This window comes from Takifugu flavidus, chromosome 1 (genome assembly GCF_003711565.1).
Source record: "Takifugu flavidus isolate HTHZ2018 chromosome 1, ASM371156v2, whole genome shotgun sequence".
Classification (NCBI taxonomy): Eukaryota; Metazoa; Chordata; class Actinopteri; order Tetraodontiformes; family Tetraodontidae; genus Takifugu; species Takifugu flavidus.
In genome coordinates this window covers 14,719,564-14,859,315 of record NC_079520.1, presented here as the reverse complement: position 1 = coordinate 14,859,315, position 139,752 = coordinate 14,719,564, and the positions used below count along the sequence as shown (strand labels likewise).

The 139,752-nt window shown below is 42.3% G+C and overlaps 15 protein-coding genes across 23 annotated transcripts in view; 8 read left to right on the top strand and 7 right to left on the bottom strand.

Annotated features, from left to right (window-relative positions):
- Positions 1-72, bottom strand: part of LOC130523187 (SH3 domain-binding protein 4-like) — a 12,461-nt gene extending 12,389 nt beyond the window's left edge. The window contains exon 1 of one of the 3 annotated variants that reach the window (XM_057028226.1): positions 1-72. This exon is cut by the window's left edge and continues 89 nt beyond it. The gene's annotated coding sequence lies outside the window, so the exon portion shown is untranslated. The other 2 variants (XM_057028236.1, XM_057028245.1) reach the window with 2 other exon arrangements.
- A 3,034-nt stretch (positions 73-3,106) lies between these two features.
- Positions 3,107-4,361, top strand: LOC130523330 (gamma-crystallin M2-like). Its single transcript, XM_057028551.1, has 3 exons — positions 3,107-3,190; positions 3,469-3,711; positions 3,949-4,361. Exons 1-3 carry the CDS (start codon positions 3,179-3,181, stop codon positions 4,222-4,224), a joined length of 531 nt encoding a protein of 176 aa, XP_056884531.1. The 5' UTR covers positions 3,107-3,178; the 3' UTR covers positions 4,225-4,361.
- A 2,558-nt stretch (positions 4,362-6,919) lies between these two features.
- LOC130533721 (gamma-crystallin M2-like) lies at positions 6,920-7,675 on the top strand. Its single transcript, XM_057047382.1, has 2 exons — positions 6,920-7,210; positions 7,343-7,675. Exons 1-2 carry the CDS (start codon positions 6,920-6,922, stop codon positions 7,613-7,615), a joined length of 564 nt encoding a protein of 187 aa, XP_056903362.1. The 3' UTR covers positions 7,616-7,675.
- A 1,951-nt stretch (positions 7,676-9,626) lies between these two features.
- Positions 9,627-10,460, top strand: LOC130523321 (gamma-crystallin M1-like). The gene is made up of 3 exons (XM_057028524.1): positions 9,627-9,699; positions 9,784-10,035; positions 10,141-10,460. The coding sequence occupies exons 1-3, from the start codon at positions 9,691-9,693 to the stop codon at positions 10,414-10,416; spliced, it is 537 nt and encodes a 178-aa protein (XP_056884504.1). The 5' UTR covers positions 9,627-9,690; the 3' UTR covers positions 10,417-10,460.
- Positions 10,461-12,438: 1,978 nt separating this feature from the next.
- LOC130523322 (gamma-crystallin M3-like) lies at positions 12,439-13,413 on the bottom strand. Its single transcript, XM_057028539.1, has 3 exons — positions 13,264-13,413; positions 12,883-13,122; positions 12,439-12,773 (listed from the first exon to the last, which is right to left on the bottom strand). The coding sequence occupies exons 1-3, from the start codon at positions 13,276-13,278 to the stop codon at positions 12,495-12,497; spliced, it is 534 nt and encodes a 177-aa protein (XP_056884519.1). The 5' UTR covers positions 13,279-13,413; the 3' UTR covers positions 12,439-12,494.
- Positions 13,414-16,131: 2,718 nt separating this feature from the next.
- On the bottom strand, positions 16,132-17,285 carry LOC130523315 (gamma-crystallin M3-like). Its single transcript, XM_057028482.1, has 3 exons — positions 16,873-17,285; positions 16,519-16,761; positions 16,132-16,424 (listed from the first exon to the last, which is right to left on the bottom strand). Exons 1-3 carry the CDS (start codon positions 16,900-16,902, stop codon positions 16,155-16,157), a joined length of 543 nt encoding a protein of 180 aa, XP_056884462.1. The 5' UTR covers positions 16,903-17,285; the 3' UTR covers positions 16,132-16,154.
- A 3,484-nt stretch (positions 17,286-20,769) lies between these two features.
- On the bottom strand, positions 20,770-21,926 carry LOC130523319 (gamma-crystallin M3-like). 2 transcript variants are annotated; one of them, XM_057028508.1, is made up of 3 exons: positions 21,595-21,926; positions 21,185-21,427; positions 20,770-21,099 (listed from the first exon to the last, which is right to left on the bottom strand). In XM_057028508.1, exons 2-3 carry the CDS (start codon positions 21,377-21,379, stop codon positions 20,821-20,823), a joined length of 474 nt encoding a protein of 157 aa, XP_056884488.1. In that variant the 5' UTR covers positions 21,380-21,427; positions 21,595-21,926; the 3' UTR covers positions 20,770-20,820. The 2 variants fall into 2 exon arrangements, with proteins under 2 accessions (XP_056884488.1, XP_056884477.1); XM_057028497.1 differs by lacking the exon at positions 21,595-21,926 and adding an exon at positions 21,536-21,572.
- Positions 21,927-23,721: 1,795 nt separating this feature from the next.
- On the bottom strand, positions 23,722-24,774 carry LOC130523336 (gamma-crystallin M3-like). The gene is made up of 3 exons (XM_057028563.1): positions 24,501-24,774; positions 24,153-24,395; positions 23,722-24,036 (listed from the first exon to the last, which is right to left on the bottom strand). The coding sequence occupies exons 1-3, from the start codon at positions 24,513-24,515 to the stop codon at positions 23,764-23,766; spliced, it is 531 nt and encodes a 176-aa protein (XP_056884543.1). The 5' UTR covers positions 24,516-24,774; the 3' UTR covers positions 23,722-23,763.
- A 3,707-nt stretch (positions 24,775-28,481) lies between these two features.
- LOC130523348 (gamma-crystallin M3-like) lies at positions 28,482-29,294 on the bottom strand. Its single transcript, XM_057028590.1, has 3 exons — positions 29,208-29,294; positions 28,874-29,116; positions 28,482-28,787 (listed from the first exon to the last, which is right to left on the bottom strand). The coding sequence occupies exons 1-3, from the start codon at positions 29,214-29,216 to the stop codon at positions 28,518-28,520; spliced, it is 522 nt and encodes a 173-aa protein (XP_056884570.1). The 5' UTR covers positions 29,217-29,294; the 3' UTR covers positions 28,482-28,517.
- A 1,567-nt stretch (positions 29,295-30,861) lies between these two features.
- LOC130533583 (beta/gamma crystallin domain-containing protein 1-like) lies at positions 30,862-34,569 on the bottom strand. Its single transcript, XM_057047130.1, has 7 exons — positions 34,424-34,569; positions 34,105-34,344; positions 33,528-33,800; positions 32,643-32,649; positions 31,681-31,847; positions 31,330-31,578; positions 30,862-31,223 (listed from the first exon to the last, which is right to left on the bottom strand). Exons 1-7 carry the CDS (start codon positions 34,430-34,432, stop codon positions 30,942-30,944), a joined length of 1,227 nt encoding a protein of 408 aa, XP_056903110.1. The 5' UTR covers positions 34,433-34,569; the 3' UTR covers positions 30,862-30,941.
- Positions 34,570-35,482: 913 nt separating this feature from the next.
- On the top strand, positions 35,483-36,757 carry LOC130523310 (gamma-crystallin M2-like). 2 transcript variants are annotated; one of them, XM_057028467.1, is made up of 3 exons: positions 35,483-35,534; positions 35,685-35,927; positions 36,291-36,757. In XM_057028467.1, the coding sequence occupies exons 1-3, from the start codon at positions 35,526-35,528 to the stop codon at positions 36,564-36,566; spliced, it is 528 nt and encodes a 175-aa protein (XP_056884447.1). In that variant the 5' UTR covers positions 35,483-35,525; the 3' UTR covers positions 36,567-36,757. The 2 variants fall into 2 exon arrangements, with proteins under 2 accessions (XP_056884447.1, XP_056884437.1); XM_057028457.1 differs by having other exon boundaries at positions 35,497-35,589.
- A 936-nt stretch (positions 36,758-37,693) lies between these two features.
- On the top strand, positions 37,694-38,726 carry crygs3 (crystallin, gamma S3). Its single transcript, XM_057028577.1, has 3 exons — positions 37,694-37,771; positions 37,929-38,171; positions 38,304-38,726. The coding sequence occupies exons 1-3, from the start codon at positions 37,754-37,756 to the stop codon at positions 38,568-38,570; spliced, it is 528 nt and encodes a 175-aa protein (XP_056884557.1). The 5' UTR covers positions 37,694-37,753; the 3' UTR covers positions 38,571-38,726.
- Positions 38,727-53,643: 14,917 nt separating this feature from the next.
- LOC130523203 (diacylglycerol kinase beta) lies at positions 53,644-96,355 on the top strand. 4 transcript variants are annotated; one of them, XM_057028254.1, is made up of 27 exons: positions 53,644-53,995; positions 60,033-60,461; positions 63,173-63,249; positions 64,120-64,140; positions 64,641-64,791; positions 66,594-66,656; positions 66,911-67,159; positions 67,408-67,560; positions 67,764-67,813; positions 70,210-70,284; positions 70,583-70,702; positions 70,927-71,044; positions 71,204-71,292; positions 71,576-71,692; positions 72,366-72,464; positions 73,623-73,733; positions 73,821-73,894; positions 74,301-74,375; positions 75,971-76,056; positions 76,788-76,877; positions 77,269-77,429; positions 84,540-84,604; positions 86,805-86,895; positions 87,439-87,640; positions 91,576-91,696; positions 92,513-92,573; positions 92,708-96,355. In XM_057028254.1, the coding sequence occupies exons 2-27, from the start codon at positions 60,395-60,397 to the stop codon at positions 92,792-92,794; spliced, it is 2,673 nt and encodes an 890-aa protein (XP_056884234.1). In that variant the 5' UTR covers positions 53,644-53,995; positions 60,033-60,394; the 3' UTR covers positions 92,795-96,355. The 4 variants fall into 4 exon arrangements, with proteins under 4 accessions (XP_056884234.1, XP_056884243.1, XP_056884261.1 ...); XM_057028263.1 differs by lacking the exon at positions 64,120-64,140; XM_057028272.1 differs by lacking the exon at positions 66,594-66,656 and having other exon boundaries at positions 53,645-53,995.
- Positions 96,356-100,444: 4,089 nt separating this feature from the next.
- Positions 100,445-109,179, top strand: etv5a (ETS variant transcription factor 5a). 2 transcript variants are annotated; one of them, XM_057028420.1, is made up of 13 exons: positions 100,445-100,594; positions 101,552-101,684; positions 101,819-101,912; positions 102,024-102,071; positions 102,448-102,498; positions 103,792-103,915; positions 103,993-104,286; positions 104,760-105,079; positions 106,008-106,067; positions 106,371-106,439; positions 106,539-106,708; positions 106,802-106,903; positions 107,189-109,179. In XM_057028420.1, exons 2-13 carry the CDS (start codon positions 101,637-101,639, stop codon positions 107,417-107,419), a joined length of 1,611 nt encoding a protein of 536 aa, XP_056884400.1. In that variant the 5' UTR covers positions 100,445-100,594; positions 101,552-101,636; the 3' UTR covers positions 107,420-109,179. The 2 variants fall into 2 exon arrangements, with proteins under 2 accessions (XP_056884400.1, XP_056884390.1); XM_057028410.1 differs by having other exon boundaries at positions 106,802-106,909.
- Positions 109,180-111,605: 2,426 nt separating this feature from the next.
- On the top strand, positions 111,606-135,498 carry itgb5 (integrin, beta 5). Its single transcript, XM_057028295.1, has 16 exons — positions 111,606-112,112; positions 112,844-112,929; positions 113,042-113,243; positions 113,358-113,607; positions 114,222-114,390; positions 114,810-114,971; positions 115,362-115,457; positions 115,550-115,639; positions 116,207-116,341; positions 120,375-120,549; positions 121,372-121,626; positions 129,788-130,010; positions 131,262-131,362; positions 132,603-132,722; positions 133,790-133,956; positions 134,069-135,498. The coding sequence occupies exons 1-16, from the start codon at positions 112,034-112,036 to the stop codon at positions 134,162-134,164; spliced, it is 2,406 nt and encodes an 801-aa protein (XP_056884275.1). The 5' UTR covers positions 111,606-112,033; the 3' UTR covers positions 134,165-135,498.
- The last annotated feature ends 4,254 nt before the right edge of the window (positions 135,499-139,752 follow it).

Genomic DNA, 139,752 nt, shown 5'->3' with positions numbered 1-139,752 from the left:
CGTATGCGCGGAGATCCACCGAGGTCTCCTGGAGGAGAGCGAGCAGCTCCGGCTGATGTCAGCGGGACAGGGAGGGGCCTCGCGGGGCCTCATAAAGACATGATGTCACTGCCTACTTCAGGTCCCAGTGGAATATCTGAACATATTTATCATTTACTCACCACACAGCGCGTCGGCTTTATAGGATTATATTTACAAAGGAAGACAGAGAATACCAACTTAAAAGGTTAAGCACAAAATAAAGAATGTGCACTTAATGAAGTAAATTAATGTAATCAACACAACATGGTATAAGATAGGTATGATAGGTATAAGATGGCCAACAGAGACCACAGGAACCTGAAGGGAGCATCGAGTACCTCGATTCCATTCCGTTCAACTTTATTTAAAAAGCTTATCAAAATCTAATTAATCCAATTTAGTTCAACTTTATTTAAATAGCCTATCCCCCTCCCCGGGGAATAAGTTTTATGCAACAGTGGCAATAGAAAACTTGGTTATTTTCTTTTTAAAATAGAAAGACATTTGCTGCAGGACCTGCTTTACTGTATGTGTGGAGGAGACCTCCTTTCGATGGCCAACCAGGTAGAGGAAGAGAAGAATGACAGGTAAGGCAGAATGGAGAGAAAGAGAGCACCAGTGTGCATCATACACGCCGATTCATTTGTATGATGTGTATAACTATTTAGCGAAATCCACAGTAAGGTAGGTAAAGTCATTGGGGAGATACTTGATTATTTGTCTGATTACAAAAAGGTTCTTTCAGAGAGAATAGAACACAACAATCCAACTGCACAGTCCTGATTCTAATCCTGGTTAATGAACAGAGACAGACAAAAATGTTATTCACTTATTATAGCAGTCTTATTTAGTAGGATGTAATTTGTTACTTGAGTTTTTACCATCCTTTGTTATCGTGGTTCAGTAATTGTAACATAACATTAGTTCATTACTACCTATATTTTAATTTCTACTCAGAATAAATACTTGGACTTTAGCTGCATTTGATTAGAAATGTCAACATGTCAACAATGAATAAATATTTAAATGTATATGTGGCTTGTTTTGACCCTGGTACAGTATGGAACCTACTGAGGTGGGTGTCAAATAGTTTTACCAGAGCAAATGTACAATGTTGGCATCTAACAAATCGTTGAGTGAACACTTAAGATAGTAATACTTCCCAAGACCCAAGTCTTTTTGTAACAACTATCATTACATTTCAAAAGTAATCTTTTACTGAGTAAAACAATACTGTGACCCCAAAGAACGCAGTTAGAATCAGGACGGTAACATTCTGTACCAATTAATTACCTAATAAACAATGTTGTCCATCAAATTGGAATAGATTTGCTTGTTTTATTCCTATTTATGCACACCAGTAATCAACTTTGACTCAGTTGATCTTTTAAGAATATACTGTACATTATAGTGTTCAAGAATAAATCACATTCCCTCAGTCATTTAATGAGAAGAGATTAAGAAATACATTATTCAAGCCTTATCTGTAACAGTGTAGCAGCTGGAAATCAAACAGTCTGTGGGCAGGACGGTGGCATTTGTGCCAGTTAGTACAGGAAGTAGGTTCTTCATTTGACTGCAACCTTTTTACAAATGGGTCGCCCGAGCGAGTGTGTTTGATGATCAAAGACCCGAAACACCCTATGACCTCGGGTTCATCACTGATGATGCGTCCAAGTAGCACGTAGAGGTGTATTCAATAACTTGCATATAATTCTTCCAAAGATATGCACAAGAATTCAGACTACAGAGTGGTTCAGTTGCCACATGTTCAGGGTGTATTCCTGCTTTTCATCCAGGGAACAGAGTTCATCTTGACAATTCATCTGAAGCCCTCTGGCACCGTTATCTTGGATATGCTTCCATCTGCTGGCACACTGGTAGCATGACTTAAATGAAGGCCTTAAAAACACTAAAAATATTACAAATATGACAGTTCAACAGATAAGACCCCACAATGACAAAGTAAAAATTACATTTGTTTAAAAAAAAAGTGAAACATTGTGCACTTACTATTCAGAGTATTTTCTCAGTAGTTGGCAGCGATCTCAGCCTGCAGTCTTCTCGGATATGATGCCAGAAGCTTTGCAAGCCAGGATTTGGTGATATTCTTTCCTGCAGATCCTCACAAGCTCTGTCGGTTTGGCTGGGAAAAAGTGGTGAACAGACATTTTCAGGTCTCTCCTCAGACGTTTTACGTTGGGTTTTAGTCCAGGGAAGCTGCAGGCATTTAAAATGATGTTAGACATGTGAAATGAACACAGCTAGAAACCGTTACAAGGGTGAACATTAAATGTGACTGCGGATTTAACAGCTCTCTGGTGTTAAAATGCCACTCTGTGGCCCAGCCTGAAATGCTACACTGAGAAAAAACCAACAGTTTTTGAATCAAACATTAACATGAACATTATAACACCAAGACCAAATGCTGAACATCTACCATATGTGGTGGTGATTAAACAGTGGTGAGATCTCATTAAATGGTAGCGAATTAAATGTGGTTTCAGAAGAAAAACAAACACGAAGGAGGATCCACACTCATCTGCCGGCTATCCTGACACGTACCCCGACCCAGGTTTGGCTTAAAATCACCGTCATCATCTAGGAGCCTAAAATACAACTGGCAACAAGAATGCAAACTAAACTGAGGATACAAACACTCTAAAGAGGAAGAACAGCAGAACATGAAAAGAAAAGAAGAAACAACCAAAACAGGAATAAATCTGTACAGAACAACAGAATCACACTTTTGAACAACATGGGTGTTGACAACAACACACAAACAAAAGACAACCTCTGATGTGTTGACAGTTTCAGCTCTCACAGCTGTTGCTTTCAACCTTTCCAAAATCAATAAACGAAGTTGTAATGATCCGTCATTCTTCACGAAAATTCATCCACAGGGGATTAGCGGGATATCAATATCAATAAAGGGGGCACAGCCGGTCAGTAATTTGCCTGGTAAGAATTTTTGTGCTGATGATTCAGGGATTTCCGCTCTGTGCTCAGGAAGGCTTTTAGAAGCTGTGCCAGCGTGTTAAATCCCTGCTTATTGACAAAACTGCTAAAGTGGGATATGCTAAACATTTGATTGAGGTTTATATAATGGAGCTGCGGTCCTGCTTCTGAGAACACTGGCTGGCTCATTTATAGCAGGATGAGCAGTAAGGTAAGAGAAGATCAGAAATGAACTCTCCAAACACGGGATTTACACAATTTGTATTCAGATTCAAGTAAAATGTAACTATGCCTCATTCTTTTTGTAGAAAAAATAGATAGATAGATAGATAGATAGATAGATAGATAGATAGATAGATAGATAGATAGATAGATAGATAGATAGATAGATAGATAGATAGATAGATAGATAGATAGATAGATAGATAGATAGATAGATAGATAGAATTCAATAATAAGCACACCTTATGCTCTCTCCTCTGAACACAGATCATATTTTATGAGGACAGAAACTTCCAGGGCCGCTCCTACGAGTGTGCCACCGACTGCCCTGACATGCATCCCCACTTCAGCCGCTGCAACTCCATTAAGGTGGAGAGCGGCTGCTGGGTGCTGTATGAGAAGAGCAACTACACCGGATACCAGTATGTTCTGACCCCAGGAGAGTATCCGGACTACCAGTGCTGGATGGGCTACAACGACACCATCTGCTCCTGTCGTACGTTCTCTTATGTGAGTACATTAGCGAACAAACGAATGAGTAAAAACAACTAAAGTCAATGGTTAATCCTCACATTTTAAAACCTTTTTAAATGTATTACCAACTGTATGTGATGTTTATAATTCAGTGTTTACTCACCTAATTATCAGAATTGCAAAGTCACCTAATCATCACATCACACACAATATTGGTGCGCGCACTATTACCTGTAAGCAGCAGGAGGAGTTCATTTCCCTGTGTGTCCTCAGACCAGCGAGGGCCCCTACCGCCTCCGCATCTACGGACGGCCCAACTTCCAGGGCCAGATGATGGAGTTCAGCGATGACTGTGATTCAGTGCAGGATCGTTTCCACAGCCACGACATCTACTCCTGCAACGTGATGGACGGCTACTGGACCCTCTACGAGCACTCCAACTACCGTGGGCGCCAGTATTTTATGAGGCCTGGGGAGTACCGCAAGTTCAGTGACTGGGGGGCCACCTGTGCTACCACTGGGTCCTTCCGCAGAATCACTGATTTTTAGTCAATCACTTTAAACCCTTTTAATCTTTGAAACAGGTCATGTTTGGAACTCTTCTGTGCCCTTTGGTATGGAATTTGCTTTATTTGGCCATGATATTAACATGACATTGGATTCAATAAACTACATCTACTCTATAATGTCTCTTAGCTTGTGAGTACACAATTCAGCATAAATTCAAACACTTAAAAAATCTAAAAATATATATATATTTTTTTTGGGGGGGGTGAGTATTTTACAAGTAAATTAAAACAGTTATACAATAGTTAGATCCGTATGTTCTGAGATTGTAATGTTTTATGATGAAATATCAGCATTGTGAGCTTTTCCCGGTAATTTACATATTACATCTATGCATCACTGAGTTAAAAAATGTTTTTCACATATTTTCAGTGATCCAGGCATGAATGTATCGCTGAATAAAGTGTAATGTAAAGTGTGAATATGGACAAAGTAAAGCAAGAATGAAATAAGTTGAGGACAGACAACTTTATACATGGTGGGAGTGAAGGAGAAGACAGACAGGAAGTCAGTCAGACATAACTTTATTCTATATTTATAGACTATGGACCATCTTTGTTATGGACCTTCTCACCTGAAGGTTGTAGAGGCGTACCTGATGGGAATCAAGAAATTCTAGACCATGAGATGAAGGCCAGGCAGTCCAAATAGTGAGTCGGGGCAAAACACCTTTATATTTAGATTATTGGGAGAAGATGAGGAGCCATGCTATGCTGATGATTAGGTGTAGGATGTCATAGCAGAAGGAGGAACCAGGGTTGGCGCCATTGGTTGTAAGAGGTTCTAAAAGTCTGAAAATGAAAAACCAGAGAGTCAGCAGTGGCGTTCTGAAAACATGGAATGTGTCATGTCAGGCAGCTTATAAAAGGCATGACTGCAGGGGGACTGACCTTTCACACTATGATCTCAGCTAAGGCAGAGTTGCTGGAATGTACAAAACGAGTGAGTCGGGAAGCTGGGGAAGGTATGATAATATTAAGGGTGATGCCAAGAAAATCCCAGGAGATTGCCGGGCTGTTTCTCTTAGTCTTTCTTTACCTCTGCTTAACATTACGCAAGGCTGTCTATGTAGTTACATTTGACAAGACAAGAACAGATTTATGAAATGTCTGTGCAGGAGCGCTTCCCAGACTCAAATATAATTTCTTTTCTCGGAGGTGCTTTTTGGATGAGACAAGAATAATAAGCTGAATTAAATACCCAAGGCACTCTGTCAGTTCGAAAGCCTTTTTTGCTCGGTGACAAAGGCATGAAGCCAAAATGCGAAGGAGGTTTTTTTTTGTTTTGATTAGCAATAAAAGCTTTTTGACTGACAGCGTGCCTTGGATAGTTTTCAACTTAAGAAAAGATTTATATTTTATTAACAGTAAATGATCTTGGCAACCTGTTTTGGTGAGTAAAGAGATATGTTCCTTTTAATGATATATGCATTTTACATTTGTGGAGGGAACAGTTCAAATATTCTGTGAGTCATGCAGATCTAATTTACATAGTTATAATTGTAATTTGGCAATGCTATTTTTACACATGACGGAAAAATGGGGATCTTATTATTCACAATTAAAAAAAACTCAATTGTTTGGGTGCAGGGTAAATAAATCTCAACATACCTTTGGATTTCTTCTTTTTACACAGTAAATACCGCAATGTTCTTTCTTTGTTAGTAAGGATCGTGCTGTTATAATGTAATTCCCACACTCAGGTATCCTACCAGAACTATTGAAGTGAGTTCACATAACTAACTAAATAACTAGGTGGGGATTCACCTTGTTCCAACCTGTCCGCCCAAGAAAGGAAATTCTCTTTTCCCAATCAAATAGAGAAATACTTGCCAAATGAACCTAAATGAATCCATCGTGTCAGGTAATACCTTTTTAGGGAAATAGCGACACCTGCTGGTCGCTGATAGGCACGAAACATCTCAGCACAATCACCGGAACGAGTTTCTTGCAGAAATATGAAGTCAGCGATTTATTGAACGAAACAGAACCTAATTCCCAGGAGGAATTACTGCTTGTAGAGGAATTTGCGTTTCTGAAAAAGAACAAGAAATTCTAAGCTTGTGGTCATGTTGGAGTCTCACATTAGTTAAAGTATCATTGTCATTCTTTTACAAATATGATAAAACTTTGACTGTTTTTACAGTACGGATCCAACCAAACATGACAAGACTACATTCAAAGATGCCATAAGTATTTCATAAACACTTCTACCACATAAAAATCATGTACAATAAGTTATAAGTTATTTCAGTTAAGTAAATAAAGCAGTGACAGATCAGTGCAAACATTTGGCTCTGGCTTTGCTCAGGTACAGGTATTTAATGCAAAAGGGGATGTTCCATATTGTTCTGTATCCATTGTCAGCTGGATGTGTGGATACTATACTAGTCCTTTCTTTTGTCTAAGCCTGTCAACACACCAAATTGGTCATTTATTTATCCTTTTTTTAACAGAAAGAAATCCATATTTATGACCCGATGTTGTGCTCCATCAACATCCAGTAGGAAAGAATTTGAATAACAATACTTTTGTTTGTCAAGAGGAGGTATAAAACACCCTGAGAACATGGGGGAGCTCTCCACCAGAGACCATGGGCAAGGTAAGTGCTGTGTTTTTATCTCAGCTCATGTTGAAATAATTTTATTTCTGGTGCAGAGCTGAAATTAAATTGAGAGATGAGCAAAGCTCCCACTCACCACATTGTTCCCTTTAATCTTTATCAGATCATCTTTTATGAGGACAAGAACTTCCAGGGTCGGAGTTATGAGTGCAGTAATGACTGCACAGACCTTCACTCGTACTTCAGCCGGTGCAACTCCATCAAGGTGGAGAGTGGCTGCTTCATGATCTATGAACGGCCCAACTTCATGGGTCACCAGTATTTCATGAGGAGAGGGGAATATCCGGACTACCAGAGGTGGATGGGCTTCAGCAGCTGCATCCGCTCATGCCGGATGATTCCAGCGGTACGTGGTTCATGTTTGGCAAGAAAAGACAGGAAGTATACTACACAACACAAATGTCTGAATCTTTTGCTTTGTGGGATCTGTGAAGAGATACAATGTCATATCTAAACGTTGCTGTTTCTGGTCTCACAGTACCGAGGCTCCTACAGGCTGCGTATCTATGAAAAGCCAGACTTCAGCGGCCACATGATGGAGTTCATGGATGACTGTCCCTGTCTGTCTGACCGTTTCCACCACCGCCATGTCTACTCTTGTAATGTTATGAATGGCTACTGGATCTTCTATGAGTACCCCAATTACCGAGGCAGACAGTACTTCCTGAGAACTGGAGAGTACCGGCGATACCGCGACTGGTGTGCAACCTGTGCCATCGTTGGCTCCTTCAAGAGAGTCACTGAATTTTAGCCATGGAGCCAAATGTTGCTGTAAATATCTGAAAGTGTTTATTAAAGATGTGGAATTTTTTAGGCTTTGTTGCATGTCTTTAATATTGCCTGAAAGAAATAACCACAAGAAAGATGTTGTGCAACTAAGGTGGAATCCACAATGAACACACTGTATTCTACAGATTTTCGTCTTTTGTTTGTAGTGACAGTGGTTGCTGTGTTTCTGTGTCGTGCTTCAATAGCCACGTTACCTCTGTTTGGATTGTACGGTGCCTTTAGGTCTTTGTTCTTTAGTATCTAGGCTCTGCTGCCACCTTCCTTCCCTATTGACCCTCAGTGTAGCTGCTAAAGGTGTTTTAGAGACACATTCATAGTTAGACTTGTGCCGAACGAGGCCAGAAGGCCTCCCATATGCAAAATCAGACAAATGAATTCCTGTAGTTTGATGTGTTTAAACACCAATGATATCAATCAAAACAAACAAACAAACAAACAACTACAACAGAAAGTTCTTCTGCTCAGCAATTCTAGAGCAATACATGGTGGCTCTATTTTTGCAATTCAATTAAGCTGCAAACTGCAAATCACCAAACACAGTGTACCAACTATGGCTTTTACAAACTAAAAACTCCATACATTTAATAATGAAATCCACAAATAATTGTTTTCAGTATATTAATATTTTTGACTGATTCAGCTTCTAATTTAAGTTTAGTTAGTTTGTGGTTCCGTGTTCAGTTTTCATCACACGGGTCTCTCATGTCCACTGTGACCATCTTCCTCCTCAACCTGTGTATTCCAGTTTAATACCGATGCACCATTCTGTCTCACCAGACACGCAGCAGTACGCAGGAGTAATGAAAATACCCCATTAAAGAGACTTGTTACCACAGGAGGACAAATAAATACCAAATTGAAAACATGATGATTCAAAGATAAAATGACAACCTGTGTTGCAACATTGTATCCAGTAACAGCAGCTCTAAACAACGATGTTTAACACTTCTCGTTTAATCAAATACGTCAACCTGTCAGATTTCACATAGAACAAATACATTCAAGCATTTTAAAGTAATCGGAAGTTACCATAACCAGGCTTCTGCACAACATGCCCATTTGCTGAGATGCTATAGTGAAGCTGCTTTGCTTTCTGACTGATTTATGTGCAGAGTAAATCCAATCTTTTATGCTGCTCAGAAAGTTACATCCCAAGTTAAATAGGAGAGGCTATTCATTGATAAGGTCTGAGAAAGTACCAAACCAACATGTTTGGGTTGTTTTGTAGAGGTAAGAGATTTGAAAAATGATGGACAGATACATATACATACAAAGATACCGATATGCCCATAAAACAGGCCATCACAGAATCTGTAGTTGATACAGTTGGATAAAAGTACAGTGTGAAACAGGACATGAACCCTTTTTCTTTATCTGGTTCTTTGATAATGAATCTTGGTTGCCACGGTTGCTGCACACGTGTGTGTGAACTCAATAGAAGTAAAGAGAGAAAGAGAGAGAATTAATAAAGAGATATAATATAGGAGCAAAATTTAAAAGTACAATTAGTTTTTAATTATTTTAAAGTACAAAATTGAATAAAAAACTGTTATTTATCTGAAATACATTTTAGAGAGAAGATTTTCCTTTTTAATTAGAAGCTAGTATGTAAAAGTAATTTCTTTACATTAAATAATGATGGCGGACCATAAACTCTCACTTTATAAATTTCTCATCAGATTTTCTTGGATGGACAGATTTTCCAGGGCTTCACGTTGAAGCTGTCTCCTGTCATGGTTCTCTGGTCAGCGATGTTCAGACAATACAAGGAGAACCTTCTGACACACAATGGGTCCCACACAAAGCTCATGGGTTTGAAACAATGCAGATTACTGCTGCCAGAAATGTATGGATGGAAAAGCATTGTTTCTCAATTATAGGCCCCGTTCAGCAAGAATCACACTGCTTATTCATCAGCTTTCCACATTTGAATGACAACATGTCATGACCCCTGGCATTTTGTATTTAAAGCCCGCAGAGTTATGGACAGAGCAGAGCAAGTTTGACCATCCACTGGGAACAACCTAAGCCAACATCATGGGCAAGGTACTGTGACTTTTATTTAGTTTATTTATGAATCTGGCTCATTGCAAAAGAGTAAATCTACATTACATTGCTCTTCTGTTACAGATCATCTTTTACGAGGAGAGGAACTTCCAGGGCCGCAATTATGAGTGCATGAGCGACTGCTCTGACATGTCCTCCTACCTGAGCAGGTGTCAGTCCTGCAGGGTGGAGAGTGGCTGCTTCATGGTCTATGAGCGTCCCAACTTCATGGGAAACCAGTATTTCATGAGGAGGGGAGAATATAATGACATGCAACGCCTGATTAGCATGGGAATGATGTTTGATTCCATCCGCTCTTGTAGACTCATCCCCCATGTAAGGAGACTTAGAAATCATTGTTTAATTCTTTAATTAGGTCATATTCACTGAAGAATGTATGGGAACTTGACTATTTCACATTGTTAATGTTCTTCATTACAGCACAGAGGTCAGTTCAGGATGAAGATCTATGAGAGGGAGAACTTCAGTGGTCAGATGAACGAGCTGATGGACGACTGTGACAACATCCAGGACCGCTACCGCATGTCTGACTGCCTGTCCTCCCAGGTGCTGGACGGCCACTGGCTGCTGTATGAGCAGCCTCACTTCAGAGGCAGGATGATGTACCTGAGGCCTGGGGAGTACAGGAGCTTCAGGGACCACGGCATGAGTGGCATGAGGATCATGAGCATGAGGCGCATCACTGATATGTGCTAAAGTTCTGTATTTGATGTCAGTAAATAAACCTGATGTTTAAATGATGACGTGTTCCCATGTGTCATTTGCTCGTTACATTATAGTTAACTTATTCATAACGTATGTGTATTAATCTGACATTAACATGCTGCCAGCCCATTGCAGGAAACACACACACACACACACACACACACACACACACTTCTCAATGGGATTCAATTTAGAGACTCCAATCAACCAATCTCAATGACTATGTGACTATTTAGATAGCACAAAAGTCCCAAACTCTCAAATAAAGTAATTTGACTTTTAAAATAAATAGTTTTAAGATAGAGTAATAACAGATGATGCTCAAAGAACCCATTCTCTTATATTAATTGCAGAGGAACAAAACAGATTATCTGTGCAATGACTTTGCTGAGTTGACTTTAATGTCATGTCAACATTTGAGCATATAGGTGACATTGTAGTCACTGTGGACCAGAATCGTAAGTTCCAGCTATTTAAAAGTCTCAGGCCCTGGGGGGTATATCTGTTTCTCAGTCTGTTGGTCAAGGACCAAAGTTAATTCTAGGTTTAAAAATTAATTTGCACAAGGTCACACCTATGTACCTGGTTATCGGACCCTTGAGTGGCTTGGAACTTGAAACTTGGACTTCCTACTGGATTTGTGACACAAAATGACTAATATTGATTAATATTCATTAAGTGAATTCATTAATGGACAATATGAAAAAAGTAGAACCGGTCCAGTAACAGAGCCGTGTGGGACTCCATGATTTTAAAAAAACATAAAAACATTAATAATCAATCTGATAAATATAATTTGAACCAAAGTTTACTGTTTTTTCCAATCTCTTAAACAGACTCCCAAGTCCTGCCACTCTCATCATGGTAAACAGGGAGTTTGTAAAAGATGGGCACTGACACATGGGTATAAAGGTGGTGGGTCCATTACCAAAAGTCCTCATCACACACGTCCCTTAACACAATGTCCTAAAGAGGATATGCATTGCATTTCTATTTTTAAATATATGTTGTTTGCATGTAGATGTAGTCAAACAACTTGCAGAAGTTCAAACTAAGCATCAGAATGGTTGTTGATGCCAGAGCGGCTGGACTGAGTATTATAGAAACTGCTGATCTACTGGACTTTTAACGCAAAACAGTCTGTAGGGTTTACAGAGATTGGTCCCAAAAAGAGAAAATATTCAGAGAGGCAGTTGTGTAGGCTAAAAAGCCTCTTTGATGTGACAGGTCTGAAGAGAATGGGCAGACTGGTTCGAGATGATAGAAAGTCAACAGTAACTCAAATAATCACTGTTACAACCAAGGAAGAAGATGAGCTGCAGCGGTAAAAGACCACACCAGGTGTCCCTCCTGTCAGCTAAGAACAGGAAATGAGGCTATAATTCACACAGACTCACCAAAATTCGACAAAAGTAGATTGGAAAAGCTTGGTCTGAAGAGGTCTCAGTATACGCTGGGACATTCAGACGGTCTGGTCAGAATTTGGCATAAACAGCATGTAAGATGGCTTCAACGTGCCTTGTATCAATGGTTCAGGCGGGTGATGGTGGTGGTGTAATGTGTGGGCGATATTTTCTTGGCACACTTTGGGCTCCTTAGAACCATTTGAGAATCATATATACATTGTAGCCTACTTGACCATGTCCATCTGTCTATGACCACAATGGACCCATATTCCAATGATAATGCACCAAGTTACAAAGCTCAGATCATCACAAACTGATTTGTGGAACATGAAAATTAGTTCACTGTTCTTCAATGGCCTCCCCGTCACCAGATATCAATCTATAGGATGTGGTGGAAGCAGAGAGCATACATGTGTAGCCGATAAATCTACAGCAACTGTGTGATGCTGTCATATCAATATGGATAAAAGAGCTTCAGTAACATATACCATGAAAAATTAACTACCAAGGTGTACCTGATAAAGCGGCTGGTGAGTGGGTATATACCTACAGTATATACATATATTATAAGCCAATATTTCAGACTAATAATTGGAAGAGGAATTGATTAAAAGAGAATCATTCTTTATTTAAAACCTTGGGTTTGTACAATGTGATAGAGCTCTAATAACAGGAATCCATGATGCGCCTCATGCTCTGGATCCTCATGCCATTGATGCCCAGATCTCTGAAGCTCCTGTACTCCCCAGGCCTCAGGTACATCATCCTGCCTCTGAAGTGAGGCTGCTCATACAGCAGCCAGTGGCCGTCCATCACCTGGGAGGACAGGCAGTCAGACATACGGTAGCGGTCCTGCATGTTGTCACAGTCGTCAGTCAGCTCGTTCATCTGACCACTGAAGTTCTCCCTCTCATAGATCTTCATCCTGAACTGGCCTCTGTGCTGTGAAATGGAATTAGATAACAAGACTTACAAAAATCCGAGTTCACTTTTTCCCTTACATTTTTCAACATTAGGTATATTGCTAAATTAACTGGAAGCACTGGGTTACCATGGGGATCATGCGACAAGACCTGATGCAGTCACTCATGCCCATATGCTGATAGTCAGAGTACTCTCCCCTCCTGACAAAGAACTGGTTTCCCATGTAGTTAGTGCGATCGTAGACCATGAAGCAGCCGCTCTCCACCCTGCAAGAGTGACACCTGCTCAGGTAGGAGGACATGTCAGCACAATCGCTGCTGGTCTCATAGGAACGACCCTGGAAGTTCCTGTCCTCATAAAAGATGATCTGAGGAACAAAAGAAAGTAAACAGGTTTGATTAAAAACCAACTCACATTTGAAAAAGTAAACAATAATTAAATAATAACTATTATTATTGTTATTATTAAAAACAAAAAACACTGAGTCATGCACAAGAATATTACTAACCTTCCCCATGGTCATGGCGACAGTTACAACGGTTTTGGCTTATAATGACTGCACAGTTTCTTGGTGGTGCCTTGCTGCTTTTATATCTGGCTGTGCAGCCAGTGCATACATGACCCCATTGTTCAAACTCCTGACTGAGCAACATGGAGCAGAGGCCCCCCGGCATAGTTCAATTCAGAAAGACCTTCAACAGTTTGTGTTTTGCGGTGGTTGCATTTGCGAGAAGAGGCCCTGTTCTAATGCATTGTCTTTACTGCTGAATAACAGAGACCTTGTTTACCAATCATAGGTTTCTATATCGGGCTTTTTGAGTGCACTGGCTTTAATAACAAATATAAATGATGTGATTTGTTAAATCTTAATGGTTTTGTTTTCAGATATAGAAAAGATTTTAGCATATACAGTTACACTTGACAGGACAAATCACGATATACTACAAAATAAATTGTCTTACTTCACATGAAACTTCTATAACTTCTGTGATTAATCACCTAGTAATGAAATTGTCAACTCATTGACATTGAGAGACATTGACAAGGACATAAATGGTGCCACAAACCAACTATGTTCAGCTACATGCTCACCTGGTCTTTCCTCAAGAAGATCATAAAAAAGCCTTGAGTCTCATTAAGATCTGGTTCCTTCTTCAAAGTTATGTGAGAGCGTAACTCTCCTGTGGGGTTCCTTTTATTCAACAAACTGTTTGGACAGGGGTGCCTGAGCTTCTCCAAGCCATTGCTGACCGGACCCGCAGAGGATGAGCTGCAGTTCAGAGCAAGTTCCTTCTCCACATCTAAAAAAGGACCCTAATCCTATAATTGTATGGAATGGGGATCAAACTGGGGTTACTTGTGTCTTCTGCCTATATGGGCTTTTTGCTCCAGGATGTAGGTCTTTTGAACTGTAAGAATGTGCAGGATGTCTCTCAAGGCTCTCTAGTATTGCCCCCCTCCAAACTGTGCAGGCCGCATGTTGTGTCTTGCGGGTTGTAGGCTGGGGGTGTGGTTTGTGGGTGCTTTGGTCACTCTGATGTATGGTGGGCCCTGGGGCTGGTGGTGTGGGCCCTGGGGCAGGGATACAGGCTCTTGGATTTTTGGGGCCTCTCGCTCAGATGCCTGGCACCCGGGGTGTCCTGATTCCATGTGTGTGTGTGTGTTGTCCCACATTGTCTGATGTTGGTGCCTTTTGCTGCATGGACCCTCCTTGGCGGTCCTTTGCTGTTCTGCCCTGCGGATGGGATTGTGGGTGTCCATGGACTGGCTGGCCCTTATGCCTGTTCTGTCTAGCAGGCGTCATTGAGTTCTCTGTCTTTCTGTGCTGCTTGTGGTCCTTTGCCTTTGTTCAGCGTGGTTGAGCTACAGTGTCCCAGTCTTAAAATTCAGAACACCAGGTGGCAAAGTTAAGCATATGCATATTACAGACCATACCTACAGTTACAGATCTGCATACAAAGCAATCATAGAGATAAACTTTTGCTGCAGTGTCACACTTGTGGAAGGTTGACCAGGTGGCTTGAAGGCAGATTTTGTTGATTGTGGTTGCTTGTTTTCAGTGTTGCTGGGGTCTGAATTTGTTTATTATCACCATCATGTACTGTTGAATGATGTTCACAAGTATCATTGTACAAAACAGGTTGGTGGATCCACAGGGAAATTTGTTTTCAATTCAATTCAATGTTTTTGATATTGTTTTCTTTTCTGTTTGTTTGTTTTTCCTCTCTTTTCTCTTCTTTCTATTGCCTGTCTGGTAGCTGGCCAGAGTCCTGGAGACCATCTCAGACAGCAGCTTTAGTGAAAACCTTGAGTTTATCCACCCTTAGATGAGTAAAACTCTTTTTTTTTGTTATTTTACAAAGCCAGTTTAGTGTAACTCTGTGTCAGTTTGGTTCAACTAACTATGAATTTGATTCAACTAACTCTGCACTCTGCAGAATGGATCCAGTCGCAAACATGGTGGTTCCGAAGCACAGATGCTCTCCTTAAATCATAGTTGGAAGAGGATTATCAGACCCCAATTTGATGTTTCATCATAGCAGTTCTGATTGAACCCACCTATTCTGCTTTCCTTGTGGCACTGTGTCTGTTCCATTTGCTCATGTATTTATGTTGTGATCTTACTTTTTTGTATGAACTTCAGACTTGGTCTTAATGACTATTGATGTATCTACTTCTAACACCATCTTCTTGACTTTTTCTTGCTATTAGTCTTCTCATGTTGAAGTTCCTAGAATTTATTTTTCATTGTTTTTCGTGACATTTGGCTTAGCTTGTCTGCATCTGGGTTCATTGTTGAACGCGCAGATTATTGACGTCATCCTTCAGGGAAAACTAGTGTGATAAACTTGTAGAACTCTTCCTGTTTAGTCTCTACATTTCAGTAGACAACAGCCATGTTTGCTCAGACATACTGTGACTGTGATTTGTTGATGTCCACTCCACTCTGATGTGGATATTCTAATTTTAATCAGTAGTTTTGTCCCTTAGAAATGTAAAGAATAAATTTTAGATTCTATATACAGTTAATAAGTGAAAGTAACTAATGAAAAGTTGTAACTTTTCTGCAGATTGTTGTGGGTTGATTCTTTCACTTTAAATTATTTTATCATTCTGATCAAAGGACAAACGTTACATTATCTTCTCACCAGTCTGTCATTGGGTTGATTTGTTCTGAACATACAAATGTTATAGAATTAATTTAAATTTCTGTTGACAAGATCTTACTTTCATTTATATAATGTACTGGATCCAGGGAGCTTAAGAAAAGCACTTTCTCTTAACTCACATCTTTGACAATAGGTTTTGTCTCGTACCCATTCTGTTTCTATGTATGTTAAAGTGAAGGAGAACACTGTTGCTGTCATTTATTTATCTGTTTATTTATTTTTTTTAAAATCAGCACATATCCATGATACGCCTCATGCTCATAAATCTGCTCATGCCGTGGTCCCTGAAGCTCCTGTACTCTCCAGGCCTCAGGTACATCATCCTGCCTCTGAAGTGAGGCTGCTCATACAGCAGCCAGTGGCCGTCCATCACCTGAGAGGACATGCAGTCAGACATGCGGTAGCGGTCCTGGATGTTGTCGCAGTCGTCCATCAGCTCGTTCATCTGACCACTGAAGTTCTCCCTCTCGTAGATCTTCATCCTGAACTGGCCTCTGTGCTGTTTTGTTTTAAAATAAAATTTAGGTTAAAGATTTCAGAATTATAAAGATAATTATTTAAATAATTATTATCTTTCATAGATATGAACCTACCATGGGAATCATGCGACAAGACCTGATGCCAGCACTCATTCCCATCATGCTCATGTAGTCAGAGTATTCCCCTCTCCTCAGGAAATACTGGTTTCCCATGAAGTTGGGGCGCTCATAGACCATGAAGCAGCCGCTCTCCACCCTGCAGGACTGACACCTGCTCAGGTAGGAGGACATGTCAGAGCAGTCGCTCATGCACTCATAGGAGCGACCCTGGAAGTTCCTCTCCTCGTAGAAGATGATCTAAAAATCATTCATCACAACGGATAGTAGTTTGGACATCGTTTTTCAGCAAGATGCAATGACATCATTGGAAATATATATTTTAATTTGTGTTTAAAATCCCAAGCTTACCTTGCCCATGCTCATATCAGTGGTGGTCATTCTTGTAGGTGAGCTGCTGCTGCGTTGCTACTGCTGCACTGCTGTCCTGTTGGATTTAACCCTTGCTTTTATAGCTAAACTATTCCCATACAACCAGTGCCCCCCATTATTGAAACCCCTGATGCAGCAACAAGGTTTACAGCTCTGTGCAGATTTGTATTATGTGATCACATGACTGGGCCCAGCAAGACTTTAGAAAATGTATCCCTTTGACCAGGTGACACAAAGGTTTTTTTTTCTTTTGTTTTGTTTCATTTTTTTCTTAGGTTGTCATATCTATTTAACATCATTATAACAGGAGCTATTCACTTCATGTAGCTTATACTCTATGAATTGGCTAGTGTGTGGTTCTGTAAGTCATTTAACTCTTTATGAACTATACTTAATGTGTGATATTAAAGATAATTATTATTTACACAATTTGACCTTTTCACATCTATGAAGTAATGATGGGGCAGTTTATGATGTAGCATCATTCAGTATGAATAATATAACAAAATATATCACAGCAAGGGGTTTTGGTTTAAAATGAGCTGACTTTTACTTTATTATGAAAGTAGATCTAAAAGTAGTACAAAGGTAAAGGACACAGCATTCAAAACAATCACACAAAAACCATAGGAAATACACAGCTAAAGTGTTTAGTGTTGTATGTTTGTAAAGTGCTGAAGTGCTTCGGGGTTCAGAGTTGAGTAGCTGGACAGCCCTGAGGACAAAGGGGGCTTTTCCTCCAGCCAGAGGGGAGACACTGACACAAACTGTCAGTTGATCACAGAAGATGGTGCGACTTGGAACAGGCTGTTCAGCTTAGAGCAGACGTTGACCATGTTCAACAGGCAATTCTTCTTTCACCGAGTGATGGAATGAAACCAGAAAATAAATGAAAAGGTTGTTAAAGGTATAATAGAATATGTTGAGGATGTTTCAAAAGAGTTTCATTTAATGAGAAGTTACTGTCTTTGATGGTACTTTCTGAGGATTTCTGCTGTGTTAGAAGAAAACCTAAGCAGGTTGTTAAAAACTGTCCCTACTTGTACTCACTGACAACCTCCAGTGCCCCCTCACCCCTCCCCTTCCTGTCCCCAGGATGGTAGAGACTGTCTCAGCATGTCTGTGCTGGGAAGAAAAAAGATAATCGAATATTCATGAATTTGTGATTGGTTTGGAAGTTAGTAGTTGTTATGGTCAGTCCTCCAATTCAGAAAAAAATATCGCTCCTAATGATGCAAAGCCTAGGAAGTCAGCTGACTCATCACATGCTCTCCTACATGGATTAGGGAGGGCTATTTGAGTTTACCCAATCATTTTTAATTTCTCTGCAATTCCTTGAAGTTCAATCCCATCTCCTCAGCTTCCTCCTGTGGGCTCTGTTTCTATGGCCTCTAAGCAGATCATTATCAGGGAATAAATACATTGAGACGGAGCATGACGCCAAACTTCAGAGATGCTAAATATTTGATGCGCTGCCAGCTATGCAAATACCCATGCTCAACAGAGTTATTTAATCTCATCCAGAGTTGTCCAACAGAAATACTTATTGCTATCGTCCAAAAGGAGGGCAACAGTCTTGGGACTTTTGTTGGTTGGGTAAATGGCAGCTTTTCAGTGACATCCTTCAGTGTGAAAAGACTGAGTAGCGGTTCAAGTAGAGGAAATGTGGAAGCAGCCTGGCGCCTAATCAATCCTGTAAAAGTTGATCACCTTTTGTAATTTGTTTTTAAATATAAATTTGTTTTGTTTTTGGAATTTTGTTTCGTAAAATGTAAAAAAAGTAGTTCTTAAATTCTAAGTTTGTCTCAAATTTTGTAAAAGTGTTTTGTGAATGTTATTTTGTATTGCACTTCTCACCCACCTTAAGAACTTGTTATACAGTATGTACATGTAATATGAAAGGAAATTAAAGGTACCTGGTGTATAAAGTAAAATGATCAATTTTCAACAGTGCTACTGAATAACCCATTGAGCCCATTCTTTCACATATCTGTATGTGAAAAACATAACATGTAAGAAAATTATAGAAATACAAACTACAGTATATACAAACATGGGGTGCGGCAGTAGAAAGGCAAAGCATTTGGGTCGTCCGTGGCTGTGGTGACAATTGAGAGTGAAGTTTAATTTTTCTCTTGATTCCATTTTGCCATCTATAAAGGTAGCTGATGCCCCTCACAAAATATGGGGACATTTTGTAAGAGCCCTAGATCCAAAATGGCTCCTATTTTTGAGACTATTTGGGCCAGAGTTATTGATTTGATGCATTTTTGAACAAATTCAAGATGGTCACCAATTTGTGGCTCTTTAACTGTCAATTTTCTAAATATTAAGCTCAAATGAAAGCTTTGGTCAGACTGAGCAGAGCTATCAAGTTATGGACTGTAAAATTACAATTTACACATAGCTCATTGATGTCTTGGATGAAACCAATGGAAGCAGGGAGACAAAAGATTCTTTAACTTGGAATTCTTTTTATTACCAATTGTTTTTTCTATTAACTAAAGCACTTTCCCTCTGAATCTGTTGACTCTCCACGCTGACTGCTCATCAACACTGCCACACTTGGCTAAGCGGACAGGAGGTACGGGCTCAGTGTGACAGTCTTCAGGTGTGGGGGTGGCAAGCTGCCATTCAGCCCCATATCCACATGGATAATGTGGTCTCTTGGTTTTTACTCACTAAGTCTTGCTTGAAGAGCTCTAACAACTTCCTCTTCACAGTCTTGCACATTGACCCATCTACACTGTAAAGTGAAAAGTGCTCCTCGGTCAATCTCCTTTCAAGAGCTGACTCAAGTTGTATCATTCTCGTTCCCTCTGCAAGGTCCACTATGGTTGCCAGCCCTGATCTGTAGGGGCAATCTTCATATACCAGTTTACAGTCAAGTTTCACCACTTATTCCAGTCGATGGTTGTAATGTGAGGCTGGAGCTTTGTGGACATTCGCACTTGCAGTAAGGTTTCAACCTGAGCTTGGTCATCTGGAGGTGCAGTCTTTAGGTAATGCATAACTCTAATGAGGGGACCAGGCCAGACTGTAGCAACCTCATCGTCGGTGCTGAGATGTCAAAGGGCACAGCTTCAAAAATCCTTCATGCATACCTGTAGGTGATGAACTGTCTGCTCTGTCTTCAACATGCTTTCTTAATGAGATCACTGGCACTGGAGGCTCTACTTCACAGCAGACGTCCCCCTTGCAACATTGATTGCCTTTCTTGTTTTTGAAATCATGTTTCTCATCTTGTAGGAGCTCAATCAATCGATAGAAAAAGGAACTCCAATCTAAATCTACTTCATTTATGAATTTCTTTTCCAAAATAGCCTCAGAAACCATGTTCTATGCAGCACTGCGGGCCAAAAAAATAAAAAAGTCCATTTTCAACTTGGCTGATGGTAGCCAATTTGGATATAGGGCTCTATAACCTTCGCTCTCAGGAAATTTGGTTCTTACTCTGAACATAAATTCTCCAAGAAAAATCTGATTAATGGACTGGAACATGTAAGCCATTTTTAAAAAAAAATTATTCACATTTCTGAAGTGCATTTAAAAAGTAAAACCATTGCTATGGTAACGTAGCTAATTGAAAAACAAGACATTTTATAGTTCTATATGTTTATCATATAGTGGTAGACCTCCACTTCCAGTTGCTAATCTTTACAACAGGTGAAGCCCATGGGCATTCAGGCTTTATCTAATTTTATCGAACTATTATCTGATTAAAATATATTTAGATCGTTACTGAATATTTTTATTCTAATGGTGCCCTAATTGTGAGTATATGAAGTTCATGATTGAGTATAAATGTTTTTGTTGAATGATTCTGTTATGTTGTTCTCCATATTCCACTCGAGTCAACTTTACAAAACACCAAAGTTATTGCAAGAACGACTTTATTTAGGAGGATGCTATACATTGAGTGACAATTTAGGAGCATGGGTCAATGATGCGCCTCATACTCATGAACTTATTGGTGCTCATGCCCTGGTCCCTGAAGCTCCTGTACTCCCCAGGCCTCAGGTACATCATCCTGCCTCTGAAGTGAGGCTGCTCATACAGCAGCCAGTGGCCGTCCAGCACCTGGGAGGACAGGCAGTCAGACATACGGTAGCGGTCCTGGATGTTGTCACAGTCGTCCATCAGCTCGTTCATCTGACCACTGAAGTTCTCCCTCTCGTAGATCTTCATCCTGAACTGGCCTCTGTGCTGTTGTTTTGGTTTAAATAAAATTAATAGGAAAATCATCCACTTCCTTTATATCTTCATTAAACAGATGTTGTTGTACACATACCATGGGGATCATACGGCATGACCTGATGCAGTCTCTCATTCCCATCATGCTGATGTTGTCGGCATAATCACCCCTCTTCATAAAATACTGGTTTCCCATGAAGTTGGGACGGTCATAAACGATGAAGCAGCCACTCTCCACCTTGCAGGACTGACACCTGCTCAGGTAGGAGGACATGTCAGAGCAGTCGCTCATGCATTCATAGGAGCGACCCTGGAAGTTCCTCTCCTCGTAGAAGATGATCTAAAAATAATTGTACTGGTTAGATTAGAAAAAAAACAGCAAAAACCAATTCTATATTGTAATACCATCCAAAGACAAGTCTAATATAAAATATTTTTTTCCTGCTACCTTGCCCCTCATGTTCATGCCGGTGTTGCTTAGAATGACTGCACAACCTGTTGACTTACCTCCTTCCTTTTATAACAGACCAATCAGTCAGTGGCCCCTCTCAGAAAACCCCTAACTCAGCAACTTACTATTGAAACCTATATAATGCAAAGGGTTGTGTTTTTCTGTGTTGTTTTGTTTTGTTTGTTTTGTTTGTTTTGTTTTGTGTTTTTTTCCCCCAGGGACCAGGTACCTCACAGTCTTTAGAAAACCACTTGCTACCAGTAGAGAAAGGACAACAAACAATTCAAACAAAAAAGTGTCATAAGTGTTCAGTTTGTTCAGATGTCCAGTTGTATGAAGAGTCCTGATTGACCCAAACTTCTGTCATATGAGAATGATGGAGACCACTGAGCTGCTGGAAACAATAAATGAATCAGAATTCTTTTTTCTGGCCCTGTCCCGATCTGTCTTGATACAGATCTGTCTCTGAGGTCTTAAGACAGTTCTTTTGCCATCAAGGATTTCTTTTTTGCTTTGATATGCACTAGGAGCTGTAAGCCCTCATTTAGACAGACGTGTTCTTTAAAAATCAGGTCCAATTTCTTTGTTATAACAAATCTGGAGTCTTATGATGATTTAGAAATGTCTCAAAGCTGAACCAATAAAACGGCACTTGAATGACCTACATGAATGTGACAGAAAAAGAGTTTGAATACTTGTTCATATGACATTTCAGTCAGGACTTTATCCTTAAGCTGCAAATTTCTCTTAAATACTGAGTGTGGACTTAATTTGATATGAGGCATCACTATAAGCAATAGTGACAATTTAAGAGGGTCTGAAATATATTTTTTACTTTTGTATAGTGTATATTTGATGCTACCATTTCTACTGTATCTCTTTTACTTGAAGCAGATAATTATTTTCTGTTCACTGCTGAGTTATCATGTTAATCTCGGATAACACACATAACACCAAACTTCATAGTGCAACATTTGCTATTTTCAGTTCTTCCAAAGATACTTTTTTTTTGGTCTTAGAACAACATGTGATTATAACCACTGTTGTAAAACTTGTTTATTTCCACAATGCCTTATTAAGGAGTTATTTATCATAGAAGTCTTAATCTGTTGAAATCTGTCCAACTATATCAACATCAAAGTTGGGGGCTCAAATAACTCAGTTAGCTTAAATGTGTAGAAAACATCCAAACAAGAATGTAAAAAACATCATCACGTTTCTGGTTTCAGATCTAAAAAATAACAATTTGTCTTGAGCTATTGATACACAGTTTGTTGACTTTTAACAACCTCTTTTCCAGTATAGTTTACAGGGTTTCAATTTTGTTAACATTAAAACCTTGGACCAGATCATTACAAAACGTCGACTCTGAATTGAATTGAACACTACATTATAACTCTGATATAAACCAGTAAGATTACTGAAACAATTTGAACCAAAAGCTCATTAATAAATCTCAAGTTTTTATTCAATACACTTACAGATAAATGAGCACTAAAACTACCATTAAATGAGAAAGCCAAACATGTGAAACCTCTCGTTTGTTGTGCTTTACAAATTTGTTTATTTTCTTATTTTTAAGTCAGAATACTAAGAACGGTGAGTTAGAAAACATTTTTTTGTAATATTATGTATCTCTTTAATGTGCCCCCCAATCAGGTGGTGCCCCATCCAGCAGATGGTGCCCTAAACAACATGCCAAAGTCGCCCTTTCTTCACACGTAATATAACAAGTAGATTTTGTTTAACTAAAAATTAGTTCATTGCCTCATCAATCATCTAATAACATTTTAGAAGTTTAACTCAACTAACCATTTTGTTACTGCTTTAGTATCTGTCAAAGCGGAATATGTTGTGGCTTAACATTACATTAAATCATTTATTTAGTTTAATTACTAAATTAAATTTGCTAAATTAGAAAATTGTTTGCCCTCCAAGCGGGTTATATTAACTCATTTCCTTCAGCCTGTTCTCACAGACAATTTGTCTCTGCACTGGAACAACATGACCCATAACCTTTAATGTTGCTTTTGACACTTTGTCAAAAGTGATACACTTGATAAAAGAGGTGATAAGAGCAAAATAAAGGTGAACCCAGCTGAAATGTGACACAACACATTTTACAGAAGAGTTCAACACAATAGGGTTCCCAGTCATGAACACTTACTGACACAACAAAAGAATTAGTTACAAATTTTTTTATTGTCTTCTTAACTTGACATTGTTTACATATCCATGATGCGCCTCATGCTCATGAATCTATTGCTGTTCACGCCCAGGTCCCTGAAGCTCCTGTACTCCCCAGGCCTCAGGTAGACCATGCTGCCTCGGTACTGGGGCTGTTCATACAGCAGCCAGTGGCCGTCCATCACCTGGCAGGACATGCAGTCAGACATACGGTAGCGGTCCTGGATGTTGCCGCAGTCTTCCATCAGCTCGTGCATCTGACCTCCAAAGTTCTCCCTCTCATAGATCCTCATTCTGAATTGTCCTCTGTGCTGTTTGTGATGAACACAGAAAATGTCTTTATATTAAGATAGGTTCTTAGTCAGGATATAAGGTTGTACACCGCACGCCGTGTGTGAGTGTTGCATTCAAACACATGGACACATACCATGGGAATCATACGGCAAGACCTAATGCAGTCTCTCATTCCCATCATGCTCATGTAATCGGCATACTCGCCCCTTCTCATAAAATACTGGTTTCCCATGAAGTTGGGGCGCTCATAGACCATGACACAGCCACTCTCCACCCGGCAGGACTGACACCTGCTCAGGTAGGAGGTCATATCAGAACAGTCACTGCTGGTCTCATAAGAGCGACCCTGGAAGTTCCTGTCCTCGTAGAAGATGATCTGCAAATAGACAAATTAGAGGAAACATTGGTTAAAGCTCAGTAGTAACTTTGATTGTAATCTGTCATTCAGATGTTGAGCCTATCAGCTGCTGAGTTTATCCACCTTGCCCATGGTCATCTTAGCGGTGTCAGTAGCTGTGCACTGGTGCTGGTCCTGTTTTAACTGTTACTTTTATACCTGACTAAATCCAAAGAATCTGTGAGTTCCATTGTGTAAATTCCTGACCCAGCAACATGTTATAGAGGCCTATAGAACACCGAGGGGCATGTCACACATCCATGTGACTGGATCCGCAGGAAGACTTTAGAATGGATTTTTCCATCGGTCACAAAACAATGAGATCTTTCACCAATAGTCTCTTCATACATCACAGGGAATTTTGAATATAAATAAATAAGGTCTTAGATATGAGCATGCCTGCCTGTGTGCAGCTTTACATGGAAATATATTATGCATGTATGCAGAGTGACATAATGGGTTCTAGGATTGTTGGTCCTTTAGCCAGCAGGAGATATATTTCATTATATTATATTATATTGTATTCTATTATAATATATTATGAAAACCTTCACATAAATGTATTACATTAACACTGGTTTTGGGAGGTCAGTTTTAGAGTAAAGTCATCATTGTAGATTGTAAGATAACACCCCTATAAACAGATACTATGGTTTGGCCCTACCCTAACTGCCCTGACAATTCTCACATGACTGCAACCAGCTGACAGTCTGCCTCTCCTGTGTCAGCTCCTGTACAGTGCCACTGTACAACCAAGATCCAGAAACATACACATCATACAGCTGTTCTGTGTATACATAAACCTGAATAATACTGTACTAATATGACATAATTTTCTTTTAAAAAATGGTTTTGCAAGAGTAACCTGCAAATATATCTATATGTGCTTATGTGTATACATATAGATACAAAATAATGCAGTTCGTTTGTTGTACAATTCCTGTCCCCCCTTCACTTGCCTAACAGTGGTTTGGTCCATTTCGTCTAACCCCCTCACAAAGATCAACTGTATACAATAACTTTGGCATTTCCACACATCCTAAAGCAGTTTTGATATTTGTGAACACCCAATCAGAGGGAACCTGAGGCAATGAAGATTAAAGGGGTAACAGTAGAAAGACTAAATACATACAAATGTCTGGATGTTGCTTTTAATAATATGATGACAGGGACTCATCATATTTTATCACTGATGAACCAATTGAGTCTGCACCTTGTACTGTATGAAGAAACTGCATCTTTTAATCTTTTAATTTTAATAGTTACATGATGAAAATGTTTGCTATGTCTGTGATATGAAGTGTGTGTAGCTGCTGTGTTGGGGGAATGCAGGGGTTACTGAGAAGAATAGGACTGATGAACTGACCAAAGGGGCAGGCAAAATGGATGGGCTGACAATCAGACTGAAAAGAGTACGCAGTGACCGCCGGGAGGAAACGGCACTTAAGATTGTGCAGATCTCTGGTCACCCTCTTCATACTCGTTTGGTCAACACGGTTTCTGAACGCAGTGGTTGGTAAAGTCCACGCAGTAAGGATGCTTCCACATTTCTAGAACTTTTTAAGTTGTATTTAATATTTCCTTATTATCTCATAGTTTCAAATTTGATATTAATTTATTAGATCAGTGCCTGTAACAATGGGTTAAGATGCATTTATAATATATGTATAATCTATACTTAGCTGAGGTCTTTTTTTTTAATGTCGATATCACGGTGGGTGTTAGTGATGTAATTTCCATTTTTATGAATGTAATAAACTTGACTTTCCCATATCGTGGGAAACTGGTGCCCGTTAACACCCGTTCATACCTGGCTGGGTCAGCGCCCTCGCTGCCAGTCACATCAGCTGTGCTCATCTTGGTTTTTCAAACTGTTTGACACTTTTTTTAAATTGTCCTGTGAGACTATTTAAATAAAAAAAAGCGTGTTATTGGGTGTAAAAGGCCCAGTTTCTGATAATGACTTATGAAAGCAGATGCAAATTAGATGCATACAATAATTTTCGAATACACACAAGATACAGACACTTACATCCGCCCCTGAGGTTCTGTTGTTCCCTTTGTTTCCAGACCGCAAAATAATCTCAGCAATGCCCTTATTTACTTAAAGTGCTTTAATCATTATAGCACTATTGATATAATTCAGCTGCCTGATAAAGTCTCAAATAAAATAAAATCTCAAATAAAATCTTGAAGATAAGAGACATGGCTACAGTCTTCCAGGTCGTGCCAGGTGTGGAGCCCTACCATCTTTGAACAGCAATACTGAGCTCCATATATAGCTGGGAGTGAGACACATGATCTTTCAGGGTGACTTCTATTTGCTGACAATCCTTAATTTATAAAATAAGGTTCTCCTAAAAGAGTTTAATGTCATTTTCAATTTGCATTAATTCATTTCTTACACAGTGACATGAAAAGAAATGACCATGGAAGATAAAATTTATCCACCTTTGAAAGAGGGAAGAGGGAGAACCAGCAACAATTCTTTTAGAATTAGGGAAGTTTCTGTCCACTGTAGACTTAATCTGAAATAAACATTTAAATTTGCGAAATTGTTTACTCAAAGTCTCAAACTTGGCAATGAGAAGGAGGAAATGAAGCAAAACTGGGAAGGAGGGAACAGACACTATAGGGACCTTATCACTTTTGCAGTTTAGATAATGAAATTTGGTTTTCAAAGACTTTCATAAATCTGATACGGTAAAGACAAGGGCCCAAGATAGTTTGAGGCCCTCAATGGACAGCTTAAAGGTGTAGCACAGTGAGACCCTGGACAGTGAATGAAGTGGAAGACATTGTGGACCATAAGGTGCTATTAGCCAAAATTGGAGATGACCAAAGGTGTAGGCAGATGGCCCAATAGGGGGACAGTAGGAAATCTAAGGCTCTTGGGAGGAGAGTATGAGGGAATATGAAGGGTCCTCCCTTGGATACACAGCCTCAAGGACGCGTACCAGAAGAGCATGGAGTGTGAGGACGGTTGACATTCATTGGGACACTTGAAAAAGGAGGGATCATAGACAACAGATGCTTGGGGAAGTGTGGATCTTCACTAGAGTGGGGACGCGTCCAGGCACCACGGCAGCACTGCAGTGGGCGGTAAGTAGTATCAAGAGTATCAAGTACTGTCACATAATTATCACAACATAATGACATTTTGTTGAGCCTCCTGGGACAACCACAACTACAATACCACTAACAGGCATTTAAAATACAGAAAATAATAAAATAAAATAAAGAGAAATACACATGTACACTATGAGCTATAAACACCGTCATTATAGAGAATTTTGAAATGGAAAATAACTGGACATGAAAAATTGGAAGTTATTGAACATTGGAAATGATTGCAGTTGCTCTTGGTGCTGAACAAACGTGCCGCTTTGCTTTGCCACCAATCAAGTTAGTCATCTGGACACTGGAGACAGTGGAAGAAGCGAGGACACCGATGTGGAAACGTGGACATTGAGGACATGAGCAATGAAAGTCAGCTGGGAACGCTGACTCCTGACACTGTCCTAATGAGGAGCAGGATCTGATGTTTCTCTTAAGCCTTATCTGAGGTGATATGGTAAAAGGGTAGCAGGTTGGTTGCTAACGGGTCAGAGGCTGGGAACTCTGTGGAGGTTGGTAGCCATCACTGAAGATCACCGGAAGGGTAGATCGCTGCAATAATTATGTATTGTTTCAAAATACATTGATCGTGATACATTAGTGGATTTGATTTTGCACAAAATTGCAGTGAATAATGAGAAATACTACACTTTGCACACCCTTTCACAAAATAATAATTTAAAAAACACCACCAACTCATCACTTACTTTATATTCATATTGAAATGATAAGTCTTTACTTGTCAGTTGAATTTTGAAGCAAAGGGGGATGCAGTCCTTCAATGTCTGGATGTAAGACTCGTGATATTTAATGGATCTTAATCTCTTTTCTAAGAACTGTATATTGTTGTTCCACAGGTTTTGTTTTGGACTATCTACTACATTTTTGCTTCATTTTGCTTTGTTTTTATAGAGAAAGAAACATGTGGAAAAAGTCATAACACCAAACTCTAAAATGAAATTGCTTTATTTAAACCACAAATTCTTAGCACATATCCATGATACGCCTCATGCTCATAAATCTGCTCATGCCGTGGTCCCTGAAGCTCCTGTACTCCCCAGGCCTCAGGTACATCATCCTGCCTCTGAAGTGAGGCTGCTCATACAGCAGCCAGTGGCCGTCCATCACCTGGGAGGACAGGCAGTCAGACATACGGTAGCGGTCCTGGATGTTGTCGCAGTCGTCAGTCAGCTCGTTCATCTGACCACTGAAGTTCTCCCTCTCATAGATTCTCATCCTGAACTGGCCTCTGTGCTGTTTTGGTGGATAAAAAAAGCAACATTTTAAATCCCAGAATTTTACAGAAAAACTGTTCAAAACCTTTCCAGGTGTGGACCTACCATGGGAATCATACGACAAGACCTGATGCCACCACTCATTCCCATCATGCTCATGGAATCGGCGTACTCTCCCCTCCTCATGAAATACTGGTTTCCCATGAAGTTGGGCCTATCGTAGACCATGAAGCAGCCGCTCTCCACCCTGCAGGACTGACACCTGCTCAGGTAGGAGGACATGTCAGCACAATCGCTGCTGGTCTCATAAGAGCGACCCTGGAAGTTCCTCTCCTCGTAGAAGATGATCTGTAAAAAAAAAAATAAAATAAAAGGCAAAACAAGTTAAATGATTTGAAGGCAAAATAAAACTTGTCTCCTATTTGGAACTGTTTCCTACCTTTCCCATGGTGGATGGCTGTTTCTGGATACACTCAGAGAACAAACAAGCAGATCAGTTCAGTTTGATGCCCCGCCAGTGTGGATCAGGTGCATTTATACCTGGTCAACGACAAAGACTGCAGCCCTTCTATTGTTCAAAATCCTGACGTGGCAGTATTTTACAGAAGCCTATAGAATTTCAAGTTGCTTATTCATACACTCATGGGGTCATAACCTGTGTACAGAATTTTCCTTTGAAAATGGCTCTGGAGTTTATTGTATTGCTACTTTTAGTTTAACACTCACATTAATACACTACAGATGCTTGTTGTTTTGTGTACCTTTTTCTAAATGTAGCAATGAGGTTTATGTGTGTTTACACACACACACACACACACTCTTGCCATGCAGCAAGAGAAGGAAAAAGTTCTAAATCTTTATCATTTTGTTGAGACTCTGTTGTTCACTTTATGATTTACATTATGTAAAAATATATACTGTGTATATTATTGGGAAACCACGGTGTAATTAGTTCTTAATAATGTCTCTGGATCTTCAGAATGTGTTGACTTTGTCTCCTTTTCTGAAGGAGGGAATGTTTATGGAACTGGAACTAACGAAAAGTCAACAAAGACGTGAATCCCAAAACATAAAATCTGAAAATGTGACCTTGAATGTGAACATCATAATCTAGAAATAAAGGATTTATTCAGAAGGGCTCAGCTTTTTTAATCAGTCTGGAAATAAATACTTTGTTCCTAAATGTTTGCTAGAGAATTAAAGGTTTTAATCAACTTAATCAACAAGGCAAACAGTTATATTTAAACCCTTCTGGTCGTTCACTCAAAGATCGATCCAGTGGCCTCATTACTACAACCACTGAAAATGAATATTTTAGTTTAGAATGAACTAATATTATGTTTAGCCAAATGTATCCAAACCACATTTCGATTTGCAAGTCCTACTATTGTTTTCACAAATACCAGTTGTTTATTGACACCACACTAGCTTATTCAGTTCTACCAGCGCTTGGATAGATGTGCTTCTGTATGCTTCTCTCTTGTAGCATGAAGTATGTATTTAATGTAGACCTCACTAAGGGCCTGGGTCAGATGGACACGATTACTTCTATGTGGCCGCAGCAAATCCCTCAACTAGACAGTCTTTTAAACTTACGTTGCTAGCTGCTGTAGGTCCTGATATTTTTGCTGCTTGTGTTTATGAACAACAGATTTTATCTATACATAAATGATCACTGCCTCTTTTACTGAAGTGCACTGAAGTGAGGAAGGTAAAGTAGAGCCTGGAGTATAATATCCCTGCACTGATACATAATGGAGAACCTCAAAGCTAGAAATTTAGTCACTGGATTATGTGTGAAAGCCTTCAAATATTCATGTAATTCTTATACGATAAATGCTGGTGCCCTAAATTGTTTGTCTTCCTTGTGGAAATATATTTCCAGTTTTTTCTATTATTTGGAGCATGCTACTACCACTACTACTACTAATACTAATAATAATAATGATAATAATAATAATAGTAATAATAGCTCTTTTAATCAAGATTTCTTTCCCCAGCTGTGTGATGGGGTTACTGAAAATCATCTCTAACCAGATGCTGATATGCAGACACATATTTTGCCTTTCATTTGTCAGAAACATGGGTCTGAGTGACTTTGTGATACTTGGAATAATACTTTTATTAATTCTTTCTTGATATTTTTTGTTTACATTCTCTCAAGCCCAAGTTTTTAGCAGGAGTCCATGATCCGACGAATGGAGCCGATCCTCATGTCCATGGGGCCCGTTCCCATGTCTCTCATGCTCCTGTACTCCCCAGGCCTCAGGTACATCATCCTGCCTCTGAAGTGAGGCTGCTCGTACAGCAGCCAGTGGCCGTCCATCACATGAGCAGACTGACAGTCAGAGATACGATAACGATCTTGAATGTTGTCACAGTCTTCCATCAGCTCGTTCATCTGGCCTCCAAAGTTCTCCTTCTCATAGATCCTCATCCTGAATGGACCTCTGTGCTGTTAGATGGCAAGATCACTTTAGAATTAAAACGCTGTTTCGAGTCATCGTTCCACTTAGAGTTAGAAATGAGTTACAATCACAAATCATGCGAAATCTTGATACCATGGGGATCATGCGGCATGAGCGGATGCAGTCGCTCATGCTCATTCCCATCAGACGCTGGTTGTCAGGGTACTCTCCCCTCCTCACGAGCATTTGGTGACCCATGTAGTTCGGGCGCTCGTAGACCATGAAGCAGCCGCTCTCCACCCTGCAGGAGTTGCAGCGGCTCAGGTAGGAGGTCAGCTCTGCGCAGTCACTGCTGGTCTCATAGGAGCGACCCTGGAAGTTCTTGTCCTCATAGAAGATGATCTGGAAATAATTAGATTAAAATGAAGCGTATCATTAATTTAATTTCAAGTTGTGGCATGTAAATATACTTGCTTAAAATGCCCATAAAAAATAGTGTCTCACTCTGCCCATCCTGGTGTCCAGTTCTATCCCTGATTGCTCTGGTACTTTGCCCAGCCATACTCTCACTTTTATACCCTTCATGATAGTCAAATCATCTATGGAGCTATTGTTTTGAATATCTGACTCAGCAGTACTGCATGCAGGGGTATAATGTTTGTTAAATCGCTCTGTAAATGGTTATTATCCTCCACTGTATGCACGTAGTGCAGTGCCAACAGTAGCAGCTCAGCTGTGCTGTGGCTGTGACAGCAGCAAATGTATCCGCTGGGATTCTTTGTGCTGTGACATACATTTATACCAACAAAATTTACATTATGCTTCTGTTATTAATCTTCTGCTTACTGTTATTAAAAATGCAGGAGCTACAAAAGTTGAGTTAGCACACAACACCACTCCCACAGTTGCCTTAAGTCAATTCAGTTAAGACCAACTGTATTTGATATTAACTGCTACCATTTCAGATATGATCTATCTATCTATCTATCTATCTATCTATCTATCTATCTATCTATCTATCTATCTATCTATCTATCTATCTATCTAGCTGTCTAGCTGTCTAGCTGTCTGTCTGTCTGTCTGTCTTTCTGAATACCTTTTTCCACTTGTAGTCTATTATCTCTTTGGCAATCAAAAATATTGTGAATCCAAATACTTCCCATGAACATTCTTTTGCAGCTGATACCTGATTGACACCATTTTATAAAAATCCACTCACACTACATGTTAAAATAAAATAAACCTACATAATACAATAAGGTTCACTTTGTGTCATTTCTCAAAATACATTTTGGCTAACTTGAACTGCTTTAATCCAGCTGATGAAAACTGGACAGTTCCAGAATACTGGGCAGAGAATAGAATAGAAACGGTGAACAATTGTTTGAAAACCATGGATTTGACCGTTAATGAGTGTATATTAGAGGGCTAGCTAAACTGTCTGGCACTGGTGACAGGGGACGTACTCGAAAGCTTGGAAACACAACAAATAACATGGTAAGCCAGTAACACTCTGGATGGGACACTGAGATAAAGCTTGCTGACCCGTCGGCAGAGGGCTCCGGGTCAATGGTACACCTAGTGCACACTGTTGGTAGCAGAGGAGACCCGCAAGAGTGAAGCTACGCCCTTTTAGCTGCAACCTGACAGAAAAGGGGAATGTTTGGCGTGAATAGTGTGCAAAACAGTGTTCATAACAGAATATCAGAGTGGAAACACAAGGTTTGAGCAAAAGCACTCAGGTGTAAGAATTTTTCTTTTTTTAAAAAAAGGTTTTTACTTTTGATAAAGACAGGAATCTTTAGCCACAGATGTGGACCTCACTAATTGCTCAGAGCCACTTCCAGGACTCTTGTTTTAGTTTAACATGATCTTTATGCATTAGGAGTTGCTATAAAGCTGAGAAAATACTTTACAGCTCTACTAATGGCCCATTAAATCATTTAAAAAGATACACATAGTATTTTCATATTTAAAAATATACTTTATTTTTTACTTGGCAAGATTTTTTTCGAAGTTTATTTCTTTCTTTTTTCAGGCTTTAATGTTCCCCCCATGATTTTCTTCTCGATTTATTTTAATGGATATAATAAATGACAGATGTCCAACCTTTAATAGGGTATAAGTGTTTAAAGCTTTTCTAGAGTGACTTTTATTGTTGGAAAAAAAAGAGTGTGTAGAAACAAAAGCTCATACAATAAAAGCTTCGTATAAACTCTACATAATTGGTGTATGTGTGATTCCCTGTATGCACAGACAGATGACCATGATGGTACCATGAGGTGATGTTTGATCACTTTTTTATTTTCATTTTTTTATTTTCTTCTCAGTAGTAAAGCAAAGTTGCCTTAACAGGAATCCATGATGCGCCGGACAGAGCTGAGCCTCATGCCACTGAATCCCACATCTCTCATGCTCCTGTACTCCCCAGGCCTCAGGTACATCATCCTGCCCCTGAAGTGAGGCTGCTCATACAGCAGCCAGTGGCCGTCCAGGACGTTGCAGGACTGGCAGTCGGACATGCGGTAGCGGTCCTGGATGTTGTCACAGTCTTCCATCAGCTCGTGACTCTGACCCTGGAAGTTCTCCCTCTCATAGATCCTCATCCTGTAAGTGCCTCTGTGCTGTTGATGGGATGAGGAAAAATCAGATTCTCCTAATAGTCGCTGTTAACTGTGTCAAATGTTTGAATAATTGCGCTTGGGTTGCTTTAACTGTTTGATTTTACAATTGATACACACAACAGGAATCTTAACAGATGGAATCTATTGCACACTCAACTATAATTACAATGTTATTTACCACTGCAGTATAATAAAGCATTTGACTGTATTGCTAGCTATGACTTGTATTATATGTAATGTCTATCATCTATAATATGAATCTATGATAGATGTAATAAGACAAGATGTTTCGAAGGTTGCATACTTGAGGAATGAGACGGCAGGATCGGATAGAGTCGCTCATGCCGAAAGATATGTAGTCAGAGTATTCACCCCTCCGGAGGAAATACTGGTTTCCCATGAAGTTGGGACGGTCGTAGACCATGAAGCAGCCGCTCTCCACCCTGCAGGAGGAGCACCTGTTCAGGTAGGAGGTCATGTCCGAGCAGTCGCTCATGCACTCATAGGAGCGACCCTGGAAGTTCTTGTCCTCATAAAAGATGATCTTGAAAGGAAAAAAAGGGAAATTAGATTTCCCGCATTTGTTTAGACAGGACAGTGTTTCTGCTCCACTCTCTACATACCTTGCCCATGTTTGTTGCTGTGTTCTGTGGGAATCCGTCCAAAGCTCTGCTGCTGCCAGGCAGCTTTTATACGTTATAGGCATTGTTGCAGGGTTTTGTCATTCAAATTCTCTGGAAGCTGATGAATAAGCAGCTCTGTGATCTCTGATAATTTCATTTGTGCTATCATGATAACACGGGGGAAATGAGTGGAAAGAACAAGAGACCGGGCTGAATTTTGACTGTTTATTTTACAGCCCAAGTTACCAGAAGGAATTGTTCTCTGTTAATTTGATGTGTTCATTTGAACGGGACACCCCGGGACATAATAACCACAGAAGCCATTTTAGCTTTTGCTCTTTATCTCATTTGTAGTTAGGAGTAAGCAAATTTTAAAAATCATGTCCCTTCATGGCTGATTTAAACACTCCCCTGTGTGTTGCCTGGAAAATAAAACGTTTAGAATGATTTGAAATAAATGTTGGATGTGATTGTTCATTGTTATGAGGAGTCATAAAAGATACTGATATAAATGCCATGGCAACAGCAGTGGAAGTCATTACTGATGAAACTTTTGCCTTTGTGTTTGTGTTAAAGTTGAGCTTCCGCACAGTCAAAAGCTGTCTGGAATTACTTGATGAGACAGTGGAAAGAAGAAAAACAATTTATTCTGAGGTTCCTTCTAAGACTAAACACTATTTGCTCAAGTCCTAGTCGCGCTGTGTTAAGCCATCTTAGTGACCTTTGATTATATTCTCTGCTTTTCAGTAGAAGAAACTTGTAACTGTAACTAAATCTCACAGGGTGGTCATAATCATACTATGAGATTTAATGATTTTTTTTGGCAAAACCTTTTTTTGAACCATGAAACAGAACTGCTGATGCAGACCAAGCATCAATGCATCTGCTGGTAAATTTATATGTCACTATTGGCACTTCTTTGATACGTGAGATCATCAAACGAGAACAAAGGGAAATCAAACATGACCAAAACATTTTGCTGATATGCAAATCAAGCTAATTAGGATGACAATAGCTTTCTGTCATCTGCACATTCTGCACTTTGATATAAACCACACCAGCACAGCTTCAGCTGGGTGGGAGGCAAAGCAGTTACTTAACAATGGGGAAGGTGAGGAAAAGAAGAACTTGTATTAATGTCTCTTGAGGCTGCATCTCCAGTGCATGTAACATCTTTTTTCTGTGTAGTTAAGCTGCTGTTATCTTTGTTTAAATGTTGGCATGGTGCATGCATGAATTCTTTTGTTTTCGGTTTGCTCAGATTGTGTTTTTTGAGGATAAGAATTTTCAAGGGCGAAGCTACGAGTGCGCCAGCGACACTCCTGACCTGCGCACGTACTTCAGCCGCTGCAACTCCATCAAGGTGCAGAGTGGCTGCTGGGTGCTGTACGAGCACCCCAACTACACTGGCAACCAGTACGTCCTCAGCCATGGGGAGTACCCTGATCACCAACAGTGGATGGGCTTCAACGAGAGCATCAAGTCGTGCCGTGCAATCAAAAACGTAAGCTCGGGATCCAGAGCGGGACTTTTGGCTCACACTGTTTTTGATGTCCTATTAGGAAAAAGGTAGCTGTTGAAAATCCTCTGGGAAAAAAGCAAAGACCTTCTTTTGTTACATTTTTATCTCAGCAGAGGGTGCCAGCTTTTGTGAAATAGCTCAGAGGACACCAACCAAATATTAACCAGCCCAATTCTAACAGAGAGCTAAAGGGCTCATCATTCGGGCAGCACATTTAACATCATTCATAGGACAGCCTGTAGACAAAATTCCTGACAGAGGGATGGGAATTAGAAAGGGGGAAAGAAAGGAAAACGATTACATATAAAAATATTAATGCTGCTTTTTTTTTTTTACTTGTTCAAGGTGTATGGAAAGTCCTGGAAGATCAGATTCTATGATAAACAGGATTTTGGAGGCCAAACTGCAGAATGTGTCGTAGACTGCCCGTCAGTTTACGAGACCCTTAACTTACGTGAGTTCCACTCATGTGTGGTGATGGATGGTGCCTGGGTACTCTATGAACAGCCAAATTACCACGGACACCAGTACTTCCTGGAACGGGGCGAGTACCACAACTACACAGACTGGGGCGCCACCTCTCCTGCTGCTGGATCCTTCCGGATGATCACAGATTTCTAGAGCATCATGGTCATGCACAGTGTTACAGCCCCTAAATAATTATATCAAGTCCTAGCTCTGGAGTCCTGACCTGGCTTCAGGTATTCCAGGAAAGTCTGGGAAACCTTCAGTCTCCCACCTGATTTTCATCTAAATTTGAATTTATATCACCACCCTGTATTGCAATGTCAATAAATGATGCATGCTCTGTCTTTTGCCTCTGTGGGTTTTTGGTTTTGTGTTTTTATGCCCACATAGCAGACTGTGGTGCAGAAATATACTTCAACCTGGCTTCTTACTATACTGTGAAGCTAGCAATATTAAGCAAAAGTGTTCAACATGCATCAGATTTGCTAAATAACAGGGTCCCAAACAGCCCACACCAGGAACACATGGCTCAAAAGCATCTACTCAGAGTCTTCTGCAGGTCAACTGTTGTTCTTGGTTAATGGAAATAATGGAAAACCTCAACAGAACCAAGTTCATTCTTTACAGAACAGACATCAACAGTTTTTAGAATTAGTTGCCAACAACTACAACCCTTATTATTGGTTTAAAGTGTTTTGTCTCAATTTATTTATAGCTGGAAGGCTACAGCTGCTGTGAGAAAACCTCATAAATGCAAGGTTTGTTTTTTCAAAAGGGCCTTCAAGAATACATCTGAGTTTGAAAATAATTGTTTTCTCATCATCTCATCATCTTCAAATAATATTTGCACATTGCTGTTCAGGACATATTATGTCGCGGTTTACTGTCTTAAACAGAAGAGCGGTCAGCTGCGGCATGGATGAAGGCAGCCAGTGGAGCCTCGTGTCATCAACATACCACCAACGGTTCAACTGTTTACCACACTGCCACGTGGCTGTAAGCCAACATCACTCGGACTCGGCCTCCTCTGCAGCCTGCACCGAGAAGGGCAGATGGTTTATTTGGGACAATACGTAGTTTATGGGATCTGGCATTGGCAGATCAGACGCTCACTTGCCGTAACAGTGGCTGCTATAAAGCTGAGCAGAATTTAAAACAATGGCAGAATGCGCCATTGTACACGTATAAATGCTGAGCTCATTAAAATGACAATGGCATCCCCCTGGCAGTGCATTTCAGTGTGCCCACATTCTCCATATATATATAAAACAGGAGCAGGCCTGGATGCAACATTCTCCACTTAAAAGGGTGTTTTCACAAATTTGTACCGAGGCCAAAACATGGATGCTGTGGGGAAGGTAGGGAAGCAAACCCGAGCAAAATGCTCTTCCTCCTTAAACTTAAATAACTTTATTTTCCATCGAGGCCATTTAACGGGTGTGACATAAACACCCCCAGCATGTTACGAGTGGCCTGTTATGCATTACATCCGTGTCGTATCTTGTGTACTTGCAGATCATCTTCTATGAAGAGAAAAACTTTCAAGGGCATTCTTTTGAGTGCAACAGCGACTGTCCTGAGCTCAACATCCACTTCAGACGCTGCAACTCGGTACGAGTGGAGAGCGGCGCCTGGGTCCTGTATGAGAGGCCCAATTACCTGGGTTACCAGTACATTTTGACAAAGGGAGAGTACCCGGACTACCAACGCTGGATGGGATACAATGACAGCGTCAGGTCATGTCGGATCATACGAAATGTGAGTCAATATTTTTTTGTTTTACATTTAAAAATAAATAAATCTAGTATTTAGAATAAATGACATTTTCAGCCAGTTTGCACAGTAACTAAGAGACGATCCCTTGAACTTGCATAAATGTTTGTTTTGCAGATTTCCAGTGTGTTCAGGATTCGCGTGTACGAGCGTCCTGACTTCAGCGGCCAGATGCTGGAGTGCACGGAGGATCTGAGGGATCTGGCTGATCACTGGCATCGCCATGAGGTTCAGTCTGCACAGGTCCTAGATGGCACCTGGGTCTTTTTTGAGCTTCCCAACTTCCACGGACGACAGTACCTGCTGGAGAAGGGGGAGTACCGGCGCTTCACAGAGTGGGCAGCCATGAACCCCAAAGTTGGCTCCTTCCGCCGTGTGGTTTAGTCTTTGTTTCTCTCTTACGTTCGTGTTTTGCATCAGTGTTTTTCGAGTGTAATAAAGTAACATGCTCAGTATCATCACTCTTCCATGTCTTCATCATCATTGCCTCTGTCCTTGCTAGGATGGAGGATAATAGAATAAAGGTTTTTTAATGAGAAATGGTGGTGGTATAAATTATAATCAAATCTATAGACAATTAAAAGACTGTTGATGTTGTGCTGCATTATAGCTAAAATGCTTTTATTTTTTGGTAATTGGATATTTTCTATTTTTGTCTAATTCCAACTAAACAAATTTGGATCACATATGACACACGTGACTTCCTGGAGTACGGATGAGAATATAGACAGGATCCTTGGGTAGGAAGATTTAGGAGTATTCTGCAATCCTTTGCGCTGGAGTCTGTAAACAATAAATTGTTATAGTTACCACTTTAATAAACATGAAAGTTTGTATTGTTTCAGTTTTATCTTTTAAATAATATTTCTGTTTAAATGACAGAAATATACAAAAACAAAAATGGGTGTGCATGCTCATGTGGAGATCAGGAGCTGCAGTTTAATCAGAAAGCTGTAGCCTGATGTGTTGATAATAGACACCCTTACGTGATATATATTACATGAAACATAAAAATCAGAGCAGCACCACGGTCAATTCTGTTTATAATAAAGTCCCCACGAGCTTCGTTAACAATGGTTATATTGCAGATGGGCGAATAATCATATGCAGGCTTTGTGAGAAAGTGTAGATGTTACATTTGGCTCAACTTTAAGCAAATGATTTTGCTTAAAGTTTTTTTTTGAAAGAAACAATTTATAAAGATCTTTTTGAAAGTCCATGTTTATACCTTTAACTGGAACTGAATTACACCAAACGAGAGCTGAATAGAAGTGATGAGTCGGGAGCTGCACACAGAAGCATGTGACTGCCTCTCATCAACATTGGGATGGACCTTTCTACTCCACTGAGCTAATGGGCCAGAGGTCACTGAGCCCAGCTAAGCCTCCACACAAAGGCCTGCAGGTTGCTGATGACTCAGTGAGATTTAGCAGCTGCAGTTAGTGCTGATGCTGAGCTCAGAAAAAAGAGAAATGTGACAGACCCCAACAACACAAATGCACTTCAGCCTGCACACACTCCCAGCTGCAGCTATTCATCCCCAAAGCCTCTGTATTTACTGCGGTTTCACTCTCTGACGCTTTCAATAAATATTCTAGATGTTGTCCAGTTGTTTTAGTGGCAACATAAAGAGTCAGTGTGCACCGTCCTGTGGGTGATATTTAGAACTGCAGCTCCCCCCCCACCCCCCCCCCCCCCCCCCCACACACACACACAATTCTTTACTATTACATAAATTCTGTTTTCACCACACTACATTTCTGACTTCTATGAGGTATCTGGCAAAAGGGATAAAAATTCTCAACTCAAAAGCTAAAACTCCATTTGGAAATATTCCGGCAGGTGCTTTAACACCGTGTTAACAATATACCAAAATGCTAGCAGCAGAGCTTTTCAATCTCGTAAGTTTCAAGGTGGGGCTTCAGTTTTTCCAGCCCTTCCAACAGTTGCTTGATTGGCTTAAGATCTGGGGGAGTTGGAGGCAAGACAACATTTCAAATGTGTTCTTTTACTCCTCAAACTCTTCCTGAAGCATTTTATTCCTGCTGAATGAGGCCACAGCAGTCAGGCGGGAAAGTGCCAGGTCTGCAGGTGGTGGAAGTCAAAGCAACATCCACATGGATGGTAGGAGCCACGGTGGGTCTGCTAATAGCTATGCAGAACCAGCATTCATTTATTCAACCATTTGAGCTACAATTGGGAATAAATGCATTCTTAACTATGGAATTAAACTCCATTGGACACTATAGCTGGACAAAATAAATTTGCTCTCAGTCTTTGACATCCTGTTGTCGTCTGGGCAGTCCCCCAACAAGGAGGTCATGTCCCTGTGATGTGGCTGTGTTCCCGTGACACCTGCCGTTAGTCAATAATCTCCCCGCCTTGGTGACACATCTATCCCCTTTCACAGCGTGCAGCTCACATGCATCCTGCCCATTTGGGACCTTCATTTGAAGCACGGTCTTTAGAGGATAAACTCGGTGGGGAAAAAAATCAGGAAGATAGAAATGGCAGGAAAGCATGTTTACAAACTCTTCCGTTTCACCAGTTAATGATATAATGATCATCAGATGTGAAACACGACACATTCGTGCATTCATAAGACCAGGTGATGTAAATTCAAAGTTTTATAAATCGCTAGACTCCTTTAAACTTGGCCGTGATACATAGCAAAAGAGGTGCTACTACATAGTAATTATGCCCATATTTTTGCTGCTATTCTCTTTTCCTACTATTTTGAGAAAGTAAAAATGAAAATAGGCATGAGCAACTAAAAGCAACAATCAAATACCTACTTAATAAGTAAATGAAAGAGCCTCAATAATACAGTAAATAATATTGCATATTATATAAAATAATATAATATTAAGTGTAATTTTTTTCTTAAATTCATGTTATGAAATCTACAGTTCCTAAGTAGCATTGTTTTTTAGACTAAGGTAAATAAAAATGATTTTGTTTCGTGTCTCTTCTGTCTGTTTGATATTTCAGGGTTTATTTTACTTTGTAAACCACAAGATGGCAGAATTGTACACACTAACAATCAATGGCGAACAACGTCGACAAGAAAAATAATGGCGCAAATGGATTTTTATCTTCTTCTATAATTTAGTGATAACAATCCTAACACGAGAAGAGAGATTTGTTTTATTTATAAAACATTCTGGTGCAGATAAGAACTCTGAGGGGAAGAATTTTGCTGTGAGCTGAGTGATTTGATGCAGTACATAACTATACGCAGTCAATACATAAGTCCTCACATTCACAGTGAATATGGATTTTTGCATTCCAGCTCTCCTCTTGCTATAGCTTGTCTATATTTGAACTAAAGCTTTACTGGGGAGCCTGGTATGACATCAAGCTGGGTGAAGGGCATCATTGCCATGGAAACCCATCTCCCTCTGTTTCTGTATGATCTGATGCAGCATGCATTTAAGAACATGAAAGCGATATTATTGCAGACATGCATCCCTGCACGACCGACAGATACAGTATATCTGTGGAAGGGAAGCTGCCACACCAGTGCAGGAAGGCTGGACATCCCAAAATGGCAAAGAAAAAAAAGGTTCTTTGACAGCAGCTGTTACCTGTAGTAGCACGCTATTACATACCGGTAAATAATTTTTGTTTCATGCAAAAATAGGGCACATTTACATGTGAGTATGCTTTTTTTGTAGAGTTAATTTGATCATTATTGTGCAGAACTCTGAAATATATTATTTACCACATTTTGGAGTGACTCTAAAAGATATTGATTGCGTCACAAAGACGTACCAAAGATTTCGATATTAACACAGCATGTCTGTACTGGTGGTAGTGTGAGGGATGCAGATCGGGCTTTTAGTGTTCTGACGTAGATCATAACAAATATTTCATGTCTGCCACAGAGATGAACTCTGCAACATTTCCAAGCCTCATTCAAGTCAAAAATCCCACAGATGGCTTTAATTGTACAGCACCTCCATTCGCCATGTGTGCCAAGATAAACAAAGCTTTATGACTGATGAGGGGGAGGGCAAGAACGACTGCAGTGTCCAACACACACTAAGCAGGCCATGTATGCACACACATGCACAGGAATAGGACAGCGCTGCCTGTCCGGGAGTGTTTACACTGCAGTGTGAGGGGGATCCTGGGAGGCAGCTATTTTTAGCTCCAGTTTCATCATTCCTCTCTTTCTGCCCTGCGTACAGCTGCACACTGCTGCTGCATTCTAATGAAGAGGATGACTGATTTGTGCTGGAGAACACTTTCCTCTGAGGGACGTTTCAGTATATCTTCAGTGTTTTGGGGCAGCTTTTACAAATTCAAACGCACTGCTATTTCTGGGTCGTATCACAAACCTTTCGGACATTTTGCCTTAATTCTGAATACGTTTCGTCATCATGAGCATCTTAGTGAGAGACTAGTTTCAGCTGTGTCCTTTTAAATACAGGGTCACTTGATTTCGTTTACAAAATGACAGGTTACATTTATAAAGGGCCCATAAAGGTGTAAGAAAATGAAATTAAACGAAGCTGTGTAAGTCCACAATTAATGACCAGACAGACTAACGGAAGAGATCTTTAATGAATTAACCAAACAGAGCCTTTTGTTTTGTTTCTTGTCTGACTGATTCTGTGGTATTCTCTTTAAAGGGACATTGTCCTGGAGACGGCCCAAAACAACCCAACTCATGCTTGACTCATTGGTTCCCAAAGCAAGGTCTATTGATAGTTCTCATGGAATGGAAAATGGACATAACTGGGATGAACTTGTATTTTCCTTTTTCATTCCCTCATGTTAGTTTTTCAACTGCAGGCTTTGGCACTTCTCTTACACATCATGAGATTTGGATTTGCTTTGTTATTACAGGATCTATTCTTAGAAATGTAAACCAAGATTTGCTTCAAAGCAGCACACTGTGGTTTGTTTGGAGAGCCTGGGTTACGTCGGTGTGCTGAGTTTCAGCCAGGAAGCAGAAGAACTACTGTAGATACATATACTCTGGGCCCACAGTCACGCCAGCAAACATGATGTTGGTGAATCCTGCAAACATCAGTGTCTTTGGTGAAGAGTTTCCATTTTCAACACCAAATTCAAGTAATTCAAAATGTAATTCCAGATCTTGCAGCACATCCATCTTCTAATACAGTGCTCAGCATCCTGGTCCTACAACACCCACAAGGTCTTCTGTCCTACCAGGCAGACAACTGGCAGTAATTCTCTTTTAGTTCATCAGGTATAGCCGTACTCGTTTAAACGGTTGTATGCCTTTCCAGCAGGGCTGGAAACACATTTCTGTGCCAATGTCCATCTTTTCCCTTTACATTTCAGCTCGAGTTCAGCCAGCAGGGGGGTAAATAATAATTCCCTCTCCTGTATTTGCACTCCTGGGCAGCTAGGACAGGGCAGCATTTTTAATTAAAACTGCTGAGCCCTGGAAATTCTGGAAGGAGATTTGGCAAACACGGACAAGTGTTCTTCCTATGGTGCATCAACATGGATGATTTCAACACGACACTAACACATTTACAGCCTCCATGAGAAAACCCTCTGTTTTGAAAAATTATCTTGCCTTTTTTCCAGCTCCATTTTCTTTTCTTTTTTATTTAAAGTCCTTTACTGATCCAGCAGATAACACTGGGCTTATAGTTCCCTGCAAAACATGTCATGATGTATGTCTTGGTTAGATATTGACCGCAGCTCATTTCTAATTTTAGACCATGACAAAGTCACGTACACCATCTCCTGAATTACCTCTGAAATGCTAAAGGACTTCATGCATGTTAAACCCCAACATGAGGCTGTGCTGGTCTAGCTTGGTAACAAAAAAAGAACCTTGGAAACTTAAAAGGAGTGATGGGTGTTCAAGGGCACCTGTGAAACGATTATGATGGAGAGACACCTTGTAATTTGTTGCATGGCTGAAGAGTCCCATCGATTTTTGCAAGAAACTGACCTGAAAGAAAGATCGGTGAATGATTCCAGCCTTTAATGCAGAGTTGATTGAAGCTGATATTAAAAATGACTTCTCCTGCACTTCTTTGCTCCATTGTGTAGATCTCCTGACTGCCTTCCTGCAATTCTTTCCCTGATCTCTTTGGCCTAATTGAACTTCCTACAGGCTGTCTGTCTGCTGTAATATGGATGGATGCCTGATGGACGACCCTGTGGTGCACATGTGGAATCTGAAATATGCCTGTGATAGAAAAACTGGTGAGTCAACCTAGGCAGCTGCCTGATAGCAGCATATGCAGGAACCTGAGCAGGCCCCCAACACTGCTTCACAAGCACCAGTGTGGGTCTCTGTGAGGCGCCTACAACCACAACTCCTCTCCAAGTCCTCCCTAATACTGGTTATGTTGCAACACATCTGCAAAACTATTCCATAAGCCGTATTTTTAAATGATGCATGATAATTAAACACCCACACAGTTGTTTAGTTGGGATTTATTTTATAGTATGTTGGCTGTCTTTTCAACTCGGATAAAAGCCTGAAATATCACAAATGTATGATAAATTTTGGATTAGCGCAGTAGCAGAGCATTTGAGTGTTTGTAATCTGTGACATTACTTCATTGCACTGCGCCTTTGAGCAGAGTGAGGTTTATGTGGAGCCTGAAATTAATTCAGTACTGCCAAAATTTGCTCGGTTGTCTTCTGCAGAGTTTTTGTTTTTAATGGTGCACATGTTACAATTAGCTTTCCTTCATGTGCGTTGCATAATGTGTACCGATGTGGAAATTAGTCAGTATTTTATATAGGTAGCTGTTTTATGCACTTTTTATTGAGGAAAAAAAATTAAGAAAGAAGAAAGGTGTTTTGAAAAGTCCAAATTCCTCACAGTGAAGTTGCAGGAAGATTCTGTCAGTTGTGACTTGCTTAATGTCGCCTGTCAGGGCTTCAGTCAAAAATAGACTCCCTGCATATTCTCTGTGGATCAGAGTGAGGACCCACTTCTGGGAAACAACACAAACGCTTACAGGAAAGGTTGCAGATTAGCTCCGATGCCGCGGTGCAGCTGTTACTGGACCTACATGTGTCCAGCTACCAACTAACCTGAATAGCTTAAAGTACCGGTAGGTATCTAATCAGAGTTTGGTCTAAGCGCTGTTAAAACATGAATAAATTGTAAAATGATGTGGAACATAAAATCACGATCAGCAGCTAAAAGATGAACACATTTTAATCACAGATGTGAGCAGAAAGGTCTGACCCAGAAGGGAAGAACTCTTAAATACACAGGAAGAGTAAGAGACATTTAGCACAATTTTTGGCAAAATTATGGTGATTAAAGATGTGGAAACAGACAGAGAGGAGACAACATGAGTCAGGCACAAGTGAACAAAGAAGCTGCTCCTGAACCTGGCAGCTCTGTTCTGGCGGTTCCTGCAGTGCCTTCCAGAGGGCAGGAGGGCAAACAGACTGTGTGCAGGATGGAAGGAGTCATTAGCAATGAATGTTGCTCTTTGGAGGCACAGCTTCCTGTAGATGTCTCCAACAGAAGAGCGCAATCCTCCAGGCGCTTCAGTAGTGAGGGCGACGGTGTTCTAAAGCCACCCCTGACAGAAAGACACTAAGATATAGAACTGGACCAGAAGAACAGCTGTTCTGCTTATTGTTACATCGATTCTCGGTGTTTCACTTTCTCTTTGTGTGCATGTAAGTGTCAGTCCTGACTGAGGGCCTGGTAGATGATACACGAACAGATGTGCATCTGAGAGGACTCCAAGATGTCAGCAGCTTCTTTTTAAACAGCGTTTGGCAGAGTGGTACTGCCAATTCTATACATTTGTCTTCTTTATCTCATCATGGATCAAACAACAGTGTTTTGAAGACATTTTACTCTCGATTTCTGAAATCATTTTTTGTAAAACTACCTCTGAATGTGAAATATTAACATTTCAGAAATGTAAAATCAGATTCTTAAAATAACAGTTACCACTGCTTTTCGCTTAACGATTCTTTTCTCTTAACCACTTTAGTCCTTCTGGGGTCACCAGGAGGGTTCCCAATGGGTGAAGGCAGGGTCCACCCCTGGATGAGTGGCCAGTTCATCACAGGGCCCAATATGACCATTTGCGGGTTCAATATCTTGCTCATGGGTACTTTGGCAGTGTTCCAAAGGTGTCCTGGCACCTTTCACAATATGCTTTCTCTGCACTGGGGCTTGAACCCAGAACCCTCTGCTTCTCAGCCCAGTCCCCAACAGACTGAACTACCACCATTAAACTCTTAATAATTCTGATTAATAAATTAAATATTGCAAATGGGGGCACTAACAAGGAGCCAATTCAAACAAACACATCAACACATCAACACTGTGGTGTTTGTGTTGCCAATGACTCTGTCCAATGTGCTGAAAAAAAGCCACTTGCACTCCCTGCCCTGCCCTTCTTGCCCACAGAGCTCTCCACCACTTACAAATTTTGTGTGCAGATACTTTGTTTACTCGTTTAATGGCTGCAGGAGCAACTGGTTGTGATGCTCCAGGTTGGTTGCAACTGGAGACTGTTCAATGAAATTCCTTTACTTTGCCAATGCACAGGGCTGTTAAAACAGGGGATATAGTGAACCTCAACTAAACTTACATTATTCACAGTGTGCAGCACACCCTCACAATTTCTGCAGAGTTGTCTAGTACTTATTCTTTTTCTTATTCTTATTATTAGTATTATTCTTCTTATTCTTCTTCTTCGTGAGAGGAGTGCGAGCAGAAGAGAGTGAAAAAACGGTGTGAAAGCGCTTTTTTTCCTATTCATTTCTTGTATGTGTATGAATGCTGGATAATATAGTTTGATTTATTGTGGTGTTTTTCGCATTGATATTGTTTTAAGGAGTGTGTGTGTTTGGGGGAGGGGGGGAGCGACCGCGTGCGGCCGTCATGGCGGCCAACGCCGGTTTAACCGTCTTGAGTCGGAGGCGCGGAGTCAAGGTGGGAGCGGGCTCCGTGCTCAGTGTGGAGGAGGTGGCTCTGGCTGTGGGCCAGAAAATTGGCCACAGCTCAATTAAATCCGCCGCCCGTATGAACATGGCGGTAGTGCTGTTCCTGGCCAAGGTGGAACAGGTTATCATGTTGGTGGAGACGGGGATCACGGTGGGCGGACAGTTCGTCCAGGTCACTCCGCTGACGCAGCCGGCGGCACGGATTATCCTGTCCAATGTGCCGCCGTTCATTAGCGACGAGTTCCTGGTACGGGAGCTGCCCCGGCATGGGAAATTGGTGTCTCCCATCCACAAAATGGTGTCGGGGTGTAAGTCACCGCAGGCAGGTGCATATGATCCTCAATAACAGGGCGGAGGAGTTTAATTATCGGTTCATCGTCCGCGTGGACGATTTTGATTACACCCTTTTTGCAACCTCCTCCGCCCTGAAATGTTTCAATTGTAACGAGGAGGGACATCTGGCCAGGGCTTGTCCGAGCCGCGTTGTTCCGGACACGCCGTCGGCGGAGCCCGCCGCTCCTGCGCCCGTAGCGCTGCCGGCCCCGCGGCCCGTTCCGGCGGCGAGGCGTCGGTGGCTCAGTTCAGAGGGAGGCCCCACTGCCCCGGACGAAGTGGTAACGGAGTCACAGGTGGAGGAGAAGCGGAAGTGTGTGCGTGAGAGGGAGGTGAGTGGAGGGAGCGATATTGTGGAGATGGTGGTGGAAATGAATGGCGAGAGTGATGAATCAGGGGGGAAGGTGGACTTAACTGAGGTGGTGTGTGATTTGAGTGGCATGATGATTGATGTTGTGTGTGATTTGAATGAACTGGGAAAAAATGGTGAGGTGATGGGTGAAACATTTAAACTGGGTGAGGCAGGAGAGACCGGGGACACGATCCAAACAGGTGAACTGGCTGGAGTGAGTCAAGTGATGGGTGAACTTGGGGTGCCAGGGATAGCGGCCAGTGAGCTGGGTGAGGGGGGAGTGAGCACAGGTGAGTGAGGTGAGGAAGCAGTGAGCACAGGTGAGTGAGGTGAGGAAGCAGTGAGCACAGTCGAGGGCGCTAGTGGTGTGTCTGAGTGGTAGCTTGTTCCCGCAAAGCGGCGTAACAAGTGTAAATGCGCAATAAAGGACAAGAGCGATCGTAAAACTGGGCGGCTGGAGGATGCAGCCGCTGGCACAGACACCAGCGACTGCGAGTCCATATCAGATTGCAGTTCACTGTCCCGCACAATGCCAGACGGGCACGAACAATTTGTACACTCCCAGCATGCTAAAAAACTTCCTGACACAGACCAAGGGCATGAAGGGCCTTAATCTGGAAAAACATTTTCCCAACATGCTCCTCTTCGTCCAGTCGGCGAGTCATTTAATTAAACACAGGGCAACGTCGGATCTCACCGACCCTGAAATTTTCAGGCTTAAAAAACATAAGGGCAAGGCGAGGAAACGGCTCAATAGATAAAAAAGGCTTGTTATGTCTCCTTGTTTTTTTTACTGTCTTTGATTTTAACTTTCCCCTCACTATGCAGACTTTCAGAGTGGGAACGTTGAATGTAAACGGCGCCACGGGCGCAAGGAAACGGGCACTAGTGTTCGACACAGCAAAAAGAAAACGAGTTGATGTCATGTTCCTCCAGGAGACCCCCAGCGACAGGAACAATGAAGCAGACTGGGAGAAGGAGTGTGAAGGGCAGGCGTTGCTGAGCCACAACACCACCATCGGTGGTGGAGTGGGCCTCCTTTTCTCTAGGGGCTTCACTCCATCATCCCTGGAGGTGGAGCATGTGGTGAGGGGACGTGTCTGGTGGTGAAAGCACGCCTCCAAAACCACTCCTTGGTTTTTATTAATATTTATGCTCCCACCAACGGTACAGAGAGGAAGAGCTTTTTAGGAAAAAGTTGGCACTGTTTTAAATGGTTCTGGGGACGATTTATTATTCTTGGGTGGGGATTTTAATTGCACAGAGTTGTTTTTACACCGCGACCATGCAGAGCCTCATCCAGCCTCGCAACAAATTCTGAAGCAACCGGTTTATTCTCATGGGGCCAGATTCACCAATATGTTCTTAAGAATTTTCTTAGATTCTTTCTTAAGTTGTTCTTAAGAAGTTTCTTAACCCTACGTCGGATTCATCAACGCGTTCGTAAGCCTCAGAATTGTTCGCAGCTGTGTTCTTAGATTGATGAATGCCATCTGTTCGTAAGTTGAAAGCGCTGCCAGGTGAGTCTAATTAACATACAATTAGCATAAGTCACCGCCCACTAATGCCCATAAAAGGAACTGCAGCAGGACCCTGTAGACAGAGCAAAAAGCAGCCAAATGCCCAAAGCGAAATGCCCAAAGCTTGCCTCTCCACGCCTGATTTCTGACGCCGTGTTGAACAATCAAGAAAGGATGGCTAACACGCTTGATAAAATTGCCTCAACCCTGATGACTATAGCCAACACACTTAAAGAAATCAACGAGAATGTAAAAAAAAATAAACGTGTAAAAGCTGTGCTCGGATTGCGACAATAATGCATTTTATTCACAAACGGGCAATTAATCGCGCTCGAACGTGAACCGCGTGCCTGCAGTCTGGCCCCATCATTGCGTCAGGACGCACATCCTCACGGGGTCGTGGCTCTGTGTCCAAACACATCCAGCGGCCCTTTAACATGCCGATGGTGCGTTCAATGGTGGAGCGACTGCGCGCATGCATCTGATTGAATAAAACTCCTGTGGAGTCTGAGGGTTGGTCAGTGGTGTCAACAACCAGGGCATATCCTCGATCCCCTAATAAAATAAATCAAGATAAAATCAAATAAAAAGACAGTTTTGGCATGGTTTCCAATTTGGTTGATTAATGTTAAGTCATTGGCACATTTACGTAATTTTAAAATTCTCCGTAAATCACCAAAAATATGAAATAAATAAATATGACAGAATTATCATTGTAATATTGAATTTTATTGAACTGCACAAGAGAAGAAAACACAACCATGCCAACATGTCGGCACTGAAATGTGCGCAAGAGTACTCCTGAGTGTTCGTAGGATTTGTTCTTACCTACGCATAAATACAGGATAAGAAGAAATTGGTGAATGCCACAATCTTCGTAAAATGTTCGTAAGTGGGACTTAAGAACAAATTTGTTCGTAAGAACGTTTCGTGAATCCGGCCCATTGTGCCCAAGAGTGCATACTGGCATTTTAATTCCAGTTTAGCTCAAGATAACAGTTTTAGAGATGTTTTACGGCACTTCTGGTTAGGGCTTCGAGAGAAAAAATCCAATTTTTTCTAAGACAGTGGTGGGACCGTGGAAAAGTAGAGATACAGCTCCTGTGCTAGCAGTATACTCTCAGATAAGGAAGCGGGCAGTGGAGTTATTTTCCTCTGTACGAGAGTGGGTACTGCAGGGTTGACGGCCTGTTTGACGAGTTCTGCGGGGACCTTCCTCGGGTCTCTGGAGAGACAAACTCGCGGCTGGACAGGCCGCTGCAACTCCACGAGCTCCACGCCGCACTGCTCGGCATGAAAGAAAGGAAAGCTCCAGGTGTCGATGGGCTCACGGTAGGGTTCTTTAAAGCCTTCTGGGACATTGTGGCCCACGACATGCTGGAGATATTCAACGACAGCCTGGCCTCGGGTTCCCTGCCGTTGTCCTGCAGGAGAGCAGTGGTCACCCTCCTGCCAAAAAAGGGCAACTTGCAGGAGATTAGGAACTGGCGCCCTGTGTCTCTACTGTGTATGGAGTATAGGATTTTGTCCAAGACTTTGGCTTCCAGGCTCAGAGAGGCTATGGACCAGACACCGGGACCAGACTTACTGTGTGCCCAGCAGGTTCATAGCAGATAACGTCCACCTAATTTGGGGTGTTTTGTAAGTCTCTAGATCATTGGACATCGATACTGGTCTCATTTCGCTAGACCAGGAAAAGGCTTTTGACCGGGTTGAACACAAGTTCCTCTGGAAGGTGATAAAGAGGTTCGGTTTCAGCCCTGGCTTCATAGCGATGATCCGCGTCCTGTACTGTGACATTGCGAGTATGCTGAAGTTCAATGGCAGTCTGTGTGCTCCCTTCAGGGTGCGTAGAGGCGTCTGGCAGGGCTGCGCCCTCTCCGGAATGCTCTATGCTCTCTCCCTCGAACCCCTTCTCTCTAGGATCCATGCAAGCATGGATGGCCTGCTTCTTCCATCCTTTTATAGAAAAATGGTTTTATCTGCCTACGCAGATGACATAATAATAATGGTGTGTAGCCAGGAGGACATCGAAATTTTATTTAACTTGACAGTTTTGTTCAACCGCCTGTCCGTGGCCAGGGTTAACTGGCACAAGAGTGAAGCCCTGGCCGTTGGCAGGTGGACAAATGGGCTGCTGGTCCTTCCCCAGGATCTTGCCTGGTGGAGGGACAGCCTAAAATACCTAGGTGTTTTTATTAGGGACGAAGAAACAGAGAGGAAAAATTGGCTGGACACATTAGCAAAAGTAGAAGGAAAAATTCAGAAATGGAAATGGGTCCTCCCCCGCATGTCTTACAGAGGCAGGACTCTTGTCCTCAATAACCTGTTGGCCTCGGTGCTTTGGCACCGGCTCAGTTGTATGGAGCCCCCCTCGGGGTTGCTAGAACAACTGCAGACAAGAGTTCTGTCTTTCTTCTGGGACGGCATGCATTGGGTCCAGCAGGGGGTGTTGTACCTGCCTAGAGAGGAGGGAGGACAGGGCCTCATCCACCTGGCCAGCAGGACCACCACTTTTAGAATCCAGTTTATACAAAGGTTTTAACAGGGCCGGCGGACCTAATGTGGAGAGATGTGGCCAGATGTGTCTTCAGACGGGTGAGTAACTTGGGGCTGGATGGCACTCTATTTTTAACCGACTTAAAATTTGCTAAATTAAATGGGCTACCAAATTTTTATAAAAGTGTTATTAAGGCATGGGCCCTTTTTAAAGTTGAAAAAAGAAATGGCTCTGACTCTCTGTATTGGCTGCTAAGGGAACCCATAGTGAATGGAGCAAACCCCGAAGCCGCGTCGAGGCTGAAGGCAGCACTATACCGGACCCGGACCCTGTTGCTGCAGCACGTAGTAGCCGTGGCAGGGCCGGACCTAACGGGCGCAGAGGCAGTGGGTTCCCTGTTGGGCACCCGCTCTACCCAGGCAGCCGAGGGGGCGCTTCAGCTGTGGAGGAACAGGCTCAGCGAGAGAGAGAGACGGCTCCTTGTAGACTACGGCCAGGGGACCGAACCGGACTGTGAGGACCCCTTCCCAGAGATCAGGCTGGCTGCCCATGTCAGGAATCTCGACGGTCCTCAGGACTTTCTCCCTGCAGGCAGTCGAGAAGAAGACCCTGTATTACGACTGCGTGAGGGTATTAAACAGGAGAGGACTGTCGAACAGGAACACCAGCGTGTGGGCTGATCGGCTGGGAGGGGATGGTGCCCGCCCCTGCTGGAGGGTCTACAAGCCCCCCCGAAGAAGAGGACCGGAGACCTCCAGTGGAGGATCCTGCACAGAGCCGTTGCCCTGAACGGTCTCCTCAAGGATGAACACTGCTGTGTCGGACCAGTCCCCGTTTTGTCCCGGACGGGAAACTGTCTTCCACGCTTACAGTGAGTGTGAGAGACTCACTGTGCTTTTTAATGTGATGAAAGGTGTTTTTAATGGTTTTAATGAAACTTTTTCAATCAGATCATTTATTTTTGGTGCAGGGTAATGAAAGGCTGCTCGGATCAAGTGGTAGCTCCTAAATTTTATTTGCGGTGAAGCCAAGATGGCGATTTACATCTCACGTGAGAATAGAATAGCCAAATCTGGAGACTGGGAGGCCGCCACTGTGTGGCGCTGTAATGTACGGTCCAGGCTGAGGTGGGAGTTTGATTTTTACAAAATGATAAATGACCTCAGCCAATTTCAAGAAATATGGTGCCACAAGAATGTATTATGCACTGTCACTGAAAACCGTTTGTTCTTTGCACAACCCCTTGTGGGATAAATTATACTTACTGTTCCTTAATATTTATCTATCTATTTATTTATTGTTATTCTGTGTGTCTCTAAACAGGGCATTTTGCGTCCCTGTGTGAATTGTTAATAAAATGTTTTTGTAAAAATCAAAAATCTTCTTCTTCTTCTTCTTATTATTATTATTATTATTATTAGTAGTAGTAGTAGTAGTAGTAGTAGTAGTAGTAGTAGTACTCATTGTAGTATTATTGTTGTGTCTTTAGCCCTGACTGTTGACATAAGGTAATACAAAAAGACAGCGTTACCATTTGGGTGGTGAGTGAATTGCAGTATCAGCAGCAGCTTATTGGAAATAGATGTTGATTTGTTATTTTTCAAATGAGTAATTGAAAATATTGATATACAATTTGTATTTTTAATGAAAGGCAATTATGAATGCAGCTGAATCTGACACTGGGACTGTCCAACTGCACTTTTTAAGAAAACTTGTTTTTTTTATCATATGACATTATTGGACAAAAAATTAAAGAACATTGAAATGGAGAGAGAGAGAGAGCAAGAGAGAGCGAGAGAGAGCGCAAGAGAGAGAGAGGGAGTACTAACCATGCACACAGAATCAGGGAGAGAGAAACAGAGGAAGCAGTAACCATGCACAGATGAGAATCAGGAAGAGAGACAGTGAGAGAAAAAGAGAGACAGAGAGACGGGGAGACAGAAGGCAGCAGAAGCAGAGAGGAAAACTAATGAATTCAGGGTGGATGGAGGGATAAAGCTGCGCGCTACATGTAGCTGCAGTGTGACAGTGTGAACACTCAGAGCGAGTCGACTGCTGTTTACTGGGAGATCAGAGAGCAGCTGCAGTTCCATGTACTGTAGCCCAGTTTAACCAGCTGTGTCTCTCCATAGCTCAACAGAGATGTTGACTCGTGTTGGAACTGCAGCACTCAGAGGTAAGGAAGAGCACCGATTCATAGAGCTTTCCTCTGCTGCACTGTTTTGTCGTGGATCTCTGCTGTTTGTGTCTGTGCTCGTTGTTTATCGATTAATCCTCTTCCCTTTAACCGACTAGCCTCTTGTATGTATCCAAATGTTCCTTAAGCTTTTCCTCCCAGCAACTTTGACCGTTCTTCATTTGCTTTATATGGAGCTGAGACAACAGGCTTTGTGGGAAACGAACCTCTGGAATAAATGACATCATGATGCAAAGTGTTTTGTAGTTTGTCTGGTTTGGAATTGTCTGGTAACGATGCGTGTGTGTGCGTGTGTGTGTGTGTGTGTGTGTTGCTGAATATGGAATAATGATGAAATACAGACAAATGGGGGAAGACATTGCAATGAAAGTCTGGATTAATTTTGACGCTTCCCAGAGTAACAAGGCAGAGAAAGGTTCAGAAATTGGCTGTGTACCACAGAATTAGGAATATTATGGAATCCGTACCTTCGCCTCAGGCTCACTCGGACTGCACATCGGCACAAAACTTGGCTGGTTCTTTTTCACACACTTGTAGACATCTTAGATATATATGACACACGTTTATTCGTCCCCCATTATTGGCAGTCAGCAAGGACAAAGCATACGGTGTCCTTGCATTTCATGTCGACTGGGCTAAATATAATTCCACTTCTCAGTGGATTGGTTGGGAGTGTGCTCTACATTAATTCTTGGATACCTCCTGTGAGCACTGCTAGAGAGCCGACTTCTTGTGATTAACCTGCAGAGCTGCACCTAATTACATCGTTTCCAGAGTCGGGGATAATGGTTAGTTATTCTTTAATGGCATCCACTCAGCATTAGGGATTCTTCTTTTAAAGAAATGCGCACACACTCGCATGCACACACACACACACACACACACGCAATGAGGAGAGGATCAAAAGGAGACGACACTGGCGTGGAGACAGGAGTAATGAAAATAAGATCAGTGAGTCGTGCTGTGAGATGCAGCTCACGTTCCTGCTCCCAGGACGCTGGTGTGTACAACACTGTCCTGTGAATTCCTGTCCCTGAGAGGAGGACAGCGACGCCCTTCTGATGGGGGTCCTGCTGCTATCAGACTGGAATTCATCACATGGATTTAAAGGTGACAGACCAGGACAAACGTCCTCTCAGGACCAGTTAAATAGATCCCCGTCATTTTCGTCCCTACGCGGACAGAATATACCAGCGATGTCTCTGACATGTGGTACTAAAATAAAAATGATGGGAAATCTACCGGTAGATGATTCATCAAATCCACCTCGATGAATTGATGCCTTTTCTCTCGTGGTGCGTAAATGTTTTTAAATGTTTAAAATTCTGACATATATTAAGGAGGAATATAAATTATTGCAAAGCTGTGTATTTATTGATTATCTTACTGGTGAGACGAACACTTATTTGAAATTCTATCGCATACGGTTCAATATTGTTACACTTTCAGTTTTCAATGCTGTGCCTGAGAATATATATGAAGATCTGAATTATTTAATTCAAGCACAGCAATTCATTGATGATCTGTTTAACCGAGTAAATAAAAGCATGTACATTCATCAGCACTGAGTTGTTTACAGCTCTGAATCATTCACTTTTATCACCTAACTGGGACTATTTTCTAATCTAATCTCTCAACTCATCCTCAGCTAAAAGAATCTGTCCATATCATTTCTTAAAATAACATTCTGCAGATCGACACAAGAGCACAAGACATCAAAGTTAAAAAAGAAGGTTTAAAATGTGAAGGATGTAGCCTCGAGCCATTCCTGATAAATATTCCCCATCCTTATTTTCCTCTGTATTGATTAGTTTACAGGGAATTGCAAAACCTACTCTGAACATGCTCCAGTTCTTCACACCTGCCCAGATGTGTCTCGGTGTCAGTAAGAGCAGATCACGGCACACAATGCATCACAACACTGAGATATATCGGTGGAACTCTGACAAGGCACACGCGCCGTTGACAACATGGCCTGACGCAACTTTGGCAGGTGAATAATGATGAACAGATGCACAGGCGCGTCACACACACACACCCTTGTCTTTGTCCAAATTTTGAGGGAAAAGGGGCAAAGCTGAGTGCTGAGGTTTATTTGTTAGTAAAAAAAAAGACAGACAGACAGACAGACAGACAGACAGACAGACAGACAGACAGACAGACAGACAGACAGACAGACAGACAGACAGACAGAAAACCTACTTACATACTCCGGCTGTGTGAGGTCAAGGCTCTTTACACATTTTTAATTTTAGAATATCTTCTTATGGGACAATAAAGATCTGCAGAAGTTAGCATTTGATGACAAAGTCCGGTCACACTTATCATGTGAGCTTTACAGTCTTTATCACCTAGGTGACCTGATTAAATTTAACTAGTTTTTTTTTTACTAGTATAACTGCTTTAAGTGCCCGTGTTGAAGGTGGATTTATTGTTACACAAAATCTTACTGGTTTTCACATAAAAAGCAAACTGCTTAGTCGCTCATCCGATGACAAACTGAGGGCTCGAGTCAGTGCATCATTAAGGTAACAGTCAGTTTCTCTGACGAGCAGCGTACCACATACTGCAAACTGGTCTAATTTCTGGGGTTGTTCAGTAAGTAGCCAACCCAGTTAGAGGCAGAGCTATATTTAGCTACTGCATGGATCATGCAGATAATCTTTGGGCCGAAAATGACTTGGGTTTGGAAGAGACAGGCTGCGGTTGGTATCTGTTTAATCACATGGTCACACAGGCCGTCGGTTTCCTGCTGCTCATTCAGAGCTCACCGTGAGTAAAAACAATTAACTACAGTCAGGACTTCCTCTCTTCATCTGTGAGGTTCTGCTACCCCCCCCCCCGACACACACACACACACACACACAACATCCTAATCATCCTGACACTTTTTTTTGTTGTTTTTCTTAAGCGAGTCTGGATCAGTGTAATGCGACAAAGCTCCTCTGTCTGAGACACAGAGACACAAATACAATTACCAATGCACCAGTTTCTCCCAGTGCCTTAAATATGCCCACTGTTAAGTTCACAATACACGGGAAGAAGATCTGAGTTTAAATTTTAAAGCAGTTTAGTTAGTGCAGTCTATTTTGATAGTAACTCTGCTTTGAACTTTGTGTGGTGAATCTTTGCCTGTTAGACTTAAGTGTCCTCTGCTGACAAAATGAGCAGTTTTGCTCAAGGACAGTTAGGTCCAGGCCAAGCAATGAATACTGAGATATTCTGGAACTGTACACCCTGGATATGCAGATTTAGTCTAGCAAAGGGGATATGTGAAAGATTTCCTGTTGCACCTTCTATTACAGCTCTGAACACAGTTAATGAGATAAAAGCGTAAACGGGAAAAAATATTCTGCTCACCATAAAACAGTAGGACAACACGTTGGCTGTAAAGAAAATCCTTTATTACATTTTCATGGATCTGACTTAATTCTGTCTCAATCCAAAACCGAAAAACGAGACACAAACGCTGCACAGCTACAAATTCAAATGCAAAAATAATTCCTGCCATCTGAAGATTTTGACTTTTAACTTTGGATTTCATACCTTAATCTCCTCTTGCGCTCACTTGGGTAATTCATCCGTTGGGCCCGACAGCCTGTAGCCGCATAAAACCAGAGCAGCGAGACTCATCACTGCTATCTGGAGTACAGGCTGCATCCACCAAAAAAGGAAAATCTTGAAGGATCTGGCAGGGTTGGAGTCTTATTTTATACGGATCTGCCGACCTACTTCTTTTCTGGATTTGAAAACACCCAGTCCGAAAACCAAAGGCATTTTCATCGTATCATCCATCATGCCTTCATAATCTGCTCAGCATGTTCATAATTCAACTGATTTTCTTTCAGTTGCAGATTCGAAATAACTTTTTACTTTTAAATGTTGTGTAACGTACCTTAAAATACACTTTAAAATAAATCTCTCTGATAGAAACAGAACATTCACCAAAGATCTGCAGGTTTTAAATATTCCTCCGAGACCTTTTGTGATTTGCCACAACAGTTCCTGGAGTTTGAGTTGTGACGAGACTTTAAAGATTATCATCTTAAATTTCTCTAGATTATTAGCTTTTGTTATATCCTTGTATCTGTTTGTTTTTAAATGTAATTGATTAAAAGAGCTTCCATTTTACCAACCCCCCCTAAAAAAGTCTAAAAAAAAAGCTGTTTTCGTTTAGTTAAAGATATACAGAGAAATCAGGACACAAGCGCCGACCCTGATCGGCTGGTAGGATCGGTTGTGATCTCTTCCTTCTCTTCGCTCTCTCTGCCATGGTGCTGTTCTTTGTTGCGCACTCCAATGACGTCATAGTTGCCAGGCAACCTTGTGAGCAAAACAGAATCTGTCAGTGCGGGGGGGGAAGGGGGGGGGCACTTAAACACTTACTGTCACAATATATACATGTATAGAGCCTATATATTCTATTTGTGTGGTTAATTTTAGTAACATCACTACGCTTTGGAGCTCCTTAATGCAATTCTATATATTATTTATATCTTTGTACAATCTCCAGTGAGCTAGACAACTGGGAAGATAAACAACAAATACGAAAAGAGATGTGAAACAGGAGATTACTTTCAAATTGACTAGACAAAATATCATCATATCTCCTGATGACACATATTCTCCAGTGCTTTGTGCATTACAGTCCCATGTTCTGGTACTGATGACGCCAGACATCTGTGTGGATGATTACTGGGGGCAACATAATGGGCTTTTGATAACTTGGTGAAGGAGTTAGGTTATTAAGCATGTATGTCTTCTGGTGCCACAGTCGCTGTCATGGTTGACCTTCATCTCTGGGCCTCAGCCCCTTTGTTTGGGTGGGTTAAGTAGAATTTATCTGTTTTAGCAGAATTCAAAGTCTGGATGCCTCGCTCCAAAGTCTGATTGCATACGCAGTGGTAGCAGACGCAGTGGTTATGCAGGTTGCATAACTTCATTTTTATAAATGGTTACCTGAGCTGGGCCCTGCTTTACTTTCACCTAAGTCAGAAGTGGCCCTCTGCCAGAAATTAGGAGCAATATTTGACCACCATCTCAATCCAATTCAACAATTAACAGACAAAATTAAATCCTGACACAGTCTAACTTGGAGAAAGTCATCCAGGCCTTCCTCTACTCCAGGTTAGACCATTGCAGGTCCGTTCTCTGCTCCATCACCCATAAGTTCCTGTCTCACCTTCAGCTAGTTGAAAACACAGCAGTGTTTTAACAAACCTCCTCTCATGACCCCCACGGCAGCCTCCCTCTACTCTCTGCCTTCCCAGTTTAGAATTGATTTCTAAATTTTACTGATTACTCTTTAATCTCATTTGGGTCTGGACCCTTGTTATCGAAATGACCTTTTGACCCCGTATCAGCCAGCCCACAGCATCAGACTTTTGGGTGGGGCCGTTTTGGTAGTTTAGAATTTTAGGTAGCAGACAAATATGAGCCAGGGCCCCTGGCTTTGGAATGATGACCCTGAGGAGGTAAGACCAGCTAGGTCAGTCAGTTCTGGTGCTGTTTCAAAACTGCTTTTAAGCCTCTCCGAACCATGGTGTTTAAAAATGTGCAATCTGAATATTATTGTTATTATCAGATTATATTTGTCTGTCTCAAAATACTATAAAAAGCTCCCCTGGTTAAAAGTGATGAAATGTAATCAGGTCAATTCTCTGTTTTTTCCATTGTATAATAATGTATCATATCTAATCACCTTCACGTTTCATCTTTTTCATCTGTTCTCTTTCATCCACATTTTCTACTCTCCCCCTTCTTTTTCTATTTCTTCTTCTTATTATTATTACACTCATTTCTGTCATGAAATGTAAGTAAGTAGGAAAAGGCAAGAATAATTAGTCAGCTAAAAGCTACTGTGTCTTGACACACCAGTCCTCCTCCTATGAACTAAGTCTCCCTGATATTCCAGGTTTTTCCATGCCTTTTATGTTCATTTTGCTGAATGTCTGAATGTCCAATGCTGACTCTCAGCTTGATTTGTGTTTCTGCCCCCCCCCCAAATCCCTACCAGGTCCAACAACAGAAGAGAACCCCTCTCTGCCCCAGCACCTGACAAATCTAATATCTGCAGCACAGCAGTGTTCCTGAACACTGATCTAAACACCAGACAAACCTGCTCAGTCCAACAGCTGCTGATTCATGTGGCCTCGGTCATTACTCCTACTGTACCCTTTAAATCGTGACCAATTATAGACACACCTTTCACTTCAGGGTCATAACTGCCTGAAGGAGCCCCATCAGACCCCAGACCCCTGTAGCCCCTCCACACACACACACACACACACACACACACACACACACACACACACACACACACACACACACACACACACACACACACGCACGCACACACCCCTTCCCTGGGCTTCAGAGATGGGTGACAGGAGCTGGGTGTGTCTGAGCCCAGCTGAGTTTGCCCAACTACAACAATACAGTGAATGTGAGTACACATTGTTGGTCTTTCTGTGTTTGTGTACAGAACCGATGATGCTTACAAGTGTTATTTAGCATTGTTTGCAAATATAAATAATGTGGTCTCCATTGTATTTGTTAAAAATTTAAATAAACCTCTGAAATCTGTACATAATAAAGTTGCATATGCAGTATGCATATATAAATCTTGCATTGATTATTGAAAGCAGTCATTGCTAAAAAACAAACAAAGTAAAAAAAAAAAAAAAACATGTAATCCTTATTTCTGCAGGATGACGTTCACTAACTTGCTGGATTGAGGTTTTTATTTATTTATTTTAGATTTGTTAGTCAAAAGAGCTGCTACCTTCTTTTCCTGGCAGACTCATTTGTCATCATAGTGGGTGAACATAACATGGTTCTGTCATGCAAACAATTTCGTTGACTTCCGCACTCGTGCATGAACCTTTGTGATCCATAGGAAGTAAAAACAAAGCAGGTCACTGCTGTCAGTCAGGTCCATTGGCTGACTGAAAGAACAAATATACAAGGTTCGGAGGACAAGCTGGTCAAAATTAGAACAAATATCTATACATTTGAAAGTTGGTTGTTTTCTTTTAGTTGCTTTATAGTTCGGGGTTTTCCCTTCTTGTATTTTATATTTCCTATGCGCCACACATATTCAACTTAAGTTCCCAGACCTGTTGACCTGTGCACAGTGATTTCAAGTATCTTCACCCATTGTGAGATGCTTCAGCAGCTGTTATTATTTGTATCCGTTTCCTATTGTGAAATATTCTGCTGCCACTGTAATAGTAGAATGAAGGTGACTGAGACGTCACACTGGCATTGGGGCAGCAGCAGCTGGTCTCAGTTCCAGTTGCCGACCCAAAAAATTGAAAGAAGGCTGTTTGGAAGAGGTGCAGGGATATTTCTATTACTCATTCCCAGATGTCTCCAACAATGACTGCATGTGTTCTTGGTATGTGTACATGCCAGTGTGTGTACGTTAAATCAGTCACTCCCTCTCTGGGCACCAATAAAGTGTGCTTCTTCTTTTAAAAAAAAGTATGATATAACAATCAGTGATGAGTGAATGGCATATAGAGTTACTAGACAATACAAAATGGGAACAAATACCAGATTATTTGTCAATGCGCTTGATGATCTGGATGATTTTGTCACCCTAGCTGTCAAGATATATAAGTTGCACATGTCATAATGGCACTGTAGAGATCTATCTATTGAACAGCAAGCAGTCTGGAGGGGATCTAGGGACATGGACCCACAGGCCACTGCTGACTGCCCATCTGAGAACCTGGGTGAACCTTTGATGCTGGAAAATACCATGCTGACACCTTCTATGGGAGTGGATGAAAATTTCATCATCTACTAACTTAGTTATGGGTCCCCTTAACACTTCATTCACTGCAACCTCCCTGAAAGGTCAAACCCTGTTCACCATTATATATCACACCCGTCTTCTCACCCTCTTACTCAAGATGAGCAGCGAGGCACAGCAGCTTTATCTGTTTCGGACATACCAAACATTATTTAGTTCTGAGCCACTCTCTGTCAAAACATCACCTCCAACTCTGCCGCCACTATGCTGAGATCAAGCTTTGTCTCACCTTGCTCTCTTCCACCCTGAGGTATTTTCCAAGGCCAAAGTCACCCCTCTGCCTCTTCATCACCCTGACAACTGCCACATTGTGTCAGGATCTGAGCATGACACGAATCCTGGTTCAATTCAAGAGATCGGAAGTTTTGATGTTAAGTTGTTACCGGGTAGTCAGACTAATTCAGCAAACAAATCCAACCGGACGGGCAGAATAAAGTCCAAATCCAAATGCAAACACAAACAAGAACAAATAACACCAGAACACCACCAGATGCATGACAACAAGGCAGTCTGGCAAAGAAGGGAAGGCGAGGCAGGTATAAATATATGAGGACGGAGGTGCGGGTGATTGGGAGCAGGTGAAACACAGGAGGCTTAATGGGATCACAAGAGGGACGGAGGCAGGACGGGGAGGCAGGACGGGGAGGCAGGACAGCTCAACACTCCGAGCAGACACTAGGAATAACTGGTGATGACATCTGGATTAATCAATGAGCCTGGAATGATCCAAACATTGGTGAATGGTGCACTCCAGCAGAGAAGTTAAACAAAGTTGTGTTTGTATATAGCAGGATGACATCCTCATCTTCTCCCTGGACATGGATTTCCACATGTAACAAGCCCTTTAGGCACAAGCCCAAGAACACGAAAGCCCAGAAAAGTGAATTTCACTTCTCATCCGCATCATTCCTGTGATACACAATTTCAGAGAGCAGTCTGGACCCCGCAAATATTTAAAACGGTTACAAACATCTCATCTCATCTTGCAAGAAGGTTCAGCACTATGCAAACTTGATCAGTTTTTCTTCAAGGGTATAGCACCGTTGCTGCCCATATTCCGTACCCTGACCTCTGTCCCTCCTCGTGGTCTTCAGTCAATGCAAGTGCCAAAATGGACCCAAATCCACATAGTCAAAATGCATATGATGTGGGTTTGAAGGGGTACTTCCACATAGGTTGGCTAAAGACATCAAGAGTCACCCATTATCCTGAGAGGCTGATGACAAATATGGTTTCTGATTGACTACCTGATAAAATAAAGACTGCCAGTACAACTCAAATGCTGTGTATCTCATACTGTGACCAAAAAAGATTTAGCTTCTTCTGTTCTTGTACAGACTCTTCAAAGAAGCTGAAGGATGTTCTGGATGAGTTTCATGGTGAAGGAGTGCTTTCCAAATATAATCCTGAGCAGGTATGTTCACAAAACACACACTACAGTGGATGGGAGGTTGCATGATCCCACACATATAACGTCGATACCGTCTCTAGGGAACACTGGAACTTCAGTAGGCCCCTAGGCTCCAGCGAAAGGTTCAGTGGTCTGCTAAGTTGTTAGCAGCCACCAAAGCTGAGCAATTTCTATTTTGGTGTTTTACCTTCAAATCGTGAAAAATGTCCACGGCACTTCCACATGTAGGGGGTGCACACTATTTTTCGTGTTAGAGTTTTTGAAAAACATATCTCCCTTTCCTCTTTTGTCTTTGCCTTTACTTTATCTCCACCCTACTGTAATATTTTTCCAAAGGGTTGGTTTTCAACGTGATGAAGGCTTGATGGCAGAACCAGACGCAATGGTCCTGTGCCCTGTCTGATGCCATATCATCCACTGGCGCCGCAATGAACACTGATTCTGCCATCTGTGTGTGTGTGTGTGTGTGTGTGTGTGTGGTGTGTGTGTGTGTGTGTGTGTGTGTGTGTGCGTGCGTGCGTGCGTGTGTGTGTGTGTGAAAAAGAGAAAAATGGTCCGCATGTGTGTTGAGCACAGTGCTATGAGTAATGGGTCTATTATTGGGTCCTGTATTATTTTATGAAAAGAGTAGCCTTTTCTATTCCTTTCAAACTGTTTTATAGTTTCGTGGAGCTGGTTAAATATAAAAATGACCACAGAAAGATTATCACCAACTATCAGAGAAAAACTATGTTGGCAGACGGCTCCATTACACACAAATGACAGGGAAAATCTTTCCTCACACAGTAACTGATGTCTTATTTTCATTTTCCTGCTAACCTCACTTGGTTTTCTGACTATCTTTCCCCCTTTTTTGTTCTGGCTGATGTAAAGAATCAAGACATTCTCAACCAAGTAAGCCTCAGCCCAGGAGACTTTGCATGCTGTGTGGTGGCTGTCTGCAGTCTGCATGCACGTTCTGTCTCCGACTATTAAAAAACTGGTGTTATTCACTGCAGACTGCCTGTTCAAAGGTCTAAAGTGTTGGTATATTTAAGCTGAGGGGGCTTCCGCCTTCTGCTTCCATGCCTGTATGCTGGGTTGTAAAGTACTTTGCTGTTTTTAGCATTTGTCAGTCATTTCTTTCAAACAACACTGTAACTTACCATCCAAGCTTTTGTGTCATTACAGAACAGATAATTATGGCAATTTATTGTGTTTAAATGTCCAAATTGTCCTCATTAGGCTGTCTTAACTTGCATGTTATCTCAAATCAGTATCATAATTCTCATTTTCAGGGTAGGTCAACTGGGACTGAACACGTTCATCTCTTCTTCACTCTCATTAAACATTTACTTCATTTCATAGATGTACCTGAGTAATTCTCTTTTTCTATTTGCCATTTCTTTTCCCAGCCCATCGATTATGAAGGTTTCCAGCTCTTCATGGCCACTTATCTGGAGAATGACATCCCAGAGGAACTGTGTCAGCACCTCTTTACCTCCTTCAAGAGCAAGACAGGGGGCTGCTCTCCCAATCAGTCTCATGGAGAATCCAGTTTACTGGGTAGGCCATTGTGCACCTTTGCCTTTTGTAAAGATTTGCCTCCTATAACAGTTTTGGTTTCATTGCTGCCACAATGAATGAATGACAGAAAGAATGTGTTCTGCCGGAGATCTCTCTATTAAATGTGAACATGTTAGAATGTGAGTTTGCTCATGGAGCTCTTACCTGTACTCTAGTGTGGGTTTTTTCTTTTTAGCACATACTGTACACTGCTAAACTTGATGTCAAAATTGTGTTCAAAATCTCAGCTGAAGACTTCTGGCATTTCCAATGGATGGCTAACAATATGCTAATGTCAACACATAAGTAAATGACACATTCTATGTCTGCTGATTACCTTAGGATTGTCTTGGGCTTTGATAACATTTGGAAATCTGATTGTGTCAGTCTCAAAGCTCTTTTCTTTATTTTCTCTTTCTTCAGCTTTCAGCTAACTGTAAACATTGACTAAGTGTGACCATAAATGAAGTTGTCTGGCTTGAATATTCCTTAAAATTCCAATTTTGGGTTAGTGATTAAACTATGGAATTCAGTTTCATTCACGTGCACCATTAAAAGGCTACTTTTGCCATCAAATTCCACCAAATTATGCACCCTCCCCATGACCCCGAAAGGGATAAAGCGGTTAAGAAGATGAGAATGAGAGCAACTCACCACACACATTTACATCTGCTATAACATGTGTTTCATATGTCCACATTAATATGTATACCCAAACTTTAGTTTTTATTGTTGATCTCAAGGACTGAATGTTTCCCAAAGTGTATTTTCCCTAAAGCCTTAAACACTATGATAAAACTGCTAGGACAGAAAGAGCAGGCGCTTCCTCTTCTTCAGAGGATGAATGCGTTGAAGTTAACACCACCAGAAACTGTCAGCACCTCGGATCAGAGTCCCCAAAAAAGCTGCTTGGAGTTTAAACAGCAGATAGATTATTACAGTGCAGGCTCCATGAGTTAGGCTGGTTGAACTGCAGCAAATAAGCCGTTGAACACTCTTGGCCTGGTAGTCGTCTGGAATTGTCTTTGAAGAATTCAAAGAAGTTCCTGTAGGTGTTGGCTACCTGAAGTCACTTTTCCTTTTATCGAGACATTTGGGTCACTCCTGTTGTAGCAAACAAAGGATGGTTCTACTGACAAACCGGCCAGATGGGATGGCAGGACGCTGCAAATTGCTGTTTCAGACTTTCTGGTGAAGTGTACCCCAATTTTGACTAATTCTCCAACACAGCAGTAACACAACCCTTCACATGGTTGCGCATCCTCCTCCATACTTCCCAGTGGGAATCAGACATTCAGGAACCATCTGCTCGCCCTGTCTACATTTAGCAGACGCAGTGATTAGTGCCATAAAGCTCAAATTTATGGAGTTTTCGCACCAAGGGACACATTCCCCTCTGCCACAATTTTTAAATATCAAAATGACACACACACACATTTAATGATTCTGCCATTTCTCCTAACTTTCCTTTATATCCTTGCACGTTTGATGTTTTTCTTGTCTGATTTATTATTCCATCATTTCTCTTACCAAGAAGTCTCCTTCAACTGAAATATACACACCGATGTGTGACCTCTACTGTATATATTTCTATAAAAGTATTTATAAATCACCCAGCATCTGCACATCCAGCCGAGTAAAGCATCTATATTGTGTCTCGATGTTTTCAGTGATATGATCAACTCGGCCTAACTTTCCGAGATGTCTATTCTTGGAAACATGTTAGTCTGACTGCAATGATGTTCACTCATTCATATGGCTGCTGCCACTATCTCTTCCCTCTCTTAAACAATGGACTGCAGATGCCCGCTCCATTGACGCAGGCATCTCTATTCAGACTGAAGTGGCCTGTGCCCCCATTACAGGTACCAGCAACGGTTGACTCATCACAGTGATGTCATCTTCATGGGACATGGGTCTACTGGCTGTAACTCGCTGTTGCCTCCCTCTGTCATCTTGTTGTGGATGACCCAAATGCTTAGTGTATTCCTTCTGCTTCCTGTAACTGTGTATTTGTCATGTTTTTTGTATTGTATGTCTGCAACACTTCGTGGGCTGTTATCCACCTTTCCTCCTGTTTTTGATAGTTCCTGTTTAAATGCTTTTCCTCCATCAACAGGGATGAATGGGAAAAGTATCCTTTCAGCAATGGGTAGGCACACACCAGAACACTCCAGTGTGATGAACACAACAGCAGCCAGCACCTCGCCATCGTCATCTCGCACCTCCTCACTGCGCTCAGGAATGGGGCAGCAGACACCTGGGGGTTGCCACCAGTTGCCCTGCACTCAGGTCAAAGCCTCAGAGGTCAGCAGCAATGCTTTGAACCCCAACACTGGTCCTGCCAGGTCCCCCAAACTTTCACCAGGTGATTTAGCTGCATCGTCATACTATTCACCATCAACCATCAGTCAACCTCCATCATCTTCTGTGATCATAAGCTGAAGCTTAAATGTAACTGTCAATCACATCAGAATACAATGATTTCTTAACTGTCTGAATCTAAACTGAGGGATTTTTAACCTAGACTCTAACAGCTATCTTGCCATAAAAAGGTCAAACTTCCTAAATGTGTTTTTTCAGCACTGTCATGGTGTTTTTAAATGCTTCTTTCAGAGAGGAGCCAGACCGAGAAACATTTGTTGCAGCGCAGAAGCCCATCACCCCACCAGAGCCCCCTCCTGCAACCGCCTCAGGTGGTCTTTCTCAAGGACATAGTCTGTTACCTCTCCCTGCTGGAGCGGGGGATGCCAGAGGACAAATTGGAGTGTGAGTGATGGTGGGCGGAGTGTCCACTGCTATAATGGCGCTGAATCACAAGGCACATTTTTGCTAACTGGTCTTACCAATAGCATAATCTGCTTCTTTAACCTTTTGATCCCCTGGAGGGAGCTAGGGAGTGAATGTTAGAGCTTCAAAGAGCTGATCAGTTTTTGAGTTTTCATGGACGCTGTTCTCTTGTTTCCCACCAGTCATGTTCCGGCTGTATGACACAGATGGAAATGGGCTTCTAGACAGCTCTGTGAGTGTCTTGTTTCTCTTTTTTCATTTGGTAAATTTGTGTATTGACTTTCACGTTTCACACAGATGCTCTAAGCATAGAAAATCAAGCACTTAGCTGCAGCATTTGCACTGCTTGGTAATAATAACATACATATGAGCCATGTTTTACTGCCAGCGGCCCTGATCGGACCTGTTCGTCAAGCACAACCAACAGATGCTCCACTGGACTGACATATGGGGAAGTTGGAGGCCAACACAACACCTCAAACTCGTGCTCCCTCAAGCATTTCTAAACTGTTCTTGATATGAAGCAGGACACAATTATTAATGGGATGGGGGGGGGCTCCTGCTGATGGCCAGCTGGCAAAGGAGGAGAAGAGAGGAAAGAGGGAGGACAGATAGAGGAAGGATTAGACATACAGCATACAAGTACATTAATCAAATCATAGCTAAAGCTGAGCTGGTCACTGGGGTCAGAGGTCAACAGGTCAGGTCACAGCTATTATCCTTTTGAAAGAGGCTATGGCCATTAGGGAATATTGATGCCATGAAAGGTGTACATGGTCTGCCGAAACGTTTAGGTGGGTGGTACATGTCAAAGAAACCTCCACATGCATGCAGGACCTGGGGTCTCCTAATGGAACAATGCCCAAAGCCGGCTTGCTGTCTTCCCATAATGCACTCTGGTTCCGTGTGTTTCCCTGTTGGGTGATGCAAACGTAACTGTCCACTGACGTGATGTAAAAGACAACATGATACTTTAGACAAAGACACCTTCTTCCATTGCTCCGTGGTCCAGTTCTGATGCTCATGTGCCCCTTGTTGATGCTTTCAGCAGGCGACAGAGGTCAGCATGGCCTCTGTTATGGGTCTGCAGTTGCATACTAAACAGAAACAGCTTTTACTCAATCAATCAATCAATCAAACAAACAAACAAACAAACAAACAAACAATCAATCAATCAATCTTTATTTAGATAGCATTTGTTACAATCCAAATTTTCTCTAGGCGCTTTACAGAATCCCAGCGCCTGACCCCCAACAAGCAACAGTGGCAAGGAAGAAACCTTGACCAAGACCAGACTCACGTATGGAGACCCTCCTGCTGATGGCCGGCTGGGTAGAGAGAGAGGAGAAGGGGGAGGACAGGTAGAGAGAGAGGAGAAGGGGGAGGACAGGTAGAGGAGAGAGGAGAAGGGGGAGGACAGGTAGAGGAGAGAATAGGTAGAGATCATGTAAGTACATGCTGGTGTAAGAGTTGAGTCAGGGGGGTCGGAGGTCAGCAGGTCAGCATACAGCTATGAAGGCAACGATACTATAGCCTATAGCAGCATAACTAAGCTGTTATCCTAATAATTAGACAACCCTCTAAATATGATAATTATGTCTAGAATAATAACTGGGACTACAGAATGACTGACAATAAGCTTTTTCAAAGAGGAAAGGGTAGAGATGAAGTCAGCCTCCCGTACCAGGGAGCCTGTTCCCTATCAGGGGGATCTGGTAGCTAAATCCTCGGCTCCCCATTCGATCACAACCAGCATTGACTTAATTATTAATCTAAGCCACTGTAGCTCATCTGTTGGATCTAACATTTTTCTTACCTTCCTATGTGCAGCTTTGTGGCTTGGCCTCCCACAACCCTGTTACCATTCGCCACTGTTCCTTCCTTGGACCACTTTTGTTAGATAGTGACCACGTCACTGCACTGGTCAGTATCCATGTAGCTTTTGTGAGGGAACAGCTGGCAAGAGCTGCACTTTTGGAGATGCCCTGACCCACTTGGCCCCCACTCAAAACTGTGTGCTTCTGTCACATCAACTTTGAGAATAAAAGGTTAATTTGCTGCCCGGTGTGTCTCAGTCAGCAGCAGCTGGTAGTCTTTCAACCAGGGAAGGCTGGGAGTCCTAACCAGCAGGATGAATGATTGAACACACAATATTAAACTGGAACAGGGAAATGTTAAAATCATCCTAAACTGAACAAGGAATTGCAATGAGCATAAAATTGCAATTTCGCGAAGCAAATATTAAGAAATGGGTTGCAGTTTGTCTTTCGACTTCACTAGAAAAATCCACAATGGGACTGAGCTGCCAGTGCTCAAGAGGCAGCGTATATCTCTAAATAGCTGTCAATCAAAAGGAATTCAGCCTGTTCACTGATCCTGTAATCATGACATGGAAGCCCAGCTCCAGCTGTTAGTCCTGTTAGCACACATGAGCATCAGAACCAGGATGAAGACTGAAAGCCTGGGAATTCAAATATGATCTAATCAAACTTCACTCAATAGCCTGCAATAACAAGGTAAATAAAGAAGTTTCAATTAAATGTGAAAACTGAACTAATGCAGACGGACTGAAGAAACTACTTTACACTAATTAACTGGATGATAAAACGATCATCTGTGTTTTGGTAGGAGCTGGATCGAATTATCAATCAGATGGTGCATGTGGCAGAATATCTGGAATGGGATACAACAGAACTACGACCGGTAAGCAATAAACACAGAAACAGTACTGTGATGGGTCCCTCATTAAAAGTTTTATTATTATTTAATCAATGAATGTGGAGACCAACAACATTGAGAGACCCTTCAACGGATGGACGGACGGACGGATAGATACAGTAGATAGATAGATAGATAGATAGATAGATAGATAGATAGATAGATAGATAGATAGATAGATAGATAGATAGATAGATAGATAGATAGATAGATAGATAGATAGATAGATAGATAGATAGATAGATAGATAGATAGATAGATAAATAATTGTTGGTCACCTCAGATACTAAAGGAGATGATGGAAGAGATCGACTACGATCGAGATGGGACAGTCACGCTGGAGGAGTGGATCAGAGGAGGTCTCACCACCATCCCCTTACTGGTTCTGCTGGGAATGGACACGGTACATTTCCATCATACTGTATCTGTCATGCTCAGTTATTAAGTGCTCGTTGTTGTTTTTTTGCCAAATTCTGACCAAACTCTACTGTTACAACATAAAACACCTAAAAATGCTGAATAGCTTTTTTCTTTGCCGGCACCTGTTAAAGCAATAATAACCACAACTGTTCACGAGACCACCACACACCACAGTTGTGCTCACACCACCTCTCTTTAATCTGCTAGAACATTGAAGAGGACGGGCAGCATGTGTGGCGTCTGAAACACTTCAACAAGCCTGCGTACTGTAACTACTGCCACACCATGTTGCTCGGTGTCCGCAAGCAGGGCCTCTGCTGCTCCAGTGGGTCAATTCCTCACCTCCTTTCCCCTTTGTGGGCATTGCTGATTTATGTCATTTTCCCTTCCTGTGTAAAATTAATAATCTATGCTATCAATGTTGACACTGTGTCTGATTATGATATAAGCGAAATAACACAGACATCTGTTGTTGGTCTTCCAGTATGCAAGTACACAGTCCACGAAAGGTGTGTGTCCAAAGACATCGCCGCCTGCATCAGCACGTATGCAAAATCACGTCGGCACACTGACGTAAGTGCAAAACACCGCACACGAACATGTCGCTCTGTTTGTCAGTTTCTCACCGACCTCATCTGAGAAAGCAGATCTGGTCCGTGAGGTCACACTCCCGCTTCATCACAGGCACATCCTCTGCCGTCTCATGTGTCATAATCCGGCACAAGGATTCTTTTTACCTTCTCTTAATTTTACAAATTATAAATCAGCAGTTCAAAGGAATTCCGGACCAAAACTCTTAAAGATCCAAAGGCCAAAACATTTATGTTAATGTAGAAATGTCTGTACTTCCTTCCAGGCTATGCAGCATGTCTGGATGGAGGGTAACTCTCCTACCAAGTGTGACCGCTGTCATCGGAGTATCAAGTGCTACCAGGGCCTGACGGGGTTACACTGTGTCTGGTGTCAGATCACGGTGAGTTCCCACTGTTCTCACTCACACTGTAGTCAGTGGAAAAGTGTGTGTGTGTGTGTGTGTGTGTGTGTGTGTGTGTGTGTGCGTGTGTGTGTGTGTGTGTGTGTGTGTGTGTGTGTGTGTGTGTGTGTGTGTTTAAATATTCTGATATCTGGCTATTTGGTGTCATTTTATTAGAATATTGTGAGAGTCAGGTAATATAAGTACACTATCAAAATTCTAATGAAAAAAAAGGTTTCAGCACTTTTTGTATAATGAAATTTTAAGGAGGAATTATAAATTAGGACACCCTCGCAATTATTCCCATTTAAAAATGGCTAAAGTGACACACAGGCCATCATAGATGTACACTAGATGACTAGATGCATACTGTACCCCTCTCTAACGAAAACACACATGCACACAAATGGATTCCATTATGTAATGCAAGTAATGTCCACTAGATGTCGCCACAGGCATGCACTTTACCTAACCCCCTCCCATCGCATATTACTTTACATTTCATTGCAGCGTGACAAACACTGTACTCATATATTGGTTAATAAATGAGGTGTTAGGCTGGCCAAAAATATAGGTATTTGTAGCATTAAAAACATATTAAACTGTTTGACAAGATTCATCTCACTAATGGATAACGCAGCTCTTATGATGCCTGGACTCCCCTGTGCTGCAGCTCCATAATAAATGTGCCTCTCACGTGAAGCAAGAATGTGATGGAGGATCACTGAGGGACCACACTCTACTTCCCTCATACATCTGCCCCGTCATTCTGGTGAGAATATCTCCTCCTGTTTGCCAAACACGAGTGCATAACATTCTCCCCCACAGATGGTTAAGATTCAGTGCTAACTGACTCATAAAACCTTGTTTTGAGTCTGATCATCTGAACTCCCTGTAACCAGTAGGTTTGCAGGTTGCATGTTACATGTTATTTAGCATATTTAAACATTATAATGGCTTTAAAATTCTATTTAAAATGGTAATAGTACAAAATTTAAAACCTTTATAATTAATGCAAAACAGAGCAGCAATTTAAGAATGTTTTTTTATTGGATTCAAAGAAGTGTAATCGTCCCAAGGTTTCAAATCCTCTATGGAACCCCTGGACCTCGCACGGTCCATTTGAAACCGATCTTTCTCATTTCAACAGACTGCAACTCCAAAAGTCTGAATGTCACGCCACTGAACAGATAATTCCTACTGTCACACGTATGCTGCGCAACCACCTGCTTCACGACCAAGAGTCTATTTCCAGACCTGCGTTCTGATGCCTCGCTGACATGACAATTAATACGCATGCCTAAAGAGGTCCACGCTGCAGCTTTCCACACATCTGCGAAACATTTAGAGTCAGAATCACTAAATATATGTTGAGTTGTATTTGGTGCAGTGACAAAAACATCCGGGACAAGATCTTTAGGCTCGAACTGCTGTCTTAATACACTCCTGATGAATCACATGAGCAAGAATGTATTGATTTAGATCGATCCCTGGAAAGTTGCTGCTTCACAATGCAGATGAGCCTTCTGTCTAATGTATCTTGCATTATATATATATACAGTATATATATATATATAATATATATATATATATATATACTGTATATATATATCTTTGCTTCGTATTGGTATAATTTGGCAAGTAGAAGAATGAAGGTTTGATTGATGATTTTATTTTGAACATGCAAGTGCAAATAAAGACAATTTAATAAATGTGAGATTGATAACAAGCAAGCACAGACAAATCTCTGCCCTTAAACCCTCAACCCAGGTCAGAAAAAACATTTTTTTAAAACCCTTTTAGGTTAAAAAAGAAACCTGGTAAGGGATCCCTCTCCATGGGATGAACAGGCGTGCTGTAGACGTCTCATATGCAGAGAACATCATTAACACGTCATTTGTTATATACAAGGTAACATTTGTGTTTACAGGACCGTCAGTCTATGCTGAAACGTGGCGAGGGGGAGTCACCACCCAGCACCAGTCCTGATGACGCCAATCAGACTTTTAAATTCACCCTGGGCGAAGGCCAAGCACTGCAGGTACGCTCGCCTCCAGCATCCACCTGCCTCTTTCCCACCGAGGCTGCCTCATGCGGGTCTGAACTGTATTCCGCCCCTTCCAAACAGATCAACCCTCTACCGGGTTCCCACCCTCTCCTGGTTATGGTCAATCCCAAGAGTGGAGGACGGCAGGGGGAGCGGTGAGTTCCTGAGAAAGATGGAATTGTGAGAACACAATGGAGAGAAAGCACAGATCCTGACAGCTAATCACAGGTGACAGGCGTGAAAAAGGCAATTTCAGGACAAAGAATTATAATTGTTCTGCTCCTTCTCACTCCACAGTCTATTCACAGAAGAAGATAAAAACGCTCTTACTGATTAATGTTCTGCTCTAAAGGAACACATAATGCAGATCATTTGGAGCTAGAGAACGTTTGATGTGGGATATAGTATTACTAGTACCGAAACAGTATCCAAATAATTGGATATTGAAACCTTCACTACATATCTTTTTATACATCTTTAATTTTCTGAGTATCCATTATGTGTTATATTTAGCACATTGCTTTCTTCTTGTAGGTGGTCTGATTTCTTTGTTCTTTCCAGAGTTCTTAGAAAGTTCAAGTACCTTCTCAACCCAAGACAGGTGTACAGTTTGGAACGAGGGGGTCCAATGATGGGGTAGGTCGATATGCATAGGTGTGTTGCTTGTTGGACTAGATCACTACAATATTAGTTACCCTTCAGTGACCTGATAATATGTGGACTGTATGTGATGTCATTGGCTGAATATCTTATTACATCTGACCGTATTTGAAGTTACACAGGATGAGATGGAGTTGGGGTTGTGCCTGTGATACTTTGCGTGTGATTGAACAAACTGACACAACCTCTTGTTGTAACAAACAAGACTGTGTGAAGTCCAATTTTAACTTGACTGCATATTATTTAAAAGGCTCAAGTTGATTAAATCTAAACAGTTAACTGAGAATTCTTTGTTGTCAGAACTTGCTGCTTCAGGGTTCTGTTGGTACAGTCCTGCAGGCTGATTAGGCCTGGAAGGCTCCACTCCTGAGATGGATGTTCTCCCCAACATTTTAGCAGTTGTCCAGACACTTTAAAAGCGCTTTTGCTTTACATAGTTGATAGTTATAGTTCAGTTCATCATATATTGTATGTGTTTCACACCGCCAGGAAATATTGATGGTCAGCTTCTCCAGCAAATAAAAGGTAATTGACATTTGTTACAAAAAAACAGAAGTGTAAATCTTAAGCTATGGTGGTCTTGCCTGCCCCCAAAGTCCTCTCAGAGAATGGTCCCGTGTCTGGGATGAACAGCAACGTACCACTATATACAGTCAATGTATGTGTCATTACAGCCTTTAACCTCATCTGTAAAAAAAAAAAAAAAAACAAGTATGTTGAAGAGGTACTAGTAGAGAGGAGAAGGAACCATCTAGTATCATACGAGAGGAGAGGCGATGAGGTTTCCTGCCACAGGTAGCTGAGCTGCTACTACACAATCAGCAGAAGATACACAAGCGTTGATGGCTGGAACTGAACACATGACCTTTGCTGCTGATGGATTTAGCACCATGTGACAACACTGACAACCTGCAGAAAGAAACGTGTCAGAAGGTTCCAAGTGCGGCTTCACAGGATACCTGTGCATTACCTGGACTTATTTGGCTAGCTACTACAGTGTAAAGGTTGGGACACCCTGGTCAATATTTTTATTAATGTAAAGAGGAGAGGAACATAAAATGAACTCCAAAAGACCTAAATAAAAAAACTTTAAAAATTTAAGCAATATCAGTGTATCATATATAGTTATAAAGGACAGGCAGAACCCAGCAAAAGAAGAGGAACCCAGGAGAGTTAAGCTCTCACATAACCTTTATTAAGCTACCACATCTCAAGCAGCCCGTCAGGATCCATCATCATTATGAAAGGCCAGATGGTGCAAATTTTAAAGCTTTATAAATAACCAGACCCCTTTAATCTTGTCCCAACAATCAGCCGATGCCCACAAAGCAGGAGACTATCAAACAATAGCAACGTGATTTCAACGTGTGCCATCAGAAACTACAGCTACCAGGAGCAGAGGAGGTCCAAAGAGGCTGGTTTCTACAAATGGATAATGATCGACTTGTTTAACGGGTCACGCTAACAGAAACCCACCCAGGTGTCCCACTTTTGGATGCCACCGTATGTTTTGAAAGAGAAAGTTCATGCTTGTGACTGCCTTCACTTCAATGTATTTCCTTTCTCCTCAGTCTCAGCTTCTTCCACGATGTCCCTGATTTCCGAGTGCTGGCATGTGGAGGCGATGGCACCGTTGGCTGGATTCTAGACTGTATAGGTACACAGATTCAATTCAATTAATGTGTTCTCGGACAAATGAACATACAAACAGGTGAAAGCTACTAAAGTTAAATCCTTTCCGTGCACTTTTATGAATTTAGCTTTGAGCTGGTAACATTGTTTGTGGATGATGACTGTTGATATTCATATTTATCTATAATATAAAAACTGACAGTCCCGGAAAAGATCCTGCGAGTTCTTTATATGGAGTTTTTGCTGATCCATGGAGGCTGGATAGTGGCCAGATATTTGCCTACATTGTGCGTCAGCCAGCTCCTGCTGCTGACCATGGGCCTGAGCAGGAGCTCTTCCTCATATATCTTGGTGGGAAACCGTGGAAGCATGTTGTGTCTTCACCATTGTGGAGTCTGTAATAGAGGTCCATGCATTCCATTTCCTTTTTAGTCCTGCAGTTGTCCTGCTTCTGTGTTGTCTGGTTTGTCTGGTATCTCCCCAGGTGTGATAGCTCTACCATTATCCGCCTTCTTACATCCATCCGTGGTACAAGAACTTTTCAAAATCCAGTGTGCTGAGGACACTTGATCGTTAATCAAAAGCTGATCACCCTTAATGACAGATATGATCAAAACACTGGTGATTTCCCTGCATCACAAAAAGTGAAGAGACTTTCAAGAACTGGTGTGAACTTGCCAGAACACCTGTGGGACATTGTTTTTTTGTGCATCTCTCTGTGTCTCTCTCACACACACTTTCTTTTTGACAATCCAGATAAATCCAACTTTGCCAAACATCCTCCAGTGGCCATCCTCCCTCTGGGTACAGGAAATGACTTGGCACGCTGCTTACGTTGGGGAGGAGGTCAGCAAATCACGTAAACATCTGTCTCATGTTCTGTATTTATTGGATTCCTCACTTATAACATGGGGGAATGAAATTACATATATTTGAATCTAAGAAAGGATATATTTTATTGACAACATGTGCTATGAGGTCTGACGTACATTGTTTTGAGCTGCTTATGTCAAACCAAAAACAGATGCTCCAGCGCTTGGTTCGCTTTTAAAACCCACCACACGATGCAAACCGGTCAGGCTTTCTAATATCGGTGCCCACAGTGCAAAACCCTGGTCCATGTTCATCAAAAACAAGAAATACAGGATGTACCAGTACTTACAGGGAGTAAAAAAATCTCTGAAGCTGGTGAAGCTGGTTAAACATCAGTCATTTACTGTCTCTCGGTTCTCGGCAGGTTATGAGGGCGGCAGCCTGCTGAAGTTCCTGCGGGACATCGAACACAGCACTGAAGTGGTCTTGGATCGCTGGAACATCGACATCATCCCTGATGACAAGCAGGAGAAGGGTGACCCTGTCCCCTACAACATCGTCAACAACTACTTTTCTATCGGGGTGGTAAGTCCAACCATCATCTGGTCCTACAGCAAGAACTGTTTGGGTGGAACAGCGAGCAGCAATTTTTAAAGTCAATTTCTGTCCTGACAGGTCAAAGACCGCTTGTGACTCTTATAGAAATCAATTTTATCGTCGTTATCGGTGACTTTTGTAGGGCGCCACGTTCCAGTCGCTTGGCAACCATTTTAAATATATTACATGTTTGGTGTTGCAGCTGGTCTGTAATTTGCAGGTGACAAAAAGGCTTTCATCATTTTACCACAAATGTCTTCACTTTTTTGTAGCCAACCACATGTCAATGACATTAGAGAGGGGGGGCGGAAGTAGCTCAGGCTGTGTTGAGAAGCAGAGGGTTCTTGGTTAAAGTCGTGGTTGCAGACAAAAGCTGGAAGGTGTTCTGGTAGCAGGAGAGGTGCCAGGACGCCTTCAGAGCACTGCTGAGTTACCCTTGAGCAAGGCAACAAACCCCCACACGCTCATAAAGGGCCCTGTGATAAGCTGGCGACTCGCCCACGGGCGTGTTCAGTACCCTCCACACAAAGAGTGGTCAAGTTAAGTGAAGGATAAATAGTCATTCACAGCTCCCAACAAACAGAAGGTGTGTAGGCTCAAGGTTGCATGTATCAGGCTGTAGACCTGACTGCTTTATTGCTGGATCCACTGTCATCATCTGAAAATGAATTTGCTTTCATCTCTGTAAGTAATGGGCACATTTCCCCTTACTTAGTGTAATGAAGCCTTTGTCCCACCTGCCAACATTTAGACAAATCCTGATTAAATACTTCACAGTAGTAATAAAAAACAGAATTTTAACTTCAGTAGCATGAGTTGTTAAGTAGAAATTGTAAGGAAAGATTTAAAAAAAAAAACATTCTAACTGATGCCCGAATCAGCAGGTTTCTAACCATTGCTCTAAAACTAAATCCAGTCCCAGTAAAGCATCTCCAGCCCAGTAAATAAGGGGTTTATGGGTTTAACAGGTTCAAATCAGACACACAGGCTACTGATGAACTGCTGCATTCGTTTCTCCTTCCCAGCCTTTCACTTATCAAACCACTCTGCAAAACTGCAACAGATAACTGTGACAGATGGCAAAGCATCAGCGTGCACGCAGCACGCCCATGACTCACACTAATGATGCAGCCATTTGTCTGTAACTCTCAAATCTGGTTTGCTCGCCATACAGGGTTTGCGTTTCCGGCCATCCCATCACAGACCTTGCAGCTCAAGGTTTGGTTGCTATGGAGACAACGGGCTGGCAAGGCCAAATCTGAAAGCTTCCACTGTCATCTGTCCTCTATCTCGCTGATTTAATTGTGGATGACATGGTGTGGAGCATGTGGTTGGCTCGCACACAGAGCTACATACAAATCGATTTGCATATTTAATGTTATGTAAGGTTTTCACAACCTTCCATATCCATGTATTTCTGCAGGTTTTGGGTGCTACTGATGTTTTAATAAGAAATCCCTCTTTGATTGCTTTGTACCATTATGGTTTTTATGCCTGTGTTGATGTGCTGCCTTGGCCTCTTCTGCTCTTTATTTTTACTAGAGGTACTTTAGTGCTCCAGTTTGATTTTTGAACTCGAATACATGGGCAATTCAGTCTCTTTCCATGTGTATTAATAGCATTCTAGTTTGGAAAGTGTCGCTGCAACAGCCTCTTGGTCGCTGTGTTGCTTTTACAAGATATTTTGCATCCTTATTGAGAATTAGACAGCAGATCTTTTAGTTTTGGTCTTGATCATGAGGCTGAAGGTCTTGTTGATTTGGTTGGCTGTAGAGAGCAGCCACACATTTTTTTATCATTTGTAAAGAGCATCGATGTCACCACGGCCCCATTCCAAAGTGGGTTCATGCATATTGTGTTCACGCTCTTCATGCTTGTCAAGTATTTTGTTTGGCTGGTGAGAAGATTTTAGAAAAGTAGAAAAAACAGTGCAACATTCATTGTATAAATGGGATATTGACAGTGATTTGAAAATACTAATGAATGAGTTGGCCTTGTCTCAGTTCTGCTAATAAGTTCTTTTCATGTGTGGGAATACACTCGTTCTTGAGCAACAGATGGGAGATAATTAACGTCTTCGGCTATCAAACATGTATCAGGGACTTTTACTGTGGAGCCACACCAGGACCAAAAGGTCTGAAAAAATTAAATAAATCAAAAACTAACATTTGGATCTGAAACTTGAGGTTTTGATGCTGAAATACAATCAGGTGTTACAATTGTTGGACTTTTCAGATTCATAATGTCATTTTTCTACACTTCATCTTGTATTTTCAGTTTCAGATTTTGGCCTCAGAACTTTTCTTTAGTTTCAGGTGGTGCTTTTCAGGATCAGGAATGGGGGCGAGGTGTAATATGGGTGTAGAATGATGACTGACAGCATGACAAAGGAGGCTGAGTGTGTCCTTTCATTTAATGTCACCTTTAGGAAACGTAGGCCATATGGCATGTTGAAATCAACACACACTACTGTATCTGTCAGCATTACCATCCTCGTGCCACTGTGAAGGCAGCACTGCGCAGTCATGGTCTGTTTAATACTGAGGTTAATTATTCTGAAAGGATCACTGACACAATAACAGGTGCAGCCTCCCCCGGTGGAGCACAGGAATACGCATACTCCAAAATTCGGTTAATAACTCTACCTTCGTTCATAATGTGTTAACCAAAAATTGGGATTGCCACAATAATTTTGAAGCAGTGCAACTTCTTTAGTGGCTAGTCTCATCAGTGTGAGAAAGAGTGTGCAGAGACATTAACATGCCATATGGCCTGAAGGCAACATGATTTTGCCTTTTCTCTGCCACCTGTGTCCTAGTATAAGTGTGAAATGGTGAAGGAAGAATTGCAAAGGATTTTAAATGGTCAACAATTACAATTAGAAAAATGCCATAAAAATGTATATCTTATTTACCATTTACAATTAAACACCCAGTAGCATCTGAAAGCTGTTAATAAGATGTCCCTTCAACTGAGAGCCTAAAGCTCCTATTCTGCTGAATAAACTAGTCCACTGGGCAAAAGTAGACATCCCTAACGCTGCCAATGCCATTAACCCTCTGACACTAATATTACAGTTAGACACCCCATCTGCCCTGAAATCACAAGGATGGAAATGACCTCAGGTTTCTAGTAGATGTTTTTGGCATCTTCAGTTATGAATAACTCAGTGGGACAGTTACTCCAGTAGGAGAGTAGTTAGGCTGCTACTGGGTCAATGGGCTTAATGGCTGACATTGTGGCGCTCTTACACAAATGGATGTTGTCCACTATTCAAGGCCCTGGGAAACTGTGTAATCCATGGAAATGACCAGGTGGATGTGCATTAGTACACTTGTGCTGTATCCTATGAAGGTAGTGTCCATGGTAACTGTGCTAACTGTCTCTGCATCCTCTTTACTTGAAGTCGTGTAAGAATGTTGTGAGAAGTCTGCATGTCAGCAGCAATGGTAGATGGAGTTTCATTGCAGCAGGAAAGATGATCCTTTTGTGGTGCCATGCTTCTGTACACAATGTGTATGTGTACGCTGTTGACCTGCAAACTTCAAGGTCATTCCAAGGGTAAAGGACCATTTAGTGACCTTGCCTCTAGCTCGTAGGGAGTAGATCTTGGCCGTCTTCTTGTGAACATTTCAGGCAGTGTATGGATGGATACAACACTGTTTCCTGTAGTAATCTCATATATTTAATTCATCAAATTAAAATGACTTTAATGACTCATGTTTGTACAATTATGATTGGGACATAAGTCGTATACTTCTATCCAGTAGCACAATCAAGGTTTTGCTTGTCACAGCTGGTATAGTTACAATAGATGCTAATGTTATTAGCACCATACTGAATGATCTCTGCTATTAACGAGGATGCAGGACTGTGTAAGCAAAATTATCAAAAGCGTTGTCTGACACAGGATGCTGTTTACAGTTCTCAAGCAGTGACATGATGAGCTCATGGTTTAAAATGGTGTTTGCGTGCATGCATGCACACAGTCTTGTGAGTCCACACGTTTGACTTTAAGAGCAGCCAGATGTCACTCAGCACGGTCATTCATTACCGTGGTAACCTGGCCCGAACCTGGCAGCTGCTCACTTCCTGTCACTGATACTTCCCCTGACCTTCAGCCTGTGCCAGCACTAGTCCACACAGAGACACACCTACAAACACACACACCAATGATTCTCTTGATGGTGTTTTTCATTTGAAATTTGAGTCGGGAACAAGCAGATTTTGCTCACACAACAGGAGGTATCTCTCTCTTGTGAAGAATAATTACTCCAACAATGTCATTTTAAAACAATTTCAAAAGCAGTGAAAAGGAAATGAAACCTATTTATAACTAACATGCAAACACATATCAGTAAATGGAAGAATATAATGTTCCTGTTGGTGTCAGAAATGGTTCTGGGTATACTGAATTGCTGATTGTTTCATTTATTCCAGGCGTCAGTGAAAATAAAAACCTGCCCATCTCCTTCACTGGAGCATTTTCTGATCTTGTTTGTCCCTCTTTCCATCAACCCAATGTCGCAGCACCACCTCTGCCCCTGCGTGTGAGAAACCTGCAAAAGGCAAGATCAAAATGACTTTCATCACCCAGGCAGTTGCAAATGTTACAATCTTTGCATTCAGGCGGACAATGCACGAAAGTTAAAGTGGTCAGTGATCGCCTAAAAGCAGATTTAGAGACACAAAACAGCCTGTCACATTTGGAAAACATTAAGGGCACGTGTCACTGTTATTGTGGACACGCATCAAAACCAAAAGTGAGGAAAACAGCACTGACATGTGACGGGGACGCCTAAGGGGAAAATGAACTGTCCCAGGGTTCTTCTTTTTAACGTTGTTGTTGTTGTAGCGAGTAACCTTGCCATCGGATTCAGAGTTTTGGAGAATTGTGTGTTGGATCATCTCGCTCTCTTGGTTCTGTGTCAACATTCGAGGCAGCAGATGCAGTTCTATTTTGGGGCGTGATATTTGCTGATGCTGTAAAATCTGAGCACATAGCTGCAGTAGACACTTCAACGGGCAGGAATCGCCAGCCCATTTCCAAGCTATCCAACGTGTAATTGTTCCCCTGACGCATCTTTCTATCTGTGAAAAACAACCATTGTCCACATAACAATAAACAAGCTGGACACATAAAGCTCATGTTGCAATTTTCTTCTTTTAAACTTTCCAGATTTGTTTTTTTTTCCTTTTAATCAGGAAAAGAGAAAATCTAGAAATCAGCCTTAAGAGGGGGTTGGGTGGATAGACACGCTGGAAAACAGGAGGTCCCATTCACGAGTGGTGACCGGATCTACAGCTTTACATCATCTTTCCATTTATGCAAACCAGCTGGCAGCTTCCTTGACAGTACTTACCTGATGAGGAATCAGAGTCTTAAGATTCTTAAGATCATTACCACATAAACTGGGGGGGGGGGGGCTTGTTTTTGAGGAATTCCTTATGCTTTTTCTTGAAGACTGGCATTTGATGGTGGTGGTCCAGCCCCTTACCTTCATCCAGGTTCATCAATGGATAAGGGGAGAGATTGTCGACATCTCTTCCATCCACAGGAACCCAGTCACCTTTGGCTTTCACACCAAATAATTTGCCAGCGAGTAGACAACATCTCTTTCCACATCCTAGATATCTGTAGGTCCTTGTTTGGGCCAGGACGACTTGTAGAGTCTGCTCCTGCCCTATAGCAAGACCCTAGGTGCCTGATAATGGCCACAGCCTTTTCTCCACCCATTGACCTCAAGACCTCTGTCTGTCTTTCTTTAAGTGAGACAGTCATTTGTCCTGCATCTGTTGAGCAGAGCAAGATGGCACTTGTCATTTTAGATTTACAATTAAAAATCATTGACTTCCGTTTCCAACACTTTCTATAACGTCTCAGCCATGTGAAACACATACAGAAGCTGCACAATATTACTTCCTTTGACATGAAGTCAATATAATCTGTTTTGTATGCATCCAAAGTCCCAGTAGCTGTTTATCAGTGACAGGCGGATCACATCCTGAAGCCTGACAGGAGAAGAACCTCATCTGGTCAAACTCAGCCTGGAGTCACAGCAGTACTGGTCTGCTCTTTGTGTGCTGTCTGCCTACATACTCAAAAAATAAGCTGGTTTTGTGGGTTGTATTTGGTATTCTTGTGCTGGTACAGCCTTTTCTTTTATATAACAACATACTCATAATGATATTACATACAAGCATTTAAGGTTTGTGTGTTATTCCTCCAAATCTTTATTTGACTGTTATGTGAACCTGATTTCATTAATGTTTGGGGGAAATGAATTAAAAAATCTTTTTCTTTTGCACATTTCAGATGTCTCACGATGCAAATTTATGTATTGATGGATTGATATTGATTGATATATTGATTGAGATTCAAAATTACATTTAAAAAAAAGAAATCACGCTCTTTGTCACCAAAGCTAAAAGGCATTGCACAGGCATCGGAGTTATCCAAAGGCTTCCGTTGGGAGCCGATCAAGTGATGTCTGGAGTTGAAGGCAGATAAGCTTCCTTGTACTAAAGAGACACTGGGTGAAGGATGTCATTCAGGGAGAGCAAAGGCCAGCCTGGAGTCTGTCTGCTAGTCTTATCACCTCCTGCTGCATTTTCCTGTCAGCTGCTGTCTGCTGCGCTGCCTCTATTGAACGTGTCAACAAACATGTCAGAGAAGATGAGGTCAAAATCCAAAATATAGTTCATGAATGGCACGCCTCGCGAGGAATCCTCACAGGGGTCAATGTTAGATCGTAGAAATGAATCCTGGAATCCTCGAGAATAATCCTGCTGAAGTCACAAGCAGCCGATTATTATCATGAATAAACCTTGTCAGGATCTGTTTTCACGGTCTTGACAAAGCAAAGTAAATGATTTAAATGTGATTATATTTGGTAAATGGCAAGTGCAAATTTACATAATACGTGGGACGTGTTCCGATAATGACTGCTGGTTTGTGTTTTAGTACAGTCTAAGCATTGGTCCATCAATAGCTAAGATCTTTATACTTTTAGTGATGATGATGATGATGATGATGATGATGATGATGATGATGATGATGATGATGATGATGATGTTCTGTTGTTATTCTGCACACAGGATGCCTCCATTGCTCATCGATTCCATCTGATGAGGGAAAAACACCCCGAGAAATTCAACAGTAGGTGAGAGATTAGGATTTTTCAAATCTTACTGGACGTCAGTGATCTGCCAGGTGATGGATTTCTTATTAAGATAAACTGACACATCTCATTTGAAACTGTCCCATTAAACTATAACCGACTCTGACCTCATCATGGGCACAGTCAAGAATCTGGGTATCACACTTGACCATAATCAGCCATAGTCTATATCAGGAGAGAATGTACAGTAAAGGTCTATAAACTCTTGCATTTTATTCAATGTGTCTTTTTGAAAAGGTGTTACAGTAGAATGAAGGAAATCAGCCTGGCTACAGAGTGAGAGCTCTCTCTAATCCTTTCATCATGTAAGATCTGTTTAGCAGAGAGGTCACTTTGTAGACCTCCTTCGTAATAAAAAGGATATCTGGAATGTAAAAAAAATACAATAAAATTCCACTCACTGCTAAACAATACTCACAACCAGTGCAGGACGGTCCAGTTTGGAACAGTACACCTTGATCTGGCCTGGGTTCCCACTGCAGGGTGCTCAGCACAGATGGCGATAACTGTGTCAGCTACACAAGTGTGTGATGTTCTGGCAGCACGACACGGAGCTGGAGATGAGGGATCTATCTATCTATCTATCTATCTATCTATCTATCTATCTATCTAGCTAGCTAGCTAGCTAGCTAGCCAGATACTGCAGACCTGAGCTGACTCACTGTTATGGACAGCCGGTCCTCTCTTAACACGCGGGCGTGTGCGTGTCTGCATGCGTGTGTACATACTTGTGCCTGACTGGTGTGCTCACTTTGTCTTTCTCTCTCTTTCTCTCATACTTTGTGTGTATGTGCAAATGTGTGTGCTTTGTGCGTTACGATCACTCATTGTGAGCTAAATGAATTGTGTTTAGTACTTTTGTAAGTGGAATCTTTCCAATTCTCTTTTCAACACCAAAGAATATAAATCACGTTCCTTTTGATCAAAAAGCACACAAACTGGAAAGGCGATAATGTGGGAGAAAATGGGAAGATGAACAGTTTGCGTCAGACACTGAACAGCTATTTAATCTCTTTGTTTAAAGAGTTTTCAGAAAGAGTTTTGGGTTTGTTTGTGAATTTTATTTGCTCTTTTCAAGTGTTTCATTTCAGTTTGTTCCTAAAATGAACATGAGCAGGACGGAGCACAGGCTGAATATTCTGTCAAACAAACATTTGGATGTATGTGACATTATGTTGTGCCGAGGTAACGGCTGTGCCCACATAATACACAGCAGTTGTGGCAATATTGCTGTTGTGATTGAAAGCACCATTCCCCACACATACAACAAGAGGAAGAGCAAACATGGAAACGGCTGGGTGGCCGACACAATGACAAGAAGAGCCAGGACAAAAGGCAAGGAGGAAACAGCTTTGGTTCAGGAGGAAAGGGGCGGAGACAGTTAAACACAGGTAGAGGCCATTGATGTGTGTGCGTGGGTGTGTGTGAGGCCACACACAAGAGGACAGAGAGTAGAGACAAACACAAGACAAGAACAGGACATTTGAAATGAGAAAAAACAATCTTCATCGCGTGATGTACTGTATATGTTAATGTGATTCCACTGTGGAATACATTTGTTAGCAATTATTAAATTGGATAGAATTTTGAGTCCAAAAGTGAGGCCCTAAAAAGTGCTGAATTTAATGCTGTTTTAAGTTAGAGCTGTAATTATGGTGATCCAAACAGGCAAATTGAAATAAGTAGATATAAACAAGACATGCAATCTTGAATGTGACTGAGTTCATTAGGGCTGCCTGGGGGCTGCTTGGAACGCTGTGATTCACATCAGTATTTTCCTTCATCAGATTAACTTTAGTAGCGATATCACCCCTCGTGTCCCTTCTCCAGGTCCAGGTTGAATTTTCAGCTCTGCTCTAAGAGGCGCCTGTGTGCACTGATTTGCCCGTGTTATACTGTGACAGATGGTGGTGTTTTCACTGTCAGTGCCATGTCACCACTTTAAGGCATCAATGATGCTTTGATCTCTATGGTGACGTGACCACAAGCTGTCAGCATCGATTAGATTCAAACTGAAAAAGGACTCAGGGCTGGACAGCTTCAATATGTATTCAGTTCACCCAAACACAATCACGCTGGAAGCTCTGATTGTGAGCAGATGCCCTGTTCTGGAGGGCAAGTTTAGATATTTGGGTGTTAGTTAAAACCTATCTGACCTCTGTTTTTCCCTCCGGCCTCGTAGAATGAAGAACAAGCTGTGGTACTTTGAGTTTGGCACCACAGAGACCATATCGGCAACCTGCAAGAAACTCAACGAATGCATAGAGGTTGAAGTGAGTTGTGCCATCGCAGCAGTCACAAAATCATGTTTGTGAAAGATGCAGAAGGAAAACATTTGAATATCTTGAATCAACATGTACTTTAATTCAATTCCATTTCCCATACTGGACTGTACTCTGAATTCCTCCAACAGTCTAAAAACATGTATTTAGGGGACACTGTGGGTGGGACAGGATCCAGTCAGAAACACTTAGACACCTGCACGCTTGCAGCTGATATTCACCAGTGGAATCAACAACTGATTTTTGAAGATGAGGTCTAAAATAGTTGAAGCTCATGATCTAGTCTTTTATTGGTTTACCACTATTCTGCCATACAAGCCTAAAGTGCTAATGTCAACAAATAAAGACATACTGGGTTTGTGTTGGTTACCAAATGCTGTTTTATCCAGAAACACAGCTTGATGTTATTCTTCAAATCTTCACAGCCTATATTTACAAAGCTCAAACCTCCGGCACCACTACGCAGACATTTCTGATATTCTATAGATTCACCTTTCAGACAGTGTTTCTTTCTGTCCTTTTGTCTTCCATTAGTGTGACGGGATCACCTTGGACCTTAGCAACACTTCTTTAGAGGGCATCGCCGTGCTTAACATCCCAAGCATGCATGGCGGCTCTAACTTGTGGGGCGAGTCAAAGAGGAGGAGAAACTATAATCGTATGAGCAAGAAAGCTCTTGACAGGATTCCCTCCAGCACCGTCACCGATGCTAAAGAGCTCAAGTTCTGCGTGCAAGGTAGGATAGAGTCAAACTAAGACAAAATTATCAATACAGTAAGAAACTGTGGGTTTTACATAGCTGTTAACAATTACAACTTAAAATTATTCACTCAGACCTTTCAGTATGAATTGGGGGCCAAAGAAGGGCTCCTGCCTTGGCGCCTTTCAACTCATGAGGAGTCGACTGCACAGGGCACCAGATTAGGGAAAAAGTTTCTTTTGAGCATTGGTTGATGACTCCATGGGCGTCTGAAGCTGAGGGGGAGGAGTGGTTGTGTCAGGGATGTAAAGGATGTGAAGGTTTGATCCCTGGTCCCTGCAGTCTGAAAGTTCAAGTGTCCTTGAGCGTGACACTGAGTCTCAGTGTGAACAGGTGAACGCAAACTTGAGGGTTTAACCGTGATCAGCTTTAGTCTTGGAGCAGTAATAGTGAAAGTCCCTCTATGTTTTTTCATTCTGAGACGTTGAGATGTTTGTCTAATCATGCGATGGAACACAGCGTGCATGCCAGCTCTTTCAATGTTGGCCTGTTGCAGACTGCAGGGAATGAAGTGTATTGAACTTTGACCCCTGATTCCACGCGCATGTGTCACATGAACAAAAACCATTCATGCGGACAGAGAAGGAAATGGTGATGGAGGCATTCAAACACTTCGGCAGGACCTCTGGTGCCTGTCTGCAGTTCTACGGTCCTGCCAAGTCAGCCAGCACATCTAGTCACATCTGCTTAGCTGATTATTTACAGTAAATGTCAAAGTAGTTTTTTAAACATATTGCTAAGTTTGCGAGGTGGCCAGTGTGTGATAAAACAACCTCTCTACATGTTTTCACAGGCTCCTGTCAGTAGAATAGTATAAAGAGTAAAATATTGCATGAGGATTAGGCTGTAATGAGACCCAAATTCTTTTATGAGACAACCTTGGTAAACGTCTCATTAGAAGTACATCTGAAGTATAAGCCCATTGAAACTCCGCCTAACTGTTGTGGGAAGACAAGCAGTTTTAAAATCATTTAAAATACTGTTAATTTATAAATGTCACGGGAAATTGGAAATATTTCCGCATGCTGTTGATCTAAAAGCCTCATATGTAGCCACCAGAAAGATTGGAGCTGCAGTGAAGTTCCCGTCCGCATGACTGACAGATCATTTGATCAAATGATTAAACACATTTTAATGTCAAAAGCTGATTAAATAAAAACTCAAGGAGGGAAAGAAGGAAGGCAGGTGAGGATAAGATTGTTCCATGAAGAACTGGAACACTTTAAGACCCACTTGAGGACTTTGGTAACCACTGATTCCTGACAAACAATAAAAATTCATGTCCTTATTTTGTTACAACATACACACATTTGTGTGTAAATGTTTGGGAAAAAACGTTTGGTATATGTTGAGGTGTTATTTTATTTATTAAAATAATGTATTTGATTGAAATTCAATTGATTCCTTAAGGATTCTTTCCTATGATCAGGATGCTAGCAGTGGCCCAAATAGATCAGGGAAACCAAAAACACTGGCAGCAGTGATGCATCTCACTGGTCAGTCAGTATCCTGCAACAAGGACACGACAAAAGAAAAGCATTGAGCAGAGACATGTGATTGGTGTTTTTTTTATCTGTCAAAACTTTCTGTAAAAGTGAGAAAGAGAAAGTGAATCTCTAACAGGTCATCCGAGGACACACAGGAAACTGGAACATTAACTGGTCTGGCAATACTGAGCTTTTGTGACCATCAAACTGGACACTACATTTGACTGAAACTCCGTCACAAGCGCCCCAGACCTCCTGTCAGTCATTGTTCTGGCAGCAGGGTGTCGTGAGCTTCACAACAGCAGGACCTTGAGGCTTATAAAGACGGGGGGGTAAAATAAATAACCCAAAAACATTCAAAACATTCAAGGACGATCTCATAGAACACCAGAGCGAACGGCAAAAGCTGCACATAAATGGTGCGAAGATAAGGTGAATGTTGTGGTGTGATGGAAACAAAACTTGGACCTTTATCAAGTAGATTTCTTTTGGCAGAATTTGAACATTTTAATACAGTAGTGAAAACTGTATACAACTAAATTGAGATCTACTCACAAATTTAGATTGCGGCCAGCAATGCGGCTAATTATGGTGAAAATCTCAGTTAGACTGACAAATTAAAGGACAATTAAAGCACCGCCTAACAAATGATGCATATCTTTGTAATAATCTCCCTTCCGTCCAGTTGTCTATTACCCTCTAAGATCAAAATAGTGACGTGAAACATTTGATGTTGTTTTCTGACAGTGTGAGTGTGCGAACTTGCTCCTGCCTGTGTTTGTGTGTGCTCACACTTGCACACCTTCATGCTGAACAGATGACCAATTGTTTATGGCAGCTTCTTTCTCTGGCATGGTAAACTAAAGCTTTTAAATCCATTTTCTGCAGTTAATGCAATCAGCCAGACTTAACCAACATGAATGGGAGATGCCTGGGGTAATTCTGATCACAGTGATGAAACTTCCTCTGAGTCACTGTGTTTTTTGTTCTGGTTTTTGTTCTGCATGGGCAGACATGTAGAACTCAGTCAAACACTGTACACAAGCATCAAAAAAGATGCAATCCATTATTTGAAATAGGTACTTGAAGGTTAGCACAGCAAAAAGTTTTAACACTGTGAAGCCAAATGCTAGTTTACTTTGTCTAAACAGCAATTGCCACATTTGTGTAAACAGTTAAGCAAGAAAACAATTGAAACATGCAGTGTATCTTCCGTTTGTTATAGTTTACTGCAGAAAAATTGTAAAAAAAAAAAAAAAAAAAACACTGATCATTACTAATTTTGCTCATTTTCACCACCTGTTAAAAATGTGACATGCCACAAGCGAGGCAATTGTTCGTGTGTGGGTGGGTGGGTGGGTAGCATAAACATAGCATGTGCATTCCTTTCTTCAATGTAGAAGACGTCATCATGCCTCAAGAAATTGTAAATGATTTGCTATAGTCACACATTAATCCAACAGTCTCAACAGAAAACATGCAGCAGATAGTGCAGCACAGCGGTGGCTGCTTGGTACATGGCAGCGCAATGCCATTTTCATCCCACAATGCACCAGGGCTGCCTTATGTAAGAGGCTGTTCTGTTCTATTCTTAGATCCACCTCACTGAGAAGTAACAGTGCCACTTGCCTAAGAGCACAAAATAACAGAGAACTGATAAGGCCAGAATCATGAGTGAGGTGAGAACTAGCACAGTGGGCCATGCTGCTCTCACACAGGGACACATAGAAGGCACAATGGCCATGTTTGGTATCCGGAGGAAGTGGAGAGGGAGCTCATAGGTGGGTGTGCGGAGGAAGGGTATTAAATACTGTATAGTGCACCATGAGACGGATGTATGAGCATTGTTTTTAAAATTCTAAAATAGCTCTACTCTTGTATTTTTAGAGCAGTGGTCCCCCCCCACCACCACCACCACATACACACACGCACACAATAATAAGTGTATCAAATGAAATGGCAGAATGTGTTCATCTTTTCATCATGGCCTTTGAATATAAATAAATCTGACATATTTTTGAAGGTGTTTATTACGTCAGAGTCTCATAGACATTAGCCTGTCTCACTGCCTATTCTCAGGTTAAATGACTTCCTGCTGTCTCTAGAGATACTTTTTCATTTATTATTGACACTATGTTGCTCTCTTTGCGAAGCTGTTCCATCATAAGTTACTGGTGACATGTTCCAGAACTTTTGTTTTTAAAACTCAATGATTTTGCTGGTTCCATCATCACGCTGCATAGAGAAACATTTGCCCAGTATTGTGTAAAATGATGTAAGACTAAATATGTAGGGGAAAGTAATATAAATAACCCAGTGCATAAATGAGGGTTTCCAGGTTTGGCTTTTTGTTGCTTGGTGCTTATTCAGGTGCAACGTTCTACCAAAGTGCCTAATCCTCTCTCTCTTCCTCTACCTATGTAGACATCAGTGACCAGCTTTTGGAGGTGGTTGGCCTGGAAGGTGCGATAGAGATGGGACAGATCTATACTGGACTGAAGAGTGCAGGTCGCAGACTGGCTCAGTGTGCCAGCGTCAGCATCAGGTCGGGACCCACATCCCCGCTCTTATCACCTCTCCATCGGTATCATCCATTTTCTTGTGCATCCTTCTGCTTAATAACCACTTCAGCAGATATATTTGCATAAAATGAGTCTCTTATGGGCTGTTACAGCAGGCTATTGTGTAGCTGATGTAATCATAATTGAGTCAAACCTCAATTTGGGTCGTCAGAAAGAGGGTTCCACCGATATAAGTCCTGCTCAAGGTTTCTTCCTTTTAAAAGGGGAGTTTTTCTTGCCACTATTGCTTATTTGAAATGTTTTCTCTAGGTAAAATCCAGGGAGTGACTTGTACATTGAGACAATATTGATTGTAACAGCCACTGCTGCATGCAATATACCCAATGTGCATTTTGACTGGTTCCAGATTTTAAATAAATGAGATTTTTCACATTTGATTAACTTTGATCATAAAGTGTTAAGTGTAAATTGTCTGTCACTAAGATATACATATACTATTTTCCAACAAGTACTCCCAAGAAGTGACATTTCTAAGTTGGTCTCACATTTTACAGAAAAGCACCATTTTCTTACACCAGGACATTCATCAAACTCATTCTCCCACACAGCGTTTTCTGAAGCTAGAAAGACCCGCAATAATTTCTTATAACAACTGTGTGTGTGTCTGTGTGTGTGTAGACAGTTGATCTGTGATTTTTAAAAGAGTGGGGGTGTCTGGGAAAGGCTCTCATGGGAACAAAGGGTACAATGTAACCTGGTCTGGGATAGTGTGAACAAGCCCTCTTGTGTGTGAGCTGACCTTCCCCACGATTCTCTCTCTCTCTCTCTCTTTGCAACAGGACAACCCGACAGCTGCCAATGCAGATTGACGGTGAGCCATGGATGCAGCCCCCCTGCACGGTGAGAGTTTGATCTTTAAGGCAACATCTTTAGTGCAGCATAGAACATACGTATCTTTTAGGCCGTAACCCAATATGCACCAATTATGTGTGTGTGAAGCTGAATCATGACTCTCTCTTCTCTGATTCGTACAGGTCAGGATTACACACAAGAACCAGGTCCCTATTTTACTAGGTCCCCCTCAGAAGACGCCCTTTTTTTTCTTTAAAAAACGAAACTGAAGCCATGACTGCGGCAAGGACACACATGTGGACACAAGAAACACAAAAACCAAAATATGGAAACACACACAAACACACACATCTAACATGGAACACTCTTGTGGCTTGGATGCCTACAGACCATTTATTCCCAAAGGGATGGACCAATGGACCAGACTGTCAATATACACAACTGACCCACTTCTATGGACCCATCAGCCTCTCGTGTCTCCAGCTTCAAGTGCTTCAGTTTGAACAAACACCCTCCATTGTGCTGGTGGCCAAACACACATATCACCTGAATACCCACGAAGTCAACGATAAGGTGTTAAAAATGTGTAATGAGGCAATGAAGGGAGAAGGACCATTAACACACTACATGTAGAGAAGGGGTTTGCAAGAGCGGCGTACACAGAGGGAGATCCAGATTTCTGTTAAAAGATCTGTATAAATAAATCAGCACCACTTGCTTGTAAGAGCAGAGGCCATCCCACAGGTCTGGCAAACCTGGTAGGGCAGCGGAAAAGTCTCCTGCATTACTGACTCGTTAATGTGGATGACAATGGGATGGAACTGTGCCCTGAATGGCTTCAAGTCTGTCACCATCACTGGCCAGCAAAAAAATGGTTTCATGACACCACAACAACAGACTATGCACAGCATCTGGCTGCCCCAGTGTTCACAGCGATGGCTCGACTGGAGCCTTGAAATAAGACATTTCTGTCTTCTTGCCAGTTCACGTGAGACAGGTGTTGCCTCACTCACTAAGATACAAAAACGGAAATGTGTTCAAGTACTCATAGCATTCTTTTACAAATCGACTCAACTTGTAGACCTTTTCAGCCTGTTAGGCTAACTGCAGATTTTAACCACCGATTCTGTTCATTCCTTTAACTGACAGACCAAAACAAGCATGTAGGAATGAAAAGAGACTTGTTGGGTTCGCAACGGTTTTTTTTTGACAAGGTATTCCTCTTAGAAAACAGCCTTTGGGTCACTATTACGACTAGAGTATACATGGTTGCATGAGCTCTGTTCTCCAAAAGCTGCATGGTACTTGTTAATATTGTAAATATAACCCCACAGGGATATAAGAGCAGGGCCCTCAGGGTTTTTAGGCATCCACAGGAGAACTAATTTTATCCATCTATTTTAGTGAGACGCTCTGCTGCAACCCTACGCTTAATTACCATGTCAAACATCGAGTCACAATGTCAACTGTGCTGTTAGAGAGCAAATCCCACTCATCTACCCCCCCTCCCACGGGCTGCTGGGGGGCTTTGATACATTCATTTAGTAGAGCAAATAAAGACAAGGCGTCTACACTGACAAAAAAAAGAGACCAATGTGCGTCAGTCAACGTCCTGAAGAATGTATTCATAGTCCCCACAATAATATATTATTCAATATGTGCAGAAAGAAAATATATATTTGCAGAAAGTAGCAGTAGCTCACATATCATGTACAATGTTTGAATGTATTGTTAATATATCATCGTTATTAAAATGTGGACATCTCATGTAGCTGCAGTGTAGATAGTAGAGGTCCCACTAGTGTTCTTCGCTGAACAGTTAATATCGTCTTAAAGCAGATTTCCACTCTGTCTAATTTATATTAATTTATATTTGACTATGATGTTGTGCTGTCAGCATCTTGGAAGGAGGAGGAAGAAGAGAAGTATAATATGTGACAAAATAATTTTCTGATGTACACAGTGTAATATATGATGTCTGTGAATGCAGCGGCTTCGTTTGCTTGGTTTCTTAATAGCAATGAACCACTAAATTACGACTTGTCTTGGGTGCATGAACACGTCACCTCCCACGTCTTTCAGTAGCAGTGATCATGTCACCAACCTTCCTAATTTAACACAAACCCAGACCAGCGTCTTGGTTATTGTATCTGTATTAGTAGACATGTTTGAAAAATGCATTGCATTACTTGGTTATTATTTTTTATCTTGATCGGAAACTTGAATATTTGAACCAAATTTAATTGCAGAATGGCTTGAATAGTTTGGAAACTTTGTTTATTTCCATATGGAACTACAAATGAACATGTTGCTTTCTGGCGTGACCAAAGTGTGACTTATTGTTTCAAAAACAGAAGTTTAATTAATAGCTTCCCTAATTCGAAGACTTCATTATTCCCCCAGAGGGGAAATTACTGGTTTCCACTTATACAGAAATGTCAGTACTTGAAGAAACAAAGAACACCTGGACAGGTGACAGAGTGGCTGACCCTAATCCTGACCTGTGTGCCCCAGACTGCCCACTTTCCAGTTTTTTGGTCTCGAACCAGAACCCAGACAAGAGCCATCTGAGTCCCGGGTCAGTCCCCTACAGACTGAGCCAGAGCTGGAACAGTTAGTGGTGCACTTCCTAAATTTTTTTTTATAACAGTTCTACTGAAGATGTCTTTGTGATTGTCTTCATAGATACAGATGATCTGATTGGGAATGAATTTATCTTTTTGTTTTGTTTTTTCTAGCATTGGTTAGGTTAGCCGTCACCAAAACAGTGTTTGGCATTTTGGTTGGTTGGTCTTTTTACACCTTAAAACAAAGAAAGTTATCCGGGTCTGTTTTGGCACGTGTGTCCACATTTTCTTCATTCCATCAGACAGACAGAGAGGACCATTTACCTGGACCAGTGCTCAACTGCTGAAAGCTCAGGGGCGAAAAATCACATCCTTTGATGGTCTGGATGTTTCCGGCACCACCTGGCATGCTGGTGGTCATCAGGGACAGTATCAGATTCCACTTTTAAAGAAGGCAGAGCAGAAGCTGTGTTCACTGCCTGGGTGCTAGACAAGAGACTCCAACAGTCAGGTGAAGGTCACTACTCAAGAGTGAACCAATTTGTTTGATGTGGACTTGGAAAGAGGCTGTCATCAGTGTTAATAGTACTATGGTATGGATGATTCGCTGCAGTTTGGTCTTGCCCTCTGCCACCGGCTTTGTTCTTTTGTTTTTCTTAATCCTTTTTTTTGGCACACTTTGCCAGAAAACACTGGGACTATGTCAAACATTTGGATTAACAGTGCCTCATCATCCTGGAGGAACTGTAGAAAGCGGATGATATGGTGTTCATGGTGAAATGGACCTGCACAAGCAGACTGAGCTTGAAAGCCTTCGATCAAAACCATTGTTCGAAATTGTTGAATATTTATTCTCGAGCCCCCAAAAAAATCTGAACTTAAAAGCAGTGGAGCCCCATGAGTATATATTTAGTTTGGGTATTTGTCTAAAAATACTATCATCTACAATAATAGAATGATGTCACAATACAGTGCGCACTTTATACTTACTTAACGTTTATTTCAGTTATTTATAGACTGCAGCATCACACTTTATTGGTGTTTGTTGGTTTCACTGTTTAAGGTTTGTTTTGGGTTTTTTCCACATCAACGCATGCATGAAACTAACAGAAGCCAGTGTGGATCGGCTGCTCAGGCTGATGTATTTGCAGAAGGATTACCTTTATTTGGGTTGATTTTCTATTTCTGGAGCAGCATGATTTGTGTATGTGTAAAAGACGACCAGAAAAAGACAACTTAATAAAAAAAATCAAACCATAAAAATGCTGAGCCATTTTTGCCTTTTTAAGTAAGTGCAGAGGGTGTCAAACATGAGGTCATGCCCTTTATAATGATCAACTGCCTTACCGTGCATGAACCTACTTTAAACGGCAGGAACCCCCCCTCCCATGCAAATACCCCCCTGACCCCCTCTGCAACGTAAGTTTGCCTCATCAGTCATCATGTTCACCTTGACAGCTGGCTCAGACTGAAACCAATTTGAATTACACATTTTACGCCTTAGCTAAACAAACAAGGATGTCAGATGTCAGCCAAAGGTGGGGTAATTACACACGCATATCGAAAGAAATATGGTTAAATAAATATTTTCTTTTTTTCACACGAAGCACGACACACAAAGTACATAGTGGCGCTGCTGCCACGAGCGTTTCAAACTTGCTTGCGGGTATATCAAGGATCTGCTTGGGCATGGTTATTTATATTGCAATGATTTGAATATAATTTACTTAATGTCATTTAATTCATGCTAATTTCCACAATTTCATACTCATCAGATGTCGTGAGGGAAAATGTTTGAGTATAAGTGCGCGCGCTCTTAACAGTTTGTGTCATTTCCACATTAAAAGGAAAAAGCATTTTGGGAGCTGAACTGATGCTTTGCTTGTTTGTGAATGAAGTCCCAGACAGCAAACTTGCCTCCTAAGATGTTTACATTTCCAATCGTTGCTCATCACTACAGTTTACAGCCAATGTTGGAGCGGCCCTTCCCCCACGGCTGCTATCAAGGGTCAAGGGCAGACTCAATCGAAATCAATCGATGCAATCTGCCTGCCTGTCTGTCTGTCTGCCTGTCTGCCTGCCTGCCTGCCTGTCTGTCTGTCTGCCTGCCTGCCTGCCTGTCTGCCTGTCTGCCTGCCTGCCTGCCTGCTGCTCTGCCTGTCCTGCCTGCCTGCCTGCTGCCTGCCTGCCTGTCTGTCTGTCTACCTGCCTGCCTGTCTGCCTGCCTGCCTGCCTGCCTGTCTGTCTGTCTACCTGCCTGCCTGTCTGTCTACCTGCCTGCCTGCCTGCCTGTCTGCCTGCCTGCCTGCCTGCCTGCCTGCCTGCCTGCCTGCCTGCCTGCCTGTCTGCCTGCCTGTCTGTCTGCCTGCCTGCCTGCCTGCCTGTCTGCCTGCCTGCCTGCCTGCCTGCCTGCCTGTCTGCCTGTCTGCCTGCCTGCCTGCCTGCCTGTCTGCTGCCTGCCTGCCTGCCTGCCTGCCTGTCTCCCTGTCCTTTAGCTGTAGCGCTTTAATGGCCATTTAAAATAAGCACTTCTTTTTAAGCGGATCACACTTGACCTGTGATTTGATCACAATACTTGAAGTGACAGACAATAACAACACACAACTGGGCATTTTTTAACTGACCTGATTAAACATGACGTGCAAACCAGTAATTACGCTAAAACTGACATGAGATACAAAATTGTTGGTTCTCACTGGAGTTCCTTGTGGATAACAAAACTATTTCCCACATTTTGATTCTTAATTAAATTTGATGTAATGAGTTTGATCAGTGCACTTTACCATCAAGCGTACATTCTAGAGCTTGTTATTTGTCATATCAATCCTTTTAAAAAATGTGTCCTATTTTAATCCAATTTTCTGCATGTTCTCGTCTGTCAGAAAGGTATCTACCTGACAATGTATGAGTGTAACAGGTTTTCCTGCCTCACGCTATTTCACGTTGCCCCCCCCCCCATCCCCCACTTAACCACAGCAGCAACAACACCAAACATAAAAACTTTTGGCTGACATTCTCCATATTACAAGTGAAACAGGTTTGTGTGTCTGCTGTTATCAGACAGCGATCAGTGAAACAGACGGTTGTGGGGAGCAGCCAATCGCTCCGTTCTGTTGCTAAAGATGTGTTCGATGCAAGCCGTAGTTTCATCGTTTCTTAAATGCGTTGGTATTGTTGTACTGGTTGCAGGTTTTAGCAGAGACACTGAGGTAACTTGGGTGTTTCTGACCTGCCTGCAGTGTTTTAAAGGATCTCTTCTTTACCTCCTGTGCCATTGATATCAGAAATTTCCATCCAAAGGCCTCTGAAGCATTGACACTTTCATTACACAAAATCTTATATTAGAGATATTTAAGTGTACACATTTAGATTTGGTTTTAGTTATTTTTAATTCCCATTTTGAAGTGTCAAATTATTTTTTTCCTCTTTGGTCTTCATCTAACACAGACTTCTGATCAGCGGAACAAAGACAGACAGAATGAAGAGGAAGATGGCAGAAATAAGAAAAGAAGGCTGTGGTTATACAACCCAGGGCCTACAACCTCCTGCCTTTGGCAAGGCTTTTGCTAAGATAACAAGGCAAGAATTATCTCTCAAAGTGCTATTAATAGCAAACAAGTCAGATCCTGTCCCTCAGTGAGAGACAGCGTGCACCCACTAATTTCCCATTTCACGTCTTTGAAATATGGACTGAGCCAGACTCCACTGTGCAACGTGTACAAGTCACCTTTTCTGTGACTGCCTGGCACAACCCAGGTTTCTGATGGAACAGGAAGAATAAACGTGTGTAGTAGGGAGTCCCAACCATCCTGTCTGAGCCGTTGTTTAACATTGTGTTCTGAATGAAACATGAGGCTGGTGAAGAGTAGCAGTGATCAGTGTGAAGCTGATCGCGCCTCTGAAAACTGTGTGAGCATATGAACATAAACTACTGATGCATTCTTTATGCACCGATACAGACCTGAGACCACGGCGGCCCAAACTGCACAACACAACCCCCTCAGCCTCCTACCCCCTCCCCCCCAAACTCTAGACAATGAACTCCACTTATATGGCCCTGATAGTCATCTCATTTAAGAAAATAGTTTGAGACCTGAAGAGATGGAATTCAAAGGGCAGATCGCAACTGCTCCATCATTGTGCACCAATAGTTTCTGTGCATGAAACCAGGCCAGGCTGGTTTAAGACCCGGGGTCTTTAACAGCCACTTCAGGGATGAATGATTGCATGAGTGACTCCCTGAACTTTTGTCCAGGGAGAACACTTAACCTCGTAACAGTGGCAGGTCTTTAGCCTCTCGTACGTGAGCGAAGACAGATTAAAGTTGTAGTATTTTTGTGGCGCTCTCGCTGGATAAGTGAAGGCTTCTTGGTATGAGGATTAACCCACTTTGGCCTTTAAAGCAGCACTGCCGACCTAGCTCTTCTCTCCTCACAGTAAACTACAGTTTTCAACATGTAAGTAGGGCTTCATGTGCTTCATGTGGTGAACATATTCATCCAGAGAGCTGAAGCATGAGCTCCAGAACTGCACCACCATCAACATATGGCACATTTATTTAGGGAAGCGCATGAAGAGTAATACAATGTGCTCGCTCTGCACACGCCTCCAAGGATCCACCCACCACATCCGCAGCACCAAGAGAAGCAGAGTGGACTAGCAGGCTGGAGGTTTATGGTTTTACACGCAGAACTGAACACAGTAGGTTATTGACATCGTCAGCTCCATGTTGCTCTTGCCGTTATCACCCCTGCAGCAGGGTCACGGTGACTGTACAGCGGATAGAGAGATTTACAGAGGATTACAGTTTTGATCTCAGAAAATCCCTCAGATGTTTGCAGTGATAGATCGGTATTCTCAGCCTAATCTAAAGTTCCACTTGGGGTTTTGCTCCCAGTGGTCAAAGCGTGGAATTGATCACCGATTCGAAAGTTGTTTTTTTCACACATGACTCCAATCCTTTGCCATAAATCTGCTCATGATTTGTGCTTCCAAGAACAATGCAGAGAGGGACACACCCTCAGAAAGGGTCTCCTTTCATTTTGTTATTACTATTGAACTTTTATATTAGGTCTATATTTACTGCCTCTAAAGAGGAGTGTGTTCTAAGTTCAACCTTGGTTTCAGGTCTTTGCTTCGTTGGCCCTTTAACAAACACGTCTCTGCTGTAAAGGTTTTAAAAAAAAAACTGTGAATGGAACCCAGCCATTCATAAAAGCAGACCCCCGCGACGCAGCCATTGGATGATTCTGGCTCATGCATAATATATCAGCCCCCGAGCCGCCATTGGCTGCCCGCCGACAGGACGGAAGCCATCAGCCAATCAGCGCTGCCTCTGCCCGCCGCTGGGTCTCGCAGGAAAATCGGTCGGGCCATCAGCGAAGAGCTCAGTCAAGTTTTGTGGGGAGTCGGAGGCGCATCGGCTCCGATCAGTGCGTTCTCTCGCGTCCTTGTGGATATTTGTGTTCCGCTGGTGCGAAACAGAGGATCACAGCCGCTCAGGTGAGCTGCGCCACACGGTGTTGCTTTAATTTGGTGCTGCTTATATATTTATATTTTTAGGTTGCTAAATTTAAGATAATTTCTTGTTCCAAACATGTGAAATAGTCTCGTTTGCGCGTAACGCAGTTCTCAAGCTCGTTCCGTGCAACATTTGGCTGAGGTTTCGGCAGCGTGAATGTTTACTTTAGTTTATCACCATCGTGGTCATGGGCTCCGTGTGCGTGCGTGCGGCCGTGCGTGTGCGTGTGTGTTTTCTAAGTCGTGAATGGATGGACCGTGTCTTTCCACGCGAGTCGAGTTTCACTTCATTGAGAAAAAAAAGAGAGATGGGTGGGGGAAGGGCAGGGAGGAGGAGGAGATGATGGAACTGGAGGTGGGGGGTGGGGTGTTGAGCGAATCTGTCTCACCCTCCCTCACCCCTTATCCAGCTCGGAACAGCGCACAAGTAAAATTAGAGTGCAGTAGATAAGTGTGCAGTCTTTTTAGAGTTTAATGTTTAAGATCCAAGTTTCAAGGTGAGCGAAACCCTCCAGTTTTTGGTGCTTTTCACGTCCCTCAGTGAACACCGCTCAATATTAACAATCAAAAATCCGTAGTTTCTGAGTGGCCTACCCTCTGAACATGTGCTCCACATCTGCCACAGACACTCCAAACTAAGAATGTAATTATTACCTAGCAACTATCATGTATCCGTCACCTATTAACAGCAGCCCCGGTGACTCATGTCACTCTGAAAGAACACACACATGTTTATTCTGCTTACCTTTTCTCTGTTTAAATTAAGTGTTGAAAGGAGACTTCTCTGTTAAAAGATGGGGCCTTCTTGCACCTACACAGCCATAATCTTATATAATAAATGCTTACCTAATAGCATTGTAGCCGTGCACATAGTCCAGATGTGCAGCTTCTCGTGTGAAATGCAAGTTCTTTAAAGTTCATTATTTTTCTCTTTTCCAGCATACCACAAAGCGCTGCCACTTTAAAGTGAGCCCCCCTCCCCCTGCTGCCAGAGCCCCCCCCTCCTCACCACACACCAGATATCATGGATGGATTCTATGACCAGCAGGTCCCATTTATGGTCCCGCCCAGCGTAAGCGGACACAAAGCAGCCTCAGACCTGTAATCATGCCTCTCTGTGACTGATGGGGTTCCTGGTGGACGCTGTCAGTCCATCAGTGTTGTCCTGCTCTCATGTTTTCCCGTCCTGCTCTTTCCAACAAACAGCACAAGTCTCAGGTGGAGGACCCGTCTCATGACAGGCCCGTTAATGACAGAAAGAGGAAGTTTGTTGACGCGGAGCTGGCGCTGGACACCGAAGGTAACGCCGACACAGACACTCAGAGATCGTTGACCTCATCACATTAAGCAACGTGCGTTTCCATTCCGCAAGCACATCTTTTTAAATCTTTTTTTGCTTGTCGATTTTCAGAGCTATTCCAAGATCTCAGTCAGCTACAAGAGATTTGGATCGCTGAAGGTCAGTCCCAACCATCAGTCCAAACAAAATGATTCAAGTGGAACCATTTTGACTTGCTTCCTCCCCTCACACCTGTTGCTCAGTACATTTTCTCTTCCTTGTTTGCTTTTTTGAGTTGTCAGCAGCGGCACCTTTAGTGATTAACCACAATTTTTTGACAATACTGAAATATTGCTTTTGTTTTGGCTATTGGAGCAGGAAGAGCAAAGTCCCGAGCATGTACACGAGCTGTACGCCGCCCCCTAGCTTATGATTAAATGTATCTTCTCCATTACTAATAAACCCTTTCGTCTTATGGTGCACGCACACACACACACAGGTCCATATAGTGTATGCATTCACTAATTTTGTTTACCATTTTCCTGTGTCTCCACAGCTCAAGTGCCAGACGATGAACAGTTTGTTCCGGATTTCCAGTCCGATAGCTGTGAGTACCCCCTTCCTTTGTTTAATTCTTGTTTTGCTGATCATTTGCACCTGCACATCATCTCTAACTGCTGTTTGCAACCCCCACACACACCAAAAATCTTGGCCAAAGTTGATATTCATTTTTAAAATAATTTGACTGAGACCAAACAACCCCCCCCCCCCCCCCCCCGCCCAGCTTTATCCTGTTGAGGGGAACACCCCATTCCTCATCCTTAGACTATCATTGAGGATGGCTGCTCGCCCTTCTCCCATTTGAGCTTAATCAGCTGATTGGCATGAGGAATCACATGAGCCGAGCTTCTAATCATATTTCACACTTTCCTGCACTCGTGTCCTGCTTCTGTTGCTGTGCTGGCTTCTGTTTTAGAGGACAGGGCAGCCTCGGACCTCCATGTCTTTTAGTTTTGTACAGGCACTGGCGTTGGCTCGTGGTTGTGGCTTATCTTTGTCTGAGGCACAGTAAAGATTTTGGTTGTTTTGCTAAAGTGAGCTTTAGACTGACCACCTATCCCGGCATCATTTTAGTTCAGTTCCACTGACACAAAGGTCAGATACAGTGCCAACAACCGTTAATTGGATTTACTAAAACTGTTGTAGAGTGTGTGAGTCATCGCAAGGTTGAACTCAAGCGGGTCTGACCTGCAGTAGTTTTCCAGCACTTTCTCCAGCACCGAGCCGAGGTTGCCTAGAGGTCAGTGGGTCCACTGCTTCATCTTCCAAACCAGAAGCAATGGCAAATAAATAGGTTGTTTACTTTTCCCTTTGTGTTTGTAGTCATTGCTAATGGACCTCAGAGCCCACGGGAGGAGGTCCGTGTGCTCTGAGGTAGTTGCATTGAGGTCCACCCGTAACGTGGGTCGCTTATTTGCCTCCCGCTCCTCTGCAGCCATGGTTATGGTCTGTACTGGGTTGCTTTATGGCACTGCAGCAGATGCTAAGGAAATTACATTTAATGTCTAAAGTTACAGTCTCACAAAGGAAAATGCACTTTCCATTATTGAATTACAGCCATTGATTCAAGAAATGAGTATTGGCTATCCCTAATGGAAACTAGATTACACGTGTGGTATCTCGTGCACGTGGAGTGCAGTTAGCGCTGTTCTGTCTCAACAGCAATTAAACTGTCGATAAGTGGTTTTGTCAGTGGGGAGAATCCGCAGACGTCCGTGCATCCATCCACCGGCTCCAAATGTGGTTAAGACGGCTGCTGTGCATTTGTTTATGGCCTCCATCGGATCATATATGGGGCTCCTAATGCTATCAGCTCTTCTGTTTGTCTCCGCCTGTACAGTGATGTTTCATGGCCCCCCACCAGTCAAGATCAAAAGAGAGCCTACTCCCTCCAAAGACTTGTCACCTTGTCGCAAGGACAGGAGTCCCATGCCCTTCAGAGAGAAGTGCCTTTTCAGCTACAGGTTTGTGGTGGCGCTGGGGTGTTTCTACTCCCGGTATCATCAGAGGAGTTTTGACCGTGTGGTTTTTTTATTTACAGTGCCTGTGACAGGAAACCCACATCTGGGTTTAAGCCACAGACTCCCCCATCAACACCGGTCTCTCCTTGCGGCCCCAGCAGTACCACAGGAACACACCCACTGAGGGAGCAGATTCCCCCTCCCCACCCTCATGTAGCCAACCCAACTCCAGGAACGCATCCAGTGCACTTAAGGCAGCCTATACGGGGGAGCGCAGTGTCTCCTGAGCAGCCAGTCCAGGGCCACAGCCCACCTTTTGTTGTGCCCTGTGCATCTATCACCCAGCATGCCAGCACCCTCGCATCTGAGCACAGGTGAGCACTTACTCTTTTAATCAGTGTATTTGTAGCATATTTGTGCTAAACTGTGCACCAAAACATCAAAGTTTGGCTTCTCCTAGATTGGTTTAACTGTTAACATCCATTTGTACACCTCCAATTCAACTCAAGTGGCAGGAAATAGAACTTTTCAGCAGAAAGAACCTTGAGCGGGACAGAAACAGGGCCCAGTGCAACTGCATCTGTCTGCAAATAATAGAAATAATTGCCTTCCAGCTTGACAAGTGATGATTAATGATTTGTAGCCAGTGTTTGACATTCTCATGTTGCCATTTCGGTTTAACGAACTGTAACCTTAGCTTTGGCAGCCATAACTCAGTCTTGTGAATAATCAGATGAGGCTGCTGCTTAAGCAAATACGCTTCCTTTCCAGACCAAACTGAGTAATAATTGAGTGATACTGGTTTCGCTGGTAAAGATCGTTGCCACTGTTTTCCCCCTTCCTGCAGGTTTCATCGGCAGATGTCGGAGCCATGCCTCCCCTTTACCCCGTCAGAAAGCCAGGTCCGGTCCCGGTTCTTGCCCCAGGCTACCAGCAGTAACAACAGCCTTGCACGTGACAGTCGTCCGCCATACCATCGGCAGATGTCAGAACCACTGGCGGTCCCACACCCCCAGGGATTCAAGCAAGAGCTGATTGACACACAGTACACAGAGCAGGGGGTCCCCAGCATGGGCCTCCCGGGTCCACCTCCAGGCCCTCCGCGCCAGACAGCTTTTCACACCATGGCCATCAAACAGGAGCCCCGGGACTACTGCTTTGATTCTGGTGAGTAGCAGGTTTTTTTTAAAAACCGTTTGCGTCCGTTGCTCATTATTCCAAACGTATTTTGGGATTGCGCGAGTGGAGAAGCAGCTGGTGAGGAATGTGCCTGTCTGTGTTGACTCTGGCCTCTGACATACAGATGTGAGTTTTCACATCCAGACCTGTGCCAGAGACGTAAGACCGCATCATCAGGTTCTGTCTAAGCGTCCGAGACCACAAAGTAAATCTCCTGATTTACAGTTGGGCATCAAGCGCTCGTCCCGCGGGGGCGCACACAAACCATACGACCGTTAAACATTTAAACATCGCAGGAGGAGCCAGAGGTGCCGCTTGCACGCACGGGTCAACTCAAACAAGCCGCGACAGCAGTCTGATCCCCACGCCCACGCACACAGCTGCTGAGACACATGAACCACCTCTTCTCCACAACCGCCGCTGCTTTCTTTCATCTCTTCTCTTGCTCTCTCTCTCTCTCTCTCTCTCTCTCTCTCTTCTCTCGTCGGCCTGTTGGGTGGCTGCCGGGCTGGGGCAGTGATGTAATGACAAATCCTCTTAGCTTCTAATGTCCTTTAAATGCGTACGTCAGAGGAGGGGGCTGGTGTCTCTGAATGGAAAAACTGCATATGGCTTTGTCACAATAGTGTCTTGTTGCCCAGTGCAGGGTCTCCAACGATGACTCATTGGGGTCTCCACAGACCCTGGTGATGTTTTTAAGTTAACTTTGGGTTTAATTTCATGCAGCAACTTAAGGAGGCGACAATAATGGTGGAATTTTGCAGATTGTCCCTCCCTGCCCAGAAGTATAAACACTATCACCAGCATTCCTGTACATCCAAAATTAAGGCACCAAATCTGTGCATGGCCATATTGGCTTTTTAAAACTTGTAATGCTGCCATTGATTTACTAACTGAAGGAATTTTCCCTTTACAGAAGTGCCTAATTGTCATTCTTTTGGGCCAGCGGGAAGCTTCTACCAGAATACCCATGAAGGTGAGTTCATGTTCAGCTTTTGTCCTTTGGAATATTAAATATGAGTCCGTTCTTTACTTGGACCTGTAGAATGCTTGAAAGCTTGCCTGTATGTGGTCGCTGAGTGAATACTCAGTTGTGAACACTCGACAGTTCAAGTATCTCAGCAGCCGTCGAAGTGACATTGACCCAATACTGTATATACTGTAGAAGCTGAACACTTTGGAAGCTGCCCAGCTCTGGCTGTATTGACCTTTATGTTACAAAAGTCACGTTTCCACAAGCGCGCTGATTAAATGGTGCTTTTTAAACTTTCTTTTCCAGTGTTTTCCTATGAGAGAGATCCGCAGCAGTTCTTTGATGATACTTGCGTGGTACCGGAAAGGTTAGAAGGTAAGACTGAATACGTGAACTAAGACTTTGAACAACTTAACCCAATTGTTTTGTTACATTTAACAAAGTCTAACCGCTCAGCCGTCTCTCCCTTCACAGGTAAACTCAAACAGGAGCCCTCTGTGTATCGGGACGGGCCACCGTACCAGCGCCGCGGCTCCCTGCAGCTCTGGCAGTTCCTGGTCACGTTGCTGGATGACCCGGCTAACGGACACTTCATCGCCTGGACTGGTCGTGGCATGGAGTTCAAGCTGATAGAGCCCGAGGAGGTTGGCGTCTCCAGTCAAACCTTTCATAGAGCTAATATGTGATTACTGCACTAATGTGAGTCTGATGAATTCCCCGTCTTTGTGCTGGCTCAGGTGGCTCGCCGCTGGGGCATCCAGAAAAACCGGCCAGCGATGAACTATGACAAGCTGAGTCGCTCCCTGCGCTACTACTACGAAAAGGGCATCATGCAGAAGGTAAAGGCATGTTAACCTTTTATTTTCTGGCATACTCTGACAAGAGAATGAACTATTTTGCATTTTATTGTCCTCTTCTTGAAATTGCTGTTTTGTTTGCGGTCGGACATGATCAAATCGATGGTTTTAGGGTTGTGCCCGATCAGAAAAGGCTCGGGGAAATTACTCCTGACCATTTCTTTCCTGGATTCTTACCTGGATTCTGTCCCCACTCACCTATTAGCTGCCAATCAACTGGCCGCTCTTTTAGTCAGACGTGTGATGAAGGGTCTCGTTGTCTGTCAGGTTGCTGGTGAGAGGTACGTCTACAAGTTTGTGTGTGACCCCGAGGCTCTCTTCTCCATGGCCTTCCCTGACAACCAGAGGCCCAGCCTGAAGATGGACCCAGAGAGCCTGCCGGAGCTGGAAGACGAGGTGGTGCCCCTGGCCCACTACGAGGATGCCGTCCCCTATCTGCTGGACGCTGGAGAGCAGGGGGTGGCAGGATTCCCCTACCCGGACAACTACAGCTACTGAACCACTCTCACGGTCCCAGAGCCAGACCTGCCATATCCCCGAGGAGGAACTCTTTGCACTGCCCCCCTGCTCCTCCTCCTTATCCTCTTCTTCTAGGAGGATTTACACGAGAAACTCTGCAAGCTCCCCAGATAAAAATCAGCAAGGAAAAATGTGCCGACATGTTTCTAAAAGTGACTTCTGAAGAGACTGATGTTGCTATGGCAACGTCGGCTTTAAGAACAGACGTGTACTTTGTTAAAAACCTAAAGAGCTGTTACATCTCTGTCTGTGACAATCTGTTTCTCCAACACAATATAACATGACAAATCTAATAGACTTTAAATGCAGCACTATTCTAAAGGGGCCTTTTCAGGTAAGCCTCACCCCCCCACCCCCACCCTTCCCCATAGACACACACACACACACACACACACACACAAACCCACTCACCTCTGGTTTCATAATACTGCATGTTTAGTACATAAACTACAAAAGGGCTTTATTTTGTGAAAGCATGCTGACAAAAAAGTAAACACCAGTTTCTGTAGATATATCTTTATTTTCTTAACCTGCTGTATTTTGGTTACTCTGAAGACCTGGAACTCTCTTGTCACCAGGCTGTTGCTGGATTTCAACTATTGGGGTTCATCTCTGGTGTAAATGCCCTTTAATGCCTCTGTCTCTGTGCTAGATTAGTGCTCCTCCTTACGGAGGCCACATCCCCATGACTGGACAGCAGCCTGTCCCTGGTGTCCTTTGCTGCTGGGTCAGGATTTTAATATGACCAGTATATTCCCATTTCACCCATTTCAAAGAAGGGACGCTTAAACTGAGTTCATTTAACACCAGACTTTCATTAGGGTTTGTTCTGTATCATTAACTCAACCTTTTGTACTTTTGTTCTTGTTTTTTCTGCAATGATATTCCAATTCACTATTTTGACAGTAAATTCAGAACTTTGCATGCAAAAGTATTAAAAATGTGATATTTTTGACACCCTCGCCAGTTAGTTTGACAGCAAAAGACTAGTGTTGCATGGCTAACAAGTACCGTTGTCCACTCGCCTAACACTGTTTCCAGACAAAGATGGTGTTTGTGGTGGTCTTTGCACCGATTTTAAACTTTTCGTGCATTTGTTATTTTTCTGAGGGGCAAAGACAAACTTATATAAAGTTTATATTTTTGCAATAAGGTTCTATTTGTTTTTGATGTCTAAGCTTTAACGTTCTGGCTCTGATAGTCATGTACTTTTATTGAACTGTGCTTGATCTGGAGACCTGATCCTTTCCCTGCAAACTTTCTCTGTAGTTGTCAATGACAATTATGTGGGGTTTTCTTGTCATCATACTGGAAATATGCAATGCTAGAAATAACCATCCCAGACCAACCAGTAGTTAGTAATGAGGAAAGAAATTGATTTTAAAAAATTGAGATTGTTTAAGGACATATTTAAAACAGATCTGAACTCCACTTTCTGGAGAAAAATGTGATAATCAGATGGGTCAAAATTTGTTATCGCAGCCCTGGTATCATTTCTGTGCCGACAATAATTGATAACCTGTAAACTACTGTGGCTCATTCATGTATGGATGTATTTGACAATGGTGGAGAGTATCAGGCCAGGCCGAAGACTCTTTATAATACTAAGTTAGATTCCTGACAGGGTGGACAATCTGCTCTTGTATAGGCTGCAGTCTTCCCCCCCTCGCAATGTGTTTCATACACTGTTAAATTTATTATAATCTGTACTGGGTACAATAAAAGTCCTTTATGCTTCACTGCCTGCGGTCTTGGTGTGTTTCATAACGCCCCCCCCCCCCCCCCCCCCCCCCCCCCCCCCGCATGCAGTCAGTCAGCTGACTGCCTGTTGTGGTTGTGCACTTGCTAGGCTTGACTGGACTCATTTGAGTCACATGCATATTCTGTGGGATATGCTCCTCGATACGTGCTTGTTCTATCAGCCCGTAATAAACTGAGCAAACAGTCTGCTTCATTTTCTTAAATGTGCTTTTTTAGAATTAATAACCTGCATAATTTACTACATGTTTGCAGCCTTTGTTTGCTGCCTGCATATGCAACCATAATGATTACTAACTAAATGTCTTCTATATTTTAAGACACACTTTAGGGCAATTCTATTAGTCTGAAGGTGCAGGATAATAAGCCCTGGAATTTTTTTTTATTGAATTTCCTACAGTTAAAGTGATCATTTTGAAAGGATATCACAGAGAGTCCTAGAAGACTCTTCTATAAAGCTTCAAAGAGAATTTGCTATTTTTATAAGAGGATTTTTTAAATCAAATGTTGTTCCTCTATAATTTTCAAGTGGGAATATCTTTATTATGACAGGATACTATTTGTAAAAACGTTTTCAGAAATTCTTTTAGATTTCCTTATTAAGTTACATAAGCAACAGCGTTCTCTTGTGAGCAGTAGCTGTATTACAAGGACTCGCCTTTTCTGGACTAGTTTTACATATTAGTATTGGCCTACAACACGATATGTTTCTGGTTTCGATGAAAGGCTACGATTCTGCTATTTAAATATACTTAAAATATTAAATGATTGCCACACAAATTATCCTCTCAATTTACATCAAGAGTCAAGGACGAGGTTATTTTGATAGCATGTATGAAGTCATTTACTAAACTAATTGCACCATTCATCATGTCATCTTTTACTGAATCCACAAATCTCATGTCCTCTCCAGGCCTCCCTGTCTTTCACTTCCACCCTCACAATCCTTCTAACTACAATGGCCTATCTGGAACTGGAGGCCAGGTAATGAGACAGCTTTAAAATTATTTTTTTAAATCTAAAATGTACCTCTCAAACCATCTCATTCCTGTTCAGCCCCATCATCAACGCAGTTTAACGGAAACAGAAATATAAGGAGAGTTGTTTCAATAGTCCCACAACAGAGGTTATGAATCAGGTGTGGGAATTACCTATCCACAGGAGGCATGAGAGTAGTTACTAAATTATTTTGGAGTTTAACTGTGACCTGGGGGAATATTGTATTGTGCCATTTCTGCCAGCAGATGGCAGCAGTGCACCGCATGTTTTAACTGGCGGTGCTGTGGTTTGAGAAAGTGCTACTGAAATCAGGATTTATGCATCAAACATAAGACATAAAGGTAGTATTTAGTATTACTTTCAGAGGTCAAGATATTTTTCCCATGATAAATCTGTTGTTTAAATTAAAACTAAAAAAAAGTGGGAAAATTTTACTTGTTAACATATTTTCTTCAGGTCTACAAACACCTGAACCTGTTTTTGTGTGTATTTTTGATATTTTAATGGTCACAATCTCAATTTACAAAGATTAATTTTGTCTTTTTCCTATGAGAGTGAACCTTAACGATTTTTTCAGCTTATCTTTAGTGGCTGATCTTACATTTCATTGAAGAGAAATGACGTAGCAATGGCAGAAATCATTCAAGTCAAATGTTGCTTTGTCTGTACAACCTGGGTTGGTAAATATGTTTGGGTGTGTGACAAGGTTTCCCATGTTTTGTCTCTGTTGTGTGGGTCCGACTGGTCCTCCTCTACTGTAAACTGTGTTGTGATGTATCAACCATAGCAAAACCTCCCACACTGCAAAGTATTGTGAATGGTTGTTTGGCCTTTGCGTTATCCCTACAATGAGCCAAGGAATAGTCACAAGAAGAAGGCTGAAATGCAGTCTGGGGAGTGCGTTGGTGTGGGTGCTGTTGCATTGCTGTCACCCCTCATACTTACAGCATGGGCTAATGGGCTCAGGTGTGGGTGGGCTCCTTTTGAATTATGAGCTCCACAGAAGAGATTCCTTGCATTACTCTCGTCCACCACCAGGGGGTAATGTACTGTATTAAGTCGCTCTCGTGGCGTTCAAGTGTGCATGTACGCTCTAACGTACTCACCTCCATTGTTCTAAACATATCATTTAATAAACGATTACATTCCATTAATGACATATACCAAATACAATCAGTTACAGAAAACCAGTTTCTGTAATCGCAAAAGTAAGACAATTATTATTGTAAGTCATTTAACAAGTCTACGTCTATGTTTGCTGATGTTGCATTTAATGTTCACCTTATGACTGTGTTTGCCTGTTTCAATTGTCTTCGAATGATTTAAATCCAAAACGATCCGCGTTTCCGTCGTGGCGGTTGTGACGAAGGGGTTAATGTAAATCGCCAGTCGGGGATTGGGCGGAGATTCCAGCTGGAACGCTCCGGCACCGTGATGGACCTGGGTCAGTGAAGGCAACTCCAGACCGAGCTGCGCTCTGTTTCTGCGCCCTCGCTCCCAGCCGCGTCCGCCTAATCGCTTTTTGTTCGAACCGGATCGATGAGGGCCGCGAATCTGTGTCGGAGCCGCTGTCAGTAATGGGTGAAGTCGTCCAGACTTGGAAGGCGTCAGGCGGCTCCAAAACGAACACGGTACTCGCCGATTTGTTCCGTGTCTGAGGTCAACAAGACCGAAAAAATAACAAAACAATGGAAGTCGTCTGCGCTTTAACGCCTCTCTCCTGCTGACGTGTGAGCATGGTTTTTTTCCTGTCGCGGTTCGCATTGATCGTCACCCTTTTCGTGATCTGATGGTCAAATAATACGGAACCAAAGGCAGCAAATCGGGCTGTGCGCCATGTGGATCCCGGCGACGTGGACGTGGAGAGCCGCGCTGACCTGCGTGCTCCTGGAGACGGTTCTGCGTGGTGTCAGAGGTAGGAGAGAACATGGTGTTGGCGCACGAGAACGCGGTGAACGTCCAAACGCAGCGTGTGCTCGGTGGCACCGACCTTCATTCATGGTGTGCAGGCATTCGGCTTCAATTCACTCATTTACCAGCCGTCACCCATCAACGTCTTTGCAGTTTTAAATACAGTGACTCGTTTTCCGTGTCTGAAATGGGACTGGAAGGGAACACTTGTGAGATGAAAGTAAGATTCCTTTCCATGCGTCTTCAAACACAGGTTCTCTCATTTTAAAGACTCTTGGGTCGCGTGCCTTGTCATTTGTGAGGCATTTGGTTGAACATGACCCCAAAGTGTAGATGGACAGTTTTAGGGATCTGTTCAGTCAACAGCCATATCGCCCGATAATCAGTGATCCGGTTCCACCAGCAGCCACAAGCGCCTGTGGCATAACCTGGTGATATGGTTTGATCCCCCCCCCACCCCCCCTTCCTCTGACATTCCATTACCAGTGTGTATTGGCTTTACAGAACTGGGCAGGATGTTTATTCATTTAGATTGTTGTGATTCAGAGTTTCAGAACTGTTCCAAATCCTAACAGACCCACGTGTCGAGAAGGAAGCATCAAAAACAGCTGCTTAAAGAGAAAAGCAGCCACCTTTTGTCCACAGATGTTTGGGCGTCTGCTACTGTGAGTCTTTGGTTCTGTGCATCAGTATTAGTTTTGTGATCACCCCCTCTGTGCCCCCGAACTACCCCAGGTCTCAACATATGTACGAGTGGTAGTGCTACAAGCTGCCGGGACTGCCTCCTCATCCACCCCAGCTGTGCTTGGTGTGCGCAAGAGGTACGTCTTTGAAATATTGTTGTAGGTTATGTCATGTTTCTGTTCCAACCAATCACGTTAGGCGCTTTAGGAGTCACAGGGGACGCTCTTCTTTTTTTTCCCCGTCCTTCAGGATTTCGGGAGGGGGAAGACGCTGACGTCACGCTGTGATTTCATACAGAACTTGCAGAAAAGAGGGTGTGAGCCCCGCTTTGTGGAGAACCCCAGCAGTAGCATCTCTGTCCTGAAGAACATTCCCCTCAGTTCTAAAGGGCTGTCCCAGTATGACGTCATCCAAATCATGCCCCAGAAGCTGGCCCTCAGCCTGAGGCCTGGTAGGTTTCCTTCACATTCAGTCAGGGGCAACCGTTGTTTGTTCTCCAGGTAACCGACCATCAGACCCACCGAGATTCTTCCCAAACATTTCCTTAATGTGTTTGCTCGTTCAGGAGGCCAGACGTGGTTCGAGCTGCAGGTGCGGCAGGTGGAGGACTACCCGGTGGATGTGTACTACCTGATGGACCTCTCTCTCTCGATGAAGGATGATCTGGAAACCATCCGTAACCTGGGCACCAAGTTGGCCCACGAGATGGGCAAGCTCACCAGCAACTTCAGGCTGGGCTTCGGCACCTTTGTGGACAAGAACATGTCCCCTTTCTCTTACACGGCAGAAAAATATCAGGAGAATCCCTGCAGCGGGTAGGTTAGGCCACTGCTCTAGGTGGGACTGAAAATATCAATGTTTTAACATTTGGGTGACATCGATAGGAATTGAATGCTATTTTAACTAAAACACTCTTCCTGATCAAGATTAAGAAGTGCGTAGCAAAAATATTAGGTGCAAATGCTCTGATTTCTGGGATTCTGATTTCTTCTCAACACAAGGATGTCATCATTAATTCACGCAGAAAAGGCTTGTGGAGGAAAACTCCTGTACCCACACAGTCTATTTTGGTGGATCCATGAATCATACATAAGATGCACTGCAGTTGCTAGAATACGATGTTTGAGAAAACCCAAACGCGTCCGCGGTTCTTCAAAATGGCCACGCTTCTGGGTCGGCGAGGGCTACTGAAAGGCAGCAGACTCAGTCGAAGCTGCGCGGTGGTTCCCCTCCAGCGGCGGCTAGCTCAACAGCTGCATCGCGCATCACTTCCTATCTGGGTTGCAGCCTCCCTCCTGGGTGTGAGAAGCGGGCCGGTTATATTAACCCAACATTGCCAGTATCTGAAAGACAAGAAAACCGCTTCTCTGGCGGCAGAATCTGTTGGTGGTTTTGTGATCTAATGTCCATGCCTGTTCCCTGTGCCCAGATACAAGCTGTTCCCCAACTGTGTCCCCACCTTCGGCTTCCGCCACATTCTCCCACTGACCGACAAAGTGGACCGCTTCAACGAGGAGGTGCAGAAGCAGATGGTGTCTCGGAACCGCGACGCGCCGGAGGGCGGGTTCGATGCCATTCTGCAGGCTGCTGTTTGCAAGGTGACAAGTATCGGTTTTCACTGTGCCACTAAATTATTGCCCACCCGCGCATAAAATTAGAAACGATCCAGCAAGACTCCACGCTGCTGTTGAAATGGCAGATTTCTGTACTGGTCGAGGACATCACGACCTGTGTATCATGACAAAAACCATGCGAAAGTAGCCATTGCAATGAGCAGGGTAAAATATTGAATGGTTTTCTGTACAGGCCAACTAGATCGTTATGATTTATTAAGTATGAAAAAGTATTAATCATGTATTTATTCTGCTCTCAGTTGGGAAGGACTTTTTTACCCCATTACCCCCAAACTGTTTACCTCACTAGTTGAGAAACATGACTTGTCTTGATATTTTCCATACATTTATACCACTAAGCGTAGCAATTCAAGGCTAAATTGAAGTCGATCTGCCGTAAACAGGAGAAGATCGGCTGGAGGAAGGAGGCCTACCACCTCCTGGTGTTCACCACTGATGACGTGCCTCACCTCGCTCTGGATGGGAGGCTCGGAGGCCTCGTTGAACCCCACGATGGACAGTGTCACCTTGACGACAACAGCGAGTACAGCGCTTCTACAAAGATGGTCAGTTAAACATAACTCTTTCCCTGAGAAAGCAGAGGAAATGTTGCTTAAAAGCTGCTGTTTATGGGGGGAAACCCACCGTTTCTTTTCAGTTTTTATTAAAAGAATGGTTCACATCTGCCTGATGGACTTGAGTGAACTTGTGTGATTAGACTGTTCTGGCACGCTGATTTCTGCCACCTGCCAAATAAAAAGAAAAAAACATTGAATTGAATCGGCCTCGTCATGAGGAACAAACCACATCTCCTGATTGGGACACAGCAGAGCCAAACAGACCTGGGGTCAGAAGTGCAGCAACTTTTTTTTCTCCATTTGTTTCCTGAGTGGCTCTATATATGGTGTGTTTGCCCAGAATTTACCCACAATGCTCCTTTCCATCTTTCTCTACAGGATTATCCCTCTCTGGCACTTCTGGGAGAAAAGCTGGCAGAAAATAACATCTTCCTTATCTTTGCAGTGACAAAACAGCTGTATATCATCTACAAGGTGCGCCGATTTAACAGTTAAATATGCAAAGTCTCATTACTTAATCCTTCACTCTCGAGCAGCTAATTCCATTTCCTCTTTCTCCCCTGAAGAATTTCACTGCGCTCATACCCGGAACCACAGTGGAAATCCTGGACCAGGATTCCAAGAATGTGATTCAGTTGATCGTTGCCGCCTATAACGTGAGTAGATCCAGTCCAAGCTGAAAACGCTGCAGCTGTGACAGATGCTGGGGGAGACGAACAGACGGATAAAAGGGAAATTTTAACACCCTTCCCCCGCAGAGATGCAGATAACGTGCCTCCGTCTGTAACAAGGGCCTGAAAACAAGCTGATTTTGATGAGTGCTGCGGAGTCTTTCAGCCACATGTTCAGTTCCGCTGCTAAAAGCTGCAATTATTTGAATAATGTGAAATGGAAATATTGATAAAATGAACTCAGCAGCAGTAGGGTGGAGATTTTTCTGACAGTTGTTCACAGTTCTCGGTTGTTTAAAAAAAAAAAAAAAAAAAAAAAAAATTCAGATAAACTCTGGCAGCTAAATAGCAACATAATACAAAACCTTTTACATTTCAGACTCCCTGCAGTTTTTTCTAATACTGTAAATCAATTCATCAATTTCTGTGACAGACATGTGTTTGACCGTGGAGTCCCTCGCCAGAGTTTTTTTATTATTATTTCAAATGTGCCTGCTAGAAAGGACTGGGGCAGAACAGCCTGTGAGAGAATTGGTTTGTTTTTTACCACAGAACATCAGGTCTAAAGTAGAGCTGTCGGTTTGGGATCATCCGGAGGACATCAGCCTTTCCTTCACTGCCACCTGCCAGGATGGGATGCCACTGCCAGGCTTCAGGAAGTGTGCTGACCTAAAGATAGGCGACACTGTAAGTGCATGTTCAGTGCACATCACACTGTAGATGTTCAATGCTCCTGAACATTCCTCTAATGCTAGCTGTATCAAACACTTATAACATCTGTTTGCAGCATAAAAAAGAAACATGGCAATTTCCATGCAGGTGGAAGTCAATGTGCAAAAGCATTGAGACCAGTCAGAATCCGGTTTGGACTGCAGGGTGAAATGAGAATTCCCGAGGATGCGGGAAACTAAGAATCTAAATGATCAATTCCAATTCAGTTAAATATTTGTGGATTGACATAATCATTGCTGCCTACAGGAAATGACCGCACAATCAGAATTATTGTGACTGGAGGAAAAAGGGTAATGGTTAGCATGTGACTTTCCCCCACAAAGATTAAGTGATGCGATAAGCTCATTCATTTAACTTTTCATTTCAACTGGAACAATTTTGTTTTGTGCATCAAGGCCCAAATGTTTCTGCTTGTTGGTCAAGTTTCCCAATGAATTACGCTGAGGTTTGACCTTTGACCTCTTCACCTCATTTCCAGGTGTTCTGTCTTTCTGTGTTTCCAGAAAAGTTTTTGCAACAAAATGAGATCAATATAGAACTCTCCCAGAGATTCAGTGCAGGGAGCAGAACCTGCCTTCTTGCACTCAGACCAGCATTTAATGTGCACGCTCCTCTGAAATCATTGAATGTGGCTGCTTCCATTCTGTTTCCCAGAACCGACTCCAACCAGCCACATCACAATATCACCAGGCTAAAACAGTGTTATTGTGCAGAACAGCACCTGAGCCTTGACAGGGCCGTGTGCTGCGGCTGCTCTGACGGCACGGCTTCAAGTCCCAGTCTCTGCGTGAGATCCGGTTTCCTGAAAAGAGCAAATCTAAATCGGTCTGGACCAAGAACCTTTACCCCGTACTGCTGAGTATCGGATTTATTCATGAAATACAACAGCAGCTTTAGCCCCTCGCACAAGGTTTCGATAATAATCTTATTCCCTTCTTGCTACAGAGTGTTTGTGTAGGTTGCAGACGTGTGTGTTTCACCTCTGAGATACAAGCAAGTGTTCATGAGTGATCTGTGAGAAGCATGTAGTAGCTAACCGAAAGTAGAGGGCAGCCGTTTTGGGTGTTGCTTCACAACTTTATTGCATGTGATGTAATAAAGTTACATGTGCAACTTTGATCGAGTGGCAGCAGAAGTCCCCAAATGACCGAACATGATTAGAAAACGGTTTGAATGTCAGGCTCTATTAGACGACGATCAAAATTTCCAGTTTTTCATCCTCAACATATTCATATCTGCAGTTCTTTAAATCTGCAGCTGATTCATACAATTATTTGTATAGCGTTAACAAATTCACAGTTAACGAAAATGAAAAGAGAAGTGAACAACATGGCCTGATGAATTCAGAATGATTTACCACAGTAAGGGAGAGCATTTTGAAGCCATTTTGTTTTGGTTGTGGTTTGACAGATCTGGGAACACTTGGATATTTTTCTAGTTTCGGTGAAGAAAAATGATAGTGGATGTTTTGTGGAAGCTGCCTGGAATGAAAGAAGGCTCATGGGTGATGGCTCAGGCTCTCGTCCTTTTGTTCCTTGGCAGTGAAAGAAAACTGGGGGGGGGGCAGCTCAGCCTGCATGTTGCCAAGCTTTAGTTAGGATGTAGCCGGTATGTGTCGACTGCGTGAGCTTTCCGACGAACCCGACGCTGCATGTCAATGACCTGGCACAAAGGCCGGCAAGAGGAGGCCTGTGAAAGTTCAGCCCTAAGAGAGACGTGCTGGCTGAGGTGGAGATTACCAGCAGCCAACAGAGCAGGGCTCATACATATCAATGTCTCCAGTTCTGTGTGTAGGTTTTTCATAGAAATCCTTTTTTCTAAACTCATGAGAAGTATTTGAGTCATATGACGTTATTTGGCTCTCTCTGGTGAACTGCTTCTGGCTAATTGAATTTCAGAGAGTCATAAGAATTCCATCATGAAACAAAGGTTCCCATGGTAACTTTTTAAAACTTTTAATTTTTTTTTTTAATCAGACATAATTAAAATGTGGAGTCGCAAGAAGACTTGTGCAGTTGTGGAATTAAACCGCAGCCATCAGTCTGGACAAATCTTCCAGCCTTGACATTTCATTTATTTTCAGATTAGATTTTAACTATATTATCAGTTACATTGCAGCTCATCTTGCTCCTCCCGTGAAATTCTCACCTCTGCAACTTTCCACTCCGCGTTTCCCCACAATGAGCCACATGATGCAGAGAACGAGCCTCCTCACGACTTAGATTTACAGTAAATTTAATTGCGTGTCTCATTAACTTGTTACGTTTCCCGCATCAGTCAGGGTTGTTTTCAGACTCGGATCCTTTTCATCATTTGTCTCATTAAAAGATAAAAGATAAAATAACTCAAGTGTCATTGACCTGTGATGAACTTTTGGGTCGCTGAGGAAGAGAAACCAAGTGCAGATACTCAGGACTCCTCATGAGCAAACTGGCACCTATTTTAAAAGTATTTATAAATTCATAATTTTACGAGAGTAAATTGTTAATATTTTAACCTTTTGCTTTAGAGGAGATTTTATCAGAATGAGGGCCTTGGGGCATTTCCCTGCACTTCAGTATCTGTTCCAAAGCCCCGCTTCATTCAACCTTTATATAATGTTTGTGGTAGAAAAATGGTTAATAGGAAGAATGGCACCACGGGTGCAGCCTGATCAGGAGTGGGTAGGGACACCGTGGTCCTGGTACACCGCAGATCCACTAAGCTCAAGGACCCGAACTTAAGCCTGGTCTCCCTGCTCCTCTTACCAACACACAAGCCCCCGCTGCAGGGCTGCATGGCCACTCGACGGCCCCCACCGCAGAGCCTTCTTCTCTGCCAATGTGCAGCCTCCATACCTCAGTGAGGAAGGAGGTCAGCTGTACCGAGCACGTCGACGTGCAGCCAGAGGTGCTTACAGACAGCCGTGGTGTTGGTGTGCTCGGTGTAGGTGGTCAGAGAGATGTAGGGGACCATCGCCACGGCTGACGTAGACGGGGGGAAGACTTTTGAAATCCACAACTACTGTATGTCCTTGGGATTCTGGGGACTGAGGATGAGGCTGCGGTCTCCACACCACCACATCAGGCCTTGTCTCCATGGGTTATGAGTCCAACCACCGCTGTGGCGTCTGCAAACGTGACAACAAGATTGAAAAGAATAAAAGACAAGCTCTGCTTTGGATCCACTTAAAAATATTTGTGTTTTGTGAACATACTTGTCCATTTAAAGAAAAAAACATTTTGAGGTTCAGATATTTAAATTGCCTTCCCCTTAAAATGTGTATCATTTTGATAAAGTGATACATAAAGTAATCCTACTACTAATAATAATGTCCATTCAAGTGTGGGTAAGAATGTAAAGACTGAAGCAGGGAAGAGAAACCACCACTGCTGGGTTTGTTATCTTGTCCAAACATCCTTCCGCAGAATAATTAAATGGGAGAGGTTTTGGCGTTGTGCATAACAGCACGCATTCTCACAGAGTTCAGGCATGCAGGCTGACGGGAAGTTGTCGTGCACAAGCCGCTGGTTGTTTTTTACCATTATTAAATGGTGTTGGGCCATTAGAAATGGCTGAAATGTTGAAAGAGGAGAATGTTTCCCAATGAAACGGGATATAATGGAGAAATATGTCCTTCGGTTAAACCTTGTGGATGTCAGTAGTCTGATATAAAAAAAATATATATGCAATGTTTGTTATCTGTATGTTTTTTATATATTTTTCTATATTCTTTATACCTTTGTTTGGTTTTGCCAGCGTGACGTTAGAGCAGGTGTTGGTGACCTGCTTTTGTTATGTGCAAGTTGTTGGCTGGATCCTCAACAAGTTGGGGGGCAAATGATGGACTGGTCATTTAACACGCTTTATTTTCACTTTTGAACACGATATTTACATTTACAAACGGCGTTCGAACTAATTGATTTGCAGCACAAAATGGGCATATTGCAGAACATACCATGGAAGAAGGTGGAAAGAGCCGTAATTTCTTGACTGCTTTCTTCATCAGGTTTCATTTAATGTGAGTGTGGAAGCGAGAAGCTGCCCTCCACATGGTGCCAACCACAGCTTCACCATCAAGCCAGTGGGCTTCAAAGATCGCCTGGAGGTGTCTGTGGATTACCACTGTGACTGTGGCTGCAGTAAGACGGCTCAAGTGAACAGCAGCATCTGTAGCTCCACAGGTACTTCATAATGTCAACAGCAACAAGGTTCTGGGGTCGATTCCAGCTATGTGGACTTTGATTGTCCTGTTGAACCTATCAAGCGTAATTGGGATGTCCTTGGTCAGTGTGGTCAGAAATCCTCCAAAGGGAGATGTCAAGGGGCCACAATAACTTAAAAAAAGATGCCCAGAAGCACCTGTACTGGTTCCTCCCTATGTTGAAATGACTGAGACGTCCATGCTGACCAGCTGCTAAAGCAGTTTTTACTACGTAGGATACCACATTGCTCTGCATGTGATGAGATGTGATGAGATGTTCTCGTCTCCACAGGACTGAAGGTCTGCTCAAAGCAACAGAACCACAAAATCTGTTTAAAAGCAGAGAAATTGATCTGCGTTTTCAAAGAAAATGCAAGCCAGTACATCCATAAAGTGACTATAGGCTTAAGGTGTAAACTGTCACTACACCAGTAAAAAAATCCATTTCAGTGATAAATGAGCTGGTTTAAGTGGTATACAAGAGTGACTGAGGTATGTTATGCCAGCTGGGAAAACTTTAGTAGTCAAAAAAAAAACCATGATATTAGTGAGAATTCAAGTGTCAGAACTCATACTCGTCTGACAAAAAATGGTATTGAACATTCCTAACGGAGACCTTAGAATTTGTAAAAACCCACTAAAAATATGGTTAGTTTGGACTCCTAGATTGTGCCGATATTAATTTTTAAGGCTATTAAAATGTTAGTAATGTTTTGGCTATCTTCTTATAATACAGGAAACTGTACTTGACTATTACTTGCCAGTCAGAGCAGTAGAATAAAGCATTCGTGATCTCTTCCAGGCACCTATAATTGTGGCACCTGCCACTGTGAGCCGGGCTACCTGGGCGCCCGCTGTGAGTGCCAGGAGGGAGAGGCCAGCAGCATATACCTGAACGCCTGCCGGGAAGCAGAGGGCAAGCAGGTCTGCAGTGGACGGGGGGAATGCAGCTGCAACCAGTGTCTGTGCTACGAGTCGGAGTTTGGGAAGATCTACGGCAGCTTCTGCGAATGCGACGATTTCTCCTGTGCCCGTCACAAAGGCATCCTCTGCTCAGGTGAGGCCACCATCACCGTTTTCACCAAGACAGTCCGGCGTTGGAGGGATGTGGTGGTGGAGCGAAGTGGGATTGTTTACTGGTGCTTCTAAAGCTGCGCAGATACAGAGGCGCTCTCCTAATTGCTGACTTTTGTGTAAACACAAGGCGATATCAGATTTATTGCGTGCTCCTCCTGTCTGGGTCTTTATGGAAGTTGTTATCTGAAAGAGCGAAATCGGACATCGTCGGGTCATGATCCCATACTTGCTGTAGGTGTGTCTGGGTGTTTTGATCTTTAATGATTTCCGTAACAACCCAGCAGTTCAGACTCCTGCAGGCTTTACTCCACCCCTCCCAAAACAGCTGCTGCAATATTAGCTTAGACCTTTGTGTTTTTTGTTGGGCTCTTCAAAGACCTGAGACAGGTGGAGACTAAAAAAACCAGGAATTCCAACAACAGCAAAAGTCCTACAACAAAAAAATGAACAAGGCCAAAATATAGTGTATTGTGTACTTAAATTATATAACAACTTAACAAAATGTTACTAACCGGTTGTTTAATTAACCTTGAATTAATAGTCATTTATTCAATTCAACTCACCTTTATTTATTTACTGTCTGTTACAATTAAAATGCTCTCTAAGCACTTTACATTAACACAAACAGCTGCAAGATAAAACCAGGCTCATATGGATGAAGAATGCATTATCACTTTGGAACGTGGATATCAAATTCCAGGAGTCAGCATAGCTGCACAGTGGTTTTTGCTTGTTAATGCTGCAAACATTTATTTTTTCCTTTTGGTGCACGTGTTTGTTTATCTTTCTACATTGTTAAATGAAAATTCCTATTTATACCCTTATAACTCGGGTGAAGGGCTGCATATGGTGGATGAAACGCCGGACATTTCCATCCCGGCACGAATAAGCAGTGATGGTCGGTGTCTGGCTCTGATGGCGTCTTTTCTCTGAGCTTTCTCGGGCCCCAAACCGTCAGTATGGACAAGAACCCTTGGCTCTGGTCAGACCGGGCGCGCAGTTTTCCCAGAACACGAGGTTCAGAACTCTTCTGGCTCTTTCTGCTTCAACACTGCCTCACTGAAGGGGAGATCGGGGGGGCTGGCACGGCCCCAAGCCAATGGCTGTTCCCCCCGAAGCCACAGAAAGAGCTTTGTGATTGCGGCGCTGGTTTTGGCGCGATCCACCGACACAATGCCCAATTCTATTTATCTATACTCAACAGAACCAGAAGAGTTTGCTTCAGTCAGCAGTGACACACACACACACACACACACACACACACACACATCCAGAAAGACTGTTTGTGCTCATCATCCATAAGCAGTCATTAAATCTTAACAGTCTGCTAACTTCTGCCACTCTGGCCTCAGTTTGGAGCTATAATGAGTTCCCAATCACACAATTCTATTCAAGATCCTCCCGTCATTCATTTGGTTTTTAATTATTTACGACACACACATTAAATTATTAGTATTGTTTGTTTTCAGCCACTTTAAACAAAACTAACAAAGTCATTATTTTTCTGCCTGATAATCGGCCGCCAAAGTAAAAGTGTCTGTCATTTTAACAGTGTTTATGGTCAGTAGGAGTAAACACAAACATAGATTCCTACACTGAAAACTCTGGGCCAGAGGCAAAGAATTGATCAGAGCTCAGGTCTTTGTTGGCAACTTCTTCAAACCTCTATTCACTCATCTTCTGAGCCATGGCAGCCTTAGACCAGCTGGGATTCTTGATGTGGAGACTCTGATAACCCAGTTCTGATTAAAGGGAACTGTTGGGGAGTTTGGCCTTCCTCAAACTGCTGCACACACAAGATTCCCTTCATTTTGTTAGTCTGTTTGTGCCATCAGGATAAAAAAAATGATGGAGGCTCTTTCCCTCTACAGAACCACTTAAAGGGAATGGGAGAAAACCTCAACCTTTTCCTAGTCCAAACATGTTCAGGCACACGTGAAGCTTCAGAAATAACAGAAAGCCTGCATTGTTGGTCGCCAGAGTCACCTCAGGACTGCTGAGTCATGATATCACAATGCGCTTGTGGGAACATCATTAATGTTGCTACTGAACACAAAGGTTAAAAATAAGGCAGTAGACATTTCTTATTTTAGGAAGTCAGATGTGGCTAGTTTGGACTCCTTAGATATGTCATAAAAGATTCAATCATAAGTTATTTAAGATAGGGTGTGTATGTGAATTGCTGACTTTATTTTTCCTTTTCTGTTGTTCAGTTCATATGCTGATTCTCGTGTGTGGACTACGGTCTGTAGATTTTGTTCTCACACATCTTTCAAGACTCATTCCTGCTAGAACTGGGAATTCAGTTTTGCTGACACAGCAGTGCCGGATGTTCAGTCCTGGGGGGAAAGCAAACACTAAAAGATTGCCCCGTCTGTCGTCTTTCTGAGACTTGACTGAACTTGACTACAGCAGACAAAAGGATTCAGGGTTTTGAGGTAAAACTCTCTCGATAATAAGCTGCGCCCTCAGCGTGGTCACACCCTGACATTTGCCCTGAAAGCTGCAGGTGTTGCTTGGTGCTGAAGTTGAGTACGACTGGAATAAATATAATAAGATAGTAATATTGCAAAGAGGGTCAAAGGAGAACTTTCACAAACGATTGTGCAATTCAGTATCAATTTAGTAGCTGTCACATATGCTGGTGTGTGAACCTAAAATGTAGGTTTGTTTTTATCCTTTGTTATAGTCACTATAATAGCCTGAGGATATTAAAAATGGAACCACACGTGTTTGCACTCTTGCAGTATTTGCGTTTTGTTTTCATCTACATGACATATGACTTGCTGCAGTAGCAAAGGTCAGCATTGTACCATGTTAAAACTTGTGATAATTCCTCTAAATACCTTGTCTTCTGCATTTTTTTCCTCCCTGGCTCTGTTGATTCCTGTGGATGCCGAGGCGTCTCAGCAGGCCCCAACACTGTTGTGCTATGTTTATTATCATTATATCTCTTTAATCCACACTCCTTGATTATTACCTGCTGGCCCAGCCAATGACGTTGTTGTTCTCCTGTTTATTTCTGATGGAGAACAGGCAGAGCAGGTCTTGACCTGCATGTTTGAACTGTCCACATATTTCAGCTGCTTCATGCAAAAATGGGGGAGCGTTTTTAAGAAAATCACTGTAATACATCATAGGCCTCCCAAAATGCTCAAAACCAAACATGTTTGCATTCCACAACATTGATTTTGGTATTTTAAACTAGGAAGTCTACTCATCCACCCCATGTTTGTTCATTTCTCCTGTTTCTCTGGGAGCTTAAAGAAGCAGACAGATTAGTCTGACTGGCTGATTTGTCTTCCTTTTATCAAAACAATATGCTGTCCCTTCGACCTCAAACAGCCTTGAAGAGTAACACTCTCCTCCAATGAGTAACAGCAAGTGACGTTTCAAATTGAATCTCTGTTGAGCGAGCAGCCAAAATGTTGCAAACGCCCGTGTGCACACAGACGTACACACACCTCACACACACACACGTACACTCCATGTTGCCTGCTGATGAGCTTGTTAACAGTTTATTATCAGCAATTTTGGTTCCCCAATTTGTGGTTCTGAACTGCAAAAAAATAGGTTTTAACCCTGGATCGGTGAGACCGTTTTCTGTTTTTCACTCAAGCTCACAAAGAAGCAGCTTGGGCCTTCTACCGAACTGTAATAACATCCCTCAGTCCACCGTGTAATTTGGCTCCATGGTTTTGGTGATATTGTTCTGGAGTCAGGGCTCATGGTCAGGGAGGGGCTGCATGTTAAGCTCCATTAGTCTCGCCTGACTACTCTGAAATGAATGCACAGAGCTCTCTGTCACTTATTATTTCCTCTGCTTTAATTTCAATCGAAATGACTGTAAAGTAATTAACCGGCATTTAGGGTCAAACTTGGCCGCTGTGATTAACAGGTTTTCATTTGATCCCGGAACAAACACTGTAAAACGGCCTGAAAGGAGCCATGTATTTAAAATATCAGTCATGGACAAATTCAACCTTTCCCAGTCCTCCAATAGTCTGTGGAGGAGAAATGTAATGTATATACTACACTATTATATGTGATCTTTACGTGACATACTTGATAAATTCAGTTTTGGTGACTAAAGTGAAAGAACCAGGCACTACTGTATTTACTCTTCTCTCTTGCCAAGGATCAGCCTGTGTGTGTTTGGACTGTGGGAGCTAACACAAAAGCTCATGCAACCCTCATGAAAAATAGGCCTCAAGATGCACCTCAGATCTTAAAACCTGGACTAACTGGTCAAAATGCAATAAAAACACCATCCTCAACTATTTAGCAACACTTCCAGATACAACAGAGAGCAGAAAATATGGAAACTCTCGCTGTAAGTGGAGATGTAGGAGGTTAGAGGGCATGTTTTTGCTCTACAAACATAGCCCTGCCTCTGGGACACAGGCCGTTTGTACTGTCACTACAGGAAGTGACCGTTTCTGACTCTGCATCAACAGTGAGTCTGAAAGAGAACAATTTGATGCTGGTGCAGTCGCTCTGAACGCTCCCACATCACATCAGACACTGTTTCAGTCTCAGGGATTTCTCTATGACCACCTAACACTGTAATCTTTGCTGCCTTTGGTACCAGAGCTCCTCCACTTTGTTTAGATTGTTGTTATGTTTTGCAGGCCCAAGCGTCTGTCCCACTTATGCATTAAGACAATTACTCTAAAATACAGCCTACGAAGGTTTGACGTTTTCCACCTCCCTCTATTTATTTTGTACTTTTGAAGAAGAAAAACAAGATGGCTGACAGCTCTTTGTCATACAAAAACATGAAAAGGGCTGCTTTTGGCTGGCAGGTGCTCCGTGAACCTCTTCACAACTCCCATGCTATCATTTTTCTGCAAAATCTGACATTAAAGTCATATTTCCAGGGCTAATAAGTGGGAAAGCGTGTACTGTCTACAGCACCTTGTCTTTGTTAAAACGCTCACTGTCTGAGCCATTAAACTATAAACATCCTGCTGCCTGTCATTTAGCCTCTATTTGCTTGTCTGTCTGGGCTAATCGAGAGGCATCATTTTAGAGAAACAGAACTGTTGAGGATCCTCCTTCAGCACAGCTGTGTTTATCATGATCTGACAAAGCAGCCAAAAGAAATGGAACCATCTCAGTCAGTGGTTAGGATGTAATTGCAAGATAAAGAGACCAAATTCTACTTTGGGAGGGGCTGAAAGGCACCAAGAACTGAAAAGGATCACTTTCTTTCCACTGAGTGATTGAAAACTGATCATACTTGAATGTATATCTGTTTGTTTGTATATGAAAATGACTCAGTTATGTTGTTTCAACTCAAACTTGGATAATGATGGCACATCAACAGAATAAAATAACCTTTTTATACCAGGAACTGTAGGAACTGTAAAAGGACGAGTTAATAAGTTTTATCATGGTTGAATTTTCCCAGTTAAGATGTGCCAAAACTTGATTATATACTGTTTGAGGGCACTGTCAGGGGGCAAAACTTAACAGGTGCTAACCATCAATAATGGATTTCCACAGACGATATTGGTGGAACACAGTAACCAGATCAGCTCAGGAGAACAAACAGGGGAAAAGGCCATAAAAGTGTTTGTGTGCGAGCGCTCCTCAGGATTGGCCTCTGCCCTGTTTGGTTGGCTGATACGTGAAATCATTGCAGCTGTGAATTTACTCTTACACTCGTGTTAAATGTTCACATCACTGCTATGCAGAGTGTCTGCCAAGATTTTGGCGAATGTTACGTGAATTTGGACGGATGTCTGTGCATATGAGGTCCTTGATTACTCAGACTGACAACACAGTTCTCAACAACTAGGGCATCTTTTTAAGACATAAAGCAGATTGCACTATTATGTGATGGTTTATCTTCAAGCAGTACCAATGCTCAGGCTCCTATGTATGAAGCAATGCATGTTTATTTATGATGTTTAAGACTACTGGTATCAGTGAATAACCTGTGCGTTGACTATATTATAGCCTTAAGCTTTCTGATCATTGTTTTTAACATTGTGTACCAGTGCAAATATCCCAGGATTGGCCGACGTTCCATCGTAGTAAAGCCTCTTTGTGCTCTCTGCAGTAATGGTCTGATTAATTGTTCCTAAATCTATTCAGTGCGAGACTTTAGCACAGTTTCTAAGCAAAAGACCTGTGGAAATAATAATAATGAGCGAACACATGGTTGTCAGATGTCTCTTCAGGACATGTTGTGTCTACTCAACTGATCATCTGTCAGCCTCAGTAGTCTGGGCTCTGGGAGTGGCTCCCCTGGCCATAATTCCAGCATGGCTTCAGTCTCCATTTGCACTGCTTAAAATTTTGATTCTATTTACTGCTTTGTTTTCTTTTTACCGCTAATTTGTTTGATTGGAGTCTGGGTTCGAGCCAGGGCTCTTGTCTTCCCCCGCTGTACCAGGGGTGAAGTAAATCTGATTACTGTCGTGAACGCATGTGGCACAGAAGCAGTAGCTTCTCCTCTGCACGACACAGATCTGACCTATTTTCTCCTGGGCTCGGTTCCTGTTGGCTCATAAAATCGCCTCCACTCTCATTCCATTTGAGTTCTTCATAAAAGAATCTGTAATGGCATGCACTAGAAGAACTGTCCTGGAGTCTCCCTCTAAAGGTTTGCATGTTTATACGTTTCAATGATGTTCTGGGAAATGTTATCCTGACTACCAAGTCCTGACCTGAGCAACTAGCGTGCACTGGCCCAAACTGGTGTAATACATACATTCTTGTACTCACCCTCCCTCCAGCCAATTTTGGATAAACAACACAAAAGCGTGAGCTATAATACTCAAAAATGAAAGTAACGTGTCAAATACCAGCCTTCTGTCGACAGTTATCATTAAACCAAAAGAGTCCTGTGGAAGAGGGAGAGTTTTCCCACTGTTGGGAGCAGATGTGAAGCAGGTCAGAGGCGTCGAGCTGCAGCTGATTCAGTCTGTCACTGCTGTTCCCAGGAGGAGAAGGAGGAGATGGTTTTTATGTCTGGGAATCTTGACTGGGTTACTAACGATCATCACAGCTGAGACACATGCGCTTTGGACATTTACATGTTTCTGATTATGTTGCAACTTTTGTCCAAGTCTTAGAACTTAGAACATCCTGGAAATCAATCATTGCCATCAAGACAAGACTTTGTAGCTGTCCAAGATTTGCAAAAGTCTGAGTAATGATGAATCAGTGCTATTTGTTCCCATTTAAATGTGTTCTATGAATAAGGTCGAAGATGTGCACAAACATTTTCTTGTGTGTTGTGTGAAGGTAATCTGGCTTTGACCCATGAAGCTGCTGTAGCTACGTGGTGCTGGATGCAGATTAGCTGAATTCATCAGCTAACATCAGCTGCTGCTGCTGCTGCTGCTGCTGCTGCTGCTGCTGCTGCTGCTGCTGCTGTTGTTGTTGTTGTTGTTGTTGTTGTATCACATCAGGTCTTCATTGCAGGCTTCTGCTCCTCTTTTGCTTTAAAGTATGGACCGATTAATGTGCTGTGTGTTGCTGATTGCAGGGTAACTGTTAAAGGACATAATAACTGGATTGCTTTTTGTCTTTTATTCCAGACATTTCAAAAGCTGACACAATAACAATAATCTTCATCTATTTTTATTCCCCAGTCAATAATCCACACACATCAACATATATATTTCTCCACTGTTTAAGATCCTCATTCAAAATGTTACCATGTTTTTGGTTAGGTGAAGGTATAATTGGGTATTTTTCAGTTCATTCGTAAAGGAAAAACATCTAGCACTCCTCGCCATAAATTAATGGCTCCTTTCTCCACCATTCTGTCGGTTTTTGGCGCAACAGTCATCACATTTATTTTGCTAAAATTTTGCTGACAGTAACAGAGCTGTTCAATTTGATCTTGCATTTCTTTGTAGCCTATGTTGCTGTTTGCCAGTATAGAAGGTTAAAATTGGCAAAAATAAATAAAAGAACGGCTTTTTCTTTAGCTCCAAAACATTGTGTAAAGTCAGGCCATTGCAGAAGAAAATGTAAGTATATCCAGCTAATTCAGCCTTATCAGTGTAGCAGTCATGTGTTAGTTGGGTTCACACTCAGTATGGGAGTTAAATACCTGGCAGCATTTGTGCTAGTTTGGTTTTACCTATATGATTTTTTCACTCCTGCCTTCTCTCTCCCAGGTCACGGAGAGTGTCACTGCGGGGAATGTAAATGCCACGCTGGTTACGTTGGTGACAACTGTAACTGCTCCACCGAGACATCTTCGTGCATTTCTGATGATGGACGGATGTGCAGCGGGCGAGGCAGCTGTGCGTGTGGTCGCTGTCAGTGCACCGAGCCGGGTTCATTCGGAGAAACCTGTGAAAAATGCCCCACCTGCCCTGATGCCTGTGCTACTAAGAGGTAAGCGTTCTGCTCCATACAGAACAGTCCTTTGAGGGGAATCTTGTCATTTCTTTTAAGTCAAAGAACATCTCATGAGGTCTGCTTTTTTCACTCGCTTCTTGAAAAATTGTAAAAACTACCAATGAATTAATCGATTAATTCAATGAGAAGTAAGGTGAAAACCCTACAGTTGTTTGGCCTGAGTAATGGTCTTTAGTGACCTGTCCACCAGCCCTGGAGCAGAGCAGACCTCACTAGTTCATGAACTCTTGTAGACTTTGATGAAGAAGTCGTTAGACAGTTGTCCAGATAGCTCGCGTGCCATTTGTGACCCTTAAAATGGGACCGGCCAAACTGCAGGCTTGACTAGCATCTCTCAGCGTGGCAGATCAGAATGTTAAGAGGTCCAGACATCTAATGAAGAAGTACCCTGCCCCTAACTGACATCCACATGGATTCAAAAGCAGCGGCCTTCTTTATGGAAGCACCTCTGACCTGTGACTCGACAGGAGTTTAGACAGTCCATAGCTTCTTTTCAACTGTGGGTTCTCCAGTCATGCACACATTTGACCAGTACATGAAATAAAGGCACATGGTATATCTAAAAAGAAACATTTTTCATTATTCTTTGCCAAAACATGGAGAAACATCCGGGGGGGGGGGGTACATTGCCAGCTTATATATCACATTTGATTGCTGTAAATCCATTTTTCCTACTTGAGCAAGAGGTCTTTGGCTTATTTAACATCTGTGTTGTTTTAACTGGAAAGGAGCATGTGGAATACAGTCAGAATATAACTAACAGACAGAAGTTTAAAAAGGTTAAACAGGTTATACAGTCTCGGATGTTTGCTTTCAAAGATGAATATAGAGCAGGGGTGGGCATCGAGGGCCGTATCCAAGCCAGACTTTCTGTCCTACAGGTAAACACTTTCACCTGGGGTTTCATTTACCTTGCTGAAAGCATTTCCTGGTTGGTAAGATGCAAATCCTGTCTTAAATTCAGCCCTCGAGGAATGGATTTGACCTCCTCTGACGGGCAAGTCCAATCCATGAAGGCTGGAATCCAGCCATGTTTTGCATCCTACCAGGGAGAAACCGCTTTCACCAAGGTAAATGGAACCCCAGGCCAAAGTATTTACCTGTAGGACAGAAAGTCTGGCTTGGATCCAGCCCTCGAGGACTGGATTTGGCCACCCATGATATAGAGGCAGCTTTCCATTTTAAAAGGTAGATTTCTGGGGTTGAAGTTGCACTGCTGTGTTTCAGGGAGTGTATCGAGTGCCGTCTCTTCAACTCTGGACAGCTAACAGACAACCAAACCTGCCAGCGTCTGTGCAAGGATGAAATCATCACCGTGGAGACTCTCAGTGAGTGAACCCAAACACACACATAAATACAGACAGGCTGTGCCACACTGACCAGCTGTCTGGCAGAGCCCAGTATTCTGTCACACTCACCCATTACAAATCTCACTTTATAGGAGACTTCCTGTGTTGTTGTGGGATTACTATATATAGTTGTTTTTTCTGTGACTCACTGAAAACCTATTGAATTCTATGAGGTTCTATGAGGTGTTTAATTATGGGAGAGGCCACTTTCAGTCCCATAAAGTCAGCTCAGCCACCATCAATCAGGAGGATGTGTGCATCCAACATCGTCACTTGTTAATATGTGGTTGGATCTAGTTTTGCAGGCTTGGGGACACATAATCGATGTTATCATGTGTCATCTAATTGGCCTCAGATGTCAAGGAGTTAAAATGATCATCAATCATGAACTAATGTCTGCGCTATTTTACTGGGTGGAAGAATCTGCATTTGATCAAATCGGCAGCATCAGTAGAGACAACAGACACCAGAGAGGAAACATCAGTGTGTCACTATTTAAAAAAAACATCATGTGTGACTTGGAAAGCAAAAATGTCTGCGTGCTTCGGCTCATAAACCATCTTTTGTGCCAACGTGAGCGAGTCCAGCATTTATTAATGTACTAAAACCTGAATTTGCTACAGTATTTTGGTGGTGGGGGAGACGGATACGGGTGTGTTTGTATTCAGACTATTCTAAGAACTCTTCGTACTGACCCACCGCAGCGCTGCCCAAATCTCGCGTGTTTGCTAGCAGTCCTAGTTCAAGTGTCTGACTTGCCTTAATGGACACCACATGTACATTCCATATACTTTGTGCATGTAATATAGTGGGAAGAGATCAGGGATCAGCATGAGCTCACCCATTCACCCTCCCTCGAGCTGTTGTTTTGGTGATGAAAGTCCGCTGGAAACATGAGCATGCAAAATATCTCAGTCCCATTCAGACTCAGTCATGATTTCACAGCTCAGAAATTTAAGACAATCATCCCCAAGTGTTTCTGGTTTTCCTCCACAGGCTCAGATTTGTTGTTTACCCTTTGTGGGTTTCTCAATCCGAAGCCAAAACCCTGACATATTACTTTAATAATAGCTTTTTATTACTTCCTGGAAAACATTGATTGACTCTATAGATTGTAGAAAAAAAAACGTTTTAATCTTAATTCCTGTTAAATTGTCTCTATGGTCTAAATTAGCATTTGTCATGCTTTTCTTTTTAATGTTCTAACCTTCCCTTACAGAAACAGACGACCCCAGCGCCGTGCTTTGCCTCTACAAGACTGATAACAACTGTGTGATGAAGTTCACATATTCCGAGCACACCAGCGGGCAATCCGTCCTCACCACTCTCAAAGAGCCAGGTTGGCTGCTTTGTCTCTCCTTGAATGCTCGTCCATGTGGCAGCCCAGTGCATTATTTTTAAGAGATATTTTCACCAAAATAAGGAGTGCTGCTGCATTTATATTGCAGGAACGTTGCCAATCTTTGCAAACCATGTTGTGTTTGTGTTCAAAAGCCAACCCAAACCCTCTGAAGCCCTCACACATACTTTTAGAATACACATGCACGCTGCAGAAATGTTTTACCTGTTAATCAGATCAGTGTTTAGGTTAATGGTTAATAAATACAGTATGAGGTGAGACATGCACAGGCCACGTCATTGTCTGCTGACTCCTTGTGCCGCCTTTTTTTAATCAGCTATGTCTGCAACACACACGTACACGCACAACAGAGATGACATTCCTCACATCCCCCCCTTGAGAAATCTTGATGGCACGTCTGTGCTGCCTTTAGCACATATTTGCCACAAAGCAGAGGCAACGCCTCATTCATGGCCTGAGCACCCGTCAGTTGTTCAAATCGTTTTCAGCGGGAACCTGCAGTCTACATATGGATCACATGGTGGTGGTGCTCTCTGCAGGAAAATAGAGACAAACTCTAATATTGCCCACTGTCTTTGGTGCCCCTAAATGCAACATGGTGGGTTGTCGTCATATAAAAATTATAATTGTTAATTGCAGCTTCCAGGATTTTCTATCAAAGAATCACAGAAAGAAATATTAATGATTTCATTACGTGAGATTGAGTCTGACCACATTTATTCTGGTCTGTAAAATGCCTGTGAGTGGTTTGCTAACGTTCTTCTAGACAGATGCAGATGATGACAGCTCTGACCAATCAGGAGTCAGCAGTTTACCTGCAACGCTATTAATGGTGCTTGTTGTACGAGGTCTCTACTCAGTATCTACCACAGTGTTCCCCCACCCACATTCATCCTCATGCTGTCCTATTGGTTCATTCATTTTAGAGTTGGTAAAAGTGTTAAATGTTGTGTTTATTTGTTTTTTTTAAATGTAAACATGTTTTCAAGTTTCATGAATGTTGTTTTGTATTGCGCTTCTCAGCCACCGTACTTTTCCCCTTTCAGAGTGCAGCACTGGGACAGACGCCCTAATGGTCCTGCTGGCGGTGGTGGGCAGTATCCTGCTTGTGGGAGTGGTGCTGCTGGCCGTCTGGAAATTGGTCATCACCATTCACGACTGGAGAGAGTTTTCACGCTTCCAGAGTGCACGCTCGCGTGCCCGCTATGAGATGGTAAGGAGCGACAACCCGTCGCTTTTAAGGATGTTTTAAAATAACCCCGAGTTGGCCGCTGAAAGAGAGAGTGGCTCATTTTGTTCCTGGACTGTTTTCCTGTCACCCACAGGCCTCCAACCCTCTGTACAAGCAGCCCGTCTCCACGCACGATCTAGAAACCGACCTCAGCATGTATGGAAAACCTTACAACGGCGGGATGCATTGATCCATGAGCACAGGGCTTGGCGGGACCGGTCCAATGAGCAGATCCCTGGAGGACAGTGGACTGAACACAACCTCATCCAGTGAACAATGCTGCGTTGGGAATCTGTGGCCTTTTTTTTTTTTTTTTAAGACATTGTTCTTTATTCTGTGTTTGACTGAGGATGCAGGAGCAGCAAAATGTGGATTCCAGCCTTTTTGGAGAGACATAAACAGATTTGCATTAGTGGTGAATTTGTAACCACGCCAGAAGAAGAAACTCTCCCCGTCACTGCCATAAAACCAGCATTTTGTGTGAAGCGAGGGTGTCGTGTTTGTACAGTATATTTTTTATAAACGCTTAAAATGCTTTTCCTCCCAGTATCCACTATGCATCCAGACCTCCATTCTACAGGTACCATCTTACATGCAATAACTTCTCATTATTTGAGGCTCACTCCTAATGGTTTCATGTACTACTAACATTAACTTAGCAGTAGACTTTCTTTTTGCACAGAGAATATGAAGACAAATGTCTAGGATAGATTAGAAGTTTGTGTTTAAGAATGCTCCAATTGCACTCCTAGCTCCTTATTTGAAAAGCAGGGCAGCCCTCTCACCACTTCTGGGAAGTTAAGCATACGATCAGACTTTATTTTGCTGTGAAAAGGTATTTTTCTATTTTTTCAGTTGTTTCAGACCATAAAAATTTGCGGTCATGAATTACCAGAAGATGAAGTCCCTAGTGATGGACCTGCTCACCCGTGCTCTGTGTTTCTGAGTACTATAATCATTTCTCTCACTCTATTTAGTATCGTCTTACAGATCTGTAAGTCGAACAGATCCTGACCAATGAAATTAAACCAGGTGATCACAGATTTAGGTGCTAAGGGGTTTCATTTTTAGTATAGTTAGGTGTCTTTTATGATCGATTTTCTGCTGACTTGGGTGACCTTTATTACGGTGTACATGGTATCTTCACTGCCCTTTACTGGATCATTTTCATGTTTCGACCGTCTTTGATTCTCAGCAATCATATAATCCATCCTGTGTTCTATTTATGATCATCCTCCCCATTATTAATATATTATTGGAAATTAAATTGAGTAATTTTTATTATCCAGTAAAAATTATGAATTCCTCCATTTTACAAAACATGCCTTGTTTGTTTAGCTTGTGTGTTTGTTTGTCAGCCCTACATGGATAAAGAGCTGGTGTCAGGCAGGAACAGCCTGGCTGATCCAACCACCCACATGCTTATTACAAATGTTCTTGTGCATTCATGCTGCTGCCCTTCTCAGCATGTCTCCAGACTGTGGAAAAGGGCTTCACAAAGAATAAAATTCTCTTTGCTCTGCATCTTCTGTGTTCATTGCGAGAGAGACGGGGAAAGGGAAGGCGACTGAGGAAGTGGTGCAGCGATAGATGCAGATTAATGAGAAACGTTTTGGATTTTGAGGAACAACTTCTGAAAGAGAGGGATCACATCTCATATTTTACTTCAACTTATTTTTCCTGTTTGTGGTAATGTTGTAAAAATAACATGTATCACGATTGGTAAGAGATAGAATTCAAATGTCACTCAACATTCTTTGATAGGGATGCTTCAGGTTAATTTACAAAAACAGAAATATACATTTTTAAATGTTTTTATAATTACAACTTTCAATAGTTATTTCTGAAGTGAACATTAGTTTGAAATGATGTAGTTCATATCAGCTGACGTGTGAAAAGGAGAAATTCTTTGCTGCTAACATGGCAGATTTAGATATGATGCTTATGTCGAGTTCAATAGATGGTAATTTAGGGCGTCTTAAGATGGCTTAAGCGTCAGGTGGGTCTGCATGCTGGGGCAGGACAAGAGCCAGGAATGGGTGGAGATCCTGGGTACAAGAAGTAGACCTCACTTCAGATAAGGAGTTATGGGGCAGATATTGATTCACCAGATTTGTCCAAAAAAAAGAGCTCCATCCAGGATAATTATGGTTTTGTTGGAAAATGTTTAAATCTTTGTGTTTACCACCAGTCCTAGGAGGTACAGGTAAAAAAAAACAACAGCCGCCTTGACCTGGTTATATTGTGTTGATCAGAGCCAAACAAGTTCTACCATATTTGACTCTTGCTAAGTTTAGAGTTAAAGAAAATCTTAACATTGAAGAGTTTAAACACAGGTGGAAGAGGCAACACCTCATTCAGACTGCTGCCTCTGGGTGTATTTGAAGGCAATAGCTCATTACCAGAAGGACGTTGCACTCCTTTTGATTGGAATCTTTTTGGGTCAATGATCAGCACTCAGCTTTCATTGTCCCACGCAGATGTTACCTACTCTGGGAAAGAGACAGATTCTGTCTTCAGCTTTGTCGACTGCTCAGAACTCAGCATCTCCCCACTGGAATGATTCTTAAAACTAATCCAGGCTTTGTTGAGTTCCAGGGTTGATTACTGAAATGTTCTGTGCATTCAATTTTGGTTTTACGTTTTTCCATTAAACCTTGAAAGGGACCATCAGATTCTTTTTTATTTCTTTATTTATCTTATTTATTCAGGCTTTTACCTAAGATTTGTTCTATTCTTGTAACATGCAAAACACTGACTCTGCGATGGAATAAATTTGCGCAATTGGTATTTAGCCAACATTATAATTAGTGGAACCACATGATGTCATAAGATGTTCCCCCAAAGTAGGAGAAAGGCTTTAATTTTAAATTTCACCAACAAAATCAAATATTTTATTCAGATTTGTTATTACAGCGGCACCAAATAGATCACTGATGTGCACTGTTCACTCCACTGACTCTTCTGATTTATTTTTTAAATTGAATATTATTATTTTAGGCTTTACCAGGATTAAATTTGTGAATGAATTTCAAAAACGAATTTCCTGTACTTTGTTAGTGTTTACAAATGCATTACGTTAAAGACCAGGATTTTCTCGGAGTCCAAAAGCACAGCAAGAAGTCTCCAGTCTGAGATTGCACATAGAGACAAGACAATATCTGTTTAAAGTCCAAATGTTATTGACCTGCTGTCAGAACATGCAGTATAACCTGTTATTACTTGTCAGGAGGAAGATTATTTAGATGTTTGAAAATAATGCGACCATGATTGTTTTCACCACAGTCCTGCGGCCATGATCGTACCTAGCTCCCCCTCTTACTCTCCTCCTGGAGGTCTTTGGCCAGGACCCATATCTCAGCGCCCACTGAACCGCCTCACCTGATTCTTAATCTGTTATGAAAAGCTGCCAACATCAGCCCTCATGTATGTTGTTAACATTCTAATGGTCTTGATGCTCAGACCTGTAGCCCATAATATTCTGCTCACCGCTCTCATCCACCAGCTTGGATAGCCTCTCTCAGTTGGCCCTCCATTTATCTCCCGGGGGGATCTCGAGTCGCCACTGCAGATGGAGTTAGGTCTAACAAGGGTCGCCTCTCGGCCCTCTTAAATTCTCTCTGGATGTTGATAATATTATGTCCCCTCTCCCGTTTGTGAAGCCCATTATTCTGCACTTCATACAGTAAAGTTGGCCCCCTCTTGCTCCCCACAGAGAACAGCACTGTTTTCTATTCCATCCCGCTGGAATAAACTACAAAAATCACTGAGACTTAACAAACCCGTTTCAATTTCAACTCATTTCAAAGCTCTATTAAATGTTGTGATTCTTAGTAATCAGTCTTTAAGCCTTGCTCTTGCTATTCATAATCTGTTTGCTATCACATTTAACTTTAGATTGTTAGAAATAAAATAAAGGTTACACATGAAACGCCAGAACACTACAGATATACAGATATACCAATATCAAATCTAGACTGGCAGCAAAAGCGCCAAATCCAATCGCCTTGAGTCAACCTGATCTTTGGCATAAGCAGAGGGGCCCAGCTGCTGACCTCAGGCCCTGGAGTCAGTAAATGTGGTGCAGCTTGGAGCCAGACTCAGGGGTGCTTTAAAAGTGATCAGAACAAATTCAAAATGAGTTCCATCATGGACACACAGCCAGTGGAGGGAGAGGTGTGGCGTCATGGCTGCCTACTACAGCGTGTTTACACAGGCTGCATGAGTAGGAGCGGCTCAAATCTGAGCTTTTATTTGAAATATCACGGTGCCACGCTTGAAAGAGTTGCATCTTCAAAGTCTGTTAACAGCAGTGATCTCCACTCATGTTTGATGTGAGAGCAGCTCCCTGCCTGCAATTACAGGGTTTAAGGTGACGCACGCCAGCTGATGCTTGAATCTGTTCATGCAGAACTTTTTTTATATGTTTTATATCAATAAACTGCTATCAAAATAATAAGCTTGAATCTTTTTTCGGGGCAAAAGTTAAGTTAAAACTATAAAATTATACTCTAAACTTATTACATCTCCACCCTTTGACTTTAGGTTCTGTCTTGCAACTTCTAACCTGCAATTTAACATGATTTCATTTTCCCTTTTCTGCTCATTCCATCAATTAAGAGGAAACAAATGTAGGACTGTAGCTTTTGAGCCATTTATCTGATTTATGGCTCATTTATGTCTTCATTTTCTGTCTGCTGTAGAAATTTAGACATTTGATGAGCCAAACCCAGAGCATTTAATTACCGATAGAATTAGTGAACATAGATTCTGAAGGTGCTCAGCTCTTTATTATGATGGATTTAAAGTGGGTTTAAAGCTTTGAGTTAAGGTTGCCTTTAACCTGTTTTATGGGAATGTTCATGTTTTATGTATGCGTCATTATCTTGTTGTATTTATTCTTATATTTTAGTTAAATTTATTTAAGTAGATGTCATTACAAGACTTCCAGGACTAACTTTCTTAAGGGTTAAACCGGCAAATAACTGGAGGCATTCAGGTGCCGGCAGGACGTGGAGGGAGGGCCATTGTCTTCTTTGTGATATAATTGTGTTGTGTGTCCTGACTGCTGAAAAGACTAACCCACGGGCTCACCCACAGGCTCACTCTGTATCCCATAATGCTCTCTGACCTCAAACAGCTGCACAGCTGACACATTATCGCTGCATCCTGGGAGTCCAGTGACCCGCATGGAATTATCTCATTGAAAAGTCAAAGTGTTTTCACCTCTGACCTCCTGAGTTATCTTACTGCTGTATATACCCTCCTCAGTTCAGTTTGCTATCAAAATAAAAGTACCAAACCTGATCTCATAGAAAGGTAAAGTGACCCCTGAAAGATGTTGCAACATATAAAAATCATCTTACCTTTGAATTTGATACTGAACAGTAGAATACAGGGGGTTGTCAACCAACAACAAGTTGGATTGGAAATGTCTTCATGTCTGCGGATTTGAGAGGGGCTGTTGCATTCACACTGTCGCCACTAGATGTCACTAGACCTCATGTCCAACTTGCCGATGTAGTCCAGTAAGTGTGGATCAAAACCAACTGTTCGGCTGAACAAACATTAGTTGAACACAGCTGTTCTGAATGGTCCCGGGATGCGAATGTGCGAGAGACTGGCGTGTACGTGTTGTGGGCTGATGACCGGTGACCTGTCCAGCGGAGCCTGCCTCCCACCTGATCACTCTGGGGGGAGCCTTGAGCGCCCCCTCCTGACCCTGGTTAAGAACAGCTGGTAGAGAACTGAAAATGGGATGGAAAAGAATTCCATTGC

What these genes read in the sequence shown, in the direction of transcription:
- LOC130533583 (XM_057047130.1), bottom strand. An exon ending in CCTGCCGTCTCATTCCTCAA is followed by an intron (nt 33,801 to 34,104) that starts GTATGCAACCTT and finishes TCCCATCAACAG; the next exon opens with CACAGAGGCACTTACAGGAT. An exon ending in TGGACACCAGGATGGGCAGA is followed by an intron (nt 31,579 to 31,680) that starts GTGAGACACTAT and finishes AATTATTTCCAG; the next exon opens with ATCATCTTCTATGAGGACAA.
- LOC130523322 (XM_057028539.1), bottom strand. An exon ending in CTTGTCGCATGATCCCCATG is followed by an intron (nt 12,774 to 12,882) that starts GTAACCCAGTGC and finishes TCCATTTCACAG; the next exon opens with CACAGAGGCCAGTTCAGGAT.
- itgb5 (XM_057028295.1), top strand. Translation starts at nt 112,034, where the DNA reads ATGTGGATCCCGGCGACGTGGACGTGGAGAGCCGCGCTGACCTGCGTG. An exon ending in AGCTGTATATCATCTACAAG is followed by an intron (nt 115,458 to 115,549) that starts GTGCGCCGATTT and finishes TCTCCCCTGAAG; the next exon opens with AATTTCACTGCGCTCATACC. An exon ending in CACCACTCTCAAAGAGCCAG is followed by an intron (nt 132,723 to 133,789) that starts GTTGGCTGCTTT and finishes TTCCCCTTTCAG; the next exon opens with AGTGCAGCACTGGGACAGAC.
- LOC130523319 (XM_057028497.1), bottom strand. An exon ending in CATGCCGTATGATCCCCATG is followed by an intron (nt 21,100 to 21,184) that starts GTATGTGTACAA and finishes CCAAAACAACAG; the next exon opens with CACAGAGGCCAGTTCAGGAT.
- etv5a (XM_057028410.1), top strand. Translation starts at nt 101,637, where the DNA reads ATGGATGGATTCTATGACCAGCAGGTCCCATTTATGGTCCCGCCCAGC. An exon ending in AAGTGCCTTTTCAGCTACAG is followed by an intron (nt 103,916 to 103,992) that starts GTTTGTGGTGGC and finishes TTTTATTTACAG; the next exon opens with TGCCTGTGACAGGAAACCCA. An exon ending in ACCCTCGCATCTGAGCACAG is followed by an intron (nt 104,287 to 104,759) that starts GTGAGCACTTAC and finishes CCCTTCCTGCAG; the next exon opens with GTTTCATCGGCAGATGTCGG.
- LOC130523336 (XM_057028563.1), bottom strand. An exon ending in CTTGCCGTATGATTCCCATG is followed by an intron (nt 24,037 to 24,152) that starts GTATGTGTCCAT and finishes CATCACAAACAG; the next exon opens with CACAGAGGACAATTCAGAAT.
- LOC130523310 (XM_057028457.1), top strand. Translation starts at nt 35,560, where the DNA reads ATGTCTCTTGAGGCTGCATCTCCAGTGCAT. An exon ending in AGGCTGCATCTCCAGTGCAT is followed by an intron (nt 35,590 to 35,684) that starts GTAACATCTTTT and finishes CGGTTTGCTCAG; the next exon opens with ATTGTGTTTTTTGAGGATAA. An exon ending in CGTGCCGTGCAATCAAAAAC is followed by an intron (nt 35,928 to 36,290) that starts GTAAGCTCGGGA and finishes TACTTGTTCAAG; the next exon opens with GTGTATGGAAAGTCCTGGAA.
- LOC130523321 (XM_057028524.1), top strand. An exon ending in CTTGTAGACTCATCCCCCAT is followed by an intron (nt 10,036 to 10,140) that starts GTAAGGAGACTT and finishes TCTTCATTACAG; the next exon opens with CACAGAGGTCAGTTCAGGAT.
- LOC130533721 (XM_057047382.1), top strand. Translation starts at nt 6,920, where the DNA reads ATGAGCAAAGCTCCCACTCACCACATTGTTCCCTTTAATCTTTATCAG. An exon ending in CATGCCGGATGATTCCAGCG is followed by an intron (nt 7,211 to 7,342) that starts GTACGTGGTTCA and finishes CTGGTCTCACAG; the next exon opens with TACCGAGGCTCCTACAGGCT.
- LOC130523203 (XM_057028254.1), top strand. Translation starts at nt 60,395, where the DNA reads ATGGGTGACAGGAGCTGGGTGTGTCTGAGCCCAGCTGAGTTTGCCCAA. An exon ending in TGGAGAATCCAGTTTACTGG is followed by an intron (nt 64,792 to 66,593) that starts GTAGGCCATTGT and finishes AATGGACTGCAG; the next exon opens with ATGCCCGCTCCATTGACGCA. An exon ending in CTGCTTACGTTGGGGAGGAG is followed by an intron (nt 76,878 to 77,268) that starts GTCAGCAAATCA and finishes GGTTCTCGGCAG; the next exon opens with GTTATGAGGGCGGCAGCCTG.
- LOC130523348 (XM_057028590.1), bottom strand. An exon ending in CTTGTCGTATGATTCCCATG is followed by an intron (nt 28,788 to 28,873) that starts GTAGGTCCACAC and finishes CCACCAAAACAG; the next exon opens with CACAGAGGCCAGTTCAGGAT.
- crygs3 (XM_057028577.1), top strand. An exon ending in CATGTCGGATCATACGAAAT is followed by an intron (nt 38,172 to 38,303) that starts GTGAGTCAATAT and finishes TTTGTTTTGCAG; the next exon opens with ATTTCCAGTGTGTTCAGGAT.
- LOC130523315 (XM_057028482.1), bottom strand. Translation starts at nt 16,902, where the DNA reads ATGACCACCACTGATATGAGCATGGGCAAG. An exon ending in CTGATATGAGCATGGGCAAG is followed by an intron (nt 16,762 to 16,872) that starts GTAAGCTTGGGA and finishes AATGATTTTTAG; the next exon opens with ATCATCTTCTACGAGGAGAG. An exon ending in CTTGTCGCATGATTCCCATG is followed by an intron (nt 16,425 to 16,518) that starts GTAGGTTCATAT and finishes AAAACAAAACAG; the next exon opens with CACAGAGGCCAGTTCAGGAT.
- LOC130523330 (XM_057028551.1), top strand. An exon ending in CCTGTCGTACGTTCTCTTAT is followed by an intron (nt 3,712 to 3,948) that starts GTGAGTACATTA and finishes GTGTGTCCTCAG; the next exon opens with ACCAGCGAGGGCCCCTACCG.